The following is a 144,179-nucleotide window of genomic DNA, read 5'->3' on the forward strand; positions in this document are numbered from 1 at the left end:
CAGCAGCTACTCAAGGATGTGTCCCATTCCAGCCTCCCTTGGGCTGTGCATATCCTTAGTTAGGCACATGCTTAAGTAGCTCACTACAGCCATGTCTAAGCCTTGAGAATAAGTATCCCAGCAGAAGGAGAGAGAACCAGCTCAACCAACCATACACAATGAGATGTGTTCAAGCCAGCTAATGGGTAAAGCTGTGTCTACGTACCGCAAATGCACAACATAATTCAGTACCCTACTTGGCGGAAGAGTGTTATTGCCTCTTGGGAAACAAGCATTCCTGATCAAAGACTGTCTTGCAGAATAAATAATCAAACCAAACTGATGTGTGTGTATGTGTATAGATGTAATAGTACAGATGGATTTATATGACGTGTTTGTATATGCTAATGTCAGTCCATCTGAAGGGGTAGAAACTGATGGGGAAGTGGTAACTACGTGGAAAGAAAGGGAATTTTCCTGTGAACCTCAGTGAGGCAGAGAGACTGTTCTCAGAGGTTGTAAAAGGCCTCTGCAGCCTGCTAATTATACACTAGCCAAATCTTATTACAAACAAGTAATAAGTACAGGCACATTTGCTGGTTTTACTAATGACATTAATGTCTTTTTTGATGATTTGCAGAGCTACAGGGGGCCAAAGACTCAATTTGTACCGATGTGTCTCCCACTCTGGTGAAGCCTAGGGAACTCCATTGATGTTTAATAGCTTTTTGCCATCTATCTTTAGACAATCCAAGGTCTGTTTTCTGCACAGTAGTTTGAGCTGCTGCTTCTGCCATATAACACTTACACACATTCAGAACTGTACTTAGTGGATCTGTGTATTATTTTCTAGAATGTAAGTGATGGTATGTAGAACTACACATTACTGTTGTTACATGGAATTTCTGCTTTTACTCCCCCACAGTTTCCTTATCTCCCTTAGCAAAATGGCTGTGACACTGAAGTCTGCTGTGTAGATTCATTTATCTTTCCCCTGCAGAGTCCCAGGGAGTTCAGATACCCCGGTTAAAACCACTGACTTTACAATTTAGGGTAAGTCATCAGCAGGGAAAGAGGCAGATGTGGAGCTGGTTAAAACACATTCTGAAGAATTATCAGGATTTGCCGGGCAAAGACAAGCAAAGGGTTTTCTCTTGCACACTATCCACATACCTCTGCCACTGATTTGTTTTGAGTTTCCAGTGTCTGTTTGCACAGACCTGATCATCGGTCCCGCTGCCCTTCTTCGCTTCCTGTCTGAGAACAAACCGAGCCAGTCAGCAGAAGCAATCTCACGTCCTTTAGCATCAAAACCACTGAACACAGTTTGTCCCGCCAGGGAAGTCAGTGCTATAAGTATGTGAGCAATCCACTGACTTCATACGGATATCTCTGGATGGATTTTTTAAGTGCGCTCTCAACGGCTGCTGCGACAGAAGTACATTGTGCTGAGCACACGCTTGCACGCTGCAGGCGAGTGCCAAGGAGCTCTGCGTAGGCGCTGCTGGCCCGTGCTGCTCTTTGGGGAGCCCTGTCGCGCTGGGGAAGCAAGGTTCTGCCCTGCGGCTCTTGATCCAGCCGTTCCTACACATCCCTGGGAATACACTCAGAACTACAGATGAGGTCATTCCCAAGAGTCTGCTTAGGTATTTGGGGCCCTTGATGCTGAGAAAAGCTAAAATCTTACATTCTATGAATGGTTTTTAAAGGGAAAGTGGAACTCTTTTTATAGTATGCTAGCTGTTTGTTAATCTTGAATTGGTAAATCATTAACTCCTCTACAATTTGTTTATCCTTATCATTAGAGATTACACTAACATACATTCTTCGATATTATTTACTTCCAAAAAGGCATTTGGAAGTAACAGTTACCTATGCACATCCAAAATCAAATATTATTTGTGAATTAAAATTGTTTATGTATATTAACAAATTTGAGGCTGATTTCATCTCTGTGCTGTCCTTTCAAGTGATCCATCAAATACGAAAAGCAACAGTTTGCCCAAAAGGCCCTGAATTTGATGTGATGCTCTAAACTTCAAAACTTTGGTCCAGAAAATTATGCCACATGCTCTTCTGTGGGTCCAGAGCTAGAAGCACAAGCACAGCGTGCAAAGACACGTCACCACTGAGGGCAGGGGGTGACTCTAGCTTTGTCCTATGTCCAATTTGTCTTGGGATAATGAAGAAGAAAGTGGAAGCTTACCATGGAGTCCAAGATAGGTACAGAAAGCCTTTTTCAGAGCTACTATACCAACCATCACATCCCACAGCCCATGACTTACAGTCTTTACTTCTATGCTCCTCTCCCCTAGGCAATGGTACTGGGCTTCCCACCAGATGTGCGTCTGGTGACAGCACCCCCCCCCCCCCATCAGAGATGGCAATTTAGCTTGGAGTCATAGTTAATGTGCTGACAAAGAATCCCCACCTTGTTTTTCAACCAACATAAACCTTTTGCCTGAGTGTAGATGGTGCTGAGCTGACAAACATGGGTTTCTTGGTGCAGAAGGATGTGCTGTGCTCCAAATGCATCATCAGAATCACAGATTAGAGATGTCTTTTTAAAATGTGCTCTGAACATGAGTTTTAGCTTCCAAAAATAACTTGTATTTTGCTCATATTAGAAGAGCAGGATGTTCTTTCCTGTCCTGAAGGGATAAGGAGGAAATGAGAACTATGGGGTTTTTATATGCTGTGAGCTACTATTCTTCTGGACCAGTGCTGTGAATCTTGGTTTTTTCCCCTCCCTAGCCTTAGCATTTTATTCCCCACGGACCTCATTTGGCCTGCGTTCATGCTGATGTTACCCCAGTGAAGCTCTCTTTGATTTCAAAGGAATTCCTCTATATTTACAACCTCTCCCAGGCTAAGGCAACTGGGATTAAAAGGGAGGCAACCTACTGTAGACAGCGAATGCTGAATGTCTCAAATCCATTTCAAATGAGATAAAGTCAGTTGAGAAACACAAGTGGGGGCAGAGAGCATCTTTTCCTGTCCTCTGTGTTTGAAGGAAAGAGACAACAGTTTGCAGGAAATGTGAACGTAATGGCCTGTACATTTGTGTCCCATTGTACTGACAGGAAACACTTGGAGCTCGATTCAGGAAAAAGTAAATAGTATTCCTTTTTAATACTCTCATAACCCCAGTTATTTATCCTGCAGCATTTGACTACATCCCTGTCTTTAATGTACATATTCTCACAGCTCTCTTCAGATGACCAGAAGGAAATCTGGCCACTGGGGAGCAGGGGAGGCATGGGAAGAGGCTGTGCAGCAATTTCCATCCAACAGCCCTCCTAAGTGACAGCAAAAGGCCAGCAGGTCTCTCCCTTTTAAACCAAAGGGACTCTGGAGTAGCTGCCATTCTTGACTGCCACCGTGGTGGTTCCTTACGAGAGGAGAGCTGCAAATACCGAACTTTGGGTAATTTCTGAGCAGCCTTTGCCAAGCCTGTGAGAGTGCTCTCTCACCATCCACTCTTGCCATAACGTATAGATGGCTGCGGCAAGGTCTCCCACAACATGCACAGGGCTGGGGACTCCTCAGCAGGCACTGGGGAATCCCTTGGTTAAGGATTCAGTCTTCAGCAGCATGGAAGAGGTTCCATCCCTCAGCATTTAGAAACTTTGTTCCTCATACAGCCAGCTGAAGCTGAAGTGGTCTGTAGAATCAGTGCTGGACCATGCAAGCGTCTTTCCTCGCTCATGAGGGAGGCTGCCTCCTGGAGTGACTGGGGTCAGGGAGCTGTTATGGTCCTTTGTCCACGGGGAACATGCAGTACCAGAAGTGTTTGGCATTTTGCTGTATAGCTCACGAAGCTGCAAAGATTGCAGCAGAAACCACCCCCCCACACCCCATAACCCAGAAGAGGCGGTTTGAGGACATAATGCCCTTGATTGAAAAAGGAGGCACCCAGGAAACCTTGTGATATATATAATTTTTTAAACTAGAGCTAAAGTAATTTGGCATGCATGTCCCCTGAGCTGCTTCCTAAACCACAGCTGCATGAGGAATTATCTAGCTCTTAGCTGAAGTAACTCCTTAAAAAAAAAACCCAACATGTAGGTCATTAAAGTGCTAATAAAAAATGTTGATGAATCTCTGAGCAGTGCTCTGATTATCTCTCTGTGGGGAATGAAGAACTCATTAACATGAGCTCCATGCCACTCCCTCCTCCTTTCTCAGAGTTTGGCATAAAGCAAGGAAACAAATGTTTGTGGTTTGGCCAAGTTTCTAATGAGTAGCTCAGCTAGGTCCACTGATTAGACACATGGCTTTACAGAGGGTGAAAAGGCTGCAGTACCATGTAAAGTGGCAGAGTATTTCTGCCAGCCTGAGTCCCCAAAAAGGAAATGCTTTACCTGTTGTGTGGATTTTTTGCAGTGTATTTAGCAGGAAATGTACAGAGTGAGGGTTTTATTGACATGGCAGACAGGGAACAACTCTGTGAGGTCCAGAGAGAGTAACAGAGCCAGATATTACATCTGAGGACGCACTCTCCAAAAATGCAATTCTGTGATAGCTTACTATGGGTTTGGTTTCACTCATTAAGCGAGTTTTTTTAATACTAAGCTACAGTCTGGCCTCAAAAGAACAGACCGGGCTAGTATCTGTCCTCCCTGCTCTAGGTGTTACCTCTCCTACTCCACAGAAGGATGTCTATGCAGCAGCCCCCAGGCACCACAGGAACCTGCAGGCAGGCAGCACAGGCAGAGATCTCTATTTGCTGCATCATCTGCAGGAGCTGCAGCACAGAGACCTGCCTAACTAGAACTGGCCGAGACCAGTGACTCTCCAGGAGCACCTGGCAGCTGTTTCAAAGGAGGGAACAAAACCTCCAGAACAAATGGGACAAGTGTCTGCCATGCAGGGAAGTTTCTTCTTGATCCTGCTTGTCATCCATTTATAGCATGAATCATGAGAACATGTCATCTCCATAATCTTTCCAGGACTAAAGTAAAACTCATCCACATGCCCAGGAAAAGAAAACATCCTACAATAAACACAAAAGGCATCTGCTGGGATAAGCGACTGCTGCCTCTGAAATTCAAATCTCAAGGTGTGTGATCAGTGTCACGCAGCACCTTAGCACTCAGATCAACCTCCTGAGACACCAAGTCTGTCCCCTACGGTTGCAGACGATGTATTGTATAACCACTTTAATAAACTCAATCTCAAAAGCAGTGAGATTTTTCCTTTCCCAATACCCTCCCTGAAAAAGGTAGAATTTAATTGCTTTAATGGTTAACAACTCTCCTCTAATTTCCAGCTGAAGTTTGTGTGTGGCGAGTTCATACCCAATTGCTTGTGTGCCAGCACCATCTCTAGCTAAACAGTTGTCTAGGCCAGAGTGCAGAAGTTGAGGCAAGTCCTGAACCACCAATTCCATTGCAGTATCACCCTTGCGTTCAAAACCACAAACTAAAGTTTGCTATTTCTTGGGTTTTTCAGGTTGAAAGATTTATTAAAACATGATACAGCTTTAACTTTTTCCGAAAGGAAATGAAAAAGAGGGGATGAACATGCAAGGAACAGCCTTACTAATTTCATGAGTGTTATAGTGAATAAATATGCAAATTGGAGAAAGCCAATTGCTTCAACCTTCACAGCGCACTCTGCATGTAGGTATATATTCTTCCTGTGCCCAAGGTAAGTTTCAATTTCCTACACCCACCAGATAGTTAGAGGTCTTGTATTAGACAGCAGATGCTGTACCACCTCATCCCATTATTAGTGGCCAGTAACTACAGATTCCCATAGAGCTGGTCTGGTCAGGTGGAGCCATGTCAGCACTGGGTATACATTTGCAAAGCTAAAACGTGTTCTGCATCCTCTCTCTATCCAAATCAAATATCCTGTGGCTGGAGGGTTTGGTGCCTCAAGTACTTTTTTCTGCAAGGACCTCTCTTGGCCTTGCTTGCCTTTCTGTCAGATTTGTGGCTCCTGTACTGATGTGGTGGCAGCAGGGCTGAAGCCTCTTCAGTGACTCCATCAGAAGGGGGTCCCAGGCACATGGTGTCTTCACCCTGCCCTTGCCTGTGTCCTGCTCATATCCCTGTGATCACAGTCCCCAAGGGGCTCTTTAAAAGCAAGCAGTACACAGAATTAAAAGGTTTTGTCCCCGAACCTAAATGAAGTTAAACGTGTGAATAATTTTACACCTCTAAGCAATATTGCTGAGTTCAAAGGGAACTTTTAGCCCTTTACAAGGATATTTTAGACAACTTCCGAGTTTTAGAAATAATTAAAAATATGACTAAAATACAGGCTTCGTTGCATGCAAAGGACGACTATCACCCACTGCTTCTGTAACTTCAAACGGCTGGTCAGAGCCACCCAGATGTAAGCAAACCAGCCCTGAAACCAAAAAACCAGTAACTTTGGGTGGGGAACCAAGACAGAGATGATTTCAGCTGCAAAGCAGAACAATTACAGAAAGCCAAAAAAAAAAAAAAAAGAAAAAAAAAAAGAAAAAAAAAACCCCGGACAGCTATTGCCAAAATGAGTTTTGCATTTCATGCAGCTTTTTTAAGCCCGGGGCGGCTTTCTCCCCACGGATGGCGCAAGAGCCTTCTCCTCAGCAGCACAAGCCATCTGGAGAAGCCTTCTGCTGCCTTTCGGGCCCAAGGACCGTGTAAATCTCTCAGAATTTCATTCCAAAACAGGTCCTTTTTTGGTTTGGGGTGGGTTTTTTTCTTCATTGTTCCCACATACACCTCATTTCATTCCCCCCCCACCACCAGCTCAGCTGTGCGCCGGGCGTTACGCGGTCCGTCTCCTCAGGCCAGAGCCCGCCCGCTATGGCCCCTCAGGGATAACCGCCCCCCGGAGGATGCCCCGCCGGAGGCGGGCTACGTTGCCCGCCCCGCACTGCAGGTACGGCCGCAGCCCAGGCGCGGAGAGTTGGGCCGGGGACAACAATGGAGGGCGGCCAGGGCGGAGGACGCCGGTGGTGCCGCCACCCCTCGGCCAAGTTTGGGGGGAGAGTGAAGGAGGGCGGCCCGCCGGCCCTCCTCACCCTCCCCCGGCCTCAAGCTTGGCCGAGGGGCGGCGGGGAGAGGCGGCGGGCGAGCCCCCCGCTCGTTGCCAGATAGTGAGCCGCGGCTGGCGGGCGGGCGCGGGGGGAGGAGCCCAGGTGTCCCTTCCTGCCACATAGTGTGCCGCCCCTTTCCCCGCCCGCTCGCCGCGGTGGTGCTGGGGCTCCCGCCGCCCGGCGGAGAGGGATGGACTGAAGCACAAAGGCGCGGGCCCGCTGAGGTAACGCTCCCGCGGTGCGGCGGAGAGGAGCGGCGGATCTGTCCGTTTCCCGCCTGAACGCGGGCGGCAGCGGCCGCTGCGAGGCTGCGGCCGAACCGTTGCCACCGCTGGGGGCGGGGGGGCGGGCGGCGGCGGGAGGCCTGGCGCGCTCCCCCCGGTTCCCTCGGCCGCCTCGGGGCTGCGGGGTAGCGCGGGGCCGCGGCTGGCAGCGGGCTGGGGCGGCGGAGGGGTGCGGCGGCCGCCGTAGGGCGAAGGGGGAACTTGTGCGTGGGCATACGCCAGCCCGCCGGCCGGGGGAGATGCTGCAGTGCCGTCTTTCTGCCTCGGCGCTGAGCTGCAAAGGACAGGGCTTTAAATAATGCGCGTCTTCTCGGAAACTCTGCTAATCAAATAAAACCTTGGAAGTCATTACTGTAATTATGGATTGCCCTCGGTCCGCCGCAAGGCTTCGGACTCCCTGTGAGTCTCCGAAAACTTCTGAAAAAAAATTATATTCTTTAGGCTTTTTTGTGTGTTTCATCGCGCGGGGCTCCACCTTGATCCACCTCGGCAGTGGTGCGGGGAGCCCAGGAATGCGGTTTCCCGCAGGGACACGCATTCCGGTCCCGGCACCGCGCACCCACCGCCGCTGCCTCGGGGTGTCCCGCCGGTCCCGCCGCCCCGTCTTTTGTTAGTGCCCCGGGATGATTTTCGTTGTGCGTTTCTGTTAAGCCAGGATGAAATTTACAATCGCAGCCGTGAACTTTAGACTGCAAGAAACGAGGGTTGTGATGGGCCTTTCGGGAGTTTGTGCCTCGGTTTTGGTCTTGCCCCATGATGATTTTCATCTTGTATTAAAAAGCTTATTTAGGAGTTCGGAGTGGCTTTATCAGTCGGCGTTCATCCTGGACTTCAGGGCAAGCAGGCAGGGTCTGCGCGGCCGAGCGATGTGATTTTCACAGGAAGCCTCGGACTGGCTCTGTAAGGAGGGTAGAGCACACCTCAAAAGCAGCAACTGCTGCAGCTGGTCACGGAGGTGGGTTGCTTCTGTTTCTGTCTTCTCAGCATCGTTATGTTACGGGCAGGTTGAGGCTGAATCTGCTTGTTTTCATCCATGGGTCCTCAACTCATGTCTGGAGGGAAGTGGTGTGGTACCAGGCAGAGGAAAAACATGTAGGATTGTGCCTCATCTTGTATGGTGCCACTGTGTGGAGGAATTAAGTTTTAAAACAAATAGATAAACTCAATGGCAATGAATATCTGGGAAAAAAAATACTTGGCCAAGGGTTATAAAAGTATGAATGTATGAAGTTGCTGAATTACTAATTGTGTGGGAGAAGTTGCTGCTTAAATCAGCTTTGGTACTGGAGGAATGGATCTGATGATTGTGACCTCAGCCTTTAAAAAAGGGCTTTGGCATGCCTGGAGCAGCTTCAAGGCTGTCTCACCTGCCTCCTGGTCCAGTTGCTGGTGACTGGAATAAAGCACAGGTGCGGCAGACATGCATCTGTGTGTGATCTGCTGGGAAGAGGTGACTTTGCAGGGGAGCAGCGTGAGCTGGGGCAGTTCTGCATGTGGCTGCTTTGGCAGCAGATCTGCTGTGAAAGGCTCCCTTTCGCCTCCTTGCCAGGGTTTGCTGGCATGTCGCTTACACCATGGAGTTCTTTGGTCTGCACACCCTGCCACATAAGTGGCCTGGCTGGAAATGGCATGTGAAGTCCTCATTCGAGCTTCCTTGGTGGCATCCAGTACTTACAGGGAAAGAAGGTGTGAACCCTGGGAATGCTGTGGGCTCTTCAGCCGTTATCAGACAAGCTTCTCAATGCTACTTTGAGTAAAGAGTGCATGTGCTCATTAATGAAACAACATGATAATTGTGTGATTAATAGTGTATACCGGTTTTAGTTTATAGAAATTTTCATGTTAACACTTTCAGTGATACATTATTACTTGCATTTAGTTTTCGCTGGCAGAATGTGAAGTCATAAGCAGGGAGGAAGGGGTTGGCTGTTTAGAGGCTGAGTGTTTAATGATTGAGGTTAGTGCATGATGATGATTAAGCACGTCCTTAATTCTTGACCAATAGATGGAGTGCTGCTACGCTTTAGGATATCTGGGGATTTAATGGTCTCTTGGTTAAATCAGTCATTATCCTTGACTTTTGCCTGAGGATTGAGGCAGCTGACATTTTTATTTAAGGAAGTGGTGATTTTAGGGTGGTGCAATGAGGCTGTCATGTCCACCATGACCATTTAGCCCTCTGTTTGGAGGTACAGGTGGTGCTTCTCCTGCCAGAGACTTTGCGTTGCTTGTGGAGTAGACTGTGGGTGGACTTGAGCAGTCTGGGTGAATGGGAATGCTTCATTGTCAGTCAGCAAGATGTACTGCAGCTCTGTGACCATTTGCTGGTTATGCATCAGTTGTTTGACAGGGCTGGATGAACCGAGCTGGGTTCAGTGTAACTGTGCTGGAACTGTCCCTGTTGCATGTGATGTTAGAGGTGACATTGCATAAGGGGCTGCCTGCTTTTGTTCAGGCTCAACTTGTTACAGGCCAGGTGACTTGGCGTAAGACATTATTGCCATGAAAATCAGCAGATGTTATTAACCTGTAAGAGATGAAAAATATTTTAAGACAGGCTAATGTTAGTTTGTTTCCTTTTGTAAGTGGAGTGTTTTACAGATCAAAAATTGAAGTGAAAGAAGGCAGAAGGCTGCTAGTTTTTCTGTTGTTAAAATCATTGCTGCTGGTTAAAACTGCAACAAACATCCTTGCCATGCTTTGGGTGGTGTTGGGATGATGATGTTTTTTTTTAAAAAAAATTAATTTAGGAAAATAACTTGTGTGACTTTGAGCTGGTGCATAAAATTGCCTTTGCTAGCTTTTGTTTTTAAACTGTATTAAAATTTTGTTTCTTTAAAAAATGTCCTGTAACTTTAGCAGCCATAGCAACCTTTGGCTATTATTTCCCTTGTAAATCAATTTTTGCAGTGCTGCTGTTTCAGAAACTGGGTTGGTCATTGTTTTGGTATTGACTTGAAAGAATGCAATCTATAGTATTTAATAACATTACTTCCTGTTACATCATGGTCTCTTCTGCAAGTTATGTTTTGAAATGCCGGTTGCAATATGAGAGATGGTAGTAGATGGTGGTGTGGCTTCTGGTAGGGTTCATGGAGGGTAGTTGTCTTTTGTGTAGCATTTTTTTGGCAGATGAAGATGAATAAAACTTCCCTTAGGGAACAAGCAGTAACTTACTCATTGTGTGTTAATGTTAGATCTGTTTGCCACAGTCTGCTCTGCTTTCTATATTAACTTTGAGTCACTTGGCATATGGGGAAACACTTTTGTTTCTTTTCCATATTCAAGATAACACAAGTCATTGTGCATCATCACAAATGAGATTTTGAGACATTTCTTTTAAAGATACCCTTGCAAATACATGGCTGTTTTGTGGATAATTTGTGGTCTGGATTATTAGTTAAAACAAACAAACCAATTATAATACATTTGTTTAGGTAGGAAAGTGTCTTTAGTTATGGCGTGTTCTTAATCTAGGCTATGGGGCATTGTCAAGTAAAAATCATCAGTAAACTGGAAAAGGTTTACTACTAAAAAGTTGAGAATTTTCTTCGGATTAATTGAAAAGTTAGTGAAAGAAGGCTTGATAGCTTCAAACATCAGTGTAAACAGGATAGCTCCTGGTTGGTTTTCCCCTCCCTGGATCTTCAGAGTTTGGTAAATGTGGTGTAGGTATCTATTTAGTTACAACTTTGGGAGCATGTTAAATGTAGTATGTGTCTTATGATAGTAATATCAGTTCTGCTTAATAAGAATGCACTCAGCTATTACAAAGTGCTAATTAAGGAAATATTTTAACAGCCTTCATTCATTGTTGCAGTCTCTTAAACTGTTCTGGTCTTGACTAGGAAGAAACTCTTTCCTTGCCTTGTATTGTTTAATGTGTTAAAATCCTAGTGACATCAATGCGGTAGCTAGTTTTCATGCCAGTTAGCAGGCTGAGGTGAAGATCAGTAAATGGCAAACTGGTGTGAGAGCTCCAGCTTGCTTTGTAGCTTTTCGTATTCTGTTTTCTTGACCCGCAGCACCTAGCAGCTGGTAAATCCCTTTTTCCCTTGTGCAGTCGGAACCTCCTGAAGTTATTTCTTCAGCTAAAGTATGTGGCAATTCTGAATACCGTAGAGTTGTTGGCAGCTTACTGCTGCTCTTACTGTTGCTGCACTGCCCTGAATGAGTACCTAGCACAGTGTTTGTGTTAACGGTAGCTGGCACTTCAGCCAAGAGCTGAACTATCTGCTGTGTTGGTCAAAGTAAGAGGATTCTATTGAATTGCTTTGAAAGTCTGTGCTTGTTGTCATTATCTATACCTGTAACAATTGGTCTCAAACTTTTTTTTGTTGTTGCATGTATTTAATTATTTCATGATGTGGCCTTTTTTTTTGTTGAAAACAAGCATTCCTATGCATGTCATCTATAGCTATTACATTAAATGCAACATAATTTAGAGGCCAGTTGGATCTGCATCTTGTGTTTGCAGATGCACAATAAATGTCAGTTCTGAAAGCAGCATGCTTACTGCTTAACCAAGTGTTTGTGTGCATGTCCTTCTAATGACAGAGTGCAAAATAGAAAGCTTACTTATTGGATAAAGCTTGTTTTACTTTTTCTAATACAGTAAAAACAAGAAAGGGGAAAAAAAATGGAAATATTCCCCTCTGCCCCCGCCCCCCCCCCCCCCCCCCCCCCCCCGCCCGCCCGCCACCATGGACTGGCTTTTGTTGAAGAAATGCTTATTTTGGCAGCTGTAGAAGTCCTGACAGAATGCTGGGGAAATTATTTGGTACTGAAGTTGTCTGATTCAGATTGCTAAATCAATGAAAATTATCAGCAATCTCTCTGAACCCAGCCAACTTATATTAACATAAGTTGTTTTTTTCATATAATCCAGTATTCCAGAACTTCCTTAGCAACCCATATAACATTTTAGTCTTTATGGATTTATATACAAAAAACCTGTATTTATAAAGAGCATCAGTAAGGCCATAAAGTCGAGTATTTGAAAGCTGGGTAGTGCTTTCCAAAGAAAATATCTTTGATATAAAAATGAAAATTAAACTATGGCATTGGAAAACATACTTATGAGCCCTTGTGTCAAGAAGAGTAGAAGTGTTTTGTCGCAGATGTTTCTGATCTAGCAGACGCTTAGCAGAGGCAACCTTCAGCCTAACACATTCAAAATTAGGTGAAATTGAAAATAGGATTTTGGGACGGAAACAGCAGACAATACTAGGCAGTGCATCCAGCTCTGTCTAGAATACAATGACACAGAAGTAGTGACCTCACAAGTACCTTTGTTTTCCTGACTTGGATATGCAGCTGTTTTTAGGAGTGCTAATGTGTTGCATAACAACTTCTCCAGGCTCCTGGTCACTGCTAAAGCAGGAGTAAAACACAATTTGAACCAGCTCTCTTAATATACCAATTGTTGTTACACACCAGACAACCTTCTGTATTTGCTGTGTGTCCAAAACCACCAAAACCAAACAAAAAAAACCTTCATTCTCAGAACATACAAACTTTATTTGGAGTTTCATGGTATAGTAGCCTGTGGAGGGTAAGATCAAGTATTCTCTTATGATTGTTTTCAGCTGTATTATCTGGAATTTCTGTGGTGGTGCTGAAACTTAGGGTGCAAGAGGCTGTGTATAAAATTAATGCCTGGTACCCCCTGTGTTAATGGACTACAGCATTAGCCCTTCTGAGGTAGTATTACTGTCATAATAAATGACTAGTCAAATAGATATTTCTGTTATGGTGATTAAATTGTGATAGTGCCCACAACAAGCCCATCATCTTGTTTCAGTTCTTAATTGCACATGAAGCATTGCACTAAATACCCAGTTAAGGAGTAATTGTAGTTTTCACAGTTAATCTGTACAATTTCTAGCTTTCAATAGCAGCTGTCTTTCTTTAAATGTCTATTTCTCTGAAAGTGTATGCAAAGGCAAAACTTTTCTGGTGACTCAAATTTTTTTCTGACCCAGCTGTCAGGGTAGAAAGCAGAAAGCAAAGACATTCATGGTCTTTAGTTCATTTACTAAATGGAAGCTGTTGCCTCTTAGGGCAAACTTTGTATTTTCAGGCCAAGGGTTGTATGATTTTCTCAATTGAGGTTGTGAAAGAATTGTGGGTATGTGTTGATTTTTTTTTTCTTTTCCTATTCCCATCAATGGGCATAACACTGAATACAAATTAGGTTTCTTACTGACGTTCTGATTGTTATGGGTTGACTATCCAGAGCTATTTGACGTGTAGCTGACTTGGCATTCAAGGGACACGTGCATGTTCTATGTTAAATGGCTTAAGGACTGGAGTGACACAGTTGAGAGCATGCGTTTGCATGATTTGGAACAAAAAACTCCATCCTCCAAGACAAAGTGTCCAAAGTAGATCACTCGGTCAAATTTTCATAAATATTTTTATTGCAAAGATTTAATCCTGAGCAGCTGAGAAATTAAAGTGTGTATCACAAATTCATTTTTCTAATAGCTAGTACAATGTTTTGTAAAGCAAAGTATGCCTGTAACTAGCAAAGCTCTCTTCATATGTTTGGCTTGTTCTTTATCAACCCAATCAAAATCATGGGTCTGGTATTGGGCAAAAAGTAAGAAATGCGCAGAACAACTTGCAAATGCATTGAAATTTGTGGGTTTCTAAAATAAATTTTAAAAAATCCCCAAACCAGACCCAGTGGTCTGGCAGTCAGGTACCCCTTCCTTTTTTTACTCTGTTTTGAACTTTGTTTAAATAGTTTTGCAGCATGCAAAGAGATTGAATACATCTGTGTAGTGCTAGCATGAGTGAGTCTGTACTCAAAAACAGGTTAGTTTAAAAAAAAATAAATATCTTGGAATGAATCCAGGTAGCGTCTTAGTTAAAACATATCAAATAACATAAAGCATGTGAACTCAAGACAACTCAGTTTAACTATATAAAGCGTTTAAGCTGTAAAACATCAGGAGGGTTTTTTTTATAGGTGCCTGCATAATTTGCCCTTAGGTGGCAGAGGGGCAGTGTGGGTTCCCTTTTTACATCAGAGGTTTTCCTGTGAGCCAAGCACTTGGGGAGAAAACTGAAATGCTACTTCCTCTTTTAATGGTTGTTGTGTACATGTTATGCTCTTCTTTGTGCGCATTTGCTCAAGCTTAGATGCATTTAAACAGTAGTGTCCCTAATTTTACATGCCCTGAGACAGCTCCTTGTTAAGGGCTAGATTTCAGACTGCTTCAAGCTCTGCAACATTCAAAATGGAAACTTTTGCTGTCTGGTCAGCAGAAAATGTTCTTTTTCTTGCCATTCCTAATGCCAGTGGTTTATAGCATATCAGTGCTTCTAATCAAATCGAGTGACTTTTAATTATTGCCAGGTGGGATCCTGTATCCTTTAAAATATCTTGTCTGAAAGTCTCCAGTTGCCTGGATCAAGATACCATCTCTTCCACAATAAACCCAAAGAGACCAATGGAGATGGGGATGTCTTCTACACCCAAGAAGCATCCTCCAGCAAGGGCAGTCAACATCTCAGTCCTACTCCTTGTGAAATATTTGCTTAGACGTGAAGATTGCCAAAGTTCTCCTCAGTTGGCAAATACACATGACATAACTCGGAGAAAAAGGGAGCTCTGAGATGCAGGAGGTAGGAGCGCTCTGCTCTGTAGGCAAGGCAAGCAGGAGCCCAGGCTCACCCAGTGGTTCCAGTGCCAGCAGCTTCAGCTGCCTGGCCTTTTCCTATAGCTGGAAGAGTAGACTGCTCGTCCCTGTGTATCTGCAGAGTAATGTTCATATGGGCAACTATTTCAAGAACCTGAGTTGCTATATGGCTCTTGTCTCTAAGCTTGGGTCTGTGAACTGTTTCGCAGGAGCCCATAAGATGGACAAAGTATAGTAGTCTTACTGTCCCAATACTTGTGTTAGGAGATCCTGTCTCTCCACTGGAAAAATTAGGTTTCCTTGGTGAAAAGGGTTGAAAACTTCTCCTTGGGGAGGGGGAATAGTAAATTTTCCAAATTCGATGTATTTCTTCCTTTCCTATTAATATTGGCTAGTATGTTGCATAAGACTCTATGTGCAGCGTTGACTAAAAAGAATTAGTTAATAGTGGGAGTGAGAATAACAATGTCACATTTATAACCTGGGATAGCCTTTAACAAGAAAAAATAGCTTGAGGTATACCATGTAATGCTGGTGTCTGGCTACTATCAAACATGCTGCAAATGTATAGTAACAGGTATTGTGTGCAGTAAATTTATTTTTGTAGTAGAAACTTGATGTTGTTGCTATTCCCAGGGGGTAAATTGAATTACATTATTACTGAGGCTGAGCTAACAGAGCTTTGCTTATAGTATACATACAGACAAGACGGTTCTTCACAGAGAGGTGACCTTTGCTGTATTTTGGTTTCAGATTTCACAGGGACCTATTTCAAAGTTTTTAGCTTCAGTCCACACCCTGCTGGTAGTTAGCTATAAAAATCTCTTTGAAGAAAGTTAAAGAAGTCTGTCCTTTATTACTTTATTAAAGTTAGATAAAGGTCATTTGTTTACGCCTTCTGTAATATACACTGCTGCCACCATTTCTTGTCAATAACTGCTAGTTCAAAGATGAAATTAAAGCTACAGAATTACTGGTTACAATGTGCAAATGCACAGTGTAAGTAATTCTTTTTTATTACTTTTCTGTTTATTAGTTAACTTGAAGAATGTGTACTAGCATATATTTGTGCTGGGGAAGCTATTATGGCTCATATGGCTTAGTGTAGTATACTCCCTCCAAGGTTATTCCACCCTCCCTAAACTGTTTTAATTAGTTCTGGAGAGAGTAACCCAAAAAGAAACAAATTAAAGCCCTGTATTCCTATTTAAGAACCCAGTCAAATAAGAAGTCTGCATGTCACTGTTCCAATAAATATAATAATCTCTTTAGTCACTCTTCTCTAGGACTCTGATTTCCATCTGATTGAAATATTTGGGTTGTATGTTGCAACCAAGCTAAAGGGGATATCCTGCTCTTTCCTCCTGGCCATGTGGCCCTGCCTCATACTCTCTTGTCTAAGCTCTGCTGATTGCTGATCTTATGCAAGTCACTGTGAATTGCAGCAGAATACCTCCTCTCCCCACCCTTTCTGCATTAAGTCTCTTAAATAATTTGGCTTAGCTCAAGACAGGTTTGGCTGAGCACTAGGGAGGGTGTGAGGTGTTGAAGGCACTGGTGAGAACCTGTGGGGAAAGAGGGGGATAGGGAGATGGGGGACTGTCAGTGTCGAGCTTCAGGTTGCCTCCTGTCCCTTATCCTTCAGTGGTGACAGCTCTGCAGCATCCCACCTGCAGTACCAGGAGTTCAGAAATGCAAGTGGAAGGTGTTTGTTACTTGAGCCTTCTGCAAGGGGACTTGTTTGTAGGAAAGTAAGAATGAGAAAGCTGTTTCTCTAGGGTTTGAGATACAATGTGGCAGCCACTGGGTTACAAGGTTCCCCCTACTTTCCCAGTATCCTCAAAATCTGAGGGGGAACAGTTGTTTAAAGCAAGACTCCTTGGGATAAACACAATGTTTTGGAGAAACTGTGTAAACTTTGAAACTATTTTTATTAAAAGAGTCTCAGCATGCTGGGCTGAGCTGCTCTTTGGCTCCCACGTCACACACCCATATCCCAGCTCCATGAGGCTGCCAGTGGGTGACAGTCCTGGGTGGTATGAAGGTGTTGGGTGCTTGGGGTTGCTTTCTCTAACAGCCTTCCCTTGTCTCCAGAGGCTGCAGTATACCTGCACATATATAACACATATATACAAAATGCACATATATAAATTTTGTATTCTAAAATAAAAAGATTTTCACTACTGAACAATGTGTATGTACCACTCCTTTTCTTATTTTTTGGTTTGATTTGATAGTTATGCATAAGAAATGGCAGCTAAATATTGCCATAAGAGAACTTCATTGCGTTAGATAGACCACAGTGTCTGTATGTTCATGAACGTATAGAACAAATTATTTCTTTGGTGAGAGGAAAGGATGTGGTTGCACTTGGTTCTAGTAATGAACTTATACATATGTTTACAAGACAACTTTATATATATAAGTAAGGATTACATTAAGGAAAACCATATACAAATGAGTTGTCTAGTACAGCTCAGCCTGCCTCCCAGAATGTTGTTTAACTTGCAGTCTTTTCACATGTCTTTGAAAATGGTATTGCCTGTCTTCTCTGTCTATCCATGTTTTTCATCAGTTAAATGACGTGTGTTGCTATACACAGATTTTGCAGAAGAATTGTTTTAGAAGTGTAATGCTGAGTTTCCGACAGCAGAAAGCTGTTTGCTGTTTAGGTTGACTGAAATTGTTCCAGTTACTGTCTGTGCAGGTGGTGAATGATACAGATTCACAGTGTGTATAGCTGTTCTGCACTTCATGTCTTCATGGTCTTCAGTGCTGGGTCCTCCTAGCTTTTTCCTGGACCTCTTTCTTTTCCTTTTTTCCTAGCTATGATGAAGCATCCTCTTCAAAAGTTCATATTTTCATTGTTTGATGTGATATGCAGGCTTCAGCGTAGATGCTTAAGGAGTCTTATCAAAGTAATACTGGCTGAGTCAGAGTAAAGATGCTTTAGTTAAATAGACTATGGCTGTGTTTAAAAATAACAGCTCTGGCTGTGTCAGCGTGTTGGACGACCTGATACTGACTTCAACAGAAAGAGCTTTTGAAAATTACTTTGAGAGTTGCACATATTGCCCCCAGTGTGAACTTGTTTTCTGTTGGTAGCATTTCAGTGCTAGATGAACCAAACCAGAGCCCCTCAATTTTAAATGTCATTAGCCACAATGGCTTCAGAGACAGCTTGTTTGTTGGGCACCTTTTAAATGCACCGACAGGAGTAGCAGCACTTCTGCTCTTGTTCACATCGTCAAGACAGTGGTGCCTTGGGTTGCGTGAAAACACCATCCCCACCTAAGCTCGGTAGTTTTGGGTTCTCAGCCATTTGATTTCTGTAGGAAAAAAGTTGTATGTATACTCTATCAGCCCAGGGTCTTTCTGTGTGTGAGTGCCATGCTTGCACATGTGTAGGCTGTTGCTTTCTCCTAATAGTAAAGCATGTGGAGGAGCTTGTTAGTAATTGCAATGCAATTGTCTTGTCTTACCCAGCCCTGGTTTGGCTCTGACTTCTGCTGTCTTTTTGAAGACTCATTTTGAGCACTGGTATTCTTAAAAAGTTTTGGTTAATGAGATGTAGGCCATATGAAAAAAAAAAAAAAGTAAAACGTTTTGAAAATACTATCTGTATCTGATGTTTACTCCATTTCTTAAGGTTCTTGTTCTGTGTGGGTTTTCTGTTGCTTTTTGTTCCTTGGCAAGGAACACAGTATTACATTCTTGTGCCAAGAGGAAGAGTATTAAGCTTACTCATAAAAAGATTTATTATCAAATGTAGTTTTTAATTTTGTCCATTGGATATTTTTTTTTAAACTCTAACCATACCCAGATTACTGGCTTCATTCATATGGCTATTGTATAAAGTTTGGATGCTGTCTTTGTTAAATTATGGCTCCTGAGGGTTTTCTGTTACAGAGGTTTCTTCAGTCAGGGGAAATGAGGGTATAATAAAGAGGATCCAAGGGCCGGACATAATGGTTCTATATAAGTGAAACAAACAATGCCAGATTTGGCTGATGTTGGGTTTTCCATCAAACTTTTTACTGGCATTTGTTCATTTGCTTTGAGCAGAGTTTAAAACTGAGGCAGCTTGAGTGCCTGAAGTAAGAAAAGACCAATAGCAGACAACTTGGGCAGTACTTTTAATCTCTGTATCCTATCTTCGTGCATTTATCCTGAATTCTGGCTCACTCAGGAAGTCTCCTTGACACAAATGCCATTACAGCAGTAAATTCAACAGGAGACATCCAGAGTCACTGAAAGGACTGTAACTGAAGCCAGTATAATAGACCTGGCTGTGCCTGAGGTTCCTGAAGCCTTGTTCCAAGTGTTCAGCTTGTGCTTAGTGAGAAGCAGTGCAGCTTTCTGGCACGGTGAGTACCTGACCTTCGTTGCTGTTGCCTCTGACTTGCTGCAACTGTCTGCTAGCTGATAATGGTATCTTTCGTCTTCTGCCACATCTATAAAATATTAGTGATTATAATATGCTAAAATAGGGATAGAATTATTAAAACATGCTTCAGGATGCAAACAAATTTGCTGAGAGGTTCTATAAATAAATGATTGTGCCTCTCAGCCAGAAATACAGTGTGAAGTATGAACATAGAGTGTGCTCGTGGTTTTCTCTTTCTGATGTTGAGTGCTGCCAGAAGAGGAATGATGCTGAATCTGTTTCTCACTGCCTCTGTTATGCCAGAATGTTGGTCTCTCAGGGTAGAGAGTGTGCAGTACTGCAGTTTTCTGCAGATACCTCTCAAGGACAGAGGAGGAAAAAAGATGGTATTAGCTTTGACATTTACAAACTAATAGATACCACAGTAAAGCTGCTGAAGTAAAAACTGTAGCCATCATTTTAATGGCCTTCTAATTCCTTTAGAATGTTTTGGAGGTATTTTTCACCCCTTGTTGTTCTCAATAACTTCTGTGTCAGTGCACGTTGGTGAAACTGGGTGCAACAACTGAATCGTATCCAATACACAAAATGCTTTCCTCTCCCCATCTATTTCTGCACATGCTCTTCAACATACCTTATCCACTTTATCCATAGAAAACTGGGAGAAACTTTCCTAATGCTCTTTCTCTTATTCAGGTTCAGCTGCATGTCTTTAACTCCTTTCCTATTCTTATGTCCTTCCTACCCATGTTAGAAGCCTCTCTCTGGTAAAAATGAAAGCCCTTACAGTTACTAATAATCTGGCAATTCAGAAGATGAAAACTGGTTGCCTCATGGAGCAAAAAGTTTGAGATTAGCACTTGCAGTGTATTGGCACTGTTCATTACAGTCAAATTAACATGGCATTTTTAGTAGTCTTTTTTTTTTTAACTATAATATGCATGTGGATTCTGCTTGATGAGAAAAGAAAGCTGACAGAACGGGTAAAACTACATATTGCCCCAAGGATAAACTTTTGGAAATATTTCTGTGGATTACAGCAATGGGTATTACATAAGAAAGAAAAAAGTTTGCCCTGAAGTACCTAAATTATTAAGGCATTTGTAAAAGTAGGATTTGTCTGTCCAGAAACTTATTGCAATGTCCATTTCTGACCAGAGGCGAGGTGAGTATGGCTGAGTTGTAAAATCATAGTCATCTACAGGAGCCTGTGGATTTTGAGGGTTGCAAGGTTGTGTAACTCGGTGTGAAAAACATGAAAGATTACAGTCGACAACTTCAAATTATTTATTTATCTTGCAGCTGTGTGAAATTAAGTTTCTTGAGAGGTCTGAGTGACTGTATTTAATGTAAGAGGATCTGATCTTCTAGTTGTTTGCTCTTTGTGGTAAACTGAATTGGCATAGACTTGACCAAAATTGTGCAACTGTGCCACTTCTAGAGTGCTCTCTTTAGTGTATTTTAGTATAGATCAGGTGGGTTATAAAAGCAGAAAAGTAGAACTAACTTGGTTGTGAGATACAGTGATTTCCTTGTAGCATCTCCTGGGGTGGCGGTGGGGGGATTTGTTATGGACTCGGTTCCACAGCTACTGAGACTTTCTTTTGAGCCACAACATCTTTCTTTGGCTTGGTCCATAAGGAAGTGGAAAGGCAGGAGGTATTCACACTGCTCAGCTCAGCCAGCTGAGGCTTTCCCTTTAATCACATTCCTGCTTTGAATTGCTTTTTGGAGAAATCTCTGTGGATGCCGGAAGCCTTAAAACAAGGCAAACTCAGCTCAGGCTTGACTGGCTAATTAAGGTGCCCCAGTCGAGTAGGGAATAGTACACTTAGGTTATTATTCCTGCATACAAATTCTTTGTGTGGTGGGGCCTGGATCTGTGGGTCCTCTCAACTCCATGCCAATAACATCCAGATAAAAATTCTGTGGTTCTCAGCTCATTATTTGATTGCTGTCATAGTGAAATATCACGTCTGCCTATCGGCTTAACTTCAGGAAGGACTCGGGCTGCAAGATGATGATGATGATGATTATTATTATTATTACCTTTTAATACAAGCTGTGTAAATGCTGCAGTATGTTATCTTTCTCCTTGAAATGTATTTTATCCCATACTGATGTGACAGCTGCTGATGTTCACCCTTTCTGGGGACAGTGAAACCCTTTATGTGAAATAGTTGGCACCTACCAAATGAATGAAAGTTTTGCCATAGATTTATTAATGTGTCTGGAAACCACCTGTACGTTTTGGGTTCTCAAGCAGTTCAATTTGTCTTCCTTATTAAGAAAACAAACAAATGCACACACAACCTCGTTTGTTTCTCCTATCTCCCATACATAGGTAGGCTTCAGAATGAGTCGAATAAAAGAAACCCCTATTTGAGAATATTTTGATATTTGAAGAAAAAGCTTTGCTAGCAAGGCTTTTGTTACAAATAGTAGGTAAGTGCACCTACCCAGCAGGCCTATTCTTTTTAATTGAGGCTATAGCAATTGAATTTTAGAAGTAATTTTTAGGTACTGTGTAGCTAGACTGTATGTGGGCAGAGCTGCCCACCTGCATCGCCCACCCTGACTGAAACACCTGGAAACACTTGGGTGAGAGCATAGCTGAGCCTCGACACTCGGACGCTCCAGCAGCCTCTCTTGCTGAAATAACCTTTCCCTCATGGAGCAGAAACAAGTGCTTTGCTTGCCAAGGCACAGATTGCCTTGTTTGTCCATCCTCACCAAAGTTTCCTTTCTGAGCAAGCAGTTAAGTCTAACTGCACCTCAAATCAATCTGATTCCACCACTAAAGACAGTGTTTATACAACTATATTTGTATATATATATTTAATCCTGTTGAAAATTATGCTTAATTCAGATGTGACAGGTGTTTAAAGTTCCTGTTAAAGGTTGCTTGGAACATTTTAAACAGTGAAAAAATCTAGTAGTCTGATCTTCCTGACTTCAGAAGCAAATACAGTTATGTGTCTGATTAGAAACTGGCTAGTTGTGAGAGGATTTTAAAATTGAAACTCTCTTCACATCACCTGACACTAGGTGAAATAGGACTTTTCCCTGTTTTGATTTTTATTCTTCAACTTTTCCATCATTTCGTATGACCTTTTTAACACCTTGCTTGGAAAAGATAATCTAGATTAATCAAATACCCGAGCTTTACCAATAAATGTAGGTGCTCATAAGTGGTGATGTACTCTTTCAGAGTTATTTAGTTTTATTTTTCAAAGGTTTCATCAAAGGAGAATTTGGGGAAGGGGATTGTTTTCTTTCAACTGTTGATTTTAAGTGATGTCACTGTTAGTTACCTAACCTAGTTTCAAGATTTTAGTTCCTTTGATAAAAACATTAACAAGGCAATAACCTCGGCAACCATGAACCATTTTGGGGTTTAGTTTTATTTCATATGAGCATGAATGGAGAGTGATAGTAAAATGATTGCATATATAGAGATAATTTTTCTTAAACATTGGATTCTCTATTCATATAACTATGAACTTGTCTAATCTTCAGTTTCCCGAGTCCTGTGAGCAGAGTTGTAGTAACTGGTTTTGTTCTCTGAAAATCAAATTCCAAGGTCAGGTACAGGCCCAGGTAAGCATTGTTTGTAGTAAAGAAGCTCAGTCTAGACTTAGTTCTAACCTGCAATGTTGCCTTTTCACAGCTGGTATAGCAATGAGCCGCTACAAAGCAGCGTTTCCTCAGTAACATACATGTTCAGCTTTTCTTTGATAAGGGTATGCTTGAATTACTTTCATGGTGGATGTGTGAAAGGGGAGGGTGTAAACTTTTTTAGTTCTAGGAAACATTTTTTGTGAGTTAAGAGGCTTAGAGAAAATATAGAAGACGAGTGAAATGATTAGACATAGAGAATTTTTCCCTAAACATTGGGTTCAAGATGTAGGCCACATCTGTAATCATGTTTTTAGAAATGAGTCCGTATTAAATCGATTCTCTGCCAACAGCATCTGGTTACACTTTATGTATGTGTTTTCTTTCATAAAGAAAGCAAATCATATGACATAAACCCAGTCAGATAAAAATTATTGTTTATAATACTTTGTTTATTTATATAGCACCACAAGATGAAATACGACTTCATCTGAAAAACCTTCCAACAGATTACAAAGGTGAGCAGATGACATCTGTGTTTCCAGATGGCCAGTCCGCGTTACTGTGTAGTGTGGTTAATAAGCCCTGCTTAAAGGGATATAAAATGAATAGCTGAATTGCTAATTGAATGGTGGCTAATAATTCCAGGCGGCCTTCATTGGTAGTGTCCCACATCTTGTAATGGCCCTGCAACGCTGGTAGTACTGAAGCTTTGCATGGGGTTAGAAAGAGCAGTACTGCACAGCGACAAACCTTCACGGACATGGTGCTTTTTAAGACTGGTAGCAAACACCTGGTACTATAGGTCATAGCTCACTGCTATGAGTAAAATTTGAGAGTAATTATTTGCTTTTAATAAAATAAGCTGCACACCAGTTGTTCACGTGAATTGTTCAGACCAATTTCAGCAGGTTGATCGTAGTTATGCTCTTGCAAGTGACTGCTTTTGCTTACAAAACAAGCTGTCTGTGGGGCTTGTGAAGAAGTCCAGCCTGGATTCGTCTTTTGGGTTCAACTTGGGAAACAGCTGAAAGATAAGAATTGGAAATGCCTTGTGAACATCAGAGGCATGATTTCCTGTAATAAAGAGAGTATCAGGCTGTGATTCCCTCAGAGCAGGGGGAGCTACACAGTGGGGTTTCAGCTGTTGTAATCCTGAACAACATATCTCTTCAGCATGTGCCTGCCCTATTTAAAGGTGTCAGCCGTGTCTTTCCCACATGAAAGTTGGGCCACCTGCAGCTGTGGAAAACACCCTCTAGATGAAACAGTACAGTTGAAACTGTACTCCTCCATTCTGAGATATCTGGAATGATCGGTTTCCATGTAGGCCAGCAGACAGTTATTTCAGAAATTGCTTCTTGTGTCAAAATCTCAATGGGCAATTTTATGCCCTGCAAGGCCTTGTGTGTTAGTGACCGACATACTGGGGAGGGAGGCAAATGTCATTTACGTCTAGGGTTTATTTCTTTCCTTAACAGGCTCTGATCAAATGTTCACAAGGAAAGGACTTTTTGACAATTTGTACTTGGATTTAAATATCCTTGTGTGGTTAAATGGTCTCTTCTGAGATCCAGGGTGTCTTTCATCTTTAATTTTTTTTAATTGATTATTAATACATTGAAGTTGCTTAGAATAGGCAGTATTCAACAAGTAATACTTTCTTTGACTTGTCAAATGTTAACTCATTAGCTCATCTGTTAGCAGCATAACTTTTTTTTTATTTAGTCCTGAGAATGGCAGTGATTTATAATAGATCTTTGTTGCAATACCAGAGCAAAACAGGAATTTAAATACTGTGGCTGTTTCACCTTTTAAAATTAGGCATCCTAATTAATAAAGCTAAACATGACTTAAGTGATTAATGTAATTAGCAGAATACCTATTACCTTTTTAGTTGCTAGGCTAAAAGGTTTTTAGCTCAGTACAAGTTTTCGCTGTGCATGATGACCCTTTAAAGGCTTTTGGGACTCTATCCAGCTGGCAGCTTGGCATTGCTGAACAGATGTGGCTGGTCTCTGGAGGGGTGATCTGTACTGCTAGCTTTATTAATTCCTGACATTCATATTGATCTGTGGGTCCAAACAAAAGTAAAGAATCTCATGTGGAAGTGGCATAATGTGCAAGTTCCTGTCGGTGTCTTCCTGATATGTTCAGGATATATTTTGGTAGGTCTAATATTACTCTTAGCAGCTCTTACTTGTTGTTCGTACATACACATGTTTTACTGTTTCTTGGCTTCATGTTCTGTTCTTGGTGATTCATAGAACATCAAAATGCACAGAAACCATGTTCTCAGCACTTTGGAAGACCTCACTAGATAATTCTGAACGCTGGTTGTTCACGGGAAGCAAGTGGGCGTGCTGGAGGAGCATTCAGGTTTCCTGAAAGTGCTCATGATTACTGAGGAACTGTTTTGCAGCTCTCTTCTCAGAAGAGAGTTCTTCACTTCTTTCAAATATTATTCAATGATTAAAACTTTGAGGTTGGGAGGAAGTACATTTTCCTGTACTAAGGACAGACAGTGTTGAAAAAAAGCAATTGAAAATCTGTGCTGATGGACTGGAATTTAATTTCTCCTGGAATCTAATTTATATCTGCAAAAAGCAAGCCATAGTAAATTGGGATTAGTATGACAATAAATTTAAAGCAGAAGTGATGGATTTTTTTTAAATTTTATTTTTTATTCTAAGGAACATTATAGTCAGATGTTCTGTGTATGGGAAGGTCTTGTGGACCACCCATTAATGTATTATTATCAAAGTACTAAGCTGAAGATGGTTGGGGTTTTTTAAATGCTTATCAAATTTAAGAGGAAATTTGAAATGGTTCAGGAGTTTATGAATAAGAACAGTATGACCAGAAGTTGGCATGTTGGAGACACTGATCACAGGCAGTTGCAGACAGTGCTCTGAAGGTTAGCAGTGTAGGATGCCAGTGGGCTATTAATTTCGCTTTTCAAACACTCTGGCACAAAACCCGTGCTAATTACTGCAACAAAGGTGCTGCACTAATGCATATTGCTGACCTCATCCCAAGAAATGTACAGCACTAGTCAATTTCTGAAACAATTTGGGGAAAATATTTAAGTACTTACCCACAAAAACATCCCAAACATCTGTTTTCAGTATGTTGAAGTCTTTTAAAAACAAAAATAAAAATCCTGAACTGTAATTATAATAGCTGATGGTTCATACCTTTCCAATCCTTGGTCTCTGAGGGTGTGTTTTGATAATTTCGTCAAGGAAAGCATTTGCCTGATCAGAAGGCGGATTCAGATTGAGACCACCCAATAGTCAGTGAATAGCAGCGATGGCAATATGTATGTTTTCATTTAGCATAAACATTTTGAACTTAATGACTTCCTCTTTCTAAGGATGAGAATAATCTTGCTTGAAAAAGGAGGAGGGGGGATGGTAAAACAGGAAAAGAGAAACATAACTGCACTTTGCTAGTAAGCCTGTAGGTTGATGCAATCTCAGGAGAAACTTCATGAGATGTTATGTATTACAACTTGCAATTTTAAGGTGTTCATCAAGCAGTTACAGTTGTTTTGATACAAAGACGTGTATTTTGCTGAACAGAAATAGAGCAAGCAACAAAAGCTTGTTGAATGTAACAGCAAATGAGGAAGGAGCAGATAGCTGTGTATACAGTGAGAGGTGAATATGAATGGTGTGTTAAGTGATGTCTTGATTTCCAAACCCAATCTGAATAGGCAAATGTTACTATAAAAAAGTAAATAAAAGAACCTTAGGTAAAACCTCGATATAAGACTTGAATCATTAAAACATTCAACAGTTGTACTCAAATTGAAGATACAAATTCTATCCTAGCTTTGCTCTCTTTCTAACTGCATTTGATGCACAAGTTCTTAATGTGGAAGTGTTGTAGAAACAGCATATAAAAGTGACTATTTTTTCTTGAGTTTAGCAGTTTTAGCAGTGGAAGCAAATGAGTTGCAAAGATAGTAGGGGCTTGTGTAAATCTACTGAAGTGCACATGCTCAGGAAATCTTATGCTTCTGCAGTACTATTTTATTTTAAACCGGGACTTGTATTAATTCTGCTGATCTTTGATATATATCTTATGCAGTCTTGAATCACCACTTTTTGTAGCACTCTGTTTGATCAGTATATGTTTCTTCTCATTTTTTAAAGAAATTTTTTTGAAGGCATTGAAGTGTGTACAATAAATGTCCTTAGCCAAAGCTGAGGATGTTTGAAAGGCAACTACTGAGAGGTGAGGAGGAAGATGGCATGGTTTGATTTAGCTTTGCAAGACCTGGGAAGGGGGAATTGAGACCAAATGACGTCTCCTCCTTCCATTCTTGAGGGAGGAACATATAAAACTAAATAGCATCCTTTTTGCATAGCAATAATACACACTAGTACTATTCTAACTGTGCACTTGAGTATCGTTCAACTTACAGTTTTGAAAGAGGAAAAATAATCTCCTCCCAAAAGGGCTTTGATAGAAGTGTGCTGGAGGAGCCTGCGGAAGTGAGTCAGTTTGATGAAGTTGCAAATAATGTTCCATATCAACTGAGAAAAAAGAAAACAAGCCTTGATTTCTGGGGGGGAAAGAAAGGTTAATCTTATACGCTGATAACTTCTATTTTTGAGAAATCTTGACCTTGGTATTGTGAAATGAAGTTCTCTTCCAGAGTCGGAATGTAAGAATTTTGCTTTTTCTTTCGGTGGCAAAATAAGTTAAAATAATTGAGCAATCTTCTGAAGCTTTGCGTGGTCCAGGCATTAATCAATATAGGTATTTGTCTTCTGAATGTAAGTAAATTTGAGTTTTGTTCTTGTTTGCATCTTCTGTAAACTGACTGTAACACTTGTGTATAGTTTTAATGGTCCTGGGTGGTTTTTTTCTTTTCCCCTTTGGAAAACTGGAATCCCTATCGTGAATGACAAATAAGGATTTCATCAGTAAACTTTGTTATAGCTATTGCAGCAATATCTGACAGGATCTGTCTTTGTCTCAATGTGGTGATCCAACCAGGCGAAAATGTGCAGCAGCAGTACTTTCATTGGACTGACCCCTAAATCTATTCCAGCTGTGTCTTTAAGAAGTTGTGCATTTATTTTCCTTTATTGATATTTTTATAGAATTTCTTCATACCTTAAAACTAGTATAATCTCAACGTGAAATTTAGTATCTTGTGTTTTACATGTAAGTAGCAAAAGGTCTTAGGAAGCAAAGCCTGGGGGGGAAGCGAAAACTGCTGTGCCATACAGCAGATAGACATTCTTGTTGCATTTATATCTGATGTAGTGGCTACACAATGACAGTAGCTGAAATTCTTAATTTGTGCTTTTCCAACTGATAGCCTAAAGTTCTTGAGTTGTAGGACTGTTTCATTAAAAACCTAATCTCCCCTTAATAACATTGTCTTGAAATGTGTTTTAACACATACTGGAATTTGGCTTTATGGCACGGACAGTGGGTATAAGGAATTTCTCTAGTACCAGGCATGAAGAGGATGGCAATCGTTCCTGCTGCTTCCCTAGCATGTCTAACCTGGGCCTTCTCATCTACTTCTACCTGTTCAGTTTTGTCCCTTCCTTTCATGTCTCTCAATGCCTGCATGATTTGCTTGCTGTGTTGGAAAGACATAGTTTGAAATGAAGAAAATCCTACCTGCTAAACATGTCTGGAGTGAGTCTTGGGGACTTATTTTCATGACAGGTGTTAGTTACCCACAGCAAGTATGCCTTTCTTCCTTTCTTGGAAGTGGTGAGTGCCCCTCAGCACAGGAATTTTTGAGTACAGCCTTTCTATATGGTCATTTTGAATATATAAGCAATCATGCTTTGCTTGAATGACAATAATGGAGTAAACAAAGTATTGTTGCTTCTAGTGTTTTTAGCAAGTCTGGAAGCAGCAGTGTTCTTCTGTTAGGGGCAATATGATTATTCACCTATATTGGAATATGTTACAGGGTATGTTTTGTAAGGAAAGGCTTTGAAACTTGTCAGGAAGAAAAGTTAAAAATATATATAACCCACTGAATACAGAATGGTATCTTAAACACAAGTGTGTTCTTGCCAAACATGAAATAGTTATTTGATGTTTCCACATTGTGTTTACAGCTAAAACCATCATTCTGATTTGCATTGAGTGATGCATGTGACAGGCTGTTATCTGGATTATTCAATGTGTATAACTAGACGTTTATTTTTTCCCTTTCAGAGTATCTGTGCAGGGGTTTAATAATTGAAGTAATAATGATCTGTGCACTTTCATACAGCATTTGCATAATTAATTTGGGAGGTTGGTCAGAAGGATTTATTTTGAAGCTTTCGTGCCTAAAATAGATTCCGCTGATTTATAGATAGAGATGGGTATTGATGTGCTTTCTGCAGTGAAATAGTATCCTGGCCTGGTGGCAATGTATTGGGGGGTTCAGCCCTGGGCTGTATCTCTGGACTGCTGCCCTTCAGGCAAAGACTTTGGGAAGTAGGTTTTTAACACTGATTTTTTTGAGGTGCATTGGCATTTTCCTTCTGAAAAGTAGACAGCAGTGCAAAAAGAATTGTCCCTGCCCAAACCAACACAGGACTATGCAAACTGGGGAGTGTTCTCTTTAGAGTTAAATTAGCCTCACTTGAACACCCATATTGAAACTGCTTTAGGAAAACTTTATTTTCAATTCACAGTCCAGTTTTTATTGAACATAAAGGAAAACTGGATTTATTTTGAAATGTGAATTTAAGATAACTTTTTTCTTTAAAATTGCATATATACCCAGAGAGAAACTGTCTTGCTGTGTCGTGAGGATGATGGATAATGCAACTTGTTTTGCTTGCAGACACATACACACGTGCAACCTCCATTGCTAAGCAGTGGGTTATGTGACTGGTTGCTAGAAGGAATGTTTCATTTCAGAGTTTCAGAAGTGCACCGTGTACCTCTGAAGTTTTAAATTCTCCAAAGAATTCTGATTATTTTGGCCTGGAGGACCTAACTGTGTGGAGTTACCTGATGTAGCTGTCCTTGGGTCTGACTGCATCCTGAATGCAATCTTTGCACATAGGGTGCAGCACCAGACGAGGACATCATCTAAAGCAGCCCTGTGCCACCAGCCTGACTGGCAGGGAGGCTTGGGGTGAGCCTCTCCAAAGTCCAGTGCTCATGGTGGCAAGGAAACCTAGTTGGAGTTCATCGTGTGGAAGCTCCTGAAAATCAGCACCCTTTACCTGGTCTGCTTTGAGTTCTTGGAAAGAAGATTCTTGCTGCCTCACTAGTTAAAAATTTGCTTTCCCTCTGAAAGAGATACCACAAGATGTGGGCAGTCAGATTTTCTTTTTAAAAGTCACAGAGGAACTGCGGCATGCATGAACAAGCAGATTATATTAAGTGCCAACTGTATTACAGTTTATTTTTAGTGTTTCTTCCTGCACTGTTGTTGAGAGAGGAAGACTGGTACTGGTGATGAGTGGGTGTGCATCCTCCTCACACCTCTGTGCTCTCCCTCCTTGAATAGATGGGTGTGCTTCACCAGTGAGGTTGCTGGTTAAATTGCTAGTTCAGGATGCTCAAGATTCAATTCCTTAATTGGCTTGGAGGGATTTTGCTTCATGCACCTTCTGCAGCCGATGCTGTGTTTGCTACAGAAGCAGCACAAATGCAGAAATCTTGTTGCCTCGGATTCTCCTTGTTTCCTTAGAAACTAGTCTGATACCATAGAGGCAGACTGAGAATCAAGTCACTTCATGTTCTTTCTATTAGAAACACGTAAAATCAAATTGATGCACACTAAGTGCAAATACATTGGTCCTTCTCTGCAGATTCTTCTTTCCTCAGCAGTGAACCTTTTCTTACTGATCATTTTCCAACATGGGTGCTCTAGAAAACATAGCCTGCTAGGCTGTGATTGCTATTCCTTTGATTAAGTTGCAAGGAGTTGTCATTGCTGAAAGTAAAAGTAGCTTGCGTGAAACATTCAGCTTGTGTCTCAAGAAAAGGAAGTTTATTTGCCTAACTGTGTTTTGTCCATGTCTTCACTTGCAAAAGAAAAAAGTATTACATAGTCTGGGGCAAATTTGAACAGCTTCAAAGCACATAAAGAGGGCAAAATGTCCTTGTTAGTGGGAGGTGTTGCTCAACTGGTAACAAATCTCCTAGGGTTTTGTTCTGATAAATAACTTGGCAATACTTCCCTAAAACAGAGAAGTGTGGCATCTTCACTATGCTTCAGCTAATTTTAATGGAAAACTGTGTTCATTCATACTGATGGTCCTTTGTGGATTTTGGAGGTGAGGAGGGAAAAACTGGGAAGGGATTGTATTGAGTCAGTGTAGAAACTGGCAACTACAAATGCAGGGAAGCAGAATGTTTGGTTTTGTTAATATTGCATTAAGCCCTCATTTCACGGATATGGAAGAGGTAAATGTTGGCAAGGGAAGTGTTTCTGCCCCAGCTTTATCCCTTTAATTATGCTGGTCCAAGGATTTTTGTGGCCACAGAGCTTTATGCAAAATTTTAACTATCTATTTTTCATTATTTTATACATGGTAGTATTTGGGTGAGTCACTTCAGTAGTGACTTCTCACATGGGCATGTTCAATTATGTTTTTAATTCATTGTTACCTCTCGACTGTGTATTTCCTGCTCTAATGAATTTACTGTGGTGGTGGTATGCAGCCTCCTGCACATCTGTAGTTGAACTTCTACTCCTTGATATTCGAGAAGAGTTGCTGAAGAGACCAGAAGATACTTGACATAAACATTAAAAATCATTATGCCTCTGAAGGGTCACTTCTTTGAATTAAATTCAGAGGTTCAACTTGAAAATAAACAACAGCAGGCAGTTTTCTTCAGGCAATCATCCCTGTAGAAAGGTGTTTTTCTTCTAGCATGTGTTTTCTAATTTATGTTGCTGTATAGTTCTACACTGGCATTTTTCCCTTATCACAGGTAGTAAATTAGCTCATTAAACTAAATTAATATTTTAAATTAGTCAGGCATTTGGGTCAAGCATCACAAAGCATCAGGAACCTTCAATTCCTAATTAAAAAGTTAGCATGTCATGCATTGCTCATTGCTTTCATTAATTTTCTTTGTAACAAAGGGGCCAATCTGGCTTTCATTTAAACTTGATGAAGATTTCTGGTGCATGTCAAGTGGAGCAGAGCAAAGCTGAAAAATAGCGTTTAGTCATAAGCTATAGTTCACTACTTTTGATCAAAAACGATAGTGTGCCTTGAAAAATAGGGTTATAAAATGCACTAAAGGGGAAGCATTATACAGCAGCTCAGATAAAACCAAATAAAAGTAGGTGGGGTTTAAGAACATGTGGTCGACAGTAAAAAGCAGTTTGAGGTAGCTGCTTGTCTTCTGCAGTCTGCACCTTTTTGGGAAGTGTTCCTTGGCACGTTTGTATCCATAGTGTTGGTAATGGGGTCACAACACAGATATTTTGATGAAAAGTGGAGGGACAGAGATGCAGCAGTCCTGCACTAGCATGAGCTACCAGGGGGAGGGATACAATCAAAATGGGTACAGCTTCAAAAGTAAACACGTGTCTATGTTCCTCATAAAATTTGTTTCTGATCTTAGTTCTGCAATCATTTTTCATTTGCAAAACTGTTACTTTTACTGTCTAAACAAACACCTCAGCACAATGGCTACTATCCTAATCCATCATACGTGAACTTCTGTGCTGTCCGTAAGGCCTTTTGTGAAGAGAAGGTTAAAACAGAGGGGAAAAATAGTAATTTCTCTTCCCCCCCCCTTTTTTTTTTTTTTTTGGATAATAAAAAGACAATGTTAGAAGATGGTAAATGAAGAAGTTGCGTGACCTCCATAGAACTCACAAGGAAGATTGTGCGAGCTCCCCAGAGGGCACAATAATGTTTTTAAGAAAATAAGAATTTAAAAAATAACTATGCAGACAAGACGGGAAGATAGTAAGGGGATTTTCTTTGTTCATGAGCAAATTTAACTTTCTTCTTAGTAAAGTAAATACAGTCCAGATGCTGGAAAGTACAAGATGCTCCCAGGGGTTAGGGTGGAGGTTGGATGAATTAAGCTTTGTTAGAAGTAAAAAGTGAATAAGTGAGGTACAGAGGGGTTTTTTTTAAAAAAAAAAAGTTGGTTTTTATTCTTTCTCAGGTTTGGGGTCTTCACTGAGCATTTAATGAGAGTCAATAAAGAATACAAAGAGGCAATGTTTCTGTTTATAATATCAGAATAAAGTAGGAAGAATACTGATAATCTGTTGAATGGAGTTCAACCAATGGAGTTGGTCAGTTTGTAAACAAATCACAATCTTCCAAATACAGCTTGTTTCAATAAATAAGTGTTTCGGTACTTCGTAGATGAGGAAAAATATTTAAAGTTCTGTATGTTTATTGTCCATTATTAGTTTTGCAGCAAGACTGGCATCATGAATCTAGCTATGGCTTTATCCATAAATTGATACTGGAAGAAAATAATACCATACAATTGAAGTTTATGTTGTGACACATTGATTATTTGTCATCGGGCACAGAGATTGCTCATGAGAGGTTGTGCTGTGCATCGATGTGACTGGGCTGATTGCCTCAATAACAATTGGGAGTGTGGGGAAAATCCTCTCCAGCCCCTCAAAACTTCAGCTGCAGGGCTTCATTTTTATTTCCATTCTTCTCTTCTTGTTTTTGGGCACAGTATGAAGCAGGTTTGGGCAGTCTCGGAAAGAATGATGGTAACCTTGCTGGAAACCTTCAGAAGTAATGTTGCTGAAGTAGAATGGGAGTAATGCTTCGGCTTCATAGCTGAAAGAGAAAACTGTGCTAGTGCAGGTGTAGAGGTGATGTAGATTTGATGGCTTAGAAATAAACCCAACATAGTAGTAAAGGAAAAGATGAGATTAGAAAGTAATCGGTGGCAGCAGAGGTGGTTGAAGCATCGAGTTATCAAGCATCACTTCTTAGTAAAAACATCCTGAATGGACATTTTTTAGGAGTGAAATGGCAAAGGCAGTTTGCAAAAAAAACATGCCTTGAAATGAAATGTAGTATAGTAACAATAAAATCTAGCACATTCTCATGTGGAAAAAGATGGAAAGATTCCCTGTGAAACTTGCCTTGCTTTTTATCCTTAGGCAGACAACTGTCTCTGTAACAGCACTATAACTGCAAATGTTTAAGTGTGTTTTTCACATGCAAGTCTAATGAAAATGGTGTATCACATACCTGCGTGATGGAGCCCAAGGGAGCAGAGCTCTTGCTCCCCGAAGTGCCCATTCTGTTCTTGAAGCTTTGATGCTGTAGTGAGTGTCTTGGGCAGAGCAAGAGGTGGATGGTCTGCATACAACACCAAGAAGTTGCTTCTGATTGCGGATGAGGTGATTAAAAATGTAAAAATGTTCTCTTGTGGATGTCAGATTGAGAATTTAAAAGGCTAGATAGGTGCAGGGCCATTTCCTAGTGGTAAACTGGTATATTTATGATTTATAGGAGGTTAGACAAAGCAGTGCTTATGGGTAGCTCTCATATCACATGGCAATGGAAAAGGGGGAGCAGGCCAAAGATGAAGTGCTGTAAGTTCAGGGGATGGTGCTGAAAATTGAATGTAGAAGTAGGAGCAAAGTATTAAAGGAGGGAGCTGCAATGAGTGGAGGGTGGGATTTCTTATTTCTTACAACAGTTAACAGTATTGGCATTTCTAGGTGAGTATGCGTTGCTGAGGGTGGGATCCTGCAAACTGCTAGGTAGGATTGGTTGGCATGGATGGTTTCTGGTGAAAAACTGAGAGCAACTTTTAAGAAGTGGAGTGAGTATGTCATTTGAGTAGGTGAAATCTGATGACAGTAATGAGATTGTAGAATAAGCTAATGAGTTGGAGCTGACCCTGAAAGGCTGGTAGAAAATGAGAAAGAGATTTTATCTTGGGGACAAGAAGAAAGCAGGAAACCTGTGCTAACAAAAGGTGAGAAAGGAGTAATGTCGGGCTTTTACATTTCCTTCTCTTTTTAAAAAAGAAATGCAAGATACATTATTCTTTTTATAATTTTCTTCCAGGAGAGATTTAAAATCTGAAGAGTCTGAATACTGGAATATATGTGGAGTGTGGAAAAAAAAACAAAACCCAAACCAAAAAAAAAAAACCCCAAAAAACCTGGAGAGGGAAAAAGATTAGGATGCAAGTTCAGGGGCATTAAACAGCAATAGGAAGATGCTAAGTGGGATTTTTTCTTTACAATTACCCAAACCTTGGACATAGCTTGAAAATCATTTTGCTTAAATGTATTGTGTGTAGCTTTAACATACGCTTTTTCATTTTTCATGATGAAAGTTAAAGGACCACTGTTCACCTCCCCTTGACAGGCTTTTTGAAGCCATGGTTAGTGTTTGTATTTTGTGTGGCTTGAAGTACCTGTCACTGAAAGAGATGCAATATATTAACAAATATGAATGAATACAGCTTGACTAATGCTGATCTCAGTAGGGATTTCATTTTAAGTAGGCAAAGGGAGTAGAAGTATGTAATGCTGAAATTATTTTCCTGATGCCAGTTGGGATGCCTGTTGCAGAACTGTACAGAACGCATCTGGATCCTTAAGGCCATTCAGATGAATTCTGAAACTGCCATTTCCCACTGCTTGGACTGTATTTATATGAAAAATTAATAATGCAGTACTTAAAATACCCCACTTGAAACTACTCTTACAAACTTGCTGAGAAACAGTTAGTAATTAGAGTAGATACCAGACAGCAGCTATATTCTTCACAACACTGGATTGTTGAGCATTGAGCCTTCAGTAGTGGGATTTATCAGATGACAAAAGTAAAATGGAATAACAGGTGTTGTTATAAACTGTAAACCCTATGGTAATAGTGAATGAGCATGTTCATTTTCGTATGTATTTAATTCAGACAGAAGCTGTAATTAAAGCTTTTCAAATATTCTTCAATAGCTTTGATTTGTAACATTTCTCTAAAATTAATCTTTGCTTCCTTAAAAAAAAAAAAAAAGCTTCCACTGATTGTGGTGCCAGTTCAACTTGAATATAAATGTTACATAGACTCTGCTTAGTAGTTTCTTGCCATTCTGAACATGCATCTTGGTGCAACAACTGTAGGAAAAAATAAAAATGAACCGTACATGTTAATGAAAACTAGCAAATCATTTCTTGCATAGCTTGATATTACTATGTTCTAATTGTGGAAATATGTGGTGTGCTCTAACTACTGCCTTGCCTTACAGCCTGCAGAGTCTGGGTAGTTCTCTATAGTATCTTCACTAAGATTAAGATTAAATTGAAAATATTTTGGTGTATGTTTTTCTCTAGGATGCTGATAGGTTTTGAGCAGTCTTCTAAATCTCAGCACAGACTGGCATATCAGCTGATGTGTTTTTTTCTTATCTACTTAAGATAATTGGGAAAATTTTTGCTGTACTATTTGTAATTAAACCAAGCTGCTGCTTTGTATAATTTATGTTTAGATCTTCAGTATCCTCTGAAAAGGAGGGGAGGCTTCATATGTTTGTAACTTTAGAAAAGCAGATTTCTCCAAGACCAAGAGTGTGCTTTGGAAGGTCAGTGCTTTGAGAGTTTTGTGTACATCTCTTAGAAAGAAAAGATAAAGATGCAGTAGTTCAAATAAAGCCTATCTTGAAATGTTTAGCTTCCTGTTCAGTAACTCACAGAATCATAGAACGGTTTGGTTTAGAAGGGACTTTAAAGATAGTCTAGTTCCAACCCCCCTGCCATGGGCAGGGACACCTTCCACTAGATCAGGTTGCCCAAAACCCCATCCAGCCTGGCCTTGAACACTGCCAGGGATGGGGCATCCACAACTTCTCTGGGCAACCTGTTCTATTCTACTGCCTCACCACTCTCACAGTAAAGAATTTCTTCCTAAATACCCAATCGAAATCTACCCCCTTTCAGTTTAAAGGCATTACTCCTTGTCCTGTCTCTACAGGCCCTTGTAAAAAGTCCCTCTCCAGCTTTCATGTAGGTCCCCTTAAGGTGCTGGAAGGCTGCTATAAGGTCTCCCCAGAGCTTTCGCTTCTCCAGGCTGAACAACCCCAACTCTCTCAGCCTGTCTTCCTAGGAGAGGAGCTCTAGCCCTCTGGTCATCTTTGTGACCTCCTCTGGACTTGCTCCAACACATCCATGTCCTTCTGATGCTGAGGGCCCCAGAGCTGAATGCAGTACCCCAGGTGGGGTCTCAGGAGAGCTGAATAGAAGAGGAGAATCACCTCCCTTGACCTGCTGGTCGCCCTTCTTTTGATGCAGCCCAGGATACCGTTGGCTTTCTGGGCTGCAAATGCACGCTGCCAGGTTGCGTTGAGCTTCTTGTCCACCAACAGCCCCAAGTCTTTCTCAGGGTTGCTTTCAATCCATTTTCTGCCCAGCCTGTATTTGTGCTTTGATTGCCCTGACCCAGGTGCAGGACCTTTTGCTTGGCCTTGTTGAACTTCATGAGGTTTGCATGGGCCCATCTCAAGCCTATCAAGGTCCCTCTGGATGGCATTGCTTCCCTCCAGCATGTTGACTGTACTACTCAGCTTGGTGTCGTTGGTGAACTTGCTGAGGGTGCACTCATTCCTAGTGTCCCTGTCACTGACAAAGATGTTAAACAGTGCTGGTACCCATACCTGAGGAAAGCTGCTTGTCACTGGTCTGTACTTGAACATTGAACTGTTGACTGCAACATTTTGAGTGTGGTCATCTAGCCAAGTCCTTATCCACTGAGTGCTCCATCTGTCAAATCCGTGTGTCTCCAGTTTGGAGACAACGATGTCGCGTGGGACAGTGTCAAATGGTTTGCACAAGTCCAGGTAGATGATGTCAGTTGCCCTTCCCTCATCCACCAGTGCTGTAGCCCTGTCACAAAAGGCCACCAAATTTGTCAGGCACGATTTGCTGTTAGTTAAACCATGCTGGCTGTCACGAATGACCTCCTTATTTTCCATGTGCCTTAGCATAGTTTCCAGGAGAATCTGCTCCATGAACTCGTCAGGCACAGAGGTGAAACTGACTGGCCTGTAGTTCTCTGTGTTTTCCTTTTTTCCCTTGGTAAAAATGAAGTTGTGTTTCCCCGTTTCCAGTCAGTGGGAGCTTCACTGGACTTCCGTGACTTGTCAAATATGATGGATAGTGGGTCAGCCACTTCATCCACCACTCCCCTCAGGACCTGCAGATGCATCTCATCAGGTCCCATGGACTTGTGCACTTTTAGGTTCCTTAGATGGTCTTGAACCTGACCTCCTCCTACAGTGGGCAGCTCTTCATTCTCCCTGTCCCTGCCTTTGCCTTCTGCGATGTGGGTGGTGTGGCTGGAGCACTTGCCAGTGAAGACAGAGGTAAAAAAAATTGTTGACTACCTCCGCTTTCCCCAAGTCCTGGGTAACCAGGTCTCCTGTTTCCTTCCAGAAAGGGTCTGCATCTACACCAACATACCTATAGAAGCTTTTCTTGTTGTCCTTGATGACCCTGGCCAGGTTTAATTCTATTAGGGCTTTAGTTGAAAACCATTTAACTCCTGGTAAATGGTCTTGTATGTGAAAATATTATGGGAGACTTGCAATGGCTGATTTATCATTTATGACCTCAGAAGATTAAAAGCATAGTATAGGCACGTTTTGGTCATGGGGGTGACCTCTTCCTTTGCAGTGCCATTGAGACAAGTGTGCTGTCAAAGCCTTGTGGCCCTGTTTATCCTCATGTGGGACACCAGATCAGTATCCCATTATCTTTTTTTGACGAATGTGGAGAATTTTTCCATGTTCTGTCCTAAAAGGGGAACTCCAAAATTTGAAATCTTCTAAGAGTGGTTTCCTTGACTACCAGGGTAATAAGACTGTAAACAGTCTTCCACACAGGCAAAGTCTTTTAATGTCTCTATCTGAAGTTAAGACATTTGTCTTTTCTACCATGCAAAATTCTTTACTTGTTTGGCACACTAACTCCATAAAGCTTTGTCTTTCATGGGTTTTGTTTGTTTTGTTTTTTTCCTTCTGAAAACAATTTGGTCTCTCTGTAGCACATTTCAGTTTGGCTCTATTTTTATGACTTATTCCCCTTGCTTTCCTTCAGCTGCAATGGAGAGAATTAAGTAAAGTTGTAGCCCTGATTAAAATCTTGGCTTAATTGAGTTGCAAATTTGTAATGACAGATGTTTGTCAGGGTGCCTATGATTAGCACCTTATAGCATTCCTGGTGCCTTCCTGAATTCTGACAATACTCTCTGCTTTTACCATTGCTTATGTTCATTTCTTTTTTTTTTTTTTTTTTTTGTATTCACAGCATGAAGCTCAGCACAGATTGTAAATTGCTTTCTCCATCATAGTTACTTGGTAATTAGCTGTCAAGAGAATGAAGTCCCTTTTATAAGGCCTGTCTTGCCTTTTCCTTGGGATATCTCTGATTCTTGGTCTCCTTGTGCAGGGTGTGAAGGTAGTCTGAGAGTGCCAAGAGTGCTATTGCCCATCACATTACACCAACATTTCCAGCTTGCTTTGGAGGTAGTCAGTGTTGGTTGGCATTGCTCAAATAATAATCCCAAATGGAGAAACTGATGAGGAGATCTATTCTTTAGACTAACATGGGGTATATTGTATAAGGTACGAAGGGTATACTACCAGTAGTACTACCTTTTTTTTTCCACCTGACAAGTTCCACCTGACAAGCAAAAACCCATGGTTTTGTGCCAGTGCTCCTCACTAGCATCACCTGCCTTACTGTCAGGAAGGGAATGTTGCAGAACTGAGTCTTGTGACTGATATGAGTTATGGTTGAGGCTAGGGGTCTGTTTCTAGTTGATAAGGATCCTGACAGCATTTTGGGGAAATCAACAAAGTAGTAGAAATCTCAGCAGAAAAATATATTAGACAAAGATGCTCGATTAATTAAACATAAGTTTGCTCTCTCTCCCTCAGGAAATATATTCTTGTAAAGCCTTTCAGGTGCTGAGTTGTAGTAAAGATATCCTGTGGCCCTGGTACGGCACTTCTGTATCCCATTATATCATCTATTTTGTATGCTGAGCACTGAGAGTGGAAAAGATGGAAACATGGTTACATTGTCAGCTGTTTCCAATGAAGAAATCTCTGTTTGGTGGAACTGTTTGCATTTCTGTGGTCAGTGGTATAAGGAAATACCACGTTATGAAAAATTCCCAATTGTTTCCTTAAGGACTCTTAGAGTTGCACAATCTTTTGATGGTTTTGTTTGTTAAAAAAAACAACATATTAGCTGCCAGCTCTTCAGTTTGGAACTTAAAATTCTCTTAAATATTTACTAGGGCTTTACTTTTTATGCTTAAGATCTGGATTCAAACCAGAAGTGTATTTTCCTTATACATGCTGATCAGTCATTATAGTATGAGTAGTTGCTGGATGATCATATTTTCATTCCAGGACATGTTTCTTTGGGATATCCCATCAGTTCCTTGACTGTCTGTCATCGTGATTACTCATAGTTTCTGGATGCAGCTCTAAAATGTTGCTTCTCTGAGTGGGGGAGAGCTAGCTCTCAAATAACCAAGTGGCACTTCAATACTCAAGAAGAGAAATGTTATCTCTGAAATACAAATCCTTTTGTCTTACAGGCTGAAACCCTCATTTAACATTTAATTTGTACTTGCATTTTCAATATCATGTTAGGATTTGTATACTATGTCTGATTTCTGACATACATTTATTCAGATGTATTCCTTTTTTTGAAGCTGCTCATATTCAATATTTGTCTTACGGCTGTCATGTCTTCAGTTAAAATCAATCTCTCTTCCTAATTTGTTTATCCAAGAATGTCTTCCAGTTAATATTTTCCTTAATCTGCCTTTGAGTTGATTCTTCACTGCACGACTGTTATTTCTTCTCAGATTTTTTTCCCCAGAATTGGTATGATCTGCATCCTTTGTTACTGGATGTATGATTTTTATTTTGGCCATAGATGCATTTAATTACTAAATAAGAGCTAAAAGTATGGCCTAAACAATGTTAAGTGTAGTGAAGACAACTGCTGGCCACTGCCTAGGTCAGAGTTTCTTGCTTACACTCAAGGGGTGGATAGAATGGGATGAAAAGACCCCGATGAATTAAGCAGAGTGAATTAGGTCATGGCACCAAACATAGCAGTTTCACAATTGTCAAGGTTTTTTTTGTTGGGATTTCTTTGACAATGAGATTTTTGAATTGAGGAGGGAGCAAGAGCTTGTGAAAATGCGTTGAGCGATACTAGTGAGAAGGGATGTAAAGAAGAAAGGGGTTGTAGCAAAGCATTTGTGACAAAGGGCAGGAAAAAATCTCCTCAGAATTGTACGATGTTTGGAGTGTTACAGTTCTTGGCTTCAGGTCTTTCCCCCACTCCCTTCTTTTGCTGAGAGCTGTAGGGTCTCCAGTGCCCAGAGATGGGGACACAGCCAAGCAAGGTGGCTGTAGCTTGCCTGGGGGTACCCTGGTCCCTATGGGAGCTAGCGGTGCTGTACAGCTCCGGGGGAAATAAAGTAGTGTTAAACGCCATAATAAGTGGGTGCCTCTACATTCTGCCAACCAGTGCTATTGTACCCAGAGCTGTCAAGATTGGAAAGAATATTGAATTTTCATGTCTAAGAGTGGTCTACCAATACCTTCTAGAAACAATAGCTGCTAGCCTGCAAGATGGGATTTCTTGCGGGTGCTGGCTAGGCTTAAAATAATGTATCGGGAACTTGCATAGAAATAGCATTCCCTTATCTCTATCAGTGTGAAGTAGATGAAAAATAAATCGTACTCATGCCAAGAATAAACAGTCACGTTAAAGTGTTTAAATTCCTGACTTTGTGGAGGGCTCCTGATCTAACACGACTTTTTGATGCCAATACATTTCCTCCTCTTTCCCCAGTCACTGCCATCACTTTGTATGCTCTGCCAGGGAGCAGTTGGCAGGACAGCAAAATAAGCAAATATGCCCAAGCCCCATGCAGAGCACCTGGCTAGAGCCAGTTCTGTCTCCTAAATCTGTATTCTTGTCAGATCTGAAAGTAGATGAAATAGTTCTATGGCTGTTTACCTGTATTAGTACATTGTTCATTCCTAAATACAAACTTGCTGAAAATAATGCCATGTTTATGGCAACATATATATTTCAAGTGAGCAAGGAACTGAGCTTCTGTAACAAAGTAATTCAGGGAAATAGGCAATTTGTGCACGCATGCAACATCTTATTTTAACCATGGTTCTCTTGGAAGTTTTGTTTTTTGCTTCAGAGTATCTTGTGAGAATAATGTCTTACAGCAATTTTGTGTATTTCTACTTGCCTGCTTTTTGTGCACATTAGTTTTTTGGAAATCAATTCTTCACTGCTGAAATTCATACAGAACATTGAATAATCCAGCTTTTAGTGGTGATAGGGAATGGGATAGCCAGCTTGCTGAATTGTTGAAACTGGTGAAATATTTGTACATACCAAGAAGACCTAAACAGTAATGCTTGAGGATACTGTATTGTAGTCATGAAAGATTAAAAGGGAAAAAGCTGGTGATGGTTGAAAGGGGCTGTTACAATGTGATAAGTAAAAATGGGTTAACAAGTTGGTGAGAAGTACTGCCTGTGCCTGATGGTAGGCTGAGCTTAGTGTTTTCACAATGCATAAAATGTCTAATTTGCAATGTATAGATCTTAGAAAAGAAAATGTAACATATGTTTTGTATGCATGTATGAAATCAAAGAGTCTGGCCCCTGGCCCCCAGGGAATAACTGCTTTTCCTTGGAGGAGTGGTTGAGGGAAAAGGGAAGATGATAGAAATAGATTTGTCAAGTTTGATAGAAGACAACTTGTGCTCAGAGACTGAGAAGACAAAAGACGATAGAACAATTGCTACTTTATTTATTCATTTTACTTTCATGTTAGAAGATGAAGGCAAGAGGAAAACCCATAGCTGCTCAGTGGTGGGAAAGGGTCAGAGCAAGGCGGTTGTTTCCTTATGAACTTTGCTCACCAGCAGTTGTCAACCTTCAAAGAGAGGTATTGTGTTCCTTTCCCTGGCTCCCCACTGGACCAGAGCCTGCCTGCTCAGCAGCATAGCAGCTGCTCTAGAGTTCAGCTTCTGCTGGGCTAGAAGAGGAACTGTGGGTTGTGGCTGTTATGCTCTATTTTAAAAATTCAGTAGGTAGACTGGATTTTACTTATGATTTGTACCCCAGTGTGCATGAGGCAAAATGATGAGGTTCCCAACTAGGCGCTCTTAAGTGAGACTTCCCTTTGAGATTTTTTGTATATGAAAAAAGTGTTATATTAACAAAGTAAAATGTAATTCCATTAAATATTCTGAAAAAGATTTCAAGAAACTGAATGTTGTGTTAATGCTTTTGTAAGTTTTAAGTGTACAGTATATTCTAGTAATATTGAAAAGCCTACCAGGAATCAGTAATCTCTTTCTTCTGTTTTACAGGTCAACTACATTACTAGAGCAAGGAGAATTGTGGAAAAATTCAAGGTAGTTAAAATACTTTACTGTCTGAATTCTTGGCTGTGCTGTTGCTTGTCGTTTAGTGTAATGATTTTAAAGAGGAGGAGGGGAACTGAATCAGCAAACTGCCACTTTAAAGTGGTTTTACTAAAAAGCACAGACAAAAAAAATCCACAATTACTTTGATCTCATTAATGTTGTGCAAAATACTTTCATGGGATGAAACTGTAACATAGCTTTGGTGTGTGTGTGTAAGTCTGAGTAATAGTGCATAATATTTACTCTAAATATGTAATGAAATTTCTTATGTGTGTGGATATAGAGTCGTCCTGAAAGTTCCAGCCACAGTGAGGTGGATATTACCTATTTGTACAACTGGGTACAATGACCAGCTGATAAGTACCATCAAAGATGAGTGAATTTGGTACTAGCAGCTTTGACAATCATCACAGTAATTAGCAGACCTCAGCACGTTATTTATGTTCAGTTTGTTTCCTATTTGTAGCCTGACACTAACCAATTCAGAGCCCTGTTTTGGTAACAAAACAGGGTTGAGGGTTGTACAAAAAATATTTATTTTCACTATTAGAGTTCAGAAACTGCAACAGGATTACTGTTTGTAGGTACCAGACCTCCTGGTCAGACATGCTAAAGGAAATTTTCTTTCAGAGACTTCTGTATCACAGGGGATAGTATTTATTATTATGTATCCTAGGGGATAGTATTCATTATCACATTATCAAAATATAAAAACGGTGGCTTTTATTAATAAAAGTTTACTGCATACTTCTGTGCACTTCAAATTGAACAGCGCTGAGCTTCTTTCTTCCACAAAGAGTGCATGAAACTGTTACTTGTGGGCAATGAGGGTAGTGAACTGGAGCTTTCTGCCCTGTTGAGTTAACGCTGAGTTTGCATGTCTTCTGCTGTGTAGGTTGTTCATGCAATACATGCAAAAGCAGTTTGCTACAGCTATGAATACAGTTGGTATGGAATTAACCTCTCAAATTTTTACTTTTAATGCAGCTTTTGGAGACTAGTTATATCAAACATTTATTTTTGTGATTGATGAGAAAAATAACAAGTTTTGGTTTTGATTGGCGTTTTCAACAGTATGGGAATTTAGAAGGGCAGAGCAACTTACAGTGCTGGTAAAAACGAAATGTGTCTACTTCTTAACCTGCCGATGGATAATTATGATTACGCTGCAGGCAATGTGGAATTTTTTAGGTTAGTTACTTGCGCAGAATAGTAAATACAGGAGAGAAATCCTGTCCCAGAGCAAAACAGTGATATTGGCAGTGATGTTCATCAAATGCCTTTTGTTTCTTGAAAACAGAATAATTTCTTGATCCTTTAAATTTTGCTTTAAGATCATTCAGATGATAACTTCCACCTTTAAATTGAAGTCTTTTGTGATGCTTGGGGTGTTTAAAATACAAGTTGTTTTCCTGGGATCTTGGGAAACTGACTACTGTACATGGAGCCCCAGCATGGCTGTGTCCCCTTCGGTGCTGGACTGGCCTCTCCTGCAGGCTTTTGGTAAGATGAGAAGCTGGCAAAAAGCAGAAAAAGGAATTCATGTGTCGCTGGAAAAAAGATACAAGAGTCTCAGACTTTTTATCTGACGACTCCAGTGCTGAAGGAGAGGTTTCTATCTCTTTGCCCAGTTTAGACAAGAGATTTTACTTCAGGCTTTTTTTGCCCCTCACTGTGCAAAACCTGTCATACCCTTTTCCTGACACTTTCTCCCCCATCAGTCCCTCAAAGACTTCAAAAGAGATTTTCCCCTATTGCAAAAGGAACCAGACATGGCCTTTCTTACTCACCCTGCATTTGAAGCATTGATAAGTAACATGTGGCTGGCTCCAAACTGCAGACTTTCCCAGCCATTTAAGAAAATACTGTTAATAGTTAAGTTTTAAAAGAAACTATAAGATTGTTCTTCCTTCTTTGCAATTGCTCTTTTGTGTAATATATCCCAAGAGTTTTGATTCTCTTCTGAAGCAGTCAGAATTCACTACTGTCTTTCTGATTAACACATATTGAAAAGAAATGTCAAATTTCTAAAACTTTTCCATATGGGAAGGGTTTCTTTATTCATAATCTGTGTCACGCTGTTTAAGCTGTAACTTTTTCTTTAATGCCTTTGGATCATCACTGTTTGGAACATTTATTTCAGGACTGCCCTAGCAGAAAGAAAATATTATTTTTAAAACTTGAGACTGAGTAAGAGGAGCCTGGAATCAAAGTCCACTGTCTTGCGTAATTGTTTAAACCTGCTGTGCAGTTTAGTGAAGGTAAGACCTGAGTGGTCTTTTCCATAAAATGTAGCTGGGGCTTCATCTTCAAAGACAGGGTATGCCTGAGGACAGTCTCTGGTCCTTTTAATAAGAGTAGTGCTCACTTGAAAGGCAAGGCTGCAGATGAAAAAGAATGTAACCTGGGGGTTTATGAGCTTATTCAATAACTCCAATCTGGTGCATGCATTATAACGGGAGAATATGGTAAAATGACTGCATTTTTATTTCCTCCTCTGTCTAAGCAATAGTCTAAAAGCAAATGGTACAAAAATACAGTAAGGTTGAAGATTAATCTAAATCTGTGTTTAAATATATTACCTGAATTGATTTTTCTTAAAAAAAAAAAAAAGCACACCAAAAAATCCCAAACATCCTTCTCCCCAAACAGAAACAAAACCCCAAGCTCTCCCTGAAATGTAGAGAGGCTGGCTGCATTACCCCCAACCATTTCACCAGGTTAAATGAAATTCGGTGTTGACTCTTTGCTGCTGGGCAGGCTGCGTTCCCTTCAGCTTCTGTTGTCCCACATGGTTTGTGTGAGGGGGGGCTCAGACTTTGAACTGTTAAAACATTCAAGGGACCTGTTGGGGCCATTTTCTGAAACTACCTCATAAAACTCTACTTTAAGATTCAGCAAGTTTGTAAAGTTGATTTTTTTAAAAATGCTTTTTTAATGCCTTTCTCTGATATGAAACATTCCATGTCCCAGATAGCTTTACTCTTTTTGCTAGAAATTAGACTTTTAAAATCCCCTTGCATGTAGTACTGACAAAGAGGTCAAGGTAGGGCAGAGTAGGACGGTTACTGAAGTATTTTTGCATATTACCAATGTAGAATTGACCAAAGTTGACCCAAACTACCTTACTTAGTGTCAGTCCTTACTGTCCCAACACACACACGTGTTATGGGGGCATATCTATTTTGCAGGATGACTGTAGTAGCCCTGTTGAGGGTCATTTTTCTAAACAAGCTGCTGTAGTTTTGTTGCTTTTCAGCCCCTGGATTTTCTAAGCCTAGAGAGAGGCTAGATGTTGTTTGTGGGACTTTTAAGCATGCTCTTGAGTGCCTTTTTTTCCTCTTTTTTTTTTTTTTTTTTTTTTTTTTCTCCCCTTCTCCCCAGTGTATCTTTCAACATATTTGTCTCCATTTTCCTACCATCCCTCACCTTTCCCATCCAGCAAGGAGGAACTGGGGTAAACATTGGCTTGAAAATGGAGGAAGAGAGGTAAACATGGGCTTGAAATCTGTTTAGGCACACCCCTTCCAAGGCTTGATAAGAGGAACTGTTTAATAAGTGTTTACTCATGGATATATGGCATTTCATGTAAACATAGATTATATTCTCTGTCATCTGTCAGTTACCAGCCCTGGTGGAACCATACTTCAGCATCCTAGAGGCCTGCAATCCTCCTGTTATATGTAACTTTATTGTCCTCTCTGAGCCCCATGGTCTGTCTTATGAAAACTTTCTTCTTATTTTGGTCAGTTTGTTCTTTTATTTGGTGCCACTTCAGTCACACTGGTGGGACTCTTCAAATGTCATTGATTCTAGACAATCCTACATGAATGATGAAGCAGAATATGTGATACAAGTGTATTTCTGCCTTAAATGCCTGTTTCCAGTAAATACTTGTCAAAAGAAGTTGGTCTTGCAGTCTAATAACAAACCAAAATTAAACATACAGTTGGGCTCATGCATGTTTCATAAAATCATGTAATCTGATACCTTATTCTCTATTGTGAATTGGTTTGAAGCTTTTTTTGTTCCTAGCATGAGAAGTTTCAATGCAGAAAAGCCTGAGTCTTTGACTTTGATCTTCTTGCTAAATATTTGTAGTTGCAGACAGTAATATTTTTTCATACTGTATCTGTACTCTGCGTTTTTCTCATGCAGATTAGAAAAAGATAACTGCATTAATCATGAAAATTATTATATTTTTCTAGAGTCCTCCATTTGTCAGACTTTTTCTTTCCTGTTGAGGTGAAGCGACTTCATGGAACTCAGTTCCTCTTTGCTTGGCTGGTCTCGACTTTGTCCTGTACTGGACGTGACAATGGTGCTGTATCTCCTCCACCTTTCCCTGCTGGTGGTAGTGTTCATGCTGAACTGAGCTGTTCACTGTGACCAGTTGCATCAAAGCACTGGAACTCTGCCCAGATACTCATAAACAAATGAAATACAATGTGGGATAACATATTGTGCAAGCTAAAGTAATCAAAGAGAATATAAAAAAAAAAAAAAGACAGAGATCCTGTTCAACGTTCCTACAGTTGTTGCCTTTCTCCTGAAAAAGCACTTGCTTTGTGTGTTGCTCCTGTTGCTTTATTACAGATGTGTGTGTGTTGCGTGGCTGATTGTGTTCTTAATTATTATTTTAAAAACGTGTAATTCTCAACGTAGATTGCCCTTACAAAGTAGAACCTGGTTCTCTGTATCCTCAGCACTAGGCTGATGATTGTCTTGTCTCAAAAGAGCCAAAACGAAAGTTTCTTTGGCATGAGCAGATTAAGCTGGAGCACTTGCACTGCTTCTCTCGCTGTGATGGAAAGCTGGAAGATGAGAGCTTAATAGCTGAGGAAGCTTTTAAAGTAAAACAGGAAAACATTACCCTAGGATACTTTCAGAATTGCTGCTACTTCAGTGATCCATAGTAGTAAGGAGAGCTTATCCAAAATCATGCAGCCTTTAAAAATCTGAATAGGGCACTTCAAGCAACGATTCTGCTTCTTCAGGCGTGCTGCTAATACTTGGGTTTGTGCAGAACTTCCGTAGATGTTAAGTCTGTTACGGATTTAAGGAAAAGACATTCAGGATTTTCCAGCCAGCATATCTTTTGAAGCCGTTATTTTAATCACATTAAAATAATGACTTGCTGTTGCTGCCTCCCCCCACCTCGACCCAAGTGCCTGGAACATGTTGAAATGTGTTGGATTGCTTTCTGCCATTTTCCCTTTCCCTTTCCGATGCCCCTATCATGGAAACAGTTTGCTGGCAGCAGATAAGCTTCTGTATCTTAATCATGTCAAATTCCTTGGTCTGTGTGATAAAGCGGTGTCATGTGAGGTAGGAGGAGGAAGAGGACAGCATTTGTGTAAAGTGTCTGATTGTAGCAGGGGTTGGAGGAGCTTGGTGGGTATGTCCAGCAGGAACTGTAGGGAGTGGGTGCTGCTGAGCATGTGAGAGAAGCACTGGAGCTCTGGAGTTCACCAACTAAAAAACTTGTCCTTTTTCAGTTGACATGATCAGGCTGTTAAAAGTTAGTAGTACAGATTGTGTTACCAAATCCTGTTAATTATGAATTAATGAAGAACAGCTCTGAAAAAAAGAGTTGATATAATTAACCAGTAGCTTGTGACATGGTGATCAGATTTTCAGCTCTTTATGTGATGCTGGAATTAAAGCTGAAAATGCTGATTCAGAATTGCAGACTGGCATATTTTAAATCAGTAAGCTTATAACTACAAGAGAACGGATCTAGCTTAAAATTCAATATTGTTTCTAAAAGGAAAAATCATTCTATTTTGCTAGCATTGTAACTATTAACAAAATGGGTTTAAATGTGTCACCCTATCCCTACCACGTTGTACTTAAATTTTTTAATTGCTTCTTAGTTTAGGAGTAAGTCTGTCCCTCATGGCTTAAAAGTGCTGAATCTTTGTAAGCATTAAAAAAATAAAAATGTACCTAGATGTGTATCAGCTTATCACTTTAACTTTACAGTGGAGATTATTGGGTGTTTATCCAACCTATTCTGGTTTGGCTTTACTCATCAGCTGAGTGGCGTGAATGAAGAATAAATGTTTTAAAACCTGTGTTTTTTCCAAAGTAGTTACAAGCCTTGAATCTCCTGCTCAATACTGACTGACTTGCAACAACAGCTTGTGGATTTACAATTTTTTTTTTTTCTCCTTCAGTCATTGAACTTCACTCAGTAACGATGACCTCCTTAGCAATGTTGATATTTTAGAACTCAGTTTAATAAACACACAGCTTTTTGTTTCCCCTCCGTTGAAGCTGGATTTACTTCTTAACAGTTCAGTTGTAGTAATATGAGGTTTTTTTCTGTCTGCTAATGATCAGTGACTCTTCATAGGAAAAAAATCAGTTAAATATACAGCTAGTTTTAAGATTTGGCTTAGTTGTGTACCTTGACATCATATTAACCTAACACAGCCAAGTTATTTGCAGCTGACGCTGTCTTAATTGTGTTCCTTCTAAAGGGTTTCTGCTGTTAACTGAGACCTCCCAACTCTACAGTCTCTGCTGGTTATCAGCTAGGAGTGCTAGGAAACGTGATTTGTGTTATCATCTTTATACTGGGGAGAGCTTGGTTGAAGGGCAGGGATTGGGGGTAAAAAAAATTGCTAACAGTGTAAGTGCCGAGTCTGCCTTCTTTATGATCCATGTTTGGGAATTGTTTTCAGTGGTTGACAGCGGCTGCTGTTGTGGAGTCTCTACACCTTGATGTAGAGATATGTAGGGTTTCATGTCAAATGGTTCCATTTGAAGCTTGTCTGTTCAAGGAATTGGAGCAACCTGTAATTAGTTCTTTAAAACTTAAGTTCAATTTATCCATGCTTCTGGATGAACACTAGTGCAGCTACACAAATTAGTGAGTGGTGATTACTTTAACTGTAAGGATGGCAATAGACCTTTTATACTTGACATAGGTTGTACCTTTAGTTAATTCTTCTAATAAGCTAAAGCAGTCAAGCCCCCAAATGTTACCATTTAATGCCACTACCATGAAATCCTTTGTTTGCAGTCTTTGAATATGTTTCTTAAAAAAAATAAAATAAAATATGAAACATACTGTAACTCACGAGTTCCAATCCTGGTTATAATGCATAGAACAAATATTCTTGATGTTTGGAGCAGTAACCTGCTACCATGAAGGTACAGAAGGAGATAATTTCATTAGTGTTTTCAAGGAAGAAGCCTGTTGATACGAGTCTCAAGCTTGCAGAAGGCGGTGTCTTCAGAAAGCATCAATGTCACTTTTGGTATGTTGGAATAGGGGGTCTGGGATAGCAGAGCTGGTTCTTACCTGGCTCTCCATAAGTATGTTTATGTGACTGAACTGAAAGTTCACTGAGCCAGAGACCTGAACGCTGCAGCTCCCAAGCTCCCATGCCAGTCTTCTGCCTTTGCTAGTTGTAAGGGTGGTTGTTGTAAGGAAGTTGAAGCTTGCAGGTAGTAAAGCAGCTCTTTAAAGACTGTGAATTGGAAGTTGGATAAAATATATACTGTCTATCAAAGACTTCCAACTTCGTTGTTGTTGTTGCTTTTTATTTTCAAGAGCTAAGTAGGATTTTATAGCGGAGTTAAGGAATCTCTTAGAAACAAGGAGAAATCTTTCAAAAGTAGAGGTTTTCTCCAAAGAAAATAAAACGGAAAAAAAAAAGCAGCTCCTCTTGCAAATTAAATTTTAAAGTATAATAAGTCTGGCCAAAAGATATTCTGAGAAACAATTTGCTAAAGATATGAGAGTCTACAGTAAATCATTTAAATTGAATCATTTCAAGTACCTCAGAAATGGACGTCCTGCCAGACAGACTGGAGAGCTGATAGATGACTGAACTGTAAAAGTGCTCGGCAAAGATAAGGCACAGAACGAAAGCTAAATTATTTGTATCCAAGTTGACTTTCCTGAGAGATTTTAATGCAGGAACTTTGCTTTGTAGGTGATATTTTGAGAATTGGTCTCAAATTGAAATGTTGGTAGGAAAGGGTTTTGCAACCTCAAAAAAAATAACATCAAAAAGATAACATTTGCCCAAGAAATCTTAAGGTAACTGCATGTGACAACACTGATCTGGCAACTGTGATCTGTTACTTTAAACTGCCACAGGATCAGAGGCAGGAAAACAGGCAAACACAATTTCAATATATTAAAAGCATTCCAGAAATAGTCAGGGTACCACAGACCTGCAGGTCTGTACAGGCACGTTGGTACGCTTTATTAGGAACAAAGACCACAGGACTGGTAAACATGTGGGCATATATAATTTATCCCATGATTTGAGGAAAGTATACACGTACATTCCAAATAGATGGTCTTTAGCCTTATGGTGGGAGATGCAGTTAATTGGGTCCTTTCTTTTTCCTCTCCTTCAGCTTGCAGAATTGAAACTGCCAGTGGTGTCAAATGCAATTAAAAGAAAGTAAAAAATATTTGTTCTGTAATCATATACTTTTGTGAAAAATATACTTACTTAATAATGAGAAACAGTATACTATACAGCAGTGTAACTTTTTTGTTAGATTAGATGAATGTCAATAAATAATTGGATCATAAGAAACAGTGGACTTAAATTAACTGTATTGCATCAAGTGCACTAAATGACCTGTCTGAACTCAAAATCTGTGATGTAATTTAGATGTGAATGTTCAGTTTTGATCAAGTTCTGACCACAAGATTTAGGTGAAGCTTAGTTTGCAGTGAATGCGGCGTGGTCAGAAAGTAGGCTTGTGAAATCTGCCAAGTCTGAATTTTCTCCTGTCTTCATATGTGATTGGCATGTGTCAGACTGGAAGCGTGTGACTTTTTTTTACATTCCTGATAACACGCACGTCTTGGTAAGAGGATACAAAATAAGTAAGGTTTAGCATCATCCTGACATCAGATACAAGGGTTCAGGAAAAAAGATTCTTTGGACTAATAGTGGCTTCATGGAAGTTGGGTGCATGCACGGTTTGATGGGTGCGGTCTAACTTTGGATGTAGATCAAATACGTTTTAAGTTTCTTCATCGTAAAAAGTTTGCATTGGAATTAAACATCACTTTTTTTCCTACTAGTTCATCATAAGTGTATGAATTCATGAACTGAAAGAGAATGTGGGCATTTTAAGACTTCACTTACTCAGCAAAAGGGAAGAATACCTGATTAAGAGACAGAGCTGTTTGATACACTTGTTTCAATGACACTTCCCTTGAAGGAGTAAACACTTGCACAAAGCAGTAAGGCTGTGCCCAGTGAGGATTTTTTTTCAGCTACTTATCATTCTGAGCAGGAAGAACTTGCATTTCACCAATTGTCTATAAAGTTGTTGATGACCTGTGGATGTTTGAGAAGATAAGTAACTGAGGAAGATAACCCCTTAATGCTGATCTCTGTAAAGATTTTAATACCTTAATGATGGTGATATAGCTTTAAAGTGAAACACATTTACTAGACCAGCCAAAAGGCCTTTTCCTGCGTCAGGAATATATCAGCTATATACCAATTTTGTACCAAGGAATCATAAAATCAGGAAGGGTTACCAAAAAGGTCAGGTTACTTCCACGGAAACTCTTTCTTTGACCAAATCTGTCCTTCAGGCTTTGGGAAGATACACTGTAGATAAATTTATGCTATTCTTTTTAAAGCATAAAACACCAAGTTTGCACCGCTGTTATTTTGCGTATGTTGTATCATATGGAAGAAAGCATATGTTTGTAGGTGGATACTGATAAGCTTGCGTGATTCAAAAAAGCTTTCAAAAATCCTTTCATTTTCACCTTAACTTAGTGTTGCATGTTTGCCATGAATCATGCCAATTCAACCCCCTATCATCTAGCTGTCGAGCTTAAATAAGCTTTTACCAAATACATTTTAGTGTAACGCATTCAATACGTTTCGCTGTAATGAACTCTGTAGTGCAGTGAGCATAGCAAGGCGCTTGTAGCAGGCTGATGGATGTGAGGGGTTTGTTGCTTTAACTCAACTTTCAACATGAACTGTTAAAGGATTTCTAGTATAAAGGAGTACTTTGCTTATTTACATGTCATGCTAACATTGAAATGTAAAGATTTTAGTCCAGAAGTGAGAGTTGTGTAATGCATTTGCTAAATTTTTGGCTCATTTTTCTTTCTTGACAGCAATAACAAAATACAGAAGGTGGTCTTCGAGATGTACATTAGCTTCAAGCATTTACTGGGAGCAGAAGGGAAAGCATTATCGTTGTTTTAAAAATGTTTTATGGAACTTGTTAAACACCATTTTCTCTTAAAATGTTTCACTTTATAGTAGTCTCTGTGGATATACATTTTCCTAATTAAGTAGATTTGTATTTTGATCACAAACCAAATAAAATCTAAATCTACCGTTTCCCTCATGCCTCCTCCTTTCACCTTTTCTCCTGCTCTATTCCCTGCATGTTGACACTTTTTTATTTATGTTTTTAAGGAATCAAACATTTATTTTCATTAACATTTGTTATGTTAGCAGCTCCTGCACTTGGTATTCTGAAAGCTTGTTTGTGCCTGGTGACATTTTCTCACAGCATATTTTAATCTACACTCATGCTACTGTTACCAGATCTTGTTTTTTGCTTGGTACTGCTAGATACTCATTTTATACTGTGTTGTAAGGCAATGCAGAAAATTAGTATGTAATATGGCTTGTTGACTGTAGCAATGTAAAAGACCCCATGGCCTCTGAAGTTAGTGAGATGCATAGAAAAATGTACTATCTGTCATACTGTGTGAATTGCAAGAATTTAATGAGTAGGCTCTTGTTCTTAAATGCACCATTTGCCATTTTCCCCCCCCTTGGTATTTAAAATAGCTAAGTGATCTAGTCTTGTGTTTCCTTGGTCTTGCATGCAGCGTGCATCTTGCATAACTTGAGATGTCTGCAATATGGATGTCTGCTTGTGAATTATGTGCCTCTGTTGTAATCACTGTAAGTCTATGAATGCTGCCAATGAAGTCTAGAAAATAACTCACTTCATCCTAGAGAGAGATTTTAATTAGACAACAAATCTAAATGTTATGTAAATATCTAAAGTTAGGCAAAAAGAATCAAACTCTAGGACCTAATGAATTCATGAATACAAATGTTGAACATGACGATACTAAATTTAAGTAGTTCATATGTAATATGAATGGTAAATGAAAACTATCACTTCAGGACCTAGGAATTTTCCTTTCAGACCAGGAACTTCTAGACATTGAGCAACTTTGTTCCTGAGTCAAATTCTGGAGAGACAGATCATCCCAAGTGACTCGAATTACTTAACAAAAAGTATGAACTCCTCTAGTAAGTTCAAAAGGGTGCTATTAATCCTTAATCATTATGTAATTTAAGTATTTCTAGGCACTATCAAGCACCTTCCGTACTTCAGTAATTATTCCGATGTATGATACATATTGCCAGTTCATTCATGCGGGCACTTTCTCAGCATGAGTAAACACAACTTCCTCGTGTTACAGGTGAATGTGAACACTAGGGATTTTCTACGTCCCTTTTGCATTCTTTTAATGTTAAATTCTTTGCTGTGTAGCAAATCTGAGAGCCATGCACCACTTAAAACCTCACTACTACTCACCCATACATCTATTTTGGGATGTAAGTGGTACTCGGGCTCAGAGCCCTCTCTGCATCTGAATTTTAGCCGTAGTCACTTAAATTTATCTCCAGCTTGAAGCATCGTGCCTAAATTTAAATGGTAAACTCTTAAGAGCAGAAGAATTGTGGCATTTATTTCTGGAACACATCTTCCATGCTTTACTTAAAAGTAAAGATCCTAGATAGGTTTGCTGCACAATAAAGAATTTTGCTTTGGAGAAGAAAAAGCAAAAAGAGAAGAGACTAGTCAGTGGACAGTTGTGTTTAGTTAGCCAGCTGGCATACATGCACCTGCAAGATTCATTTCAGTGATTTCTATTTGTAGTGTTCAGCTGAGTTTTACTGATGCAGTGTAGTTTACTCTGTTGTTGTGTTTAACATCTATCAGTATTTTCTTAGCCTTCTAACAAAATATTGCTGAAAACTGAACCTGAGAAACAATACCCATTCTAATAAGTATGGTGGGGAGGGAGTTATTGATAAGTTATGTCATTTCTTAAGGCAGCTATGGCACTGTCACCATCCCCCAGTTTGCTGAAATATCTTATATATTGAAGTAGGTCTAATAAAGTCTTTAATCCTTCTGGGATTTTTAGTTTTAAAACTTCTCTGTGTTTTGCTGTTTAAGTATAGTTTTGCCTTGTATTGCACAGTATTTATGATAAGTAATATTAAGTAATATATAGTATTTGTATTGCAGCACTTCATGTGAAAAGAACTAACGTTCTTGGAGAGCTGGCCTATGGAGGTCTTGGTGTTGATGAGTGCAGCTCTTCCTGTGTGCACTTATTTCCACCTCCTTCCCCTTGTACCTTCTTCCCCCATGTAAAGCTGGGTTGATCACATACAGAAACTTTCTGTGTATGTTTCTAATATGTGAGGAAGTCAGGTTTTGCTGCAGCAGACAGCAAGCAATACAAGGACAAATACAAATCCCTCAGTGGATTTGCCCAGTGTTGAATAGCTAAAAGTGAAATTACGGGAAGAATGGTGAGTGCAGTTCTTGCTTTTAAGCAGCAGTGGAAATACTCTGGCAACAATATAGTGTGATTACTTGCAGTCTAAAGTGTGCTATACTTCTGATTTAAAAAAAATTAATCTGCTTTTGTTTACCCATTATTGAGTTGTTGGTTCTGAGGGAGTAAAAAGAGAAAGTGTTTTAAGCCATTCATACAAATTCATACTTTCTAGTCAACCATAGGATTTAGAATTACTTTCCTTGGGAAACTGTAAATTACCAAAAGTCCTCTGTAAATTACCGAAAGTCCTCTGTTTTTGCATTTTCCCAGTGATAGCATGGTGTGCTTGTGTAGGTATTTCAGAGATGATACAAATCTTTGGAAGCATCGGTCTAAACTTTGGAGATCCATATTTAAAAAGGTATTGTTTAAATGTTTTGTTAATCTTGTTTGCTGAAAGAATACAGTTCCCACATTTGTTTCAATACTGCATGGATACCATATGACAGTCTTACTTCTGCAGAGTGTTTTTCTTTCCACACACTGGGACACAAGCAGTTTTAGCAGACCAAATTTATTTAGCAAAATATGCAAGGTGGTATTCTTCAGCATGCTTTTTTGTAAAAGGAAATAGCTCTTTGATAGTTATTTCTTACCTTAGGTACTGGTCTTGAAAATTGTCAGGTGCAAATATTTTATTAGTGTTACTCTTCTGAACACCTGTGCAGTTTGAGATGTTGCCTCTGGTTGAGTGGTCCAGCAACAGCAGTTTTGATTTACTAAAGGTCAAAGGAGCTTTTTTTAAATGTGTTGGAGCTGAAGAAAAAAATTCTGGTAACATATATTAGAAGACTCTTGTGTGTGGCTTTACCCAGCAAAAAGGAATCTATATGGATAACTTGGAAAAATGGGGGCTGGCTTGGGTTAAGGGAGGAAAAAAATACATGTTTTTTAAATATGTTAGAGGAAAAAGTTGAGCTGTGCATGTAGCCTGGTGAGTTTATTCCAGAGTGGGATGAAACTTCCAGGTGCTCAGTGGGGCAGGGTTTGTGGATGTTACTGAATAGCATCCTCCTCTCATATACTCTGTCTTTCCTGAAATCCCAAGAGTGGCATGTGGGGATTTTATTCATAGCGAAAACTAAAAAGCTGAATTCTGCCATTAGCGCTGGAGCTTCAGGGCTGCAAACACTGGTAAGGTTACTTACCAATAAGTAGTAATTACTTAGAAGTCTTATGCTAGTTCAGATGGAGCCAAGTCTAGCAACTTCACTGTAAAAGCGCTGATCCCGAGTAAAAGAAACAGCATTTGTGAAGTGCTCCCAAATGTACCTGTTTGGCACCAGCCAACGTAAAAACATCGTGGCAGAGCTGATAGAGACCCATGGGTTTCTGACACTGTCCCACCTTGCCTCTGCCAGTAAGCGACAATCATGTCTGTCCTGCATGCTGAGCCTGGCTTTGTTGGCAGGTCCTCATCCCTGGCCCCCCCTCCTGCCGCCCTCTGCCCCAGATAACTTTATCCTCATAACACAGATATGCAGTACTGGTCTGGATTTCATTTCTTCTGCTTCAGCTTCGTGCGATCTCACGCGCATTCCTAACGCGTTACCAACAGCCCACGTCCCTGAAAGCGCGGTATCAGCTTTCAGTGGCAAAAGCTCGGAGGGGAAACAGGCTGGTTCCTCCATGCACAAACAGCTGGGCAGTTGTAGATGGAATTAATTGCTGATATACACTGGCTGTGTTTTTCTTCTCTTGTCATTTCCTTTGCAGCTGTGAAAGGCAAGTTTTTTAGGTTTTGAAAATGGCACAGACCTCAGTAGTTGGGGTGTAAAAGTACTGCAACATGTATGCGTGTTAGGATTTGCATAAAAAGTAAAACCACTCCGAAGCTGTAACAACCAGACCTGTTGACATTGGTATTCAAATTCCAATGGCACCTTCCAAAAGTAATTTCTGGCTTTGGATTTCCAGCTTGAAAAAACCTGTTGAGGGAGATTTGGCTTTCAGAAAGCAACAGTCAGTATTGTCGAAAACAGGAGTCTGAAGTTAAGCATTGAAAGTAACCTGTTCTGAATATGGTAGTCTTCCATCTATTAGTCTTGGAGTTGTTATATCAAATGCACTGATGCTGCTCTAGCCAAATGTGAAACAGTCAAGTTGCTGAAAGTAGTGTTCCAGGCTGGCAGTTATGGGAAATTTATCACGAGGCTGGAAAATACGCATGTTATCAACAGAACTGCATGTCTGCCTCGAGGCTTCACCCAGCCCGTAACAATGCAAAAACAAACCACTCATCACAAATTAAAAAATGCTGTCAAAAGTAGGTTCTGCACGCTAATGGTGTCAGAAACTACATCATGCTGGGTTTAGTTGTAAAATCAGTGGAAAAATGTGGAGTACCTGTTGTTGAAGATAAGTTTTTGTTAGCTTCCACCCTGTAAGTCCCACAGATATTTTTCCCCTTGTTTATTAAACTGTTCTGAATGCACTTTTGTTTTATGGACTTGTTAGGCCTCCCCTGCTAGCATGCTACTAGCAGGTTTATACTGCCATGCAATTTACCCAGTGGAACACCTATGAGCTTTTTTTTGCCAAAATAACAACAGCTCTCCTAGGGATTTTACTGATACATAGTAACTGCATACTGCATGTTTATAAACACCCGATATGTAGAATGTATTGTTTATTTAAACAAATATTAGAGAAAGTTTTTGTTGTTTCAAGACCTGGTCATAAGAACTAGATCAATGAAGTTGTACAAATATGCTGAAAATGTCCCTAGTAGTTTATGTTGTGCAAATACTTGTACCACAAGAAGAGTATTTCAAAGGTCCCACTGAAACCAGGGCTATTATTTGTGGTAAGAAATACTGTGTAGAGTGAAGAAGGGTTGACAGACCAAGATCTTTTCTTTATTTTTTTTATTTAAAAACAAAAACAACAAAACAAACACACTAAAAAAAAACCCCAAAAACAAAACTCCCCCAAAATAAAAAGTTACACAGCTCTTGAAAAGAGCCAGACTTTCAGTCATAGCACCCACATTAGCCAGACTGTTTGCAAAGATTGCTGTAGAGATCCGTGTGACGGTACTCACAGCAAATAGAAAGGAGTGCATCCTAGTTTTTCAGCCTGTCATGCAAGGGATTTCCGCTGCAAACTTGCATCTGTCAGAGCTAACAGTGCTCAAGGAGACACCAGACCAAGCCTGGCTCACATGGCGTGCAGGAAGTTCAGCTGTAGTAACTTGATTGTAAATCTGAGCCAGACAGTCAGTATGCTCAAACTGTGGCTATTACTTAAAAATAAAGGCTGCCCCTTTGAAAGGCTTCTAGTTTTTATAGCAATACAGAAGTTAATTATTACGTAAGTCATATGTTATACATGTGTATGTATGTTCATATTTTAAGTACACACGTATCACGGGCACCCTGTTCTGTATATGTCGCACAAAGTACCTTTTTGGCAGGTAGCAGAAGTTATGGAAACAATTAAAATTCCTGTGCAACATTGGATTAGCTATTTGTTTGGTAGAGTGGGTGGTGTTTGGGGGAGGGGAAAAAAAGGCAGATCTGTACTTTAAAACCAAAGTGTAAAAGCACTCTGGAGTGTTTTAATCAGAAGGTCTTTTTGTCAATTTGTGTTTTGACAGAAGGGTCTGAATATCAGGAATGCAGTTCTGGGTTTTGTACTCTGGCATACCTTGCTAGTAAATATTTAAGAAATGATAGAGCTGCAGTTGATTTTATGACGGGTAACCGACTGTGTCCATGTCAAGGCACTAAAGAGCATACGAGAACAGGGCTTTTAATTGCCTATAGTGCAAGAAGCTGTTAAAGTTAGAAACCGATTGCTTTCTGCTCTGGCTTCCTGTTATACTTAAATCACTTTAATCTACTGCCTGTCTGACTGAGAGATTAAAAGTGGCAAAAAAACCCAACCAGTTTTTAAGAACTCATATAGTAGCTGGAACAATTTAATTTTATCCAGCAGTGAATATCTTGATCCACAGAGTCTGCAGCTGCATTTTCCTATGGGTTACGTGACAGGTTGGTGCCATGATTTGCTTTGCAAACCTGTAAATGAGTTTATGTTTGTGAATCTTTTAGTTGTGGTTTCTTTCTCCACCCTTTTCTCATTAGTAAACTTGAAAAATATTTAGGACAAGATTTCTCTGGACTCGCCACATCTGATGCTATCTTTTTCAACTATAGTCTTTGTATATATGTCATTCTAAAACAATTGGGAGGTGTGGTGCAATGTGCTTCCTTGAAAAGAGGAACACTGTAGTAAAAAGTACTAATTCTGTGAGAAGAGTCAACCACATAAAATGCTAATGCTGTAGCTGGGAGGAGTCTGTGCCTTTGGTTCTTAACTCCCTTTGGGTTTTACCAGTGACTTGGAGCAGAAAAGTGTGTGGTCAGTTACGGTCACACGCCAAAAAGATTTTAATCTTCCTGACAACTAGATATCTCGATATACTAGTAAGTTCAGTGTCTTAACCACCTCACTTGCTACGTGAAGTAATAACATGCAATTAATGAATATTTCAAATTGTTCTGCATGTGACTTAGAAGCCTTAGTTGACTAATCAAATACATGATTTGCCAGTACTACAGCTCGAGACATCGTTGCATGAACTTTGTGTAAGAGTGGGTTCATTCAATAAAAAATAAAAGGAGCATTTAAAGAGCCTTTTATTCTTGTCATAAAGATGCTTTGTGCTATTGACGTTGTGTATTTGACAGAATGGTTGGGGATGGATGCTGCAGAAAGTTGTCTTGTATTTTGATTGTCTTTTATTTGAGACTTGCGTGATTTTTATCCTCAGTGTCATGACATGACTGGTGAGTTAAGATTTCTGCGTTTGAATGGGGTTTTCCAGTGTAGTTAGTATCTGTGTGTTCCATAAATCAGTTACTCTGTTTGCCTCGGTTGTTCTGCATATTATGGGGTGGGGTTTTAGGAAATGTGATCTGATTTTGATTCCACTTAAGTCAAGCTTTGGTAGGACAGGGCTCAGAGTTTTGACTATATGCTGGCAGCTAAAGTGCGTGCAGCCACATCAGGCACAGGGCTGATTCTGTGGTACCTTACCATGATTTGCTGTACTGTCCTTTGAGTTTTTAATTCTAACTCTGTGAAATAAAATAAATAAAATATGTTTGGTATTGTTCTGTGGTTGGGTTTGGATTTTTGTTTGGGTTTTGTTCTTTTTTTTTTTTTTTTTTTAACAGCTGAGCATAAATAGGTAGGTAATCTTGATTTAATTTGGAAGATATATTTTAACACATGGCTCTAAAATGCAGCACAGCACCAGTGGCACAGTAAAAGCAGTTGTTCCACCATAGTTCCCTATCTCAGTTTATTTTATCAAAGTAGTTCAACTTCTGTGAGTATGTGTGCTAATAGACTTTTATCGTATGTATGAGTAGTAGCGTAGCAGATATTGTCCTGTATTAGTCATTGTAGTGAGAGATAATAGAGAAGTCTGTTCTCATTTAAAGCTATAGCAGAATGCATGAAGCAGCTTTAATTAATGTATACTATAATAGCATTGAATGCCTTAGATTACATCAGATAGATTCTTATGATAAACACATGACCAAGTATTTTTAAATGGCCTGTGAAATTCAATTTTCTGATATCCACCCCCACCTCAGAAAAGCAAAACTCCCAAGTGTTTTAAAATACATAAACTTGAACTAGGGATAAAAGATGAAGAAAAAGCTTCTAACTTGTAGTAGGCTAATTGTGCTTTTAATGTCTGGAATTAAAGGTTTTCTTAAATGCAGTTTTGAGATATGCAGTATTAATCCCAAAGTGCATACAGAGCTTAGTATAGGAGTCAGATACTCAGTTCTGGCGTTAGTTTTTTGCATTGTTTCCACATTCTGGCACTCCACTCCATTTCCTCGCCTCACTGAACACTGAAAGGGACATAAATTGACATAACTAGATTTTTCTGACTGGTGCAAGGGAAGCAGCCTGAAAGATAAACTTTAACCTATCATCCTGTCAACAAATTTGCATTGTTACCGAAGTAAGAATTTATGTACTGTGGAGTCAAGAATAGTATGCAGGGACAATGCATTATGATAAAGTGCATATCTGAAGTTATATTTTTTCAGCCTAAAAATAGGAGTGAAGTATCCAACTATCTGATCTGCTTTTTCATAGTCTTGGCATAAAAGTTCTGAGTATTTTCACTGGCCTAAAAGTGAGGAATTCCTAACTACAACAAAAGTTCAACAAATTAATGGGGAAATTAGGAAAGAATTTGGCCTGTCACTGTAGTTTTGGGATGGCCAGCTTCTCTTAGCAGTCTATACTGTGTCTTCAGCACGCCACAGTTCAGTTATGCAACCTTGGGAAATTTCTCTCCCACTGAATGCACTCTTCTTTTATTAAGGCTAATGGGAGTCATGTGCTCTTGTCAGTGGGAAAGCAGACCCTTACTAGTCTTTCTGGTAGATTTGGTGGAAACAGAGCTTACGTTCATTATTGCTGTGTTCTGGGCAGTTGGATGTCTCATTAGCGGGATGTTAATGATGTTCAGTGCACCTCTGTTGGACAAGAGGATGTGGTAAAAATACAAAATGAGTGACTTCTTGATCTTATCATTTTGTGTATCGTTGGATTAATTTCTGTTTTGCCCTTTCTCCCATCCCAGTACTTAAACATTATTACCTTTAACCTGGTGGATGTGATGCTGGGGGTGCTTCAGCCCCACTGTCGGGCTGCTCTGCCCTAAGCCTGGGCCATGGCTCCTCTTTCCTTGGAAACTTACTGCATCTCGGTAGCAACCGTTATATATTTGATCCTTCTACAATTTAAGGCAGGGAACAGAACACAAACATTGATCAGGTAGGAGCCAGATTTTGGCTGGGGCACTATCCATGTAGTATCTTTGTAGCGATAACCACATGCAGAGGGAATAAACGTGGTTTTGCACGACGGGGAGAGGCCCGCGGGTGGTGGCAGGCAAGAGCCATGCTACTGCTTCACTGAGCAGATGTTCCTGCAAACCGCCTGCAAACAAAAACAAACCCACCATCTCCCTGCCGAGCAGCAGGGTGGGCTGCCTCCCCCCCATGAAGCCGAGCCCTTGGCCAATGGTGGGAATTCACTTCCCCTCAGAAAACGCTGGATTTCAGTTTATCTCACCGAGGCACCAAGAGAACAATAGGCTATTAGAGCGTTGGAACAAGGCGGGCAGTGACTGACCCCCTCATTACTTCGCTGTGCAGGCGAGGGAGGCTAAAAGGAGGGGTTGGCCACCCTCAGGACTAATCTGGTGGCCGGTGTGCGGGGGCCTGGGCTGGTGGTGTGTGTGAGGTGAGGGTGGCCATGGGGGACTGTGGAGGTCTTCACCTTGGGGCTGCCTGTATGAAAGGGAAAGAAAAAAAGATAGAGGCGGTGTTGGCGAAGTAAAAGTGGTTTGTTTGCTTTCTTCTTTCTGGTACAAAATTGGTCTTCCTTTGTTCTTCAGCTTTTAAGACAAAACTATTACATTCACAGTGACAAAAATAAATGATGTAAGAGTGGCTGGAAACAGCTGAATGAACAGGTGAAGTGTCCAGACAAGCAAAAGGTTGTCAGCTTCCCCAGTTCTACGTGGAACGGGACAGGCAGGCTTTCACCTCGCATGCCGTCTGCAGACCTGATTTTATCTTGAAGGCAGCCTTTGGAGCCGCTATCCTTCTCAAGACTGTGCACATCTGTAAGCAATTAGATAAATTAGGCTGTTGATATCTCAGAAATTAGACTAAAACTTGTTGTACTAAGAATTTATTGTTTGAGAGGAATAATGATATAGGGGAATGCTTTAATCTACACACAAGGTATGTTCCAGCTATGCATACCATCAGTCTTAAAGGTGCACTTTTATTAGAAGCACTCTTATTTCAGTGATGTTAAATACATAGAGGTGCAGAGTGGATATGCATTTTGAGGAAAGTCAGATGGGACACAGCTTTCAAGTGTTGCGCTTGCCAGTAACTCCTCCACTGTAAAACAGAAACTAGGTGTTTTAGTCCCTCAGCTTTCACTTGTACACATACCCTTAACAACAAAAAAAGAAACCAGTGCTCCTGATGACATTTCAGACTGTCTTGGGTAGAATTTTCCTGCCTCTGTGGCTGGAGGAGGAGCTCATCCAGTACCTGAGTTACGTGTAAATCAGTTGATCTTTCCATGGTAAGAAACAAGGTGATGAAAACAGTTTTCTTTTCTGGACTGAGGTACCTGTTGCATGCTGAGAATTTTGTGGGGGTTTTTAAGGTGTGTTTCTCAAAATATGTAATAATGAAGAATTGTGGCATTCCCATTCCGGGTAGTTGTCTACTCATTATGTAAATGTATTCCCTAATGCCTAACTGGAAGCCTGCTGGAAGCCTCCTAGTCAGTGCCCGCACTCTGCAGCTCTTGGGTTACAGCTGAGGGTCCGGTACTGGAGACTTTGCCATTATTTTAATGGGGGCAAAATGGGCTCTCCATGTGGAAAGAATATTTAATAATTATGATATACACTTGTTTTTTTAATCAGTTGAGGGAAAACAAGCGATGGCAGCAGCTGTGCCATGTGAGCAAGTATGTCATGAGCCTGCTGGGCAAGGCATAGTGAAGGGCATTATTCCGCTGGGAGGTTGGCACTGGCCATGGCCCTCCAGAGTTGCCACAAAGGATTTTCTGTTCGACATCTAACGCAACAAGCACATTCATATGTTTGCAGAGGGTTTCCATGGAAACCATGTAAACTGTGATGCTAGCAGACAGAGGCAAAGGTTATACTATTGTAGAGGCCCTTTTGTATTCTCTTTAAATGTTTCAGAGCAGCTATATTTCTTAACTAATACTCTGAGCCTATGTAACAATTTGTTCAGATTTTAGTTTTGGCTGCTTTTTTTGACTGAGCATTTGTCATGGTTGTACCGAGGAGGTCAGATGAGTTGCAAGAATAACAATGAAAATGTTTGTTGAGTTTTGGCTTTTTTTTTAACATACATCACTTCAATATCATGATTTGAATTGATTTATCTCAGCAGTCTGTATATTGCTATATATCTAGATCTATATCAGCTATATATTTTTATACATAACCATATATCTGTATCATTGGTAATTGATTTATCTTTTTGTTAGTGATAACGATGCAATTGGAAGAACAGGGAACAAAAGAAAATAATTCAAGCTATTCTGCCCTTACTAGTACAATTCCCAGGTCTGTTGAGTGCTTTTATTGCCCAGGTAGAACTAGCTCTTTCAGGTCATCATTCACTGGCATCTGGGGAATTTTGAATGCTCATCACCTCTCGGAATATGAACCTATGCTATTTATAGATACCAGTTTCAATACCAGCTAGTCTTTACTATGCTTTGAGAGTCCATGCTGGTTTTAAATTTGTACTACAAATTTAAATTTGCAAACATGTCTTGCTTTATTTGTTTCAGGAAGTACTATCACCGTGGGCACAAGTGTTACTTATTATTAAAAGAAAGAGAAGTATTGTCTCTTCTGTATGATTATCCAAGTTCCCATTTGACTGTCCATGTCTGCAAAATCATGCTTGTTGATAGGTTCAGCTTAATTATCATGGGAGTTTTTTTTTTAAATGACTGAACTCAGTTCTGCACCCATATGTGCACTGGGTGCATGCTGCATGTCAGCAGGAGGTCAAGGTACCTGCTTGTTGTTCACCTGCTGCTCTGTGGAAATGCGATCTTACTTGATCACGCTGTGCATGTATTAGCATGTATAAGCCTGCCACTTAACTTTTGAACCTGTTGGTTACTTTAAGCCAAACTTGGTACAAAGGTTACAAATAACTCTTATGCATTACAAAAGTTGATACCTGGTTAGAAGAGAAAGGTGTAGGGTTTTAATGCTGAGGTTGAAGAGAGGTACAAGCTGATCGTTCCATCTGATCATAGGACAATAACTAAAAAATAAAATCCAGTATAAATGTACATAATTAAACTTGTCATCAAATTTGCAGAACCAAAAAACATTAAATTCTCCGATTTGAAGTGTTTTATACTTTGCTGCGAACAGTACATAAAATCTCTTAGGTGTATAAGATGTTCCCGTCTAATAGAGACCAGTAACCTAGAGGCATTGTGTTTCCAAACAACATAGTTTTGAAAGCATTCACAGTTGTCCTGAAGAAGCACTTAGTAATTACTCTTTTTGAATGTCCCATACAAGGATGGAACAGCTGACTTGGGGTACTTGTTGTTGGGGGAAATAGTTTCTGATACAGAATGAAAAGGTGAAATGTACCACTAGCTCAGGGTAGCTGTTGACTCACTTTTGGGCAGCTAGGCATGCCCATAACCTGCTGCACCATGCCAGGGTGGGCCAGGAAGGGATGGGTTTGTTTAAATATTTATCTTTCTCTAGCTCATGTTCTGTTATTAGATATCAGATGTACAATTATTAAAAGCTTTGTATCCAGTGCCTCATTAATGTTAAAAATAACTTAAAAAAAAAAAAAAACAGATCAGTTGGAATAGCTCCGTCCATCTTAGTCTTCTAGTCCAGTATCATCCGATTACAAACAACACTTTGAATATAAAATGAAAGTGAACACAGGGTAGACATAACAAAAACCTATCTTCAGGTTCATATAGCATAATTGTGTAATTGCACTCTGTGAGGGACAGGAGATGTGCAGCAGGTAGGAGTGTTTTTCATTATGAGTTCCAGCTTTCTGAAGTTGAAGGCAGAAGTCTCAAGAAAAGGTCTGTTCATATAGCACAAAACTTTGTATGCTTTTCATCACTTCTCCCTGACTGCTTTGCAGTACAAACTCTGACCAGTTTTGATAATTTGTCACAGAGAGGGAACATAATACTGATGATGCAGGCAGAAATCAAAATCCCATAGCAATTTGCCAGAGAATTAAAAAGAACAACAACAAAAAAAAAAACCCACAGCAGCCCATGAATGGCATCTTAAGTGCTTGTTCCAGTGCATACTGGAAGCATCACTCAAGATTAAAAAAAAAACAAACAAAAAAAAAAAACCAACAACCACAAACAAACAAACCAGAAATCTAGCTATCCCCCTGCCCAAAATAATGGAATAAATTAGCAAGTTAGAACAATACATCTTCATCTTAATGGAAAAAAAAATAAATTATCGACTTACTGCCCAACTCTAAAAGCAGCATCCACCACTACTCCTCCAGCAACCTTTTAGACCAGACTCCAGAAAACAGATTTGTCCTGTAGATTCCTGTTTTCCTTTTTGGATTAGGAAATTATTTCCAAAAAAGATGCAGTTCATCCACATCCCCACTGTGGCTAACGTAGAGCTGTGTCCGCCCTGGGTTGGTGGTGTCCTCCGCAGCATTACAGCCTGTCTGTGGAAGCTGTCATGAATCAGCCTTTGGCAGGCGTCTAGTCGCCTATTATTCAGCACTTGATTAATGAAGTTTTGTGGTATCTTTTGGCATGTTCTTACATTAATACAGAGATCTTTAATTCCTTGAACAGCGTTAAATTTTTATAAATGTTTTTAAAATAAACGTCCAACACATAAGTGAACAAGATAACTGAAAGACATAGAAAAGATGTGATTTACTTTCACTCCTCAAACAGATGTAATCTGTATAGCCTCAGACATTATTTTTTTTTTTGTCATCAGTAATTTTCCTATGGTATAAACTGAAATACCATGCTTATCAAGATGATTTCCTTGAGTTATTTAAATATTCAAAAATAAGCATCACCAAAGCTCAGAACACAATGTAATTTTTACAGCAATTGTTAACTGACTTTTAATTTGGTTGCTTTTAATTAATAAGGATATAATGGAGATTAAAATTTGCCCCAACATCTCTCTGCGCTCTGAGTCTGAACTCTGGCCCACGGGTAGCATGTCTGATACTTGCATTTAACATAGACATAAGTAGGTTTAATTGCAAACAGCCAAATACGTTTTTCAGGCCAGGTTAACAAACGAGCTTTGGAAATTCAATTAAAACAACTTTTATGTTATTTTATGAATTTCTGTCATAATACATTATATTGAGATAGTTTTATCTAAGAGACAGATAAGTTAATGTATTTGTTGGCTTCAGAATATTATTGGAATTATAAATAAAAAATCTAAGTCACAACTGGAAGAATTGTTTGGGGAAGGACTTGAGGGAGAGTCTTCCATGCTGTATGTGTTACTGATCAAAGGCAACATGTGTCCTCAGAATTATAACTGAGGTCTTTACAGCTAGACTTTGAGTCCACTGGTACGGCAACTCATTCAGGTGCCTAGTTTGTTTCTCCTCTAAGAGAAACCACGAAGAAGATTTTCTTCTTTTGTCTGCTTTAGTAGAAAGTAAGTGTCTTCTGAAACTGTCTGTGGTGGATGGTGTTTGTGCCACCTTGGCTTCTAGGAAGTTCTGTCCCTAGTACATTGGACTAGCTCCTCTTTAGACATGAAAATATTCACACTTCATGCAACTGCTTGGGACAAAAGGGAGGATGATTTAAATCTCAAGAAGTGTTGAATGTCAGGCTCATTTTGCATTTTAGAAACAACACAGATGTTTGCAAGTCCCCAGGATTTCATGTAGCATGCCAAGATGTATCCATGCTCTGTGATACTGAAGTAGTTTGTTGTATGTCTTCTATTTCATCCAGACTTTCAGTGCTTATGAGTGATGACGGAGAAGGAGAAATACAGGATAAAAGTAGATAATTGCTTGCTTGCACTGGAAAATAATAATAACCTAATTATGAAATATTTATATATTCTCCTTTTGAATTTTAAAAAACTAGTCTTTCTACTGTGCTTATTGTTGACTCACCATACCCCTCACTGTGTGTCCTACCGAAGCTTTTGTTAGTAAATCTTCACCACTTGTTCAGGGGTTTGCTGGCTACTGCTCTGGGCACATCTGCTTCTCTGTTCAGGGCTGTGGTTAAGTCCAAAATGACCCTCTGACTTGCTGGCTTGCTTGAAATTCAGTGGAGTAATTTTCCATTCCTGAAGGTGTAGAAGACCTTTAGCTCTCCAAATTTAATTTATCTTTCCAGTACCATGAGGAAAAGGTGACTGAGGTGAGCAAAGGTCAAATGCAGGCCAAGTCTGTTGAGATTGATATACATATTTATATAGGTAAAACTTTGACTGCATATGAAACTGTATATTTACCAGTTAGGTAGTTGGTTGGGTTTTTTTTTTAATTATTTTCAAGTAAGCTGAAGCCAATATTAGCAATGTGGAGAAACAGGAAAAATGTTGCTGCACCACTGTAAATTCTAGGGATTTCACTAGGAACGATAATCAAATCAACATGCTTTTAACATAGCTAATTAAGTAGCTGCTTTTTGAGCTTTCGAAGAGGGCCTGGCTGCCCCCGAATGTCCATGTGGCCCTTCTCTGCTCCATACTTTCCCCTTCCCTTTTCCCCCAGACTGTGTGTAACCCTGGTCCCTTTGTGTATCCAGGTCAGAGCCTAGCTTTGTGGAGAGGTGTGCTAGCACAGCTAGGGGATGGCGTTTTGAAAGGTGGGGAGCTGAAACGCGTGAGTTGGGACGGGCAGGATCACCTCAAGCCAGCCAGGAAAACATGAAAAACTGTAGCATAAAGTGTGCTTAAGTCCTCTAAAGATGAAAATTTTGTACATATTAGGCATGCAACCATAACCCAAATCAAATTCTGCTTATGTTAACTTCTGTCATGTTACTTTTTAATATACGTCAACATTTATGTTTGCAAATGGACCAGGGAGGAGAAAGATTTTCCTCTATGTTCAAACAAAACTAATTCCAGTAATGGAGACCCAATGAGGTGAGAAAAGGCACTCTCAGCATAATTTGGGACTAGTGATTTACAGATTTTGTCCCCTCTTCCATCCCATGGCTGATATAAGCTGTTAAAGTCTTACTAACAGAGCCTTCCCTCTACACCCCCATTTGTAGCTTGCTTTTTTAGAGCATTTACTAGAGTAAAAGTGTAGCTTTTTTCTGGAGATGCCCAGGTATTTTTTCCATGCTTCTCCCTGCCAATCAGTGGCACTGTGTCTGCTGCAGTCAGGCCTGGGCTGGGCTGGCATAATTTGTTTCACGCTTTCATTGATCTCAACAATTACTATTTTTAAATTACGGTTAAAAACCTTAAGACAACCATAAAGCTCCTACTATGCCTGTTCTTCATATGTGAAATCAGTATATGCAATTGTGGTTTTATCTAAAACATTCTTAGTTTTTTACTATAACCACCATAAATCAACTTTTTGAAATGCTGTTGTTTTCTGTTTAATGTGAGAATGTATGTAGAATTCAGTAAAATGTTAAAATTCCTTTTTTGAGAAGCTAGCCAATTTATTTTGACATGATCAGGCTGCTACTGGTGTATTAATGTGACTTGTGTTATTGCTTATTTAAAATTTATGGTGGAGTGATTCAGAGATCCCAAGACGAACTGGGGGGAACCGTGCAGGGTGTGGTGCGTCATATAAATAAAGATAGTTTGTCCTGAAGACTTTATGATCGAAGGCCTGGCACAATTTCATCTTTTCTTCAAATCTCCAGTTACAAATGTCCCTACTGAGATTAGCTGTTGGCTGGGTTTCCAGTTCCCCACTTATGAGTTACGGAGGGCATTGAGCTGCAATTCAGGATGGTCAATGCATGGCAGTGGTCTTAAATGGGGTCTACACAGAGCTGTCAGTGGTGGTAAAGGTCAGGATCTGATGTGAAGAGGGGGAACTCCAGGAGTTTGGGCTATAAAAAGGTTTGGCTGCGTGCTGCCATACACGAGTTTGGTTGTTCATGTAAAACATTCCTAAAATCTAGCAGTTGCCTTGTGTCGATCATCTGGGTTGCCCACCGTCACAGCCTCTGACCCTCCAGAAAAATGCAGGAGGCAGCTGCTTTGGCCATGACATTTCTCAAGATAATCAAACTGCCATAAATCAAGAAGGCTTTTGATGTGCCCTGGGATCAATAAGAGCTTTCCCTGCTATCTAGTGTCACCCATTATACCAGTGACTGAGGACGGCTCTTGCAGATTGCTGGGAGTAGCCCTCATTACTCCAAATGGTGCTTTCCAGGTTGGTGTGAATTAGTGGACTTTTTTTTAAAATTATTTACATAGCAAACTTGGTTCTTCTGCTCCATAACTCTGTAGATCTGTGTAAAGAGTGAAATTTTCCCCCAGCATGGGTGCAGTTCAGAGGCAGCCCAAGAAGAAAGTCATCAGAGGAAGTTGGAGGCTTTGCATTGCAGGGGGGAGAGAGGAAAAGTGCTGCAAAATGTGAAAGGTTTTGACTGCAATCAGGTTTTTCAGTTATGTGCAGTTTTTTACAGATAAGTTCTCAGTTGTTATTTTGGAGGATCCTAGGTTTCATCTTTTTCAAAGGATTTAGGGAAATTTTTCAGCCTTTGCTTGTCTATGAGTGAGGGTTCTGTGTTTGCATACTTGCACAGTTTAATATGGATAAGTACTAACAGAATGTAATCTATTAATTTAGCGCTCTCTTGTCTACTGCCTTGTGAAATATTTTTAGGTAACTTAGCCACAACTGATTTTGTAGATAAGCAGAGATAAACCTAAAAAAAAAATAAAATATATTTTCATTGTCTTAAAGTTGCAATATTTTGGAAAATAACTACCTTACTTTTCCATTACCAAGTTCCCAGATATCTCTGAAACTAGATGAATTCAAAATACTGTCCTCCCCCTCTCCCCCCCGACTAGTAATCTACTCTGTCCCTTTGTAACATGAATGTGAGCAGGGTGAGAACCAAAAGTTGAAGCTCCTTTGGTGCTGCAGCGTTTGCGCTTGATCAGAATCCTTAAAACCAAAAGCAAAAAGCAGTTATTCCTATTGAAAACTGATCCGTATGTCTTATGTCTTCGTTTCTGGTTTTATAATAAAACTGAAATACGCATTTGGGGTTAAAGCTCCCTGGTATTATTTTGAGGGGTTTGTTGAGTCAAGTAAAGTCAAAGGCAAATGATCTGGTTTTTGCTCTGCAACTATAGTTTACTTGTATCCCTTATTGATACTAACTCTACAGGGTGTCGGTTAGTGTCGGGAACGGATAAATACAGGACAATAACTCCCGGTGAGTGCCGAGATCACTGATGGATTCCTTGAAATATGTAAATATTTGATAATAGTTATTACTTTTGTTCTAGGCATCCAAACGGGTTTGACATGGGTGGGTAAATGTCATCTGTAAAAAAGGGGTAACAAAACAGGATCAGCAAGAGCTGAGATGCCCTGCCAGTCTGGCAGAGCCCATCAGGGCTGTGCTGGCCCGTGGGCCTGTTCTCTGACATGGGCTGCGCTGCTGGGAGCTGCTCAGGAGCGCCTGGATCTTCCCGTGTCCCCATGGCTTGTGGCATGCTGGAGTTACACACATGTTCATGTGCTTTCATCAGCTAGAACTACTGTTTAGAGATGATTGCAGTACATATGTTCTTAATATAGTTTTAAAACTGGTTAAATTTGGATGTATAGTTTATTCTTTGTAATGTCTAAACTTCCAGGTGGCATTGGGAAAGAGCCAATGCTTTTCTTTTCATTTGGATTTGCCAAAAGAAACCAGTTCCAGAGAGTTGATTGAATTCTTGCAGGTCGAGCACTCCTGCTGCCCGTGAGCTGGCTGAGGGTGGTCACGAGCAAATGCCGCACCAAAGCGGCAGTTCTGCTGCCATTGCTGTGCTGGCTGCCTCCTCTGCCAGAGGTCTTCTGCTTTCAGAGCCTTTTTTGTAGAAGTCCTAAATGCTTCAAGGGAATACAGCTTCAGAAAGCTTGCAACTTGAAAATCTGTAGTAATTAATGTTGCTCTGGTCCTTTACCAAATCCTCTGGAGCAGTAGAGGTAGGAGGGAGTCTTCTGTGAGTGGCAGGTAATTTTTACCATGGAGCAAAGTGGGAATGAGCAGAAAAATGTTACAGGGGGAGAAGTAACTTCATTTCCATTGTTGTCATTCACCACACCTGTGCTTTCTGTGAGAGGAGCTTTCTGTGTATGCCATAGGGAGAGGTTTTCTTTTCTCTGGATGTCTCCTTGGCTTTCTGCTACAGCGAGGATATCCCTCCCGGTCAGCAGTCTTGCCTTTGAACAGAAGTAGGTTATTTAACCTTAGTATTTTCAAGTGATCTCATATCCTGTGCATAAAATTTTAATTTAATGCTGCTATAGAAAAACACCTTAAACCAAGAGAATCTTACATTCTCATCATAGAACCCATTTTTACTCTGCTTTTTTGTGAACTTCAGTATAACATAGAAGATGAAAAAAAACCCAGAGGAGAAGCAGGTGTGAGGTAAGACTGACAGCTTTTCAAGTCTAGTGAGTACAGAAACTATTTACATTTTAACAAATAATTTAGTGTATTAGCTGTTTTCACTCTATTTAAGGAGGTGATTTTTTAAAATTGCCTTAGAAATAGTCTCTTTCAATGGATTCCACACTGTTTCATAGGACCAGTTACCCTGTGTACCCAAGCAGACATGCCAACTATCAGCAGTCCAAAGTGCAATTTCATGTTCTTTCAAAATATACGCATATGCTTCCATATGTAAATAAAACTTATCTATGAGCAAAATATAACTCAGTTTTATACAGAGTTTCTGGTAAAAACTGTTCTGGTAAGAAGCTGTAAACCAAGTAGTTATTAAAAATAATGAATAAATAAAAGGAGGAAAAGAGAGATATTTTTTTTTAAAGGAACAAGGTTAGGGAAAGGGAAAAAAGAAACCTGCATGATATATGTGGGTGACTGACCTCCCTCTCTTAAAGCGAGGTTTAAGTGGCACAGTCTATTGTGTCTCTTTAAAGTTGCAAATTAATAGTTCTTATTTGCTTGTGTCATACTGTTACAAATAATTGGTGTGGCAAACTGTGTCCAGCAGTAAAAGAGGATTCATAGTGAATAATACACATGATACGAATCTTCCTTCACCACTTTGAGATTTCAGTGCTTTCTCGTGGTGCAGCCAACCCCTTCCTGGTGTGCTGGAGGAGTACTTGGGTGCATCATTTCACCATCAAACTCTGAATTCCTCCTCTGTTACTTCTCTGTAACCAGTTTGTGTTGACTGGGTTTGTTCTGACCTGAATGTTTTGTGTAAGTAACAGCATAATCTCAAAATGTTCTTATTCTCTGCACAACTGTAACAATTTGCTTGTAAAACAAGAAAATATCATTTTATGGAGTGAAGCAAGGAAGCCCCTATGCAGCTGACTGCTCAAAGGACAGCAATGGAAAGAGCCCAGTTATGTACAGCCTCTCCTCAGCACAGGGGGTTCAATACTGGGCAAGATGGGCCTTGTCTCTGAACTCTAGAGGTTGTCCTTTTGCGTCTGGTTTTGTCTTTTATCACACTGTCACTCAGAAAAGGGTAACTGGATAACTTGCTCATCAAGGGTTCTCTCAATCATTTAAAAACTGTCACGCTGCAGTGAGGAATACCAAAATGTGAATGATTAAGGTAGGTTTGGGTCTAGAGGGTTAAGCATACAAGCTCATTTATGAGACTTAACACATGCAAATAGCACTTATGGCCATGTGGTAGAGCATATTGGATGCATCAAACCATCGTTTTTTCCCCCCACTGCTTGTGCTGCAAAATGTTGGCAGGCTGGCCTGCAAATGTGGAGGTGCAGACTACACCTGCTACAGGCTGGGCGCATTATAAGGAGCCTGCCTTAACAGAGGAAAAAAATGTTACATCTTCAGTTAAAGGTATAGCCCTCCTATTCTGGGTGGCTATCTGCAACCTCCTATGTTACCTCGCTTTCTGATAGTAAAGAGTAGCTGGCTCAGTTCCATTTTACACTGAGTAAAGTGTGAGTTGCGCAGCTTGAATATTTATGTTGACTATAATTGCGCAAAAATAATTCTTTAGATTTAACACAGAAACACAAAACTAAGATTCAGATATACTCAAGTTCTTATTTCTTAGGAGAAAATACTCTACTGCCACATAGTCTCTTTCATGTGGTGTCTGAAAGGATATGATGATTATTTTATTAGCTTACTCTATTTAAAAGCAGAAGGACTTAAATTAAATATGCCATGCTGGATTAGAATATTTGATTTGTAACCAGTTTGGGCTGTAATATGACAAATTGTTTATGGGCGCACTGCTACTGGAAGAAGCTGTATTAGACACCCCCGTATCATCATTGTCTTTGTTTCAGAACAAACATTTGTGTTGATACGCAGTTAACTGGCTGGGGGAACTGACACAGCTGAAAATAAATTCATTTAAAAAAAAAAAACCAAAGTTAAAAACAAAACCACAACAAAACAAAAAAAACCCCAAACAAAATAAACCAAAACCAAAAAAGAACTTAAAACCAGCCAAAGAGTAGTTTATCCTACCCATTCCACCATCTCACCTTACAAACATCTGCTGGTGTGAATCTGAAGAGGTAATACCAGGAGAAAGCTGGGAAGGCTGGGAGAAGGTGCAACTACTTTATTTTTTAATGCAAATACTGCCTTGTGTCAATGTAAGGTCCTGGTTTAACAGGCTAACATGAGTGCTAGTGTACAGAATCACTGTGTATTTGTAAAATCGGTCAATGTAACATTGAAGAAATGCTACCTATCTAGTGTAGCAGAAGTATTTTCAGTTCCACAAATTGCATTTAGAAAATGCTAATGTCTGAACATGCATCTTGCTCATCTTATCAGTGTGTGAGACAGATAAATGAAACCCAAACCTGTTGTAATGTTTTTAAAAAAAATAAAAATCTGTCAACATGTTGTCAGATATTTATAGTATTTGATGTCCTGATCAGGAGAATTTAAAAATTAATTTAATTTTGAGGTGTTTACCCAAATATATTTTTTTCCCTAGAACAGATGCAATTGCTCAGTTGCATGGCATCTCTAAAGTGTATAGGAGAGAGGGAGAACAGTTGACTTTCTAATGCCAGAAGATAGCAATGGTGACCGTGTCTCAGTCTATATTCTGCTACGTATTTTTCTGTCCCTCTTAACCATTTCCTCATATTCCTTAAGCGTGTTTCTTTCTGCCAGCTAACTTATGTAGCTGACATGTTGGCTAAAGCCAAGTCTTTGATTCAGACAGGAACCTGCCTGTTTCATAGGGAGGCTGGAACAGAGATCAAGAGACACCCAGTTTGCTTCCAACAAGTCTCCTGGCAGACAAGATACTGGAGGGGGGAAGAAAGAGCAGACTGTTCCTTAAAAACAACCAGGCGAGAAATAGCAAAAGCAGAATAACACAATGTGTTCCTTAAAAAAGAAATGCTCAGATGTGGTATAGTCTAGCTCGAGCGCTCAGACCTGCAATCAGGCATACTGGTTAATGATGCGGCGCACACACTGCTGATTTGCAGTGCTGGAAACTCTCAAACAGATGGATTGTACTGCATAGAGAAAAAGGGGATGTCTGAAACCAGCCATAAAAAAAATCAGCATAAGAGGTAGGTTAATGCTTTGTTGATAGGTGATCTAATGATTTGACCCCTTTTCTGTTGCTCTGTCTTTCTCTTACGGTGATATTTATTTTATATACAGTCTGTACGTTACAAAAGATATATCAAGTCAGTGCCTTCTAGTGTGTTCTTTGGCAAGATAAATTTTTCTTGCATTTGGTCTCTTGTGCTTTTTTTTTCCTTCAGTACTCCTTGTTTCTCTGACCTCATTATTATTTTTGAGCTGCTTTTGTGATTTGACATTGAAAACAGTTATTCCAACAAAAGCAGCACAGCGTGGTACTTAGACTTTACAAAATGTCAAATGGGGATGCTCAGGACTTAAAGTTGCAGCCTAAAATTAACAGTTCCAAGTTCCTGGAATAAATTGGAAGCTTTTGTTAAATAAAGCTTATTTTTAAGTAGAGAGATGCACAGACTCCTGACAGAGGCGGAATGTTCCACTTAACCGCTGTAGCCCACTTAAGGGTATAAAGTACAGAACAGAATAGGGAGGCCAAGCCCATCAGCTCTGTAAGATACCAAAGCATGGAAGGACACAACCCGTTTTCTTATGTAGCAGTTTGAGTTCAGTTCGTCATGAACCAGGAGGGCATAACTAGACAGGGGGAAGCAATTACCCTGTAACAAAGTCTCTTTGTTTCACAGGTCCCTAAAAGTATTTTCAGCAGAGATAGCGATTCTGTACAAGAAAAGCTTCTATGTGCTGACTTGCTCTTCTTAGTTTCTTTTGCCCCACATTGGAGTAGTTGAACCATAGGTGGGATAACTGCTCTTCTGCATACTTTGAATCTCTTTTTGGTCTAACAGCATATGCATGCTAGGCCAAAATGTGAGCCAAAACATGTGTCTCAGCTGAGCAAGAGTGATGGCTCTTATCAGGACAAAATCAGATCCTAGTTTAGATTTGATTTCTCTGTGTATATTTATCCTTTCTGACCAGTCTAGATATAGTGTCTAGTTGCTATAGGGGCTTACAGTCTCTCACTTCCACCTGTATTTCAGTCTCTGAAATCACTTATGCAGTATAGCGTGCCTAAGAAGCATTAGCTAGTACCACTCAGGAAGATGGTAGCTCACTTTGTATAATTCATGAACATCATTGGAAGGGGTGGAAGCCAAAAGTTGCCTTGCAGCAAAGCTGATTTTTCTTCTAGGCAAAAGAATCTCACCAAAAAAAGGGGAGGGAGGGAGAGAGTCCTTTATCACAATTCGTAGATTTTGAGATCTGGATTTTCTGTAAACGCTTACATCTATGTCATTACCAGTCCTGTGCTGAGAAGGAGGTACAGATTTTTAGATCCCCAAAAGCTGAGCACATTTTTAACAAATGTTCTCGGGGGGGGGGGGGGGGGGGGGGGACGACAAACCACACAAAACAAAAAAAAACAAACACCACCACACCAAAAAACAGTGCAAGATGCAGATAAATTATAAAAGAATGGCTGATTTGTTTGAAAATTTTCCAGCCAAACAGTAGGGGTTATATGAGAGTCAGCCTGGGCCCAACAGAGCAGGCATTGAACCAGACCTAATAGGAACAACTAGACCCAATACCCATATTATGTTCAGTAACGGAGAGGATTTTTATAGTATAAGGACTTCAACGTTGTAATCTTAATGGCTAGAGGTAACAAACCACTCTGAAAGGAAAAAGGAAAAAATGAAGTCCAAAGCAATTAGAAAAATCTCTTTTGTGGATTTTGGGTATTGCCAGCCACATTTGTTTCTCTTTACAGATGAATGGGTTTTTCTGTCACTGTAAGAATTAATTCTAAAGTAACAGACTTGAACTAATTGTGTCCTGTAAACCTATAATAATAACAATAAAAGGTTTTTGAAGTTCAGACATGCATGTAGTCAGTTGAACCAACCAAGTGGATCAGCAGTGCAGTGTGCCACTTGGGGTTAACAGGATTCAGGAGCATTTTAGGAAAAACAGTTGGATAAGGCAACTCCTGGGAAGAAGCAACTGAAGAGAGGAGTCACAGCTGGTTGCCAATTCAAGCAAGGTTCTTGCCATCTGCATTTCTAGACTGCTTTCAGTTACCAGCAGGTGCTGGAAGTGTCTGTTCTGACTCAGATGGAAGTATTTACCATGATACAGATGGAGAACGGTGTAGGTTTAGAGATGTGGTCTCAGGCTCTTCATACCTTGTGGCATTTGGAGAGTGAAAGAGTGAGCTCATGGTCTTGTGTCTTCTCATGATGCTTTTTTCTTTTGTTTCTTAAACCCTGCATTTTTTGGGGTGGGGGGAACGGACATAATACATGGTTACATTTATAAGGGTATCTCTTCTAACCTGACCAGAGGAAAGCTGAGCTGTGATCATATCTCCAAACACTGCCCCAAGAAGTTTATTCTTCTGCTTCAGTGCTCCCAGCTGGAAAAGACAATAGTTCATTCTTTAGATAAACTAAAGCTCCTGTTATACTCCTACTAGATTTTTCCCAAACCCTCACTTCCTTGAACCAAGCCCCTTGTCTTCCCCTCAGCATCCCCAAATTGTTCACACGTAGTAGGCTTCCCCCGGTGGTCAGTCATTTGCTAATGCTGAATGAATGCCTACTGCACCCAAGCAGCAAATGCAAAACTCACTGGTACACTTCCACAGCCTCCATACCATCAGAGTTCATGGAGCTTATCTCCAGGATGCAAATTAAACATGCCAGAATGTGGTGTGTTTGTCCAGCTCACCAGGTACCTCCTGGAAGCTCTGTATGTGCTCCTGGGTAATGTTCCCTCCTGGATGGTGTTTCATCCCTCAAAAAAAAAAAAAAAAAAAAAGTGTAAAGGACAAAAAGAATTACAACCTGTAGTGATTGTCTTTTAGAAGGGTGTTAGCTGTATTTCATCTCAGTCCCAAATCTTCTCATAATCTGTAACATACAAGAAAATCATAGACATGGTTTTCTTGTACCTTACCTGCTAATGCTTTCCCAGCTCCGTAAGTGGTGTCTGTCTTGTTTTCTGCCTGGGGTTTCATATTTGGTGGCAGGGATGCAGTGCCCCAGGATTTCATCCTTGTGCCCTCCCTCACAGTGTGCCAGCAAAGCTGTTTGGGTGTCAGCGTGGGAAATTGGCAGAAAACCAATTTGCATCCTCCTGCTAGCCTTGTTCGTGGTGTGGCTGCGCAGTAGAGGTGCAGCACAAGGACCAGAAGGACTTGTCACAGGCAGGATGAGGGTTTTGGCTGCTTGGGCTGCTGCAGCTGGTTTTAACAGGGCTTCCAGATGTTTCATCCGGCAAATACGTGAGGATATAGTTGGAGGAGTTCAGATGCTCCTCATCACTGTTCACAGAATGCCCCAAACAGTAGCTGCGCTGACCCAAATGAGGGATGGGTGAACTGTGCCACAGAGCACATACCACTGATACCATAATGTCAAACCAGGCTGTTTTAATAATGCTCGACAGTTCTCGTTCCTTCATGTTTGGCTTTTTTTCCTCTGAAGATGTGAATTATTTACATGCCAAATACATTTGCATGCAAATATTTTTCTATTAAATATATTATTGAATGTAGATATTTGCATGTTAAAACATATTTGCATAACACTATCTCTTCCTAAAAATCTTGCTTCGCTTTGTTCCTCAAACCTGAGAAAACATCCTTCTTCAGTACCCACTTGAGGAATGGTGTTTGAGTGTGCTTCTGAGCCTGATTCTTTACATGAAAATTCAGGTGCCTGCTTTTTTGCTTTTGATCCAGTTCTGTGTGTGTTTACAAATGCTTATCAGGTTTTTTAATGAGATTTTAAGCGTAGCTTTGGACCAAGACATGAAAGAGGTTTTTAGGGTGGTGGTTTGTTTTTTTTTCCCTCCTAGTATAATGAGCTTCAGTGAGAATCTTTGCATACAACTGCACACAAGAGGAGAAAAGCTAAAACTCAGCTGTTTGCCATGGATGCAGCCCAACATACAACCTTTTCTGTAGTCCCCTTGGTTTCTCTGAGTGTCTCCTGAAAGTGCAGACACCAGCCAGCTCTCTGCAGAGATCCCTTGGCAATCTTTGAGCGGCTTGGTGTCTTGTCTTTAAGCTGGGGTTATAAGATGCTTTGGAAATGCTATAATTGAGGAATGTCATCGTTCAAGTTGGGAGATGAGGTCTGAACAGATGTTAAACAGAGGCCCCATCTTCTGGGGTGTGTTTGCTTTAACATGTCAGGAAGGAGGGCTATAAAAACCTTGGGGGGGGGATGATGCGTGCAATGAGAAATGGTACAAGAAAGCTTGTCACAAAATATTGTAGGTCATTTCTGATGTCATATTTCTTAATTGTATGCTGTTGGGGTTTTATTTGAACTTGAATAGAAATGGTTATGCGTGATTAGAGAATTCATTACTGTTTTTTAAACACTTTTCTAGAATTTTTCCTTAGTCCTCTGATTATGATAATTATTCACTTGTTCTCTTTTCATTTTAGATGTTGTTCGGCAGGGATGAAAAAGAACATTATTTGTGTCCAGACTTGGAAGTTATATTCAACACCCTCCTTTTAATTGTTAATCATTCTTCCCTCTTCTTGTTTCAGGTGAAGCCTACCATCCGCGGTGTTGAAGCATGAGTACTGATGCCAGTCAGGTGGTGATCACTACTCCTCCCCCAGCCACGATGCCTCACAAAGAGCGGTACTTTGATCGCATCAATGAGAATGACCCAGAGTATATCCGGGAGAGAAACATGTCTCCTGACCTGAGACAGGACTTCAATATGATGGAGCAAAGGAAGAGGGTCACTCAGATACTGCAGAGCCCTGTGAGTGGGGTTAAGGGGGGGGATGAGAATGAAAGAATATTATTTTCTGAGATTCCTGATTAACTTTTTGAGACTTAGAAATACATACTACACCTAGTTAGAATATCTCTGGACCATCTTCTGAGAAGAATCACTAAACAGATTATCCAACATTTCGTTTGCATGGTGTTTTGTCTGTAAACAAGCAGCCTTTATTTTGTTAGTTTTTTCTCCTGATGCTTTTATATTCTTAGGCTTCACTGCAGTATTGCAAGAAGATCTGGCTGGCTGCAGGGTACTTAGTTAAAACATAAGGGGTAGGGAAGAGAGTGAAGGAGTCAGTGGTCAAGTAAGAACAAATTAGGGCATTACTCAGAGTTCTGCTTTCTGAGTTTGAATATTAACCTATCATTTGCATCAGGAATGCTTTAATTAACATTTATAATTGGCTTAAGTTTGTTTAAAAGCTAGGCTATGTTCTTTTCATGTCCTTGGAAGCAGTCATACCCGTACTTGGCCATATTAGCACTCATCTACTCATTGTATAAGTTCACTACTTGTGTAGGCTACATATAAAACTATTAAATCTATTGAACCACACTGACATTAGTTTTAAGTTACATTTTAATATATGCATTCTTTTGGTTTAACCTGATTAATACATTGGAAAGTTATACTGTTGTCTTGAGTATTTTGAAGCCATGGGGAGTGAGTAAGGATGGTGGAGGGTGATCCTTTAAGGATGTTGGAATATAATGTAATAAGGATAACGGGACTGGGAAGGGGTTAAGCAGCTTTACAGATCCTTCTCTCTCCAGTTCCTCTGTAAGTTGGGGTGCTTCTGTAATTTTTTTTGAAGCTTTTCCATATGTAATGAGATTGCAAACAGCTGCTAGTAATCACCCTGTTATAGTCATCCATGAATAACAGGATTGTTTGCTAAAGTGTTATCGTGGAGTGCCTCTTGGATCTGTGTGTTGCTCTGAGTATAATGTGAACCTGTTGACTAAGGAATTTATTACTTTCAAGTCAATTTGTGCAAGTTTGGTTTTGCAGCCAAGCTCTTTTATAAAGAAAATACTCTTAAGGGAGGTATTGCATAATGCTTTAATCACGATAATTTTATGTTAAACACTCAATTATAAAATGTGATCAGAATCTGCTTCTTCCTGTTAAAATATTCACGTTATGAATAGCCAGGACTCACAGCACAGACCAGATCTTTAGCCTAACAGAGAAAAATAAATTGGAGACCTCTTGTTTGGGCTTGTACATGTGTTATTTTCTTGGTCCTTTCAATGGCGGTATTGAATCTGATGAGTGTTACTATTTCCTTAACGTTTTGGGGGACCTTTTGCCAAGTCTGCAAAATGTAATGAATTTCCCTTTGCTACAGCCTCTGTGGTTTTTTTAATAAATGCAGTATCACTGCAGTGCAGATGTTAGGAAGAGGGATGAAGAGGGGCAACCCCTGAGTTTGGGTAACTGCTTTAACAGAAGGTTGGGGGACAAAGCGCTGCCGGGCTGTTGTTAGTGTCCTGCCACAAGAGAAGCTGAGCCCAGCACTTTTTGGGAAGTGACTGTTTGGAGCTGCCAATAAGTTGCAAGTTTTTGTTGTGTAAGGGAACAGTTGTCCAAATAAGCCAGGACCTGCCGCCTGCTCGGCTCTCAGCATCTGCCAGGGAGAAACGACAACATGGGAGCCAAGTGTGCGATCAGGCACAAAGGGGAGTTGTCTGAGCTACTATTTCCCCTCAAGTATCTCTTTTTATTGTCTCTTGATGTAAAAAATTCACAGGAACCCTGTTATGATTTCTCAAGTGAGGAAATAAAAGCAGTTTTAATACAGTATCTGTAACTGAATGTCCATCAAGCAAATTTCATAACTGATTTGGGGATAGAAACTGCATTATTTCTTCCAGGTTCCAGCTGCGATGTGCCATAATGTTTTGAGAGTCAGGACTGAAAACAATTACCTTGTCTCCTCCTGAATATAATATTTGTCGCAAAAGGGCTGGAAAGCATTTTTCCTGTTACCAGTCTGCGTAACAAAGGTTCAGGATTGAATTAACGAGAATTGTGTGTAATGTTATTGTTCTATAGCTGCAGAATTACATATTAGAAGTTTGCATAGAGCTTTGTTGCTTCTCTGGTTTATTCCAGTCAACAAGGAAGAAATAGTTTGAAGGTGTTTAGAAGAAGAGGAAGAGAGGTTATCAGACACATTTTAAAGAAGAGCTTGCTTGCTGGTAAATCTTCACCCAGTCTTAGGTACATGCATTCATATCTTTACCCAGTCTTGATATATACATTCAGATCAGAGAAACAGCTATTGACTCATCTTCTAGCAAGTATTATTAAATGTGAGGTGAATGTAGGAAGGATAATACCTTTCTTAAAAATGCAATAGCATTTATGGACTTGAGGTGAGCTGGTTTGAACATGCACTTTCTCCAAGCAAAAGGTTATGGTGTAAAACTAAAGGGTTAATCACTGTCATATACTAGGAAACATAGATACTGATTCCATCTGTTTTATTAACAAGCTTTTTTCTTTCTTTCAAGTAGGAAAATCTAAGTCCTTTAGCAAGAAAATAAATTAGAGAATACATTTCAGGATCAGTGGTGTATTTTGCACAGTGCATGTTACTGTAAGGGCTACAGCCCTGACCAGACATCTCCAGACATCAAACTGCTGAATCTCTCTGATGTACTGTTTGATGCACATATTGATGTGCAGTCTGACTACTTGTCTCTGATGTGCAATTTCCCTTTCCTAAATTAAATAATTTAAAAGCTACCGAAAAGCTATTCCCATTACCTCTGACGTTTGCTAATGTCTTAAGAGTCTGTTCATAATAAATCTTAAACAAATTACAGGCATTTTATGACTGCTGCCCACAAAGAATGTCCTGGCATTATCTGTGAATTCTATGTTTGCTGAATCCTGCATGTAACCCATGAGCATCTGATGGCCTGGAGAATCTGAGAGAACCCACGTGTTTGTTGTTCTATGTCTGTTAGAAAGGTGGAAAGAAATTAATGTCAGCTGGGTCTGAACAGACCGATAGCATCCAGAGGTACTGCTGGCCAATCTTTGAGATAAAGCCATTTGAGTTTATTACAGTACTTTCTGCAAGTTCAGAAGGTTTGGGTGCTGTGTTGTTATTTTTAAAGAAAAAATACTACATCTGTGAAGTGGACTAATTTTATTGCTTTACATCGGGTCTGAGATAATTGACCTATAATATATCCGAAATTTGAAAAGATGGGGTTTTTTTTTTAGATTTTCCAACTTTGAAATTAAAAAGTTTTTTCTTTTTATATGCTAAACAGTCATATATTGTTTGCTAACACAGGGTAAGTACCTCTTTCAAAGAGTAAACATTTGTTTGCTGCATCAACAAACCCCTTATTTCAGTTATGGTATACAAGTACTCCTGGCCTTCATTTCCTTCTGGCATTTCTCTGGTGCTTTTACCATGGCAACTGGAAGCTTCAAAAACACTGGGGGGGCTGGAAGCAATGGTTGCATAGTTATGCTGTGTGAAGACTGAACAGTCTCAGTTCAGCATTGAGGAGCTCTGTGAACTTACTGAAGGGAGAAATGCCCTGCAGCCCTCCCAGAGAGGCCACGGAAGGCGTCAGGTGTTTCTGTGGGCAGGCAGCAGTGGCATGCTGCTTCCAGTGAAGTGAGACCATGTGAAAGAATTGTCTAACCAGCAGGAAAACTAACTACAGTCTTTAGCTAACAGGACAGTGTGTGTAACCCAACAGGAAGTTAGGATCACTCCTTAAACTGCATTGAGGAGTACCTTACATCCACTTTACATCACTGTATTTGAAGAAGAGCCACAGGTCAGGGTGGAAATGGGAGAGGACGCGTTCTTATACATAAGATATACTGTTATATGAGATATATTTGATTATTTTTATTGATGTAAGAAAAAGTTGGAGTACTCAAATTTGTGTATTAATTATAAGTTGAACAGTTGAAATATATAAACATAAAAATCCTTGGTTATTGGAGTTTAAATGCCCAGTTTATGTTTTGAATTTACCAGTGAAAGTTTTGTGTGGCTTGTCGAGACCCATTGAATGTGCACTTGCTGTTTTTACATATGAAACACGGTTACTTGGAGCTTGTTTGGTTTTAAGTTGAGCACTTTGCTGGCAGGATCTCATCATGCTCTGCTTTAATTTCATGTTGTATATAGAGAGCATCTACCAATCCTTCATGGTTCTGCAGGGTGTTCAGGGCAATTCTAGCTTGGCACTACTGTAACATGAGGGCATTGGTTCAGGTTTAGCCATCCAGATTGCAAAATCAGTTATTTTTATGCTGAGGTTAAAAATGTACCTCTCTCCTATGCCTCCCTTCCTTCCTTGTACATGTACACACACCCCTGCCTACCCATGCTAGCTGGTCTTGCCCAAAAAAGTGGGGAGATAACAGTCCAGCTTAGCAACTTGTCTATTCAGAGGTCTGCCTTAGCAGGCAGGATTTTCTCCTCAATAACAAGCAAACCCACCCACACTTGATGATGATTTTTTTTTTCATGGCTGTGTTATTTTCAAACCATCAGGACAGGGATGAAGGATGGTTTGATTTATTTTTTCCCCCAATTTCTGCAGTTGTCTAGCTTGCTTCATTTTGTATCAAGTGAACATCCAGTATCTTTGCAACACCGCTCACTTTTGGGGCAATTTATTTTCTCTAAAATATCAAAGTCTTTTCAGTTCCTCCCATGTTTCAGCTTCTGCTGCTCTTTCCCCACAAGTTCAAAAGCCTTTTGGATCTTTCAAGAGCATCACCCTTTGGTCTTAAAGGGCTCACAACTTTGTACATCCCCTGGGACCTCCTTGATGGGCAGGCCTCTCGCACTGCAGCTCCTTCTTTGATCTTCTCTGCCATCTTCCTGCTGAGGAGTCCTGACTCTCCTCTCGTCACAATAGCTTATTTAATTGCATGCTTTCATCATACAAACTGTGCAGCATTTCGTTCACCAGGGGAGATAAGCTCAACTTGGCATGTCATTTAAGACATGCCACAAAACGTCCCTTAAAGATCCCCTGTGAGCCGTGACAATACCCTGCTGAGCCTGGAGCAGACCAGGTGGCCTGGGCAAGTTCAGCATTTTAAGTGAGGAGGAAATTATGCTCAGGGTAATGGTGTCTTAAATCAAGGCCATCCACTAGATTTCTGAGAGGGAACCAAGAAATCCTATTGCCTAACTTCCATTTCTATAGCTGTGACAGTGTGCGGTCAATTCATATCCATCTGCACCACAAGAGCAATTGTGAGTTTTTCCCCACTTTGTTACATTAAAAATTAGTTACTTTGCACTCCTCTCATTTCCATATTGGTGCTTTCCATTTAGTTAAAATCATGATATAAATGCCAACAATTTTCAAATGAATCCTTGCCCCCCTGTCTCATCCATATTTCTAATCTTTCTGCTGGTTGTTAACTGCTTGGGTTTGGGGTTTTGTTGTCTTGGCAGGTGTCTACAAATTCTGTTGTACTTTTGGTACTGTGTCCTTTAGATTACTCGGATCATTAAACATTCAGATCCATCCTCTTTGCCTGATGACTTTCCTATGATTCTATATGTATTTGAAGTTATTAATTGTGAATAACACTCTGATCTGGATTAATTCCCTAGGTAAGTGATAAGGTGATCTAAAATACAACGCATTGTAACAAAATCCACCATTTTTCTTTCATTCACTAGTCTTGTAAATTCTGTCCAATGAAGGCATCAAATCTGTCTGGTGAGAGCAGTACAGATAATGAATAATGACTGAAAGGACAAGCTCAAGACAGGTGCATCCCCATGAGCAGGAAATCAAGGGGGCAGGAGACCTGCATGGACGAGTAAGGAGCTTCTGGCAAATTTCAAACAGAAAAAGGAAAATTACAGGTTGTGGAAAAAGAGACAGGTCACTTCAGAGGAATATAAGGATGGGATCAGAACATGCAGGGAGGTGACAAGGAAGGCTAAGGTCCGATTGGAATGAAATCTGGCAAGGGAGGTCAAGAACAACAAGAATAGCTTCTTCAAGTACATTAGCAGGAAAAGGATGACTAGGGAAAATGCAGGCCTGCTGCTTGAATGAGGTGAGTGCCCTGGTGACGAAGGACACAGAAAAGGCAGAGTTACTTGGATGCCACCTTTGCTTCAGTTTTCACTGCCAAGGCTGGCCCTCCAGTTTACTAGGCCATGGAGGCAAGAGAAGAAGTCTAGAGAAAGGAAGACTTTCCCTTGGTCAAGGAGGTTCATGTTAGAGATCACTTAAGCAAACCTAATACCCACAAATCCATGGGCTCCGATGGGATGCACCCCCGAGTGCTGAGGGAGATGGCAGATGTTATTGCAAAGCCACTCTCCATCATCTTTGGAAGGTCATGGAGGACAGGAGAGGTGCCTGAGGACTGAAAGAAAGCCAGTGTCACTCCAGTCTTCAAAAGGCAAGAAGGAGGACCCAGGAAACTACAGGCTGGTCAGCCTTCCCTCCATCCCTGGATAGGTGATGGAACAGCTCATGCTGTAGGTCATCTCAAAGCACATGGAGGAAAAGAAGGTTATCAGGAGTAGTCAGCATGGATATACCAAGGGGAGATCATGCCTGACCAACCTGATAGCCTTCTGTGATGGAATGAACGACTGGCTGGGTAGACAAGGGGAGACTGGTGGACGTTGTCTACCTTGACATCAGCAAGGTTTTTGACATGGTCTCCCACAACATCATGTGTAAACTCAGGAAGTGTGGACTAGATGAGGCCCGTGAGGTGGATTGAGAACTGGCTGAATGGCAGAGCTCAGAGTTGTGACCAGCGGTGCAGAGTCCAGCTGGCGATCTGTAGCCAGTGGTGTTCCCCAGGGGTCAGCACTGGGTCCAGTCCTGGTGAACTCGGTTATCAATGTCCTGGATGAACAGACTAGGCGTACTTTTGGCAAGTTTGCTGATGATACAAAACGGGGAGAAGGCAGCTGTGCTGCCATTCAGCAAGATCTGGACAGGCTGGAGGGCTGGGTGGAGAGGAACTCTTACCCATGCCTACAAATATCTTAAGGGCGAGTGTCAGAGGACGGGGCCAGGCTCTTTTCAATGGTGCCCAGCGACAGGACAAGGGGCAACGGGCACAAACTGCAGCACAGGCAGCTCCAGCTGAACATGGGGAAGAACTTCTTTACCTTGAGGGTGACAGAGCACTGGCCCAGGCTGCCCAGAGAGGCTGTGGGGTCTCCTCTGGAGACATTCAACACCTGCCTGGATGCAACCCTGTGCAACCTGCTCTGGGAGAACCTGCTTTAGCAGGGGGGTGGACTAGATGATCTCCAGAGGTCCCTTCCAACCCTGATCATTCTGTGAATCTGTGATTTAGCTGTATTAATTTTTAAGGCTTTTGGTTGGTTGGGTTTGGCTGTTCAATAATCCTTTGGTTTAGTACGCTCTTTTAACAGTGCCTGGAAAATCCTGGAAGGTCATGACTGATAACTTTCATCCCTGGCTGCAGAGGCACATACATCCAGAACGCCCTGCAAGACCTCTGCCTGTCATCTGTCTTGGTGCATCACCGCCAAATGTGCTTCCACCCTCCCTACTCCTGCCCTTACTGAAAAAGTTAATTATGCTTGGAAATCTGTTAGACCCCTGACAAACCGTAATTTGATTAAATTTCAGCAGTTATATTACATCTAGCAAAGATGCATAGTATGACTTTATTCCACAAGAACATGAGGGAGGGACACAGACCCTCCATTCATGGCAGCAGTTTTGTGAGGGTGGGACGACAGCTGGCACTGGGACTTGGGGAGCTGGGTGTGCTGAAGATAGGCTTTGCAAAGGAGTTCAGTGCTTCAGGTTTTGCTTTAATCATAGGGTATCTCTAGGCTGTTTATCGCAGGAGTAAACACACCAGCTCACGGAGGGAAGCTAATGTGTACCAGGTTAGAGGAGCCGGAAAAACCAGCGCAGGCTGAGCTCAGTGTGGGGACCTGCTTGCTGCTGATTGAGTCGCTGCATCCAGCCCAGATAGCCACGCGCTTCACTGCAACTGAAGAGATTATTATAACTTTACCTAATTCCCCCTATGTATTACTAAGCCCATTTCTTTCTATCTTAACACAAAAGCTTCCCCCTACACACACCCTGGGTTGTTTTTTTCCCCCGTGGTGTTAACAAACGCTTTTTGTGTTTTATCTTCTCCCCACCAGCCTTTACTCGCTGGCGGTTTTTTTTGTGGCCGACTCCACCCTTTTCCACTTAGTGCACCGGTTGTTTGTATCTGAACTCCAGTCTTGAAACAGTCTGTTACGAACCAGTATCGGCTGTTTTGGTGAAGGTCTTGCTCTCCGCCAGCAGCCACAGCTACGTTTACAGCACAGGAGTTAAAACTGACATCTCTTCGCTCTCCAGAACAAAATACCAGTTAAGTTTTAAAAGTTTTCTTCAGCAGTGGTGATTTGGCTTAGAGACTCTGTGTGGGCACGTTTATGTGTAGATGTGTTTTTAAAAATGCGTTTAAGATACATAAACTGTGATCAAAAATGGGAAAAAGTGAAAATGTGTGAAGGGTTTTCTTGTATTATTCTGCTGCTTTTAGTCAAACAGCAGTGCTGTTGCTGCCTTACATGTAGGGACCCCACATACCTTTTCTACCAGCTTTCCTGCAGGCTGACATACCGAACTGTTTGGACCTTACTGTAGTTAATCCTGATGCAAGCACATGCTTTCTCCTCTTGAAGGTTTGCAATGGCATGGAGTATTGGTAGATAACCTGTATACCATTGTTTTCTCTATTTACAGGGAAATTTTTTTCTTACTATTCTTATTTCTACTTCTTTTGAGTGGATAAGGACTACATGGAGAAATCAATGGACAATAAACAAGAAACAGCATAGAAAGATAGGCAAAATACCTATGAGCCTGCATACTTTTTAACCTCCTCAGAGAGCTGCCTACCAAGATGAAGAGATTAATACTAAAATTTTCTAACAACGTTTTTGTTCTGTGCCATATATAGATGTGTATACATGTAAAATAGGTTACTCTAGCAAGTCGGTTATTCTATTTTTTCTGCTTATGTTGACGGAAAAATACCAGTTGTCAACTGGTACATGCAAATGTTGATTTGATTCTTAAAAGCCCCAGTTTATGCTGTCAGCTCACACTTAGGCTGTCCTGCTGAAAGAAAATGAAGTGAATGAGTCAGAACTGAGGCTTGTAACTTCACGCTTGAGTTTCAGAGAACCCTTGCAGGTCTAAGCTGAAAGATGTTTGCATCTAAACTGCTTGAGTTTGATGTGTATTTGGAAGATGATTGCAAGTATTTCTGGAGAAGTAATTTTATGGTGTTAGAAAAACCTTGACCTAATCATGTAACTAATGACTCTATCAAGAAAATCGGTTTCTGTTCTGCAAGCTGCAGTACTGTGTAAGGCTGTGTAAAAGAGCTGTCTGGAGTGTTAGAAACACTTGTTTTAGGATCAAGCTGAGCTGCCCTGCATATTTTTACTGGTGAGTTGTGGGGAAATTCGTATCAGTGCAAGGTAGTGGAGTGGCATTCAGAAGGTGGGTGAGATGGAAGCAGGGCAGCTGCGCACTGCCAGCTCAGGGCAATCAAGTCAGCAGCTGCCAGGCTTGGCTGTGCAGGGGCTGCTTTGGTTCATGGTGTAAATTCAAAACCATGTTTTCCCCTGCTTTACTTAGTGCAGTTCAGCTCACTGCAGTTTCGAAGAGAACAACCTCAGCTGGCAGCGGTGGAAGGGGAGTTTGCAGCCTGCTGCGTACTGAGGTCAGGCTATTCACTTAGGTAGCTTAGGTGCTATTTTCTATGCAAACTTTCTGCAGGATGCTTGAAGTGCTGTTCCAGCACAAACAAGGTGGAACACTGGTGCTTGGCTGGGGAGGTGAGCTCACTGAAGGCAGAAGGATGCTTGTGCAAACAGGAAACAATCCTCACCTACGGCTGGGTGGGTTATCCAGGCAGCAGCCTTGCTGGCTGTGCAGGCACAGGCAGGTTGGCCAAGTCCAGAAGTGGTGCAGCTCTGTTGACAGGGTGACTGTTGACAGGCAGCTTGAGCAGCCTTGAGATGCTGAGTTTCTCGCTTTGGGACTTAGTACACCACTGTAAAAAGTCACTGCTGTTACTGTCTCATCTTACGTCTGAAGTTTTGCTGTTTTAAAACAAACAAAACCCATGTGTGCCCAAAAAGCTGTTTAAATCCTAGAGCTGAAAATTTCTCTATGGAGCAATGCTGAGCATACAGCTGATTAACATCATTTTTCATTCATCTGACAGTACAGTTTTTTCTTTGTCAGCACTTTCTTGTCAAATACTACATCTGAAATTACTGGTGATCTTTCTGCTTGAAAAATATCTGCTTTGTGCCAGAGCTGAGTGTTGATCATCTTTTTGAAAACATGTCTCAAGCATGACTTTTACTTGGTCGTTTGCAGGCAGTTGCAGTGTAATGCCATATATCTATTACAGGCTGGTGAATTAAAGCAAAACAAAACCGGTTAGGTTTTCAGGAGCAGATTCCTGCTGCTGAATGAGTTGGACCCAAAATCTGGGCCCTGCACAGTAGTGGTTTTACAGAAATCAGTGCTTTACAGTGAAAGCTTCAATAAATATTATTCATTTAATGGCTAATATTTAAGGTATATTGTTGTCCAGAAGAAGGTGATGCCCTTCATATGGGCTCATCGGGAATTATCATAAATGGAGGAAGGTTGTGTTGGCACATGTGGGATGGTTATCCAAGGACATAGAGATCCATGTTTTAAAGGTCTGTAGCAGTGAACAAAAGGTTTTGAAATATTCATAAATATCCATGGAGGAATGTGCGTGAGTCATGTGGATGACACTGAAGGCTGCAGTCTGCTAGAAAACATTGTTGTGTACTGACACGTGGATAAATTGCGTACTTTATTTTATGCTCTTCATCCCTATCCTCACCTCTGCTTTACAGCTCGTGCCAAACCTCTATATGTCCTACTTGCCCCAGCTTTTGCCTATTTTCTGCTTTTTCTAAAATTATTTTTAAGTAAAGCTGCTTGTTTGGTTTGACAGAATTGTTGATACAACAGTAAATCCTCATTTGTAGTGGCCTCAGCAGTGTATAATATACTACTGTTAACATCAGAGAGCAAAACTAAGCTCAGAAGAATGAAAATAGCATGATCAGAAAGCAGAATTAAAAATATGGTAAGAAACAAAAAAATCTTTGTCAAAAAATTGCCTGAAATACATCGCACTACCTTTTTTTCTGCTAGAAAAGTAACATTACTCATACAGGTTTAAAAAAAAAAAAAAGGTCTGAATATGACTAATAAGAGTTTACTGTGAACATTTTTGCAGATCCTTTTTATAGTCCTTGTTGAATTAAAGAAAGAGTGATTTAATATAATACAGATAACTGTTCTTCTCAGTCTCCTCCCAAGCAAATACTTCCATGAATTTTGTGAATTCTGTCTTCCACATAGCCCCCGGGAGACTACAAATATGCAGTTTCCTTATATACGTATTGTAAACAAGAGTGAAAGAGCATTTCAGCCTTGCAGAGTGTGTAATACCAGAGCTTTCTTGCAGGGAGCCTCTTTCAGGAATATTTGAGAAGTTATCAAATAACTTGGAATGACAGAATTTGAAAATAACTGTTAGTATTTGTTGATGAACTTGGAAGCAGGTTGGTAGAACATAAGGGCTGGACCTTGGCTCCTTTCTTTATGCACTGTGAGCTGTTTGATCACCAAAATGCTTTTTATGTGAAAAACACTTATGTCTTCTATAGGGGATTGTATAAATCATGCACATCTGAATTTCATTCAGAACCACTTTGGTTGTAGTGAGAAATGCTCAGATTTAGGTACTGACCAACCTCAAGGATTCAAACCGGGCTGATGGGTGATGCTGAATCATCTGTTCCCTGTTTTTTCAGATTGCAATTTTCTGTGTATCCCCCTTGTTGCCCAGCGGTACCGCAGCACCGTAAACACTCAGTGCTGCACTTGAATTTTCACCGAGAGTTGTGCTCTGAGTGTGTAAGAAGCTGCTTACTGTGCAGTGCTCCGCAACTGGGGCTCTGGGCATCTCTGAATGAATGTCCTGAATTGGTGGAAGTATCTGAGCTTGACCTCCCTGCTGCACCTTAAAGGCAGGTTTCAGGGATTAGTAACTTAATGCTTGTGAAGCACTTGGATTTACAGTAATTATCTGCCCAGAGAAAATCTTGTCAGATAAATCATAATTGTCATCTCAAGAGAGTATGAGTAGCGTGCAAAAAAGACACAGGGCCACCTGCTGAGCCATGAGAAGAGGGAAAAATACTAAATTTATTTTCTAGTGAGAACTAGAGGCCAGTGTGTGCCAAATGAGGCATGGGGACAAGATGACTGTGGTATGCTTAAAGATTATTGTCTGTGCCCAAGGTGGGCAAAGAAATGTCTTCTGCATGACTGACTTCCAGCAATCTGGGCCTGCGGCCACACTGGGGTTCCAGGCTGGGGACAGCGCTCGTTATTTTGTCACTAAGGCTGGCACCCCCATTGCCATTGGGACACATGGAGTCACGGTGATGATGGCCATCCTTGGAGCAGAATCAGGTTGAAGGGAGTGGGTTTCACAGTCAAAATGATAGACAAAAGATGAAAGTCCGGATGTTTTCTCCAACCACTTGCTGTTTTCCACAAATCCTTGTTTGCCTTTCTGGCAGTTACCTCCCATCAGTTTCCCATACAGGCTCCCAGTGCTGATGCACCTCCCATACCCCCACTCCTTTTCTCCCAGTCCTAGTTAGGTTCCTTTCCTCACTCGGTTCCCTGTTTCTTCTTTCCTATTCCCCATTCGCTCCTTTCCCCTGCTGCATAGATCTTTACCTACAGCAGCCACTAAACAGAAAAATCTGATTTTGCCTGTGTATCTTCAGGCTACCAAGAGGCTGTTCAGCTGTTTGGCGGATGCTGCGCGCATGGGATGGTCTAAGCAGAGAGATCAGTGGAATAGACTGCCGTGTAGTCATCCCACATGAGTTTTTAGAGGCTTTACTTGTGGAACTCTGGGATGTCTCGGGTATACACGACTCTGACAAAATTACACTAAGGAAGAGCATGGGTGTCTGAAAACTTGGAAATTAAAGAGTAGTTATGGATGCTTGGCTGTCCAACTAAGAAGCCATGTCAAGTAGAGTCTTGAGAATGTTCTTGGGGAGTCTGGCAGCACTCTCTCTTTTAGAGTCAAACCCTGTTGATGAACAGACTATGTAATGAGACTGGTGGGTTTTACCCAATTAAGTGGGTGTTTTGGAGGACTGAATTAAAATTCAGTGAAGAAATTACATTTGCCATACAGAACCATTTTCTTTTTTAATTGAGAGCGAGTGCTCTGCTAAGGAAGGCAAGCTGAAAGGAGCAATTACATACAGCGAATAGCCTGGAGTTATAATAGGTGTCAGCTGCATGGTAAAGACACCAAATGTCTTTCCAGAATGAACCAGCAAGAGCATTTGCAATACACCTCAGCTCATGTTGTGTGCAGCTTTGCGTACTGCTGGTTCAGAAAAAAGCTGGAAGATGCTGCCAAGAAATAATGAGAGAATTAGAAAAAATAACCTACAAGCAAAGTGTGAAGGAACAGAATTTACTAGAAATGTCAGGACTGAAGTAGTCCTAGGATAGGCATTTGTTGTGGGCAGTGGTTCATCTGTCTGTCATCTGGAAGAAACAGGCTTTGTCCACAGTGCATAGTATATTAAATTTGATATGTGAAAACCTTTTTCATTATATATTCTGCAAGAGTTTACCTCTTGGGCATGCAGTCATTTTATACAGGAGAAAAGGGAAGGTTTTTTCCCTTTGGGAGAAGGAAAGAAATAGAGAGGAGATGACATCCTGGCATTCCTTCTAGTTTTTGCATGTCTGTGATACTATTTGAGCATGGATGAGCTCCAGTTTTCCAGTTGTTTATAGTTTTATCAAATTTGAATGGACTTTCAGGGGGATTACAGAACTAAATAATATCCAGCACTAAAAGCAACACATCCTGATCAAATTTCAAGTACCTCTTCCAAAATATGGAGAACTCTTTAATTATTGATAAAAATGGTTTTTGTTATCATTTACAAAAATACATTTTATCTTCCCTTGTTCTGGGAAATAGTTAACCCTCTGTGATCAAATTCCTTCCTTCCACCTCCCAAATTGCTAACACTTAGCATACAAAGTTTAGATCAGATGGTTAAAGTTTGGCAAAGTTATAAGCAGCTAAAAACAAGGTCTAAGGGGAAGTTTCATGTAACATTAATAACAGGCAAAGCTACAGCCCCACCTATAATAATTTTATTTATATCAAAGCCAGGTTTCCTTGATGATTTTCAAATGTTTCTACAGGCTTTTAGAGAAGATCTGGAATGCCTTATTCAAGAACAAATGAAGAAGGGCAATAACCCCACTGGACTGCTTGCGTTACAGCAGATTGCTGAATACATTACAGCAAGCTCTTTTGCAGGTTTTTCCTCATCTTCACTCAGTAAGTGAATTAAACATATAATTGCACTTTTTCTCTTCCTTTTTTATTATCACCAGGGCTTAGCAATGCTAGGATCTCCTCTCACTTTGAATAAAAGTTCTGTCGGAGCTTGCTTCAGCTGTGAAGTGGTACAGATGGTAGCCTTAACTTTCTTTTTTAGGCTTCTTTCAGATTCTCTGATTTGTATAATGATACCCAAATTGTTTGGAGTTTTCACACTCAGTTATTCTAGAATTTGTTGATAAAAGTTTAACTGAGATGGGGAACAAAATGCTGGGCCCTGTTGTTATTAACAGTTTAACATGAGCATAAACTGAGATGTGAAATACATAACCATTTAGATTGTTTATTTTTCTACTCTTGCATATAAAGTGTTATTTAAAAAAAAAAAAAAAAGAAAAGAAAAAAGGGGACAGAATAGCCTGACAAACTGAGTCATTACACAAACAGCTCCCACAGTTAAAAACAGCTTGTAGTATGCACTCTAGTTATAAAGATGTTGCTAGGATCTTTCAGTTAACGCCCAAGTTCTTCTTTCCAAGTCATGAAGCACTGAAACGTTAAAGTCGATTTAAGTTCTGTGGGTGGACATCATATGGGAGCTTACAAGCCTGAAGTACAGTGGCAGCTGTCAGCATTCAGCGTCTTTTGAGAATTGGTCCCAAAATGGTGCTTCAGAGTTCATTTAACAAAAGATGTGGAAGAGAACAACAGAAAGCTCAAATAATCTCATCTCTGTGTCTCTGGTTGGTTAGTGAGACTGTGGGTCCGGCTGTTGTCTGTGCTATGTTTGCCCAGGAATGAGAACAGGGCGACTGATCTCAAAGTACATACTTTTTTTTTGTTGAAAACCAAAATAACTATTACCTCTTCTGGTTGTGACTTTCCCTGTAAGCAAAGGCTTTCAAAGGGATGTCATGCATTTGTGAAGGGGAGATGGGAATATTTGTGTCATCACAAATCAAAGAAAAATTGATCTTTGTGATTTCTCTGTTAAGAGATGATATCTTCTAAGGATTTGAGAACTCTTGCACTAATCCCAGTTTCTTCATTAAGACTAAATTCAAGTGCTAAGACTGAGACATCTCTTCAAATTAGTTATACCGATGTCAGAAGTCTAGCAGGAATGTGTTCTTCTGTAATTTTCAAAGTAATGTGTGAAAATCCTTCATTAGTGGCCAATGTCTTAAAGCAGAGTCCTGTATAGGATCGTGAGTCAAGAGAGAGCTCAAAATCTGAGTGGTACTTCAAAGGAAACCTTTATTTCACCTCTCTCATGTTTGAAAAAGAGATGAAGACCTAAATTTGGGGTATGGTTCCTACTGTCTTAAAGTAACAGAGGTTTCAGACCTTTAAAATCCCAGCAGTGCAGCCTAATAATTAGTCCCAGCCTAATAATTGCAGGTACTGCTATGCTAACAATTTAAATACGCTGCTTCAAGATTATGGCACAGCTAGAAGTTATCTAATTGTCTGACTGGCCATCATCTTTTTCTGTCCATGTTTTTCAGGCCATGGAATGATTACACCCATCAACGATCTACCTGGGATAGATACTTCCTCATTTGTTAAAGGAGAAAAACTTACTCGTTGCAAGTTGGCCAGTTTATACAGATTGGCTGACTTGTTTGGGTGGGCACATTTGCCAAATGCCTATATCACAGTAAGTATTTTAGAGAAGAAATATTTTTATTTGGAACCTTGCCTGTTCGTTCAAATTAATTTCCCCCCGAATAATATAAATTTAAAAACAGATCAGTAATCCATTTTCTTCCTCCTTTGCAGGTAAGAGTAAGCAAAGAACATGACCATATTCTAATCATTCCAAGAGGTCTGTCCTTTTCTGAAGCTTCAGCTTCTAATTTGGTATGTGATTCACCTGCTGTAATAACCAGCAAGGCTCAACCTGTTTTCTAAAAGACTTTTGTGGCTGCTAAAATGGACTTCTAAACTATAATCATGCTGCTGTTTCTGTTTTAATGTTTACCCACCAAATGAAAAGCTGATTAACTATTTAGATACTAGAATCCTTTGTCTTCAGCAGTTCTTTTGGGGTTTAGCTTTGCTTTCTGTTGCTTTGTCTTCAGCTTCAATGTGGAGCAGCAACGTTTTGTTTTCCTGTCTGATGAAGCTCATCAAATAGCCTCAGTGTAACAGCAACCTTTTATAACCTGACAATATGGTAATACATACGAAATGACTCTGTAGGAGTAGTGTTAGTAGAATCAGCTCTTACCTTTGTAAGTGGGGAAATAAAGTTGAATAATCTTCCCCAGGCCCAACAAAGGAGCTGGGTGAAGTTACAGATTGGCATTTAGGCAATGGTGGCTGCTAAATCATGCATCTTTTGATGCAGAACCTGCCATATGTTCTTCGTGTCAGTATGTATCTGTAAAGAAACTACCTCCAGTTGAAAAGGGGTAGCAGACTGAGACTGATAGCATTACACCAGCAATCACAGAACCAAAATAGAAACCTGAGAACAAGACCTGATATGACCCTGCTGTTGTTTTTTGTTGATCCTGAAATTATTATTTTAATGTTCCCATGAAATTGAAAATTCCGTATGCATTTAATTTTCTTATTGGAAATTTCTCAGAGGCTGAATTTTCTTCATATTTAAAATGTAGGACATGTTAACAAAATTAATCTGTGAAAGTTAGAAAGAAGAAAAAGTCAGCTAGACCGAAAAGGAATATATGTTGTGTCCGTGTCTTATCTTCACTTCTTCCATGGCTGGACTTCCAACAGCTATCAAGGGCTTGGACAGCACAATGGTTTATTGATGCACAGATTCACGGCTGCTCTCCTTTTTGTCATGCTCTGAGCCCTAAATATCTGGTGGGGAAATTTGGTACCGAGTATGAAAGGGAAGGTAGTTTGCAGGTAATGGCAGTTGTCGCAAACTTTTTTAATATTGTCCCTTTGTTTGACTTTTCCAGGTCAAAGTAAACATCCTAGGAGATGTAGTTGACCAGGGAAGTACAACTCTAAGTATTGACAATGCAGGATTCAGTCCACATGTGGCCATCTACTCCACACGCCCTGATGTCAGATGTGTAATACACATACATACCCCTGCAACAGCAGCTGTAAGTCTTCTTTCTAGCATGAAGAGTAAAGCAAAACAGATTTACCTTATGAACATAGAGCACACTTCTGAATCTGAATTACTGCTTGTGGCAGTTTTAATTTTGTTTTTAAAATTGACTCTACGCTGGTAAAGAAAGGTGAGAGGTTATCAAATACCCAGAGAAAGAGAACTGGGCCACCACAGTGAAATGGATAGGAATAAACTGATGCTCAGGTACAATATTACTCAGGCTGGGGAGACTGTAAATTACATAGTTTACACGGGCTTCATGTAAAGCATCTTAGACCATCTAACATGCTGTATACATCATAATTTGCATTATGCAACTCCATTTTAATGGCTTAATTAGTAGTTACGTTCAATTTGGATTTTCCTCGCTATTAAAAAGTCACGGCTAACATGTAAGTTTAAAATTGTCTGTATAACAATGATCAAAATATAAGGAGACTTGAAAAACATAGTATGAGATAAATAGATACATTTATATTATTTTATATATAAATGCATATATATGCATTCCTTGACTACAGACAAAAAAAAATAACTTCTTTTATACTAGCTTTTTGAAGTTATAAATGTGGGAAAGAAGGAAAAACCATTAAGAAGGCTTATGCTGAGCATTAAACATGGATAAAATTAACTTAGTTGGGATAATTTCTCTTTTCCTGTAATGAATCTGTCCCTAGGTTGGATAGCAGCAGCTCTGTCACCCCCTTGCAAATTACACTAGGGAAGAATTAAAGAGAAAGGTACTGTTTCTAAGCTTCCACTATGGAGAGTTTGTGTCTCTTCTAACAAAGATACAAATTATATCCTACTAAGGTTTGGGTGGTTGAGATGTGGGTTTTAAGAGTTTCACTTTTTTCCTAGTTATCAGTACTTCATTTTCTTGAAACAGGTTTCATCTATGAAGTGTGGCATCCTTCCCATATCACAGGAAGCTCTGATTCTTGGAGATGTTGCTTATTACAACTACCAGGGATCTCTTGATGAACAGGAAGAGAGAATTCAGCTTCAGAAAGTTCTTGGACCCAGTTGCAAGGTATTCAACCTCATTCACGCCCTTCATAAACAATTTTCATGTACTGCGCCAGTTTCTACCATTTAACATTAGTGTCTTCATTTACTAGGTATTAGTCTTGAGAAACCATGGTGTGGTAGCATTAGGAGAGACACTGGAAGAAGCATTCCACTATATTTTCAATGTGCAACTGGCTTGTGAAACACAGGTGAGAGAGAATTTATCTCTATTTCATTTCAAACATTTATGCTGCAGAGTTATAGATTACATCCCAGATGGGAAGATCTCTCATAGTACAAAACGTCCGGGGTTGTGAAATCCAGTAATCGTATGCCAGGTCAAAGTCAGAGAAATTGGAATAACCAGGAAAATACAGAAGGAACAGCACAAATACTGTATCACTCTTCCTAGAATAAGTATTGGTGGTGTTACACTCTGAAGGATACAGGTTTTGTTCCATGCTGTGGGCAGGTGAGCTTCATGCAGAGAATCTGGTGGGTAATAGATTCGGTGGTACTCACTGCGTATGAAAGTGTGACTTAAGATCTCTCAACATCCAGCTCATTATCAAAGCTGAATGTTTTGACAAGAAAAGAAGCTTCTCCCTGTGATAACAAGGCTTTGGAAAACCAAATAAACACAAGGTCTTTGGAGCAATGGTAGAGGGTATTGTATTTAAAAATAACTTGAGACCCAAAATCAGTTGTTTCCATTTTGTCTGCCTACCTAGTTCGGTATCTAGATGTTATCTATAACCTGTGAAGAGAGACCACTGAAAGTGTCCTCACCTTCCATAACTCTTTAAGCCCATCCCCAGAAACTTCACTTTGCTCTTTCTTGTTCTCCAGTGATCCTTTCCTCCCAAGCAGGCATTTGGAGGTGCAAATGGCAGTCTCCCACTCCTTTCCTCCGTTGCCCTGCTGTTTGAGTTTGATCACTCGCTTGTTTTGAAATGGATATAAAAATGAAAACTTTTAGTCTTGTGATGCAGAAAGACCTTTCTAAGGTACTCTGAAAGTTAGTATTTGAGTCTACTTGTGAAGTGCAATTGTTAGCAGATACTGTCATCCTTTCCATAAGAATCACTTGCTATATATTTTAATACATTTTTGCACAGTAGAAAACTAGCCTGAGAAATAACTGCAGCTGGTGTTTAAGTATGTTTCTCCTGTGAATTCAGAAAAGGAAACGATCCAAAAGCTTTTCCACAAACGAAATACGCTCATTGATGTCTCTAGGTTCATGCATTAGCTGGAGCAGGTGGGATAGACAATCTCCTACTACTGGACCTGCAGAAGTTCAAGCCTTCCACACACGCTGTGGCAGCAACTGGAGGAGGTGGAGTTAATATGGCTTCACAACAAAAATGGAAAGTTGGGGAGCAAGAATTTGAAGCGCTCATGCGGATGCTGGACAACCTGGTGAGAGCATGTTGATGGTGTTGACCACGTAGTCTCTGTAAACTTTTGAGTGTAGGATTAGCTTCTGCAAAGCAAATTATTTTTTGTGGTTTCTTTGTGAGTTTGCAAATTAAGGTGGAATAATTTTTATTGTATATGAAGTTGCTTCTGCTTGGTTTGGTTTTTATTAAGTCACTGTATCTGACAGTAGTATTCTGTCTTGGTAAGAATTTATGTCTTGAACTTAAATTTTGTCTGACCCATCTCACAAGCATATTTGCTCTTTATAGTAACTTAACAGTAAAAACATATTTGAATCGCCACCTAGTAAATAGACATGGCAGATTCCCTCTGTATTTTGTTATTAACTCTAATATTAGGAGGTAAGATTATAGTTTATTATTTGTTTGAAATGCCTGTTTCTCTGCATAATGAATTCTGCAACAGCCTTCAGTACAAATAGAGTGAGGAGTGGGGGATTGTTGTGAACTAGGCTGTGCCGTTGCCCAAGACAGATAAACGTCATCATGAACCCTACCTAGGTCATAGCCTGGGCAGGGAGTCATTTGGTGTTCACACACTGAAGGAAGGTGGCAGGAGGGTGAAGGGTGAGCGAGGTCCTGTCCAGCTGCTACCGTCCTGTATTTTAAATGGGTCTCTTGACGGTTAACAGTATGAATGAATGATGGACAGCAACACTAGCCCATTCTCTGAAGAGCTCAGTGGACCTGTTCAATGCGTATAGGGCAGCACAAAACTCCCATGACTTCTTTGGATACCTTTTCCTGATTTTATCTATTACTTTTATTTTAAAAAACTTTTTTTTTCCCCTCCTCCATAGGGATACAGAACTGGCTATGCCTATAGGCAACCATTAGTCAGAGAAAAACCCAGACATAAGAGTGACGTTGAGATCCCAGCCACTGTGACTGCCTTTTCCTTTGAAGATGATACAGTCCCGCTTTCCCCCCTGAAGTTCCTGGCGCAGAGGCAACAGAGGGAAAAGACAAGATGGCTGAACTCGCCAAACACATACTTGAAAGTTAATGTGCCTGAGGAGTCCTGGAACGGGGAAACCAGTCCCAGGACTAAGATTACGGTAGGTAGATATTTTAGGCAGTTACTTAGTTTTTGCACTACTTGAAAGTAAATTACGCACAGTTTGTATGAGGAAATCTTTAACAAGAATAGCAAGTAAGTTTATCAACCAAATAAAAGCAGACAAAGAGACTCTGGGGAGACCAAATGCCCTTAGTCCTAAGGGCCGCCTCTGGGAAAGGGGAGTGGGGGTTAACTGTTTGGAAGAGTAAGTGTTTGTGACAAAATTGAACAATGATTTCCCTTTTGTTACTAGCTCTTCTGATTCCTGAAGTGGAAAAGTTTTTCTATTACATCTTTTTGTGCTATTAATTATCCACCATAGTGAGGTTTTAAATCACCCAGTGGTTGTTCTCTTCTCTAGATGGGGGAGGCACAATCTCTAATTCATCTCTAACTGCCCCTTTACTGTTTGTGAGCCTACTGAAAACAGACTTTGAAGGGTCTGTTCATACTACTAGTTACAATGATGACCGAGATTTCTCCTCCTTCAGCTCACCAAGAAGCTTCCACTGTGTTTCCAGTCTGAGGAGTGTGGCTCTTGTGGGATTAAGGAGCAGAGAAGCATGTTATTTGCCATCAGGCTACTCCCAGTTGCATAGTACAACTGTAAAAGCATCAGCTCCTCCTGCTGGCAGGCTAGCGAGTTTTGAAACTTAATTTGGGAGAAACACCCTCAGTAACTGATTTAAAGAAAAAAAACCTATAGACAAAATGTGTGGTTAGCAGTGGTGAAAGTTGGTTGCTTTGGTTGGTGAACAAAGTATCTGGAGCTGGTGGATGTATCTGCGAGTTACTAGGACGGGTGATCCTTTCTAAATATAACTTCATTAGTACACGGTACTGCATTCCTCAGGAATGTATTTCAGTGTTTACAAAAAAGTAGTCTCGATGATACATGTTCAAGGCAACTTAAATCCTCTTGGGCAAACACTCAAACCTGTAAGAAGTCAGATTATTTTGTGGGTGTCATGTGGAATTGACAATAAAGTCAGAAAGTCCTTTCCTTATATCTCTTTTTTAACAGTAGGGCAACGCTGAGAATTGTTCCTCTCCATCATGCTGGAATTTTTAGCTTTTTGTTTTTTGTTTTTTTTCCCTTTAAGTGGATGAAAGCTGATGACTCCTCCAAGACTAGTGGAGGAACGCCAATCAAAATTGAAGATCCAAACCAATTTGTTCCTCTAAATACAAACCCAAGTGAAGTATTGGAAAAGAGAAATAAGGTAAAAGAAGTGTAATGAAATTAAAATGGTAACATTTCCAAATAAAATTATATGTTCAAGTAATGATTCAATACAGCAGTAACATAACATTTTCAAATGTTCTGATTTTGCTGAGAAGTTTTTTACATTGTATGTGATTTTTCACTAAACCCCATGTATTTAAATGTATGATACATGTGAAATCTGTAGATACGTACACTATATATATACATTTTGAATGCAGTAGTTTGATGAAGGATGAGTATTAACTGTGGAAATGATAGATTAGAAGTGGTAGTTTCTGCAATTTAGCATTATTTTTAGTGGATAATTAGGTGTCAAGATGAACTGAATTGCTGTGTGTCATCTACAGCATGAGTCGATCTCGGGCTGTAATCTCACTCTGTTTCGTATTAATTTGCCTAGCCCTTATTAAGCTGGAGTTTCTATGGTCCAATCCACTTCCTAGTGGCAGTAAAAAAAAAAGAGAGAGATTATTGTTGGACCTCTCTGTAAACACAAATATCTCACTGCTTTTCCCTTCCAGCACATAAGACGCTGACTATCAGACTGACCAAATACTCCACCCGAGGTATAACTGTATTAACAGATATTCAGGACACTTTCCGTTTGATTACTTTTTTTCTTTTTCTTTCTTGGAAAGCATTGTATCAGCATCCGTGGGGACTGAACTGGAGTTAGAAAGGAGCAACTCCCTTCCTTAGAACTGGAAAGGCTCCTTCTAATCATTTAAAGATTAGTAATACAAGTCCCAGACAATGATCCATGCATGTTGCTGTCTTATTAGACAGTTTATTCTTATTTTTCTGCTGTATACATTTTTTTATATGATCTTTATTTGTATTTATATCTGATCAGTCAATCTCTTACTCACTGACAATGTGAACCTAGGACTGTTGGTTTGTGGCAAATAGTGAGCTATTCACGGAAAGAAAAACTTTACCAACCTTTGTGACCACAGAGATCTCTCCACTAGCTTAACATGTGTCATTGGATATTGGGTGAAATTTCTTCACAGAAAGGGTGGTCAAGCATTGGAACAGGCTGTCCAGGGGGTTGGTGGAATCACCATCCCTGGAGGTGTCCAAAACATGCGTAGACGTGGTGCTCAGAGGCATGGTTTAGTGATGGACTTGGGAGTCCTGGGTTCACAGTTGAATTAGATGATCTCAAAGGTCTTTTCCAGCCTAAATGATTCTATGATTTATGGGCTGGAGAGGACCGGTTCAGAGACATACTGTTCCTTGAAGCTTATTTCTAAATAGTGGCTTGCATGAAGGTCAGGGGCTGGGACGAGGGTGGATATTTGGGAGTACTCAGAGGGCTGAACAGCATATGCAGCGTACTCAGAGGTAGAAAGAGAGTTCTTAATTTTCAGGTGCGGCAGCATACAGCTTGATCCTCCAGCCATTCACTACTGCCTGTGCTACCGGCTTTGCAAAGCCGATGGGCACAGGATCTGTTAAAGATAAATACCTGATTCTAATCTGGTTTATTTTCTCTATATAGATAAGGGAGCAAAACCGATATGACCTAAAGACAGCAGGACCACAGTCTCAGCTGCTCGCTGGGATTGTTGTGGATAAAAAGCCGAGCCCGGTGAGTAGGACATAATTAATTGATGTACATATTTGGGTTATTTGGCTGTCTGTATTTCAAACATCAGTTTGGGCCATTTTCTTTTTAAATGCTTTGTTAGAACTGATTATGTTAATGCCAGATTTTGGACATGTGATACATTTTATTCATGTTTCATTTCAGAGGTTTAAAATGTTAGTTTTAAATGGAGATATGCGTGGTAAGTTTGCCTGCCATTCGTATTAATGGAGTAGGACCCCTGTCTAAGATCACTGAAGCTAGAGAGGATGAACTTTGCAGTGCATGGTGCCAAAAATAATCTTTTCATCAATGTGTGGAGCCACTACTAAAGGAAACCATTGAGGCCCAGAAATAACTGAATTTAAGAGGTGGGATGTGACCATGTAGAAGGCAACTTTCATTAGAAACAAGATTCTTCTTGGGAGAGAGGGAGGGAGGGTTTCCTGTTTCTTACCTGTCCACACTAATCTTTTCTTGAATAGAATATACTTACTTCCAAACAATACAGATATTCCTAATAACTTTATCTAACAAACTGTGATGAATTGTAATTGGAATTCTGTAGTTCTAAGAGTTTCCAGCCATCCATGGGATAGTACACGTATTTCCTCATTTTGGTTTCCAGTATTCTTTTGAGATAACACTGAATTTGCTTATTTATTTCAGGCAAAAAGGGTATTTTCCAAACACGTTTTCTTTCAACATGAGAGTTATTTTAATTTTGTTGTTGTAAGATCCATCCCTCCTATGGCTCTTCCAGTTAGATTCCTAAACTGGAGCGTGAGCACAGTTACTTTCCTACAAAAAGAAATTCCTAGAACTTGGGGCATTTGCAGAAAACGTAGGAAACCTTATTTTTGAATCCTGTTGTTAAAGGACTTTCACTTCTCTGAGAAGTGTATTAGTCCCTGAAGTGTAAGCTCTTGAGACAGGTCTGTATTCTGAAGCTGCCCCTTGATACAAAAAAACCCTCTCAAATAATGATTGTGCTGCTGCAAAAGGATGGTGATTTACAGCTCAGTAGTCAGTATTCATCACTATGTGAATGCCTCTAAATGGGGTAATTCTCCTCTGAATGCATCTGTGGTTTTCTGTGTTCCCTGCCAACCTGGTGTCACCAAACTTTGGACATTAAACATGTATGTCTTGCTTGCTGCTTTTTCTTTTTTTTTTTTTTAACTCTTAAATGTTGTGGTTTTCTCTTTTCCAGCCAATGCAATTTGAAGATGATGAGCATGCGCCACCGGCACCACCCAACCCGTTCAGCCATCTCACAGAAAAGGAACTGGAAGAGTACAAGAGAACAATTGAGCGCAAGCAGCAAGGGTTGGAAGGTCAGTGTTGCATTTTTAAATGTTGGGGGTTACACTTTAATAATGATCTCACTTTTAGTTTGAAAACATGTACTGTTAAAGACGTATATATGTTAATTATTAGCATGTACTGTTGGCAACTACTTTAGAACTAATCATTCTTTGAGAGAGTAGAATATTTAGTTTGTTTTTGTTTGTTTGTTGGAGGGTTTTTTTACCCTGGTTTGTGCTAAAATTAAAGCAATGGAAGGTTTGCACAGAAACGGGGTTGACAAAAACTCACTTTACTATAATGACTTTTTGTCAGAATCCTAGAATAACTTGTGTTGAAAGAGCCCATGAAGGTCATCTTAGTCCAACCTCCTCTTCAAAGCTGATATCAAAGTTTGCTCAGGTCTGTGCCCAGCTGAGCAAAAGTTTACAGAGGTGTTTGTTGTTGGCCTCTTTAATTTTCTTCTATACTCCCAATGTGCAAGACTCATGTATTTTTACATCTTCTTCCAATACTGCTGTTCCACAGGGAATTACTAATTCAGGGTTGATTTTTTAGTATTTTTTTCACCAATAACACTTACTGTACATTCTTCCTCACTAATGTGTAATAGAACAATTTTGCTATATATCACATCCAGGGCATAGCATAATAGCTTACCATAACAGCAAACTGTGTGATCCATGGCTAGATACCACCATGGGGCATGCGACTTGGAATGCAACCCTGCCACCCTTTTTAATGCTTGCTATTAAAGAACTAATATATAATGACTGTTAGCAGATAAAATGTGTAAATACCTAATTCTATAGAGTTTACTGTGTATTGTAATTTCCTGATGTCAGCATGAGCAACGCAATGCTAGCAGAGCTGTAAATCTTGTAGCACTAGCACTGACATTCTTGCTTGATTTTTTACTTGTGCATGGCTACTAATTCAAATCTTGTCCTGCAGATGCTGAACAGGAATTATTCTCAGATGACGGTTCATCTGTGTCACAAATTCAGTCACAAACTCAATCCCCGCAAAATGTCCCAGAAAAATTAGAAGGTATTCCATGCAATTTCTGTACAATGCCAATGACTCTGATAATCTGAGTCATCCAGTCTTCTGCTGCATTCTTACACTTGCATGAAGTCATCTGAGCCAAAAAGAGCCCTCTTTTACCAGGTCTGGGTGGGAATCTGTCCAGAACACTGGTTTCCCATTTTTTTCTAACACCTGATTCTCACAAAGAACAACACAGGGCATACTGAAATTTAGATATTAATAAGGTGGAGGAAATAGATAGTGTATTTTTATTTCACTGAAAGTGTTTAAGACTTTTCTAGCAAAGTCTGAGAAGGCATTTTGAAAGGCTAGTTCTCCAAAGACTTCTGTATGGAATAGCTGCATTTTCACAAATTAGTCTCTTGCAGTAAAGCATAATTCTGAATGTGCTTGAGACTGTACATGTGTATGCTGTGTAGACTGTGTTTGTATATACTGTGTACAGCTTGAGCTGTATATGTACCTGGAAGAGCTTCTTCAGCCCGTTTTCCTTTAATAACATTTGCACAGTATTGTCTGCTTGCAAAAGTAAGAGTGTAGATGAAGAGGGGGGAAAAAAACACATCTAAGCACTTCAGGATTCATTCTTTGGTTCACAGTCCAAACCCGCAGACTGTTTCGGTGCTTTTTTCTTTGCATGATAGCATATATAAATAATTTCAAAGTGGTCTGTTCTTTCAGAAAATCATGAAGATCTCTACACCCAGAATGCCAACCTAATATCTGTGGAGTTGCCAGTTGTGGTGGTGAATGGCAAGGAAGATGCACATGACGTGGAAGAAGATCTCACCAAGAGGGTCAGTCAGTTAACCACTAGTACTGTGGAGAGCGTAGAGATTACAATTAAAAGCTCTGAAAAGATAGAAGAGACCCTGTCTCCTGAAGGGTCACCTTCCAAATCCCCATCAAAGAAGAAGAAGAAATTCCGCACCCCATCTTTCCTGAAAAAGAGCAAAAAGAAGGAGAAAGTAGAAGCATAAGTGCAGTTCTGTTATGAGGAGACATTGCACATTTTAAATGTTTAAGTTGACCATTAACAGCGTAGTGTTAGGGGTGTGCGGTAACTGGACTTTTAGCCTAAACAAAAAGGAACTGGAAGAGGTTTTGCTTTAAAAAAACCCAACCAAACGAACAAAAAAAAAAAAAAAAGAGCTTTCATGTTTAATTGAAAATTAATTCACCTCTCACTTAACTGTGTCCAAAATTGCTGTGAGGGTTGGAAACATTCATTAGTTTCTTGTAGAACTACACTGGCAGGTGCTCAATTGCCATCATAGCAAGCAAGATCAAATACCATCACAGTATGCAGCAGCAAGTTCTGCTTGCAGTATTTTGCAGACCTTAAAATTTTCAGTACAGTTAAAGTCTTTATTAAAGTTACTGTTGAGTAATCATATGACTTTTTAAAACTGCTGTCTCATTTGGTAACCAGATCATACATTTTTGTATTGCGATTTCGACCATATATTTTATGTTTCCACACCCCTGTTTGAGTGGGTATATATTAACAGCACACCTTTAAATCTTTTTTAAGATTAGATCATATAGAAATATTATACACTGGCACATAATATTAGGGGGAAAACTGTGTAAGAGAAAGTTTATTTGGAATTATACAAAATGTTTAAAGAATTCCATTCTTCAATAACTTTTTTGCCAAATATTTCATTTTAGTGAAATATAATTTTTGAAGACTTCTTTTTTATTCTATCAGTTGGGGAGGGAAAACCCTTATTTTTCGAGAAGGGGGATTTTATACACTTAACATTGATAATTTAGTTTAACTGGCAAAACAAAAAGATGATTTTATATGTTCAAATGTTTGTATACCATTCAGTATAAAGGTATTATAAGCATGTGAACCAAGCATTTAATAGTAGAGTGTATTTAAGAATGCTTGGTTTAGAGTATACTTAAATATAATTCAGGAATCCAGGGACTTAGAAATCAAAGGATAAAAGCATATAAAATTGAACTGGATTCATGTTTAAAAATTACTTGTGGGTTGTGTTTTTTTCTCTCATGGTATTGCTAATGAATGAAGAAAAATAATCTCTTAACATAACCAAATGAAGGAAACAAAACTGTTAAAAGGGAAAGTGAAATAGTAAGAAAACAGGAGGAGACAAAGAAAGTAAAAGTTTGGTGATTATTTTTTTTACATATATGATATGGATTGTGGGATATTTTTATTAAATCAGCAAAGTGACATTTCCATATTAGACGTTTTAAATAATTTGTATGGATTCATACAGAGTGCAACACTTTGGGTTTTTCTTCACTTTCATTTGAATTGTAAAAGGGTCTCGTGAATCTGTGTTGTCCTTTGGATGAACCCAGAGCAAATCAGAGCCTAGTGCCATGGGTAAGGTTGGTACTGTCACTTACTCATTTTTACTGATATTGTCATTTTAGTACTTTTACTGTATTGTAAATACAAACTAAACATAGAAATTAACATAGGGTTTTCTTCGCTGTGTCAAATTGTCTGTAAATCAGTCATCGCGATAGGAAGTACATTTTAAAGATCCATGTGATTCCCAAATTGCCGGTTGAAATATTATCAATATATAATTGTTAAATATGGCTGGAGAGTGGTTTGGCATGCAAAAATGTTGATTATAGCATGTTTGGGGGCTGGTTAGCTTTGACTGTGTAAGTGTGATAATGCAATGTTGGAATGGATCCTGGAAACAATTTTCTAGCTATCACTAAATACTGGAATCAGTGTTTTTAATCATAGTGGAAACTTTCAGTTGCTTACTTTGTTTTTTGTGTTCTACATTGTTTGTGTTGTATTACAACATATGTAGAAACAGTAACCTGTGAACTACGCTTTTCATAACTTTTTTAAAAATATATCTAAATGAATGCAATGTGCATAAATATTTTTTAAAATGCAACCGTGAACTATTTGCACCTTTTGCTAATGCCTCTATTTACTTGCTTTGGCATAAAGAATGAGCCAGCCAACTCTTGTGTCCTGTGGAAAATATATAAATGTTATCTGCAATTGCTCATAGATGTAATGCTAATTAATGTTAAATCACAAATAAACAGTATTTTAAATAGATGGATTTTGTATAGTGGCCTTTTGTTTGTATACAGTGCTCTTACATCTCTCACTTTTAGAAAAGATGCTTTGATTACGCACATTGCTTCTCAAGAATTTATTCTGAAGATGGCTTCTTGCCTGTGCTTGTTCTGAAAGCTGTGCAAGAAAAGTCTGATCTTATTAGAGAACAGTTGTTTTCTTTGTCGTAGATCCTAGAGATGAGAAAGGACAGGCCCATGGTAAAAACCAGCATTGTCAGGCAGTTTTTTTGAGCCCTCGTTGAGTTCGTGCTGCAGCTTTCCTCTCCCGAGGCATGCTTTCCCATCTTCCCGGTCTGTATCTTCTGCTCTGCAGCATGGGGTTGTGTATGACGGCCTGAGACAGAGGACTCGGGTGGTTTAAGTGCTGTGTAAGTACAGAGCAGGGAAATAACTTGTGGAAATTACCATTTTTTTTGTTGGTCGTTGGTTTATTAATGAAAACAAAGGGATTTTTTGTAGGGCAGGCTTTTAATGCAAAGTTATTTGAAAACATCAGTGTCATGCCCTGCCAGCATATGGTATACCTCAGAGTCTCTAAGGCTGCAGAAGTTGTAGTGTTATGTTTTCATAGCTGTATCAACTCCGTGAAATGTCCTTAAGGACTTTGACAAATGTTTGTTTTCATTGTCCTTCCGCAAATCAGCGCTTTGTTTCTGTTTATAAGAACGTCAAAATCCAGCCCTCTAGGTCTGGTGACAGTTTCATGAACTCGGTCCCCATGTGGGAGGATAATTTTGATTTAACATTTTAAATAAATCTTCACCAAGTTTCAAAAAACTCTCTCTACGATTGTTTGTCTCCCAGAGCATCTACAGTCTGCTTAGTGCTGCACTAAAGTGAAAGTAGATACTGTATCAACACGGAGGAGCTTACACTCTGAAGCTAAGTGCGTCTGTAGTTTTCTTCTTCAAATTCTCTTTATTCCCAAGAGTCTACGAACTGCAACAGACCCTTCATTTCCACTTACGTCTTACTCTTTCACTTACAGTGTTACAAGAAGGATCTGAGATTCTGCAAGCCAAAGCACGGAAATAAAGTAGATTTTCACAACAGGCGTAACGTATGTTAAGGCTTAAGTCTTGGGAAGTAGGAGGCCTTGGAAGGACAAGCTTCAGAACGGATCGTTGACCTGATAGGAAGTAATTATTACCATTAGGATGCTTAACCCAAGAAAGGGTAATACAGATAAGCAGCAGCGGTGTATGCTATGAGGAATTACACACAAGCTACCGCCCAAGACCCTTATAAAGCAAACCAAAGGATTTATGAAGTTGTGCATCTTTCTACCCTGCTTTTGTCTATGTATGGCCATACTGAAATCCGTGTTGTGGTCCGAGTGGTCACGTCTCCACTGCTTTTACAGACTCTCGCCTGTTCTGTAGGTGAGTGTTACACAGCAAACCAGATGTTGCTTGATTTGCAGAAATTGCAGAGAGAGGTATACTTTATTTAGATCAGACTTGAGATGCTACAAGGAGACAGAATGTTGTGCTGGAGGCTGTAATAGGCCATTTTGACCAGTATTTTCCTGCCTCGCCAATTGAGCTATTGTACGCTGTTGAGCACATCGCACACATTGCTGTTTTCTCTGCTGCTCAGTAGATGAGGGTTTTCTATTTTCCAGATGTCCACTTTGCAAAACTGTTTTCAGTTTTACCCTGTGGAAACTTCTCACATGTACTGTTGAGTAGCCAAGGACAGGGAGAAAGGGCCACTGTGTCCCAGGCTGGGCACGTGGGTCTGATGGAAACTTCTGAAGTGAGCGCTGATGTTCCTCCTCTCCCTTCCCGCAAACTGGTGGGGAAATGCATCCCCGCACCCACAGGGTTGCTGCGTGGGTTGGTGTTTATTCTTTCAGGGATCCAGCATGTTAAATGAGGTGAAGGACTCATTGAAAAGCACTAATTAGAAGCTGCCTGGCAGTGTGCATGCAGGCGCCTGGAGCGCAGCCTGTCTCTGGGCATTGCCGTGCGTATGGCCCAAACAGCGCGAGCAGCCCAGCGAGGAAGGCTGGGAGGGTGCTGGCTGGAGGTGGGTGCTTCTGACATTTTAGCTGTATATATGCTTTTACAGAGCCTGTATAAACTCCCGTGTTTAGAGACTTGCAGACTGGCCAAACTTGCACAGGCTCTTAGAGGCACAGTGGAAAGCCCACCCCTGATGCAAAGATTGCTCAGCCCTTTGCCACAATTTCTAATCTCAGTTGCGAAGCCAGCAGCGGTTTAGGTTTCTGAGAGGAAAGATTGCCAGAATGTCACGGGGAGAAACTTGTCTTTTCCTACAGCCTTGTCCTTTGGAAGTATTTGGTTACGTGAGCTTTACATCTCGCAGGTGCTGGCAGTACGGGCAAACACACCCCAGCAGTTTTTACTTGGACCAGTGCACAGCATGGAAAGCTTCGGTCACGTTTGATCAGCTCATATAAGCAAACAAAACAAAACCTGATGAGAAATGGAGGGCAAAGACAAGCTCACACTCTGAAATTGTGGTTGAGAGTCTGAGTCAAACACAGCCTTAGAAAGGTGAAAATTCAAGCGGCCTTTAGATGGCATCATCAGGCTTCCACTCTTGCTGCCTGCGTTCCCTGCAGCTAGAAAGCCATTAACAAAGAGCTTTCAAAGAAAGTGTTTTGGTGGGGATTTTGTGGGCTTTATTCCAGTTCCAGTGCAGCCAGATGAAAGCAGACATCTGGCTGTCGGACTTGTTTTCTATATTGATTCATTTCAAAATCCAGCAATGGAGCGGGCATTGTCCAGGAGGCAAGACTCCTCCGCTCCCCTCAGTGCCCTCATGATTTTGCAGCAAGCTGAGAACATTTGGGTTTTTTTGCACTCGTGAACTCCCTCCACTGAGCAGAAGAACATCCTTACATTCAATATTTTCTCTAGCAACCCTTCCCACGGGCCAGAGGGTTCTTGGCATTTCTGGGTGGCGGGGACAGAAGTGACAGGAGACCCTGGAAGAAGGTGCGTGGGGCAGGGCGGGACGGAGCTGAGAAGCAGCAGAGCTTCAGGTGTCTCGGGGCTGGGGCACAGCCCTGCTGATGCCCCCCTCGGGTAAGCTGGGGGTGCCTGAATGGAGAACCCGAGGTCATGGCAGCTGTGCCTCTAGGAAGACCTGCAGTGAGAAAAGTTATTTTAAAATATTAGAGAAACCTGCTGCTTCGGAAGTTAAACCACACCGGTTTTGGAGGGTAATTCTAAATTTTTTTAACTCTTTAAAAGGGAACAGCGTGCTTTGCTACTGCTAGCCTGCTTGTGTCTCCTTGCTCTTCATTTTATTATTTTTTTTTCTTTTTGCCAAGGGCGTGCTTGGCATCTTGGTCTCACTCTGTCTCTGACCTGCAGGTTGTTGGAGGTTGAGGGCAAGGTCTCAGGAAGCATCGCTGCATGCTCACCCTGGTTTTGTGCTTTTCTCCACACGTCTTCCCTCTCTCTTTGTGGGAAACAGGATATTGGGCAAGTTGGACCTTCGTTTTGGTTTGTTAAACTTACTTTTCTGCATTTCTCAAACTTGAAAAGGGAAACACTTTGCTGTTTGTGCTGTTAACTGTTGTGCATGGAAAATCAAGAGAAAGGGGAAGAAAATGAGGAGGGAGGATAGACATAGGCATATATTATGTTTTATAGATACAGACATTATATACTATTATAAGGCATCCCTTATATATGGTGGTCAAAGGGACAGATGCTCTGAACTGTCTCTAAGGGAAAAAAAGACACATTTGACTTCAGAAGAGTAGAAGGTGGTGCCAGTGTGTCTTACTTGAGATCTGCCTGTAAATGAAGCACATAAGGGAAAAATGATGGCTGGAAGCATCTGGAGCATGTGTTTAGCAGAACTTCCTCCTCTGTCTGTCTTGCCTGACTTATCCAGTTTCTCTTTCCTATTCCTGGTCAGCATTTGCACTGGAACAAACTTGTAGAGAGAAAACCAAAGGCTTGAGCTCACATGAAACAGATGCAGATGTTTTCCCTTCTAAGATCTTATGCTTAAGTGTGACATTAGTGCATCCATCCCATGTTGGTCCTCAGCTTTAACCTTTAAACCAAGCTGTGCCATGCAGCAGGCCTAGTGCTGAGGCCAAAGGGAAAACACGTGGCGTTATCCTGGCAGAGTCCCAGGGTGATTTTCGTGCAGGGTCCAACCCTGCCACGGGGTAAGTGTGCAGGGTCACTGCCACAGCCTGCAAAGACGCGTGGCCCAGAGGTGGTGCCCGCTCGCCAGCGTCAGTGGGCGCAGGTGCCTTTTGCCCCCACGCGCAGCTCTCCTCCTCTCTCCCCCACCGAAGCTCTGGCCAGCCCAGGGGAGCCCTGCGCCGGGGGTCCAGCCCAGGGGAGCAGAGGCTGCACCTCTCTTGGCATGGCATCTGTCTGGCCACCCTGGAGGGCGGCTGATTCCCGCGTGTGCCCAAAGCGGCCTCGGCAGCTGCAGCTCAGCTCAGTCTGAAGCCAGCTCCACTCCTCCCCACGCATGTCCCTTTGCTGCCAGCAGCCCCTGACTGTTCTTTCACTTTAAGGTTAGATTTATTGAATGAAGAGGAAGAGAATAAAGTCCAGCAGCCAGCAAATGTGGGGCTGAGGTTCATTGCCTGCCCTGCTGCCCAGCCCGCTCTGCCAGCTGTGCGCAGCTGCCTGGGCTCCAGGAGACGCGTGTCAGCTCTGACAGCATCCCCACAGTTCAGAGCGATGGAAACTTGGGCCAAATCCTGCTGCCGGAGCCGGCAGGGCACCCGCCTGCCTGCAGGGGCCCCCCAGCACCGATGCTGTGGGGCTGCTCTCTGCTGTTTGATCTCTCCGGTTTTTTCCCTCCTGTCTTCTCCAACCGAAGAAGTTAAGTGAAAAACACCTTGTCCTTTACAGCTGTGTGAGAATGGCTGCAAATCAACAAGGCAAAAGGGGGAGAAAAATCAATTAGGGCTGATCTGGCGGCTGGCGTGTACACAAAAGCTTCCCACCGCAGTTGCGCGGGGCTGGTGCTTCCCCCACAAGTGTCTCTTCAGACTGACTCCGCTTCATTTTTTCATCATTAAGATGCTGCCGGAGTTTCTGGGGGGGGGGGTTGTGATTCAAATACCAGCGTGCTCAGGGCCGGATCCTGAGCATCCTCTGCCAGCACACCGGAGCCGGGGTGTTTGCACCACAGAGTGGAGAGCTGGGCTCAGCCCTGGCCTCTCCAGGCAGTGAAGCTTTTCCTTCGGTCTCATTTTTAGGAGCTCAAACCTACTCTTGCCCTTCAATTTGACCTCAGAAATGGCCAGAGTCTTTGCTGAGTGATGTTTTCCTGAACTCAGGGGGGAGCTTTTGTTTTGGAGGGCTTTGGGACTGGGGAAAGTGAACGTGCCAGCTTCGGCTGCCGGTGCTGGGGCTGGGCACCTCACCTGGAAATATTTGCTCTAACTGGCACAGGGCTGCCATCGCCATGCGGGGAAGGGGACACCTCCTGGCTTTGTGTCCTTCCCTCCCTGTGTTTGGAGGGAGTGTTTGGTGCCAGTCCCAGGTGGGATGCCGGAGGGATGCGAGGAGCAACTGATTCGAGAGGTTTCATCCTGGCCAGCTGTTCTCCTTGCCCAGCCCTCATAGGGGTGAGGGGCAGCTGAAGGCCCTTCCCAGGGCTCCCTCTCTCTCCAGGGGAGATAACCAGTATCCACCGGTGCGAAGGATCCTGTACCTTTCTGTCTCACCTACTTCAGTGTCACAGTGTCCAGGCGCTTTTCCTTTTGCATTTGCAGCAGCAGCTTGGTATGGCTGCGTGTCTCTAGATGCTGTGGCAGCTTTTGCAATTTCTTCATTTGCAGATGGTGTTTGCAAAAACAGAACTTGTGCTCTGGGTTATCAGGACAGTGAGTAGTTAAGTTCTGTAAGGAATAACAAATGCTCTGGAGTGGCGGCATTGTCTTGGCAGAGCTCAGAATGGGAGCCTTCTGCTCCCAGCCCCAGCAGCTGGTGCTGGTTTTGACCTTAGGCACATCAGCTGCTGGCTGCTCTCTGACCTCCTTGCCAGGCACAACACTCATCCCTCTCTTCCCAGAGGTACAGGAAGTTCAAACATCACCTAAAATGAGGTGCTTGAATTAATGGCCCGATTTTTCTCGAAGGGCTGAGCACATTTGCTGATGCCAGAGAGAGCTGCAGAAGAGCAAGTTGCTTGTTCAGCCCTTGTCTTCATGCATCAAAAGCCAAATACCCCCTGAGCTGCAGAGGGAAAAGCAGCCCCCAAAACCCAGCAGCATGGCAACCAGTGGTTGTGCCTAAGGACCTTGTAGGGATTGAGTTTCCCCGTGAACATCCCGGCAATCAAGTCTCTTCCCTCTCCTCCATGCCCCCATGGGGATGGGAAAAGGGAGGTTGCTGTGGATGGCTGATTTTCTGTATCCAAGGTGTTGAGAGCAGCTAGCTGACCCTTAATGAACATGCCTTCATGTTAAAGGTTTCCAAATGTTCGTGGCAATGCAGGGACCTGCCCCAGCAGGTCTCACAAGCCCGTGCTTGGCACAACACACTAAGGCTTGGGGACGCTTTGAGTCCCTGCACCGATAGCCACGTGGTGCAGTAAAGCAGCTGGTGGGACATCACCTCATTCCTCTTCCCTCTGTCCTAACAGCTGAACAATGGAGTTTCTGCAAACTTTCAAAACTTCATTAAACTTGTATAAATGCAGTCCCAAGCTGTGCCTGCCTGTGAAGGTAGCTTGCTTTTTTGTAAAGAAACCTAGCTCTAACCTGAGGCAGCAGGACGGACTTGCCTTGCTGCTCACCATTGCCTGCATGCTGCGGGCCACCACTGTGCCCCTCTGTGTGCTGAGGTGCCGCCTGCAGGCTCCCTGGGCATGAAACCCCCTCCCTTGGACACCAAAGTCCAAACATCAAACTTGAGCGAAGAGAAATTGCAGCCAGTGCCTTGAGAAAACTGGAGAATCAATGCACGTAATATGTGCGGTTGCACATCCGTCAGCCGCACAAGCAATCGCATGGCATCTCCCTGTCAACACAAGCAGGCACAAGGACTAACTCTTGCCTTGCCCAAAGCTTAGATGGGTCATGAATGGAAGATGTTTACCTTGCTGTTTCTTGTGCGCCACCTGCGAGGTGTTTGGGATGGAGAAGGGAAGGCAGAAGAGGCAGTACACCTTTCTCAGCACAGCTTGCTCATCTGAGGGTGCCTCTGGGGTCTGCAGCACAAGCAACCCATGCCGAGGGACCTGTGGGCCAGGCAGGAGCCCGCAGAGTGGGGAGGACAAACACAGCCTGGACTCTATCACCTGGGTGTTGTGGGAGTGCAGGCATGGGCCCAGGCGGGTGCTCCGGAGGACCAAAGCCTCATGGTTTCTGGAGTTACATCTCCACTGGGTGCCAAAAATGACCTGCGGAAGGTGGTGCGAATACACTGCAACAGCTGCAGCTTATACACAGCTGTGTATTTGCCCCTGGATGTTGGACACTTCCAGCCCCAGTTCTTTAGATAGATGGACGAGGTGGAGAAGTTGGCTGTCGAATCTGCTGAGCAGACGGGGAACGTGGGGCAATAACTCCCCTCCCCAAACACCAACTACCAATTTCTTATTCCAGTGAGTTTAAGCATCCTTCCCTCTCTAGCGGGCAGTAGCAAAATTTTCAGTACTTACTCTTTCAGTCTGGCTAGACTACTCTCTTAAACACCAACACCTATAATTATATATATTATGTATATTTGTATATACATATTACATATGCTAATTATATCTACAGAGGCATTAAATCATTTACCCTGTCTTCAGTTTTATTTTAAAGTTGGCAAGAGTCAACATTCAACCAGCATTAGGAATATGCTGTATAAATAATTAGAGTTTATTTAGATTTATTCATCAGTGTTTACATCTAATAAGTAACTGCATCCATTTAAGCATTGATCTCCTGGCTGGTACGTCACCTCCATCCGATCATTCACCTCCAGCTGGCGCAGCTGGTCCTTCCTAGATTTATTTAATGGGTCCAGCTTCACAAATGACCTGGAAGAGGCACATCGGGCAGGCTTCTCTCTGCCAGGGTCTGTGTGATAGGAGAATATCTGGGTATTGGAGTGATTTTCTTATAACCAGCTATTTTGGGCTGACTTCCAAATCATTTGGCTTGATGTCTGCCTCCCAGTTGCTTGGTGGTACTAGAGGTGACCCAGCTGCCTCCTCAGGGTGAGGATGAAGGCGCTGTGTTGGTGTTACCTGGACCATCCCTCCAGCACCCTCCTGCCTGCAGTCTAGCAAGGATGCCTGTGGTGCCAGCTGCTTGCTGGGAGCTGCTGAGCCTTTTGGGAACACTTTGAGAAATAACCGTGTCACATCCCTTCATTTAAAACGAGCTTTGTGTGAACAAGGGGTGTCAAGGGGAAATATTCTTGATGATTTTCTTACATGGGGCATTTTTGGCTTGAAAGCGATGTGCGGACGCAAAAGCTCTCTTTTCGTTTCAGCCTTTTCCTCCAATGTAACGTACGTGGGTGCTGCTGTCAACACTGCGCCCTGCGCACTGTCGCATGCTGCACAGGGTAGTGAGAAGCATCCAGTTTGGCTGGAGAGATGTTATACACAGGGGACCAGCACCTCTGTCTATGTGAAAATAATCTCATCTGAGCCTTCAGCCTGCAGAGGGTTCATGTGAGTAGGTCAGGGGCTCCCCTGGCGGGGCCAGGCTCCCAGATGGTACCTCCAGCCCCCTGAACCCCACATCGGCATGGCAGGGCTCGCTGGGGCTCAGTGTGAGCCTTTGGGGAATGGGGGGAATTGGCAAGCCACACACACTGCATTAACCCCCTGCAAGATGAGGACTCAGTCCTGGCACACCCCAGCTGCTGCCCCCAAAGCAGAGCACCACTGCCACCCCAAAACATGGTCCCTGTTCTCGTTTAGATCTAGTCGAGGCTGCCAACACCACTGATTTCCTGGACACTCAGGAAAAAAAAAATTTACTTTGAAAGATCAGTAGTACAAGAAAGAACCAAAGCGGCACCTGGGGGCAGGGGTGCTCAGTGCCGTGCTCCCGCGGCACCCGTGCCAATGCCACCCGTGCCAATGCCACCCGTGCCAATGCCACCCGTGCCGCACACACCACAGCACCTGCCTCGCCAGCGCCCTGCTCCCCAGGTGGAGGGTGCTGGGGAAACCTGTGACACGTACGTGACGCAAAGGCACGCCAGGCCTGCGCCGGGACACGGGCTCACGCAGTCCCATCGCTATGAGTCAACACATTAGGCGGCTCTTTGCAGCAGCAAGATCACGAAACACTTTTATGTTTTAATACAAATTTGTGCTCTTGAGCATCTTTAGTGCTCTGACTTTCGTCCCTAATGAAGTGAGGGGATGCTGTGGGAGGTGGCTCCGAGCCCTCCTTCCGCTCGGCTGGGCAGGGAGCTGGTGCTCCTCACCGGGAGCCTCTCCCTGCCCAAGCAGGTGCTTGAAGGAGAGGCTGCAAATTATCCCTGCATAATGATCACAGCTCTGGCACTTTTTGAGAGGGAAAAAGTGGTTCTTAGTGGGACTGGTTAACTTTGAACACAAGTCTGAGACCTGCAATAGGGCTGTCAGGGATGGCTGAGCCTCGTACACCGTGCAGCTGCCAGCTGGGCATCACGCTAAGCTGCCAGCACGTGGACCTGCCGGTGTGCATGGTGCAGCCCTGGACACCCCAGGCTGCAGCAGGACAGCTGGAGAAGTATTAGAGCAGGAGCTGCTGTGCTGCCATCACCGTCGTCTCTTGGCTGACATGGTCTCTGAAGCCAGAACTGAGGTGCTGTGGGAGGATCCCTCCTTTCTCAGCTGCTTTGGGGCACAGGCAGGCGGAGGCAGCCAGATCTAACCTGTTTATAGCTAGGTTTTGCAAGGGTAAGTTCTTCAGATCCATGGGTCAGCAGCAAACTCTTTCTCTGCCAGGTGAAACACAGAGGCTGCTCTGCCTGCCATAGTGCCCAAGTTTCTGTAACCCACAAATGGCTTAATATCTGGAAAACTGAGATTAAAAGGAGCATATTCCCATAAGGAGAAAGTGGCATGCAGGGAGCATTCCCCCATGTCAGCCTGTGCCCAGCACACAGATTAAACAGCTTTTGCTGCGTGAAGCTAGCCGGGCTCTTCAAGGAACACGGGTGCGTGTCCCTGTGTGCCATTTTTAGCAGCTGCCTCTAATTTGATAGATGTGATTGTGGACTGATTTTAGGATTAGAGGTTGTAACTCCCCCAGCCCTAAAGGAACAACAGCCCTGCTTAGCCCCTGTGTAACTGAAGTGCTGCCAGGGCTGTAGGCAGGGGCTGGGATGGCCATTCCTGCGCTCCAGCTCCAGCAGCCGGGAAGGATGCTCCTCTCCATCGGCTGGTAGCCTCATCGGAGAGCCGGGGTATGGTGATGCTCAGTGCTGCGCTTGCCAGGCAGCAGGGAAAATGTCACGTTCCTGATGGCTCCTTTTGTCCCAGTGCTCCCCCGTTGGTGCAGTGTCTGAGCCTGTGAGTTACCATGCTGGTCCCGTTAACGTTCTGCGCTACCCAGGTTTGTGCAGCTGCAGTTGTCAGGGGGACCATTAAACATGGATAGGGAAAATGAGAGTGTGAGTTTGTGGGGCTGGGTGGGTATATACGTATATACCTGTATGCATGCACTGGAGATTCCAAAGTTCTCAGCAAAAACATTTTTGTCATTTCCATTTTCATGTCATCTTTTCCGGGACTGCTGTATTCCTCAGCTATCTCTCCTGGGGAAAAAAAATGTTTGTGCAAATGTCATTTTTTAAAAAAAAAAAAGAACATTTCTAGGGCAGGAAGAGTCTGTGGAAGGATTTCCCTGTTACATAGTTTTATTTTTCATATGTGTATACAATTGCCCTGGGCAGCAGGGAGTTGCCATCACAAACTTTCTTTGCTTGGGCCTCATTCTGCAGGGCTCTTACCCATACACCCAGCTTTACCCACGTGGCCTTAGACACCTGGTTGACTGATCTGCTGGGTCCCAGCCATGCTCCTTTTGTCCCTATAGACAAGGCAGCGGAGCACTTGAACCCTTCACCAGGTCCAGGCCCAGCGCCACCAGCCCATGTCCCCACGGGGCCAGGGCAGAGGGCACAGCTTTGGTGCCCGCTTTGGCTCCTGTCCCAGGGCTGAGCAGCAGCAAGGGGGGTGGGGAGGGACATCCCCAGCTTAAATAGCTGGGGAAGCCGTTTTTCCAAAAAAACATTTTGATTGGAAAAGATATTGATGTTTCTTCTGACTAGGGAGGAAAGGTGAGACAGGACTGAGATGCTCATCAAATTCATTCACTGGAGCTTGGTGGGTGCTCTTTAATTTGCCATACGCCATGGCTTAAACTTTGCATGGGAGAGCCTGCTGCCATGCAGGCTGGCTGGCCACGTCTCCTGGGCTCATTTCAAAACATGGCAGAGGATGTAAGGAGAGGCAAAGGGCCCCTTATCTGGGAGGAGTGAACGAGAGCTGCTCCGGCAGCGCTGCCGAACTCTGCCCGCTCCTGCCTCCACTCCCACGCTCGGGAAACAACACCGGGGTGCGACTTGCCACCGGCCATGGCTCACCTGTACACTCCCTCTATACAAGAAAAACATCTTTAGAAATGAGGACATGTAGTAAGTTACAAACAGCTCTCGGACACCCTATGAGCAGGAGCAAGGTTTGCTGTTGCATCACCTGCTCTGAAACATGCTCGGGGCTGCTGCTGCACAGGGACAGGGACCTACCCTAATGCCTGCCTGCCAGTGGGTGCTCCCTTCCGCCCCAGGGAGGGAACGTGCACCGCGGGTGCTGTGCAGCTCTTTACCACCAACAACGCAGAGCTTTTGTTGTGGGAGAGCTTTGGCAGAAGGCAGCAAGAATCTGGTACCCCCCTGCCAAGGATATGGCTCTGGACAGGTGGTGGAGCCGCATCCTGGAGACCCCACGGACCCCCAGCAAGCCTGCCCCACTGCACTGGCAGCAGACGAACCCAGACCCCTTTTCCATTTCTGTGTGGGATAAAAAACAAACACCCACCCCATTGTTCACGGCTGTCTTCTAAAAGTTTATAAATAAACCATTTCCCTGCTGGCTTTGTGCTTTTCCATTTTGACGCACCCTTGATTTCCTCCTGTTCCAGCAACCTTCAAACAAACAGCCCTTTTTTTATGTGTCGCTTGTTTGCTTCCTCCCAGCTTGTGCCTGAACAGGCGTCGGAGGCAGCCCCCACGCCTGGGCACACACCGGGTACCAGGTGCCAGGATGCCGGGCGCCAGGACAGGGTTATCTCACAGTTACCCATAAATGACCCTGCGTTGTGTGTGTGGGCATTAATGTGCAACGTGGTGACAAAGCAGCCGGTTTCATTGTGTGCATGTGGCTTTTTAGCAACGGGAGGAGGATGCTGAGTGGTCCAGGAATGGGATGCGGGAGCCTGGTGCCATCCCAAACAAGTCTTCCCTCTGCAGGGAGACGCAGAGCAGCTGGGCTCCTGCAGACCCACGCACAAAGTGGCGGACCCACAGGAGTCACTGCTGCACAGGCAGGATCACACACTTGCCTTCCTAAAAATACTTGGGGTGTCCAAAACCGGGTGATTCCCCAATTAATTTTAATGGCAATACTTCATTTCTGAGCATTTTAAAGCTCACTGCATGCTGGAAATCTGCAGTCCTTTAAAAGTGACTAACAGCGTAGTTTGTGTAAATATTTAAGGAACACTAAAATCCACCCGTGATCTGTGTAACTGCCCTTCTCCGTCTATCAGTATTGGGGATCGCCCGTTTCTATCTTTTCTGATAAAACATGGCTGTATTAGACACGGTCATAAATGCAGGTCTGTGCCAGGGCCAGTACAGGGGAGGGCGTGTTTTGCTTTTTCTGCGCTTGCATTGCAAGAGCAGGCTAATTTTTAACTCTCTCTGTCTCATTTATTCACAGCATCTGGGTGAAATCTCCCTCCCCCAGCCAGAGCCTGGCATGCAAGGGGAGCCGGGGAGGGCAGAGAGGCTCTGAGCATCCCGGTGCTGCAGAGCCAGGGTGAGAAGCTGTGGCTGTGGGGTGAAGCGTTCCCCTTTTTGTTTCTTTTTTACCTACTTCTGCTGAAGCCAAGGTCCTAAGAAGCAGTGAGGGCCCACATTGGTGTTATGGCAGCCCTCTGCCTCTGAAGTTAAAAGACCTGTTGGGTTTTGATCACCAGCTGGGTGATTCCCAAGCAAGAGTGAAGTTGCCATCTCCCACATACGTGCTGACACTGCTAAGCTTAAAAAAAAAATCGCAGAGAGAAGTCTTAAAATATCTTTACAACTGAAATTCAGGAAAAAGGAAAGAAAGCCCAAGAAAAGGGGTGTACTGAGCTGTAACAACACGTGGCCAGCCCCTGAGCTGGTACACGGCAGCCCAGCCCTGGTGCCGCTGGGGACACGTATGGCTTCACCCCTGCTCACCACAGCGCGAGTAGGTGCCTCCTGTTATTTGACATTTTCCTTCCTCCTCCCGAAGGCCAAGACGTCCAAGACGTCCGTCGCTTCGCATCCCACCCATGTCTGGAGCCACCAGCTCCAAAGGGGAGCAGAATCAGATGGCGAAGTTTCCCCGCTCCGCTGCCTTTGTGTGCGAACCGGGTTTATCTGTATTGTTTGACCAGCTCCGGCAAATTACACCCTGCCTAATGCGTCGTTAGGGAGAGGCAATTAAATACCAACCCAACGAGTATTGCGGCCAACGTGACTGGGGAGAAACAGCTGCAATCTGCATGGCAACTGGGAGAGACGGGTGGAAAATATTAACCTTTTTATTTATGTCTTCGCTCTAACCTCCGCCGTGTCTGGCTGCCCGGCCGGGTGAAACCCACGCAGGGCAGGGTTTGGCAGGGAGTGGGCAGGGGTGACGCCTGGATCCAGTGAGTTTTCGCTGGTCTGGCTTCAGCCTAAGTGGCCCGTGACGCCCGTCCTGTGTGGTGCTGGGTCAGCCCACCAGTGGCCACGGGACTCTTTGCTTCCACCCCACAGCCCCTGTCTCTGCCTTTCTCCAGCAGCTTTCCAGCCGTTGCAGCCCCTGCGGACTGTTCCTACTGGCAGCAGTGCCAGGTGACCGTGTCCTGTAAGCTACCGTGTGATTTACTGCTTCGGTTTGGTTGACCATCAAATCAGCCCTGGTTTTCTGTGGTGTCTTCTTCAGTGGCCACGTGCCTGAGCTCCTGGCAGCAAGCCTGTGCAGTCCCGTCCCACCGCCAGCCTCCTGCACCATCCCCAGGAGGGGTTTGCTGTCCCCATCCTGCTTCACCCCCTTCAACCCACAGCGCCTCCTTGTCTACATCCCTCAGCCTCCAACGCTGAATCACCCCAAGTGTTTTGAAGACAATGAATCCTATTAATCCTGAGCACCCCAAAAAATCTTTTTTTTCTCCATTCCCTGGAGGCTGTGAGCACTCGGAGGGATGGGGCCATCCCACTGCAGGCTGGAGTGTTTTCTCAATGTAATACAAATAAACAGGGGTGGGCTTGAAGCAGGATCTCTGGATTGCCTTCCTGCAGGTGCTGAGAGCATTTCTGGACAGATTTAGAGGGGTGCCTTTGCAAACAGCATCTTTAAGCATCGTCAAAGTGATGCTCATGGCAAAGCGGTCTGGCAGCTGGGGCAGGTGATGAGAAAATCACGTCAGCGTCTCATCGCAGCCAAGCATTTAAACTGGCTGGTGTGGACCAAGTTATCAGCCACCGAGTTCGGCAGTCTGAAATGTAGAGCAAACAATTTGCATTCTTCTCTGAGTCCAGCTTGCTGAGGGTCAGCACTCACAGGTCTGTAGAGTGTTTTGTGATCCCTGGACGAAGGGGGCCATAGGAGCGCCCGGGAAGGGAAATACCCAACGCAGGGCAGCAAGTCAACAGCATGGAGCAAACGTGTTCCTGCTGAAGATGTTACCCACGGTCAGCTGCTGATTTAAGCACGGCACGTGCTGCCTGGCCAACACTTCCAGGGACCCACAGTCACTCTCTCCTGCCCTGCACATTGGTTTGAGGGCATTTTATTTGGTTTTACTCTGCAAACAATTTGCTTTTGGGGGGATCCTATGGCATCTGGGGTCCTGGAGAAAACAACAAAGGCTTGGAGAGAAAGGGGAAAGGGTTAAAAGTGCAATGAACAGGTCATGCTGATTTTTTCCTTTACAACCAGAGACTTTTCTAGACCAGGCAATGCAACAGATCAAATCTCTTCTTCAAACGCATATCTGACAGCACCATGCAAAACGTTTGTGGAGCCAGAACAGGTGAGGATTAGTAAATGAGCTGCAAAGTGGGTAATGTGTGGGCTAAGGGGAACCGAGGGGCTAGAGACATCACCCTGCCCTCCGCAGAGCCAGGACCCACACAAAAGGAGGGTCAGAACCGACAGCAGTGAGTTTTGCTGTGACACGATTGGCATAAGACACGAGGATCTCAGTCTATTGGGAAGAAATCAGAAGCCGCCCAGGCGGCATGGCTGCGGGCAGCAGACCAGGAGCCAGGGTGCTGTGACTTGCCCACGGTGCCGCTGCAATGATCAGCCACAGCTGGGGCGGAGGCGGAGGATGCCAGGTGGGATCAACCTGGGAGGATGCACGACCCTCCTCCTTAGTTACAGTGAGAGGGGGCAGAGGAAGGCGAGGAGGAAGCTGTAGAGAAGTACTGGTGAGAGAGAATAGCTTTTAAACCACAGATAACGTTGGCACATGAACAAATGGGTATTAACTGATGGGGGCTGCCGGGAGGCTGGGAAATTTGTGAAAGAGATTATGTGATGCAGCTGCTCATAATAGTTGGACTAAATGACCCAGCAGATCCCCTCTGGTTTTGCCCTCCCCTTACAACATCAGGTGCTCTGAGTAGCAGCAAGGCCGGTCTATTTGTGTTTGAATATTAGGATGTCAAGCAAGTAAAGGTGAGCTAAACTGCATCCAAGCACTGCTGTGCTTTTCGTGTTCTTGGGATGTGCCAGGAAACTCTCCTGCAGCAGCCCCGGGGGTCAAAACCTGCCTGCCAGTGGCCCGCAGAGGTACAGCAAGCCCTGCCGCAGGGTGTGGAGGTGTTGCAGGCAGCTGCTGGTGAGAAATTAAGGAAACCATTAGGCAACCATAATTACACTGTGAGACTCATGACTTGTCTCTCGATGCGTTGCTCCCACACTAACCTGGCAGAGCCAGTGGCTGGTGGCACCAGCTGCTCCCAAGGTTCCTCCCAAAGTGGAGCTCCTCCGGTGAAGCGCCGTCACCTCTGAGCCACGTGGTCCCTTCCCCAGCCGGTCCCCACCATTGCTGGCACCGCGGCCAGGACCTGCTTGCCCCTGCCCACTGCAGCATGGCAGTAGGGCCAAGAGCAGCGTCCTTGTGCCCCCCAGCCCCCCCCCAGCAGCCTCCTGCAACCTTCCTCTGGGCACTGACCCCTTCTCCTGGCTACAGGGGAGCAGTAACACCAGGTCTGGGCATGACTCCTTTAGCACACAACACTTTTTCTAAGATTTAATTCATTTTTAAAATTAAACTTTCATCCAGGCTTTTATTTAGAACAACTGGTGAGCCTCTTTGAAGGACAGTGGGTAATTTTTCACTATTATTTTGCTGCTACCATCACTGGAGTAAAGTATCGGCAGTGTCCTGATGGATTTCCCCACCTTAACACCAGCCCCAGCTATTGCAAAGCTCGATTTAGCCACAAAATCCAAGGGAACTAACTTGTCTGCACATACGCTGGGATCTCCTCTTTGTACAGACTGTGTGACGAGTCCAAGCTCGGAAAGCTTTGGCAAACCAAAATAAGGTATTGCTGAAGGGACAGCCCTGGGGAGGGTGAAACTGAGCCCCTGTCCCTCCGAACCCCTGGGCATCATTTCCGTGTGCTCCGTCATCTTGTGGGACAATGGCTGGAAACCTCCCAGGACATTTCTCCTCATAAAGCCACTGCCTTTCTCTTCCTCTAGGCTTTATTTTCTGCAGCCAGCTCACCGAGGCACAAGACCTGGCGGGCTGAAAGAGGAAAATGAGGCACCTGAACAGCAAACATTTATGCAGAGTCCCAAGGACACACAGTTTCATAGCTGTGAGTGCCTTGGGAAGCTGGTCCTGAAGTAAAGCTTCAAAATCCAGGGGGATCGGGAGGTTATTTGCTACAAAATCAGTTAACGGGCCAGCTGGGGGGAGGGACGCAAAGTATTTGGAAGTGAGAAGAGGCTCAAACTACCATCCACTGGGAAGTGTGGGTCCCTCTTTCTGTGCTGCCAGTGCATCCTGCAGGGTTTGTCCTAATGGCCCCTCGGCCCCAGCTCAGAAAGTGCAAATCCCAGCGATGTGTTGGATGTCACAGGTATCGAGTTTAATGTAAAAACCCAGAGCCAGAGCATGCAAAATTGCACACTGCGAATATTACATGTTCTTCCTGCCTGGAGCAATGTCAAATGACCTCTTTACCCACCGGCCTAGACTCAAGGATCAATCAGTGTATTCCTAGGAGTGGTGTAAAGTTTTCAGTTCAGCAGCCGGAGAACTAGATCCTCCCCTTGTCCCGTTTCACCAGGGGCACGCTCTCAGGCCATCCACCACGTCCATCCTCCCACCTGCCACTTAGGGAGCCACCCAGACCCATGGGGAATATTCAGCAGTGAATCCGCCCACAAGGGATGTGCTTTTTTCTGCTGGCACAATGCAATTTTAGACCATATGTGTGCTTTCCCTTAAGGGTGGGCAAGAAAAAAATTCTTTATTATTTTTATATCAGTTCTGCATAGCAACTACTGTGAAAGGCCAAGCACAAACGGCACAGAACTAGTAAGAGCCAAGAAGAGCTTGGGCCAGCTTGCAGCCTCCGAGACAGAAAACTTAAAATGGCAAAGATGGAGAGCAGGGAGGGCAAGTAGGAGACTGGGGGGAAATAAACACGTGCTTATTGTAAAAGGATTGTTGTAACTCAGGTTTGCTTAATGAATGCGGGAGGAGGTCGGGAGGCACCACACAGGTAGCTTGTAAGGAGGGGATTAGAAGGAAATGAAGTGGAAGCTTTAGAGGTACTTGGAGGATGAAACTGTCAATAACGGCAGCAGAAATGGAGCTGAGATAAGTGGTACGGCTGGACAAGACAAAGGCAGCCAAGAGGGAACCTCAACACCATTTCTAGCTTAGTTATTTCTAGCATGCAAAAAAAAAAAAAAAAAGAGCATCAAACGACAGATTGCAAAGGCGCTGCACCCTCCCCGCTGCCTGCCGTGCCCACGGCAGCGTCAGGCAGCACGAGGCTCACCCGGAGCAGCCACGGTGCTTCCCCCAGACCCAGCAAAGAGCCCTCAGGGCCGCTCACGAGCCAGCCCTACCAGAGCAGGCACCCACAACACTGACAAGTGCTGTTCTCCTGGGGCACCTTGAAGTCATTCCGATCTCTTGTTTAAATTTAGGGAGCAATCGGGGAAGCGGAAGGTCACTGTAACGATGGCTTCATAACCGAGGGCTGGATGCAGCCCCCACTCCAGGTCCGGCCAAGTGAGACTCGGGCGGTGACAGCATCTCTACAGAGAGACACGGCTCTTGGCTGTAAACATCTACCTGCCTCACAGAAAGGCGTGTGACCCTGCTGCAAATCCTGGTCCCGTGTCACACCTCGGGACTGGGGACAACAGGTGGCAATAGCAGGTGGCAGCCAAGGGCCTGGCAGTAGACCCTGTAGCCAGTGCTGGGGAGAGACAGCTTTATTAATTAATTATTGACTACTGAGGGATGTACAGGAGCAGAGGCACTCACAGGCCATGAAAACATTGCCTACAAAACTTCCCGGCTGACTCCTTGCAAAATCCATGGGTTGAATTGAAAACTTTAATTTAAAAGTTTGAAATAAATCAGATTAATATCATAGAGGAAATTAAAATAGCAACATTCCTCCCCTTCTGCCCTTCCTCTTCAAAATGAGGATAGGTGTTGGGTAGCCCATGAGGTTTATCTGTGCTTTGGAAAAGTCAAAAAACCAGCCTGATTGGGACATGAAGAAATACATCTTCTTTAAAACTCTCCTCAAGAGTTTTTTTCTGGCCATGAGCCCTTTCCCTTCTTTGTTTGAACAAGGGAAATATTTGACAGTAACGCTGGATTCTTCTCCATAAATAACCCACCAATGGAATGAATGTCATCAGGAAAGAGGGAGTGCTGCGAAGTGCCTGAGAGCTGGCTGGGTTCAAAATGTCTGGAGAAACGCTGGTGCTTTGGACTGGTGCACCTGCACCCAGGGGCTGGGGAGATGTTTTATGGACGTCCTGTGGGCATGCAGGGGACAGAGGTGGTGGAAGTGCCCAGTGCTGGTAATCACTTCTTCCCTGACCTCCTAAAGCCCAAACCTGTTGGCAGCCAGACCCCAAGGCCAGTTTTGGCTATCCTATAGACCATGCTTTGGACCTGTGATGATGGAGAAGACTTTCAGCGGTGGCCTTAGCAGAATCATGAATTGTCTCCAACATAGATGGGAAACCTAAAAGACGAAATACAAGATTTCACTGACCTCTGTGCGTTGCTCTGTGCTGGCAGTTTTCTGTACCCCGATTAAATCGCACCTGGGTGCCTGGGTGAGGAGCTGGGCACCACCTATGCTCACCATCGGACTGGGGCCACTTGGCTGACCACAAATAGGGATGCTAATAACACATCTCCTAGGATGGAGCTCATCTGCAAAGCAAGTCCCTACAGCCTGACATCCCGCCACTGAGTGCCAAGGCCAGGGGCTGATTTTTTGGCAATCCAGGGTGCAAATGAAAAAATGGGTGCCTGGATATTTGGAAATGAAAAGGCTGGTGTCAGAGCAGGAAAGGAAATGCTGAAAACCAAAATGCTCTTCCTCGTAGCCATGCTTCTTAGCAGGGTTGGAGGCTTTCTGTTTCCCTGCTGCAACCCACAGTGTGTCCTAGCGAAGGTGCTGGTGTGGGAAGATCCTGACCCACACACAGCAGTTGCTGGGGCACTGCTGGGCATCCCACACAGGCACCCAAAGGGGCTGCAAGGGCTAATGGTGCCCACTAGCACTGCTGGTATAATCGTCCTGGTGGCAGCAGCAGCCTCTTGGCTTGGGCCAGAGCTCATAAACTTCCCAGATCTGACAGTAAAGTCGAGCCTTTAGGAGTCACGCAGGATCCATCAGCATCCATCCACCCAGGATTCTCCTCCAGGGCACAACTGGCCCAGACCAGCTCTAGCCCATCACCACCACAACTGTGTCCATATTAAAAAAAAAAAAAAAAAAGAAAAAGAAAAAGAAAAAGAAGAGTGATGTGATAGCCCTCCGAACAATTTTTTAATATCTTGATATCACTCTTATGCAGTGAGAAATGCCTGCCCTTGGCAGATGGGCAGCACAATTATCACTTGGAAAACACGTTCGTCCTTCCAAAAAGGCAACAGTAGACTTTTAAAGGCCGGTGAAATTTTATAAAAGGATTACAATGGGATTAGCTGGGAAGGAGAGAGAGCAGGTGCCTCCAGGAGCCTTTGCAGACCAAAACCCAGGGTTGTCCTGGCCCCCCACCTTTTCAAACCCTCTCCAAAGCCTGCCAGGTCTGTCCAGGGCATAATTTACACTGATGCTGCCACTGGAACAAACTGACCAGATAACACTTGAGATGTGGGGAAATAGCTACTGTGAGTGCGTGATACCAGCAGAACAATGTCAAAATCCACCCACTAATGGGAACTTGCCATTCCTGCTCAGAGCAGTGGCTCTGTTTTTAACTGTCCAGCCCAACAAAGGCATGACACACATGCATGAGATACCTGCTGCAGACCGGAGTGGGATGCTCACTCTCTAACCTATGGGTTTGTCGTGGCAACACACTGCCAGGCAGCGTTGCACCTAAAACCACACCTTGCCCACATGATGGAGTGGATATTTTTCCCACTTCCACAAGTGTGACTTTGGCAGCAGCATGGGGGGCACCCGACCTCTGCACCCACAGGCCACGCTCCCCTTGCTGTACCATGCCGTACTGGGGGCAGCATGTGGCCACAGGCTGCTGATAAAAGGTCCAGGGATCTCCCACATGGTGAGCGACGCTTTGGCGATGTGCCTGGGCAGCAGGGGCTGTGCCAACAGCGTGGGTGGTGGGGCTGTGCCGGCAGCTCACCCTGGCTCACCCCATCTCACATTCCCATGGGCTGCACTCGGTCCCTCCACTTTTGTCCAAGAGGCAGCTCCACCATTGCCTTGCAAAGAAAAAAATGACAATAGGGCTTCAGGATGAGCTCAAATGTTAAACAAAGTGAAAAAGAAAGCAAGTAAAGACAGCATGCCTTTAACTGGCTCTACTTAAAAGGCTGCTGTGGGTGAGGGTGGTAGGCCGTGGCTGGTGGATGTGCAGAGCCAGCAATACTGCAAAACCTCCTCCCTTAGCACCCCTTCTGTGGTGCTTCTCCAATCTGTCCACGTGCTTTCCCCTGCCCACCCCTTCTTTTGCAAAGAACCCCCCAGCCCATATCCCCTAGAAGCCCCATTTCTCCTCTGAGCCAGTTCCCTTGGAAATCTTGGCCTTGGACCATTCTCTTGAAAATGCTGGTATCTCCCTGCCCCATTCCCTAACAAATGCCGTAACCCTCCACCATCCCAGGAGCAGACTGGACAGGCAAGTGTTCTTGCACCTCCTGGTACGACTGATGGCCAAGAGTCTGAGCTGTGCATTTGCACTAGCCTGTCTCCAAGTACAAACCTCATGGGACAAGGACCATCCCCATGGGAGGTGTCCAGGCACAGCCTCTAACACTTCACCAAAGACCCAGCCATGTGTGGAATCCCAGGACTGAGATGGGAGCTGTGATTTGGGGCTGCTGCAGCAAAGCATGGGGACAGCCAGGCCAGTTCAGCACTCTACTGCCGGTGGCCAAGGATGGGTGCCCACAGAAAAAATGTCAGAAGAAACTGAGCATCGAAGGGTTCAGGGCACAAGGGTCCAGGGCACGGTCCCTTTCAGACAGGGGTTCTGGGGCTGGTAGCTGGGGCTCAAAGCTAGGCCAGACCCACCAAGGTTCTTGGGGGCATCTCAGACACCCTGTAGCCTGGCCAGCCACAGCAGAGGTCCAACTCTTCAGGGCAAGCTGTTTGGGGAGACTTACAATTCAGATTGCGTTTCTCTGTGGAAGTACTTTTAAAGAAAAAGTGTCTTGGACCTAAGCTAGAAGGGAAAGGAAGCAGAACTGTGACGATTCTGGCTTCATACCTGGGAATGTCACACTGGGAAAAGCCATTCGCACCACTGGTGGCTGAATCAGCACTGATTCATACAAAGCATTCAAAAAGTCCCAGGAGAAGGGTTGTGCAGGTGCACGAGGAGGACCAAGAAATACAGTAGACAGCAGAGGATGTTGCCATTAGGCACAGGATCTACAGTATGAACTCCAGATGACCATAGGCATCCTCATCTTCTTCTGGGAGGGGGGCTGAGATTTTTAAATCATCTGATTTTTAAGCAGTTTTATGCTGGCTGCCTCTGCTGTCTTGGATGTGTTTTCATTAACGACTTCTCATACTTTAAGCTAAGGTCATGGAAAGCCCCCTCCCCATGGGTGAGCAGGCAGAAGGATGACCTCAGTGCGAACAGGGCAGCGGTTTGTGCCCTGGTTTCCAGCAGATGCAACCACGGCTGGTTGGAGCAGAGCTGCACCCCTGGCTCAGTCCCTGCACTGTTGGAAAACCTGAGACTTTCTGCCCGATCTTTTAATGGAACCATTTGCCAGCGCACACTTGTAAAGTGGGAATCGTGTGTTATCTCAGCTAGTTAGTGGAGTTAATAAAAGCCAAGTACATTTTGAGTCCTTTGCTTGCTTGGATGTACTTTATGGCTCAGCCTGGCTCCCACCGCCACCCCCCTGCCCTGGTCAGCCCCAGTTCTTCCAGCTGAAATCCTGTTCTTGCAGATGGCTGGATGCCTGTGGGTGCTGCGCACACCCCAGCCTGGCAGCAGTGTGCTGTACCACTCTGCTCACAGCAGACCGTGCTCTCACCTCCGCCTTCGCCACCCTTCTCCAGGCCACGTCTAAATCCAGCTTAAGCTTCATGCCCCACCCTGCTTCCTAATTTTCCAGGGACTCCCATCTGCGGGTGCTGCCAGTCCACCCTGTGCCATCCCTCAGCCCGTTTCAGGTGGAAGTAGGGGCACTTTGCCAAACGCACTGATGGGACAAGTCGTGGCGTCTTCAGTGTGGCAGCAAACATTGGTGCTGGTGGTGCAGAGGTGCCACATGCCACAGGAGTGGCTGGGCTGAGCTGCCTGGAGAGCTGGCCCAGCTCCTGCACGTGGCCTGGGAAGGGTGTGTGACTGATGAATTCTGCAGCCATGCTTCCCAAAAATAGCCTGCCAGCCCCTACCACCAGGGAGCTGGAGGAACTTCATTGCATTCGCTGCTGTCTGGGGCATCATCCTCTCTCAGGTGATTCAGGTCCCCATGACACTGTGGGCTCCAGGTACCAATTAACACTTACTAATATGGCATCTTTTGAACGCCACCACGATGTCTCTTCTCTCCTTACCTCCGGGCAGTGCTGGCCCCTGCCAGGCTGGTGAGCCCAGCGAGGCCCACAGAGCCCCACAGCAGCCGGGCATTAGCAGGTCCCTGCACCCCAGCACATCTCTGGAGTGATGCTTCACCCCAGCTGCTCCCGCAAGGCTCCTTGCAGATCCAGACCAACCTGACCGGCCGAGCAGGAGCGGGATTTTGTGCTGCCAGCATAGCACTGTGACCCGGGCGTTGCCACCAGGGATGGAAGCAGAGCCAGGAGGGTGTCGGAGGCTGTCTGCTGCCAGCCCAGTGCCAGCAGGGTCCCCTCCTGCTGCCCCCTCAAAACTCACAAACTCATGGGCCTGAGATCACAGATGGCTTGTGGAAGTGTGAAGATTCGCCCTCCTCCTCCTCAGTCTGGGCCAGATCCCGCGCTCTCTCCCAAGGGAGCAGGCGCTTTCTCCACCTGCCGGGCTGCGGAACAAGGGGCAAATAAGGATACATACCCGGGGCAGTGCGCCCAGCCCTGACCCCGGGTCTGCAGGGACAGACGGGGGGTGGTGGGGGGTGGGGGGGTGGGGAGGGGATGGCTGGTGCACCCCTGCCTGCTCTCCAGTTCTGGTTTGCTTTGGAAAATATTAATTTATTCATTGCTTTTGGAGTCTGACCTCAGAGAGGGCTTTCGGGGCCACTGCTCAAAAAAGGACAAGGAATTTGATATTAAAGCGCTGGTGTTTTGTGCCGGGGGGGGTCTGCTGGAGTCAGGGGCTGTGCCTGCAATGCTGGCTCCCATCGCCCCCAGGGCTGGATGTAGCAGAGGGTCCCCAGCCTGCCTGTCACCCTGGGTCCCTGAGCAGGGAAGGACCCTCGGGCAGGTGACACGGGGTGACAAGCGACACGGCAGGCCAGGCTGTGCCTCTGCGTCCTGGGTGTGGGTGCAGCGGGGCCCCCACTGCCACAGTGGCGGGGCCAGTGCCGCCACCATCCCCGGGGGGAGCGGTGCCACCGGCGCTCCAGCCCTGCCGTTTCCAGGGGGTCGTTCGCCGCCGGGGGTGCAGGCCATCCCGGGGCTGCTGGGGGGCGACTCGCCGGTCTCCTCGGCCCCGGACAAGCCCGCCCCAGCCCCGCCGGCTGCTCCCCCCGCCCCCCCCCGCCATCCCCCCCGGCCCTCCGAGAATCGCGCAGCCGCCGGCGCTCGCACTCCGCAGGCGCGGCCGGGCCGGGCCGCCCCGCCGGGGCGCGGGGGGGGGGGGGGCGGGACGGCGGCGACGGCCCGTGGGGCGACACAGCGCCGGGGCGGGCGGCAGCGCTAGGACCGCGGCGGCCGCCGGGCTCGCCGGCAGACGGACGGGCGGCCGGGCGCGCACGCAGCGCCGCGCAGGGAGGCGGCGGCGCGGCGGGGCATGGGGAAGCGCGGCCGGCCGCGCAGGGAGCCGCGGAGCGCGGGGGCGGCCGGCGGGGCCCGGTGCCCCCCTCGGGGACATCTGCAACACGAGCCCCGCGGCGGGCATGGACACCTTCCTCTACAACGTGCAGGTGCTGCTGGAGGCCGCCAGCTACCTGGAGCGGATCGAGAAGGAGAATAAAAGTAAGTGTGGGCTGGCGGCCGTGGCCGCGCGTGTGCGTGCCCCCCGGGGGGCGGGGGTGGGGGATGAAGGGGGCAATAAATAATATCCCAAACTTTTGGCTGGCTGCAGGGGCCGGGGGTGCAGTGACAAAGGGCGCCGCGGCCGGCCCGCACCCCCCGCGGCAGGGGCACGCGTGGCCCCCCCCGCCCCACGCACGGGGAGGCCGGGCTCGGGGGGAAAGTTTGGGATGGAGAGCGGAGCGGGACGGCGCATCTCCGCTTCCCGAGGCGGGGGGGGGGGGGGGGGGGGGGAAGCTCGAGGGGGGCACGGAGACGGTCCGGGGGGCACGGCGGCCCCGCGCGGAGCCGAAGCCGGTGGCGGAGCCGGAGCGGCGGGGGAGGAGGCGGTGACACGTCCCCGCTCCCCCCGCCGGGGCATGGGCAGAGTCACGTAGGCAAGCGGCAGCGCTCGCCAGGTAGCCGGCGGGGAGGGCAGGGGAGGGCAGGGCAGGGCGAGCGCCCAGTGCGGGGCGGTGGCCGGCCGTGCCGCCGGCCCCCTGCTCCGCGGGCGCGGAGAGTTGCGCATAGCCTGCACCTTTCCCCGGCCGAGCGGCCTGCGGAGCGCGGCGCGGGCTGCGAGGGACGGCGGCACTGCAGGGAACAAACACGTTGGGAACAAAGGGGCCGCCGTGCCCCCCGCGGCGGTGCGCACCCGCGGAGCCCCACGCGCGGAACGGATACCCCGCGGCCCCGCGGCGCTGCGCCCGTCGGCGCCCCGCCCCCGCAGCCACATGGTTCGCACATGGAGGCAGCCTGGCGCGCTCATTGGCGGCGCGCTCCCGGGGGGCGGGGCCGCGCGTCCCTCTCCACCAATGCGCGGCGCCGGGGTCCCCCGTGTGACGTCACGCGTTGCCGAGCGGGGCGCGGAGCGAGCGCGGAGCGGAGCGGCGGGGGGGCGCGGGGGGGCGCAGGGCCGGCGCGGGGGGGGGAGCCCGGCGGGGGAGGCGAGCCCGGGGGCTCCGGGTGCCGCTGTTCCCTCGGGGATGTCACATGCAAACGCCACCGGGAGCCCCGGGCCCCGCTCCCCCCTGCGCCTTGCCCTTGTTTTCCTCGGGTTTCTCTGTTATTCTTTCTTTTAGTCTCCGTTTGGATTTATTTTCGCTTTCTTCTATTTTCGGTTTCTGTATTTCATTTTTTCTCTTTTAGTTTTTCCTCTCGCCTCCCTAGTTCTCTTTTTTCCTTTTTTTCCTCCTCTTCACGGAGCGTGCGCTGCGTTTTCTTTTTCGTTTAACTTTACAAAGGGACCGGCGAGTCCTTCGCCGCTCGTCTCCATCGCACCCTCACCCTCCCCTTGCCGCTCATCCCCTATGGCCGCTATAGGTCCCATGCAGGTGACGATATAGGGTGCCCTTGTTCTGCGGGAACAGCTGCGTGCACGCAGGCTTCCCGGGAAAGGGATCCCGCTGCAGAGAAGCCGCTCTGCCGCTAAAGCCGTGGTGGGGATGGGCCGAAAGCCCTTGTTCTCCGCTCACGCAGAACAAATGCAGGCTGCTTTTCTGTTTTCCAAAGTTGCATTAATATTGGAGCGGTTGTTTTTTTCTCACATGCTAATTGTTGTTTCGTAATGAATCTGCAAAGCCGTGTGTCTGAGGAGCTAAGCCGCACCGCGGCCAGTGGCTGCGAGCAGGAAGATGACAGGAGTTACCAGCAAAAATCAGGTTTGCGTGTGAAGGCAGCAGCACTGCTGCTGTGGAGATCAAGCGTGAGACCGCTGGGTTGATTTTTGTTTTTTTTTTTCTTTAAAAGTGCTCTTGTCTTGGAGGGGAATTGTCAAAATCATGGGTTGTTTTTTTTGGGGGTGGTGGTTGTAGAATTTTTCTTGCCATTGTGGTGGGGAGCATCTGATCTTTTATATGCTCCATTTAAAAATGCATCATTTTATACGGGTCCTTGTTCGGAACAGGGAAATGGGCAGGACAGCCGGATTTTTCACTGCTGAATTCTGAAAAGATGTGTTTGCATCCAAACAACTCCTTTCCTGAGCACTTGTTTTCACTGAAGCTTCCACCAATAATCATCACGGCCATAGTACTGAAAATCCTCACTTTTATTAGGCAATTCAGCAAAGCCTTTCAATATGTTAATTTGCAAACAGGACATTTGAGGTTGAAAAGTCCCATTTAACTAAAGGCTCAGCTACTGAACGTGCACAGCACAGAACATGACCGTTGTAAACCAGGCAGCTTTTACGTGTTGCTCCCAAACAAAGAAAAATGCTGCTGGGATTGGAAAACAATCTCTGAGCATTATGGGCCCTGTCTAAACTAAGGAATAGCTGCAGAAGCAGGAGGGTTATATCGTAACGCATACGCGTAGTCTTACTGGGCAGAGATTTGCTTGGAGAGCTCAGGTTATTGCACCAAGAGGATGTTATGCCCTTTCATCTGCCAGCACAAGAGTGATTGCTCCATGCATCCTGTGCTGGCGGCCTGGCACAGGCACTGGTAATGGCTGGTCGCTCCTCATTAGTCTCCAACCTGGCAATTAGCAATAGCAGAGGAGACCAGCTCAAAAAAGTTTGGTGATGAAGACTGCGGCCAAACTCAATTACAGACAGGCTTAGTGCTCGCCTGCTTCCTGCAGGATGCCCATGTCATTTGACAGTGGTGTTACGCAGGGCTGTAACAAGCTATTTTGGTGTTACTCCCATCAGAAGGGTGGCTGAGTCACAGCCCTGTTGCACTTCAGTGTACAGTAGGTGCTGTACACTTAGGGGAATGACAGTGCCCTGCCCCAAGGAAACACAGTCTTAAAAAAACAGAGTTAACAGGTAATGTTTGTCTCCTCCTGGCCAGGATGAGGATGGGGACAGGGCTGGGTGAAGCAGCAGGGTGCCAGCTGGGATCAGCATCACAGCTGTGTGGAAGCTGAAGGGCTTCAGGAGCCAAAGGCAGGAATTTAACGAAGGGCTGTTATGGCTGTTTGAGCTCAAGTGGTTTTCCTGGTTTACAGTTTCTGACAAACCACACTCAAGTGTCCACATTCGTTCTTCTAAGCCTTTGGTGGCTGTACCAGATTATTCACCTTTTTAAAACACTGTCCCAAGTAGGAGGGGATGCTATTTGGTAGAGGGCCCCCCTGAGAGGCAGAGGCAACTCTGTCTCCTGTAGATCCAAAGTCTTGGATATCCCAGAGTGTGCATGTCACACCTTCTGATGGTAGAGGAGCAGCTACAAGGCCCTTCTCAGCCTCTAAAACACACCAGTTTTCCACCTCTGTCCGCAGGTCGGTGGTCTAAGGTGACCAGTAGAGCCTTCCGTGTCTAGGGCAGGACTTTCAGTTAAGGCAGGAGTTTCCTACTTGCTTGGTGCCCAGGGAGAAATAAGGAGATGGGTTTTTTACATTTATAGATTCCACATCCTGTCATTGTGGTCGTGAATAATAGCAGAGGGGCCTTGGGTTGACTGGATGGTGTGGAAACAGAACCAAAGGGCTGAGAGCCACAGAGCAGAGTAGGATCTACTGTCAGGGCCGTGGCAGGGGGAGACTGTGCTTCAAGAGTGCCCTTTCAGCACCAGCAGTGAAACCACCCTTGTAGTATTCACTCACCTTTGAAAAAAATTGGAATAAAAATTATCTGTATTACAGTACAGTGACAAGGAAGGCTAGAGTCCTGTTACCAGACTACTTGGGCAGACTGGAGTATTTTAGCTACTGAAACATAACTGAATTATTTTTCCAGTTGAATATTTATTCTAGAAATGAATAACAGTGCTGCTTGCCTGCTTGCTGCAGTTCTCACGGTGAGACCACAAAACCCAATCCCAAAACACCTTGCTAACTGACATGTACAGGTTTCCAAATGACCTGTTTCTAGAAATTTAAGCTTGGTATCTAAGGAATAGAAACATCACATGAAAAAAATTGCAGTGGCTGTTTTCAGAAATGAAAGTTGTGCTGAGGGCAGTTCTGTTGGTGTATCTGTAACCTTTGCAAAGGCCACTTAATGAATAAGCATGGCTGGAAATCTGTAACAGCTGAAATACTGGAGTTTGGAAGGTGTTTTCAGAGGGACCTGGAGTAAACTCAGCTGAGGTTTAGTATGCTCCAAGCATCCCCCTTGTGTGTGGGCTCATGCTTTTGTCAGCAGGAGTTGCGTAAACACGTGATGAATTCTTTGGATAGGATGACTTACCTGTAATAGCTGTGGTATGTAATACGTACTGATCTCACTACAGATACAGACCAATGTTGCCATATCCTCTTCTAAAAGCATGAAGGCAAGCAAGACATTGGAACAGCAGTGTCCCCATTGACAAGTCTAGTAGAGGCATGGACGCATGGGACACTGGACTTTGGCCCCTCACAGAAGATAGCTAAATCTTCTTCAAGTGCTGGCAATGTTTATTGACCTTGTGACCAAGAATAACAAATACATGACCTTAGATTTGTCCTTTGCTCCTGAATAATCCTCTCTGAAAGAGAGGAGAACTGAGCCTTGAGGGTGGGTCAACAGTATCTTCATCATGTGGCTCCTTCTGTTGTTTATGTGCTGTTTGGGGTGGTTTTTTGACAAGCCAAAGTGAAGAAGTATCAGAAACCTGTAATTAGCGGAGGGCAGAAGGGACGAGACTGCGTTCAGCCAGTGCGCAGAGCTCCCGTTGAATTAGTGAGAGCTGAACACATGGCTCAGGGTCAGTATAGATGGTCTTGGATGTGATGTGATACATGGAGCAGTACAGCGCTCCTTTATTTATATATTTTTCATCCAGCTCACAATAAACCCTTTTCATTCCTCCTGGTTCGTGACCTGGCCACAGTGATTCATGTGCTAGCCACTTCCAGGTTGGGTTATTTTGACTCACACTGTTTGGGCCTCAGCATGACATTCAGAAGGAAGCCACAGCAGGAGAAATGATAGGGCAGAGGTAAAACCAGGGGACTGTGCCAGAAGCACTGCCGAGAACCAGTCACATCCCCCGTCAGCAGAGCATCATGAGAGCTGGCAGACACGCCTTCTGCTATTGGCTGAAGAATCCTACCTTCTTATTTTGCTGAAGGACCCTGTCCTGTATATGATGTATTTTTTTCTTACAGGGGGTCCTCTTACTTAATTTTGCAGCTGAAGCAGTAAGTGACTTAACCAAAGTCACAGAATAAGTAACTGACTCAGAATAAACTGGGGTGCAGCACAGGCCTGAAAACAGAGCAACACATCTCCCAGAGGAAAGGAGCAAGTAGCCTGAAGAGCTGATAGACCTGTGGCTTTTACCTTATTGATGGGTAGAGCTTGGTCCTTGAACCAGAGTGAGGTATACAGCATGTGCCTTATTCCTGTTCAAACTCTTGGATAGCCAGGTGGTTTGGCTTTGAGAAATGTCTGTCCTCATTACTGGATGGGTTCCAGGCACCAGTGGGAGAGCTGAGAGGAATTACCTGGTGCCTTGCAAAAGAATGAAGCTCCCAATGAGAAACAAGGCCATGTCCTATAGGAGGTGTAGGTCCCTTAACTGAAGGTATTGCAAGAATTGGAAGAGTGTTGAGTAGGTGGGACTTAGGATGTTCTCTGGCCCGCTGCTACGAGTCCTCCGATGCTGAGCTGTTACAGTCATGAGTACACAAATAGAGACCTGGTTGTTACAGCATGTAGCTGATAGGTGGGATATTCAGGTATGTCAGAGATGATGTTCCCCCTGGCTAGAAAAACAGGAGTTTTATGGATCTGCTCTACCCAGAAATTTGGGGAATCAGTGAATCTTCACTGCTTTGAGAGAAGCAGAGCATGATTCCTACTGGGGGTCTCGGTTCATGCCTTGGTTGCAGGAGTGTTAGGTTTCAAGGCTTTGAAAGCAATATTAAGAATTTGCAGGGTTTGTGTGAAGGTGGGCAAAGGAGGCTCTTGCGACTGTTGCCATCTTCATGTTCCTCCCAGAGATTGCAAAGAGTTGGAGATAGAAGGATTTTAGAAAAAGCCAAAGAAGGGATGGAAAAGCAGGCAGTTTAGCCAGAGGGATTGCCCTTATTGAAAATAACTTCCATGTTGCAAAGCACCATGCTATTTCTAAGCCTTGTGTTCAAAGCAGAGGGTTTGAGCGTCTTGATCTGTGAGCTGTGTTCCTGTTCCAGCTCTAGCTTGGGGTGTGTCTTTATGCAAGTGATTATGCTGCTTACACCTCAGTTTCCCTTCCTGTAGAGTGGAAAGAAAAGAGCTAAAGTCATTGCAGGTGTGAGAAGCTTAAAACATTACTTTCTGGAAAGCTCTTAGAAGATTTCCCTGATGGAAGATGCTAGTTTAATGCAAGTGATGGTGATATTGGTAAAAAACAGACCACATCTGTTCTACTTGATTAAAATAGTACAGCAGCATTTCAGATGTAAATATTAATTGATTTCTGCACTGCAGATTTCTTCTTGGATATTTAAATTGTTGCTAAGGAGGAGGGAAAGGCTATCAGGGAGATTAACAAATCCATTATTAAGGCTGGAAATGGAGGGCTGCCGAAGTGCCATTTAATAAAATGTAAAAAGCCCCTTTCTAAAGGGCGAAGCAGCAGAACACACAATGAAAGTGAATCACAGCTGCCAGAAGGGATGCCAGGCAGCAAGCACTTATAATCAGAAAACTGTACTTACAGATCATTTGGAGCCACTAAATTAAATGATCTCATTCTCCCCTAAAATACTCTTCCCTTAGCCCCTCCCCAGCATTGCCTGTGGATTGCTCAACCACATTTAAAATGTGACTTTGGGGGGTTTTTGGTCAGCAGTTGAATAGCATAGGGCCTCTTCGTGCCATTCACTTTCCACGCACTTTTATTTCTGCCACATACAACTCTGGCATTTGCAGGCTGACCTGCCCACATGAGCACTTGGGATGGCAACTGAAAGATTTTGCGGATCTGCTGTGGCTCCGTGGTTGGCTTGCCTGCCTCTTCAGGCCTCCTTCTTTGGGAAGATGTCCCACAGTTGATTCTCAAATTTGTCTTTGTTTCACACAGAATTTTTTTTCTAATTGTACGTTGTTTACTTCAGAAACAAAGACTTGGAAGCTGCGCTGATGTGTAAATGGAAGAGCTGATCCTACATCATTTCATGCAGAACTGATCCTGCTGTTACTTCATTCCAGTGCTGATTTAATTCACTGTGTGGATCAGTGTTCCCCTCCTTCATACTCTCTTATTCAGGAGGCTGACGCTTTGATATGCTCCTAAACAACTCCTTTTGTTTTCCAGCTGTGGCTTTCCCTATTTAATCCCTAGAGTGGCACCACATATCTCTGAATGTGCCATCAGAAAAGCTAGTGGCAGTGGATGCTGACAAGAACCTGTCTTGCAGTCATTTTGGGGCTTCATCATGAGTTGGTTTTTTTAGGGGGTGGTGATGGTGTTGTGCGGGTTTTTTAATGTTTAATACTGCTAATCCTGAGAGGCAAATGGCTCTCTGGCTTTGGAAGCGCGTTAGAGGAAGCACAGTTAGAGCTCAGAAATGCTTTTGTGTTAGCCCCTGTTGGGGAGAGGTGTGTGCATCAGCATCCTTTTCCCTTTGTAAGTAATCCAAGATCATAAAAGTAGTCCCTGAGACCGCTCAAGTTTGAAACTTTCCATGTGCTTTTAAAAATCTGCTCTATTGGCAGTTCAAGTGTAGAAAAAAGGAGGGAGAGAGAGAGACAATACTTCCTTCCCTGAGTTCTCCCCCAGACAAAAGCCCATCTTTACAAGTGCTGTGGTCTGGTTCAGTGTAGGTATGTGAATGGAGGCTGTCCTGCCTGAGCAGGGGCTGGGGCTTGCTTTTCCATAGCACAGGATGGGGGAGGTACGTCCCTGAAGGTGTCCCAGCTTCCTTTATTTTTCAACTATCCCATCTTAAGAGAAAAAAACAAATCAACCCTTTGAGATTCGGAGATGAAAACGGCTGTCTAAGAACTGAATAGTGGTATTATTTTTACCTCCATCAGCTGCAAGCCTGCAGTTTTCTGAGGAACCCTCAGAAATGGTGAATCAGCAAAATGTGTTTAAAGAAAAGTTAGTTACCCTGAATCCACGTTTTTTCAGGCCTTCTCAAGTTGAGTGCTGCCAACTCTTACAACTTCATCACGAGTCTCCTGATACTTTGTGCTCTGCTAAAGCTCGTGCTACCAGACACAAGCCGTTAATTGAGAATCTCAGCTTTTCTGGTCTTTTTTCAATGTACTTTTCCAGCTCCCATTCTGATGCAGGAGTGCTTGCAAATGTAACCAGTCACAACCTGAAGGTTCAGACCCATGAAAATAATCCCAATTAGAACTTCAAAACAATCTTTGGAGAGTTTCTAAGTCAGTATCAGTTTGAGATTCAGATTTTTACTCTGAGTGTTCTGATTCTGAATTTGAATGTTCTATGATTGTGCCCTTTTTGGGAGTAGATCAAACGTTTTAGAGACTGGTATTGTACAATTAATTGTTAACAGGTTTTCTAAGCTACATTCTAGCAAATGTTGAAGTTGGTAAAATTCTGAGTCACAGAAGTGATCTCGAGGGTTTTCTCCTGTATGAAAATCAGGATGCGAATACTTCATTAAGATGTTGAGAAGAGTGATCGGACTGCAAGGTATAGGTGTGACAGTTTTCATTAAAAT

At 42.8% G+C, this 144,179-nt stretch overlaps 1 protein-coding gene across 8 annotated transcripts; it reads left to right on the forward strand.

Moving 5' to 3' along the window:
• Positions 1 to 6,839: 6,839 nt before the first annotated feature.
• Positions 6,840 to 110,530, forward strand: ADD3 (adducin 3). 8 transcript variants are annotated; one of them, XM_055801433.1, is made up of 16 exons: positions 6,840 to 6,858; positions 43,335 to 43,379; positions 80,927 to 81,150; positions 95,526 to 95,664; positions 97,176 to 97,327; positions 97,450 to 97,530; positions 98,607 to 98,756; positions 99,657 to 99,800; positions 99,889 to 99,987; positions 101,018 to 101,200; positions 102,021 to 102,278; positions 103,384 to 103,503; positions 105,013 to 105,102; positions 106,313 to 106,436; positions 107,362 to 107,457; positions 108,139 to 110,530. In XM_055801433.1, exons 3-16 carry the CDS (start codon positions 80,956 to 80,958, stop codon positions 108,435 to 108,437), a joined length of 2,130 nt encoding a protein of 709 aa, XP_055657408.1. In that variant the 5' UTR covers positions 6,840 to 6,858; positions 43,335 to 43,379; positions 80,927 to 80,955; the 3' UTR covers positions 108,438 to 110,530. The 8 variants fall into 8 exon arrangements, with proteins under 8 accessions (XP_055657408.1, XP_055657390.1, XP_055657426.1 ...); XM_055801415.1 differs by lacking the exon at positions 6,840 to 6,858 and adding an exon at positions 7,102 to 7,239; XM_055801425.1 differs by lacking the exon at positions 6,840 to 6,858 and adding an exon at positions 27,722 to 27,740.
• The last annotated feature ends 33,649 nt before the right edge of the window (positions 110,531 to 144,179 follow it).

Source organism: Falco peregrinus, chromosome 1 (assembly GCF_023634155.1).
Source record: "Falco peregrinus isolate bFalPer1 chromosome 1, bFalPer1.pri, whole genome shotgun sequence".
NCBI lineage: Eukaryota > Metazoa > Chordata > Aves > Falconiformes > Falconidae > Falco > Falco peregrinus.

Coding starts and splice junctions, on each gene's coding strand:
- ADD3 (XM_055801433.1), top strand. CDS start 80,956: ATGAGTACTGATGCCAGTCAGGTGGTGATCACTACTCCTCCCCCAGCC. Junction 98,757..99,656: donor ATACCCCTGCAACAGCAGCT/GTAAGTCTTCTT, acceptor TTCTTGAAACAG/GTTTCATCTATGAAGTGTGG. Junction 101,201..102,020: donor TGCGGATGCTGGACAACCTG/GTGAGAGCATGT, acceptor CCTCCTCCATAG/GGATACAGAACTGGCTATGC.